At 41.7% G+C, this 132,144-nt stretch overlaps 2 protein-coding genes and 1 non-coding gene across 9 annotated transcripts; 1 reads left to right on the top strand and 2 right to left on the bottom strand.

Moving 5' to 3' along the window:
- Positions 1-27,168: 27,168 nt before the first annotated feature.
- LG01H2orf76 (linkage group 01 C2orf76 homolog) lies at positions 27,169-93,681 on the bottom strand. 7 transcript variants are annotated; one of them, XM_074335321.1, is made up of 9 exons: positions 93,321-93,599; positions 92,643-92,765; positions 79,523-79,674; positions 67,769-67,837; positions 66,357-66,501; positions 43,819-43,869; positions 40,351-40,388; positions 35,528-35,609; positions 27,169-27,337 (listed from the first exon to the last, which is right to left on the bottom strand). In XM_074335321.1, the coding sequence occupies exons 5-9, from the start codon at positions 66,487-66,489 to the stop codon at positions 27,261-27,263; spliced, it is 381 nt and encodes a 126-aa protein (XP_074191422.1). In that variant the 5' UTR covers positions 66,490-66,501; positions 67,769-67,837; positions 79,523-79,674; positions 92,643-92,765; positions 93,321-93,599; the 3' UTR covers positions 27,169-27,260. The 7 variants fall into 7 exon arrangements, with proteins under 7 accessions (XP_074191422.1, XP_074191417.1, XP_074191410.1 ...); XM_074335316.1 differs by lacking the exons at positions 92,643-92,765; positions 93,321-93,599 and adding an exon at positions 93,606-93,681; XM_074335309.1 differs by lacking the exon at positions 92,643-92,765.
- On the bottom strand, positions 89,527-89,634 carry LOC141568017 (U6 spliceosomal RNA). The gene has a single exon (XR_012491033.1). It is a non-coding gene; the product is annotated as a U6 spliceosomal RNA (small nuclear RNA).
- A 48-nt stretch (positions 93,682-93,729) lies between the features above and the next one.
- DBI (diazepam binding inhibitor, acyl-CoA binding protein) lies at positions 93,730-98,914 on the top strand. Its single transcript, XM_019714913.2, has 4 exons — positions 93,730-93,881; positions 94,951-95,068; positions 97,100-97,162; positions 98,621-98,914. The coding sequence occupies exons 1-4, from the start codon at positions 93,873-93,875 to the stop codon at positions 98,692-98,694; spliced, it is 264 nt and encodes an 87-aa protein (XP_019570472.1). The 5' UTR covers positions 93,730-93,872; the 3' UTR covers positions 98,695-98,914.
- Positions 98,915-132,144: the final 33,230 nt, after the last annotated feature.

The raw sequence follows: 132,144 nt of genomic DNA, 5'->3' as shown, positions 1-132,144 counted from the left end.
GGGAAGCAGAAGGAAACAAAGGTTACCTGACAGACCTAGGAACCTTAAAGAGCCAACAAGCAGTCAGAGTAAAGCCAGCGGGCCAATGGGAGAAGGGCACGTGATGCAAGGAGGGAGCTGACTACTACCCCCTTAGAGGGCGAGGACAGGGGCGACGTCTACAGGGGTCAGCATAGACCCAGCGAAGAAACTCTGAACTGACAGGCCAAGCTCCCATCAAGGACAGATCCCAACTGAAGAGTTAATAAAAACAACAGGAGAGGGCGTTCCAAAGTTGTGAAATGAGAACAACTCTGACATTATACCTCCTTTCTGAAAGTTTGGGAAATTTATTATTATGTAAACATAAGTAACAGAAAAGGATTGAAGTCAAACCCTTACCGTTATTCAAAGAAAAATAAGGAGTAGAATAACACCCCTGCAGACAACAATGCATGCCAGAGAAACACACAGATGAAAACCATTGCCTAATATTTCCAGTTGGCAAGAGGAAGGTGGGGAGATGGAATAGGAGTTACAGATTAAAAGAGATCTGAAAGACATTTAAAAAAAAGAAAAGAAGAAACCGGCAAAGCTGATTGTAGTATTTAGGAATGGGTAACATTACAGCAAAGATAAGTAAAGAGGTGATTAACACAAAAGTCGGGCATGGCAACAGGGTCAGTCAGTCTTCTTCTACTGAGGGTGTTTAAAGGTGTTCACTTTCTAATTATGTAACTTTTCATTTTGTTTTATGCTATATATACGTGTGTGTGTGTGTAATTACCAACTACATTTTTTAAAAGAAGGTTCTTAGCAGTATTGTACATAATTGCCCAAACTGGAAGCAACCCAAATCCCACTGACAAGGGAATGCATGAATAAATTGTACTATTCAAATGATGGCCTATTTATCATTCAGCAATGAAGATAAACCTATTGCTTCAGTGAAACTTAGAAACATAATGTGGAGTGAGAAGAGTGAATAGCTGAAAAACAATAAGCTGTATGATACCATTTTTGATAATTTTTTGTTCTATTTCTTTTAAAAATGCCATTGAGATTTTGATGGGGATTGCATTAAATCTGTATATTGCTTTAGGTAATATGGCCATTTTAACTATGTTGATTCTTTTAATCCATGAACACAGAATATCTTTCTATTTCTTTGTGTTTTCAATTTCTTTCAATAATGTCTCGTACTCTTCAGTGTATAAGTCTTTTACATCCTTTAAGTTTAATCCTAGGTACTTTATTCTTTTTATTGCAATCACAAATGGAATTTTTTTTTCTTCATTTCTTTTTCTGAAATTTCATTGTTAGGATAAAGGAATGCGAAAATTTAAAAACATTTATTCATAAAGATATATGTACTCCTATGTTCATTACAGCATTATTCATGATAGCTAAGACATGGAAACAACCTAAGTGTCCTTCAATAGATGATTGGATAAAGAAGATGTGGAACATATATACAATGGAATACTACTCAGCCATACAAAAGGATGAAATACTGCCATTTGACACAACATGGATGAATCTTGAGAGTATCACGCTAAGCAAAAGAAGTCAGATGGAAAAGAACAAGAACCAAATGATTTCACTCATATGCGGGATATAAAACAAAGCAACAAACAAATAAAAACTCACAGATACAGAGAAGAGTATGGTGGTTACCAGAGGGGAAGGGGGTGCAGGGAGGAGGGAAAAGGGGGTCAAATATATGGAGACTAGACTTTGGGTGGTGAGCACACAATGCAATATACAGATGATGTATATAGAATTGTACACTTGAAACATATGATCTTATTAATGAAGGCCATCCCAGTAACATTAACGAATGCCACCCCAATAACAACAATGACACATCACCGACCATGTGATGCAGTGGTCAAAAACTTGCTTGGGCTCAGGAGCAGCCTAGGCTCATCTCCCAGCACAGCCCTGCCCCGGACAATTCCACAGCTTATCCTGGGCTCAGCTTCTGCATCCAGGAGTGGGGATTTTGTTACTATGTAGATAAGTATGGACTCATCTACACGGTAAATAAGTTGTGACAATTAAAAGAGATAATACATGTTAAAGAAGATAATGCATGGTAATGATAATGCTGTGTGGCTCAATTCCTGGTACCTACCGGGTCAAAGCCGCAGTGTGTGTGTGTGTGTGTGTGTGTGTGTGTGTCTGTGTGTGTGTGTGTCTGTGTGTGTGTGTGTGTGTGTGTGTCTGTGTGTGTCTGTGTGTCTGTGTGTCTGTGTACTGTAGATGCATGGACACATGATTATAAATACATTTGCTCTTGGAAGGTGTCTCAATTATAGAATCCACATGCAAGTTTTATCTGAAGCTCCAGACATCCTTTGGGTGGAGAATTCTGTGTTCAAGGTCAAGTGCTTCGTCAGCAAGTCACTTTTCATTCTGTAGGCTAGGGTAGCCGCTACACACACTCATTTTAGTTCACCTTCACAATTTCTGCCATTTCCAAATAGCACATGAAACTTATTTTCTTTATATCAATGTTTTGTTTTGTTTTCAAATCAACTCACTGTTTTCCTTGAATTTATTAATTTTTAAAGTGCTCCTTGTGGAGAGGCCGCATGACACACAGATTAAAAATACAAAGTCCAGAGCGAAACTACCAGGGTTTCAATATTGATTCCCCCACTTCTTAACCCGGTTTAACCCCTTCATGCCCTAGTTTTCTCATCCATAAGGGAGAGTGATTACAGTTTTTATCACAGAAGCTTACAACTCGGTTATAAGAATCAGAGGAGTTTCTCTGTGTAAAGTGTTTGAAACAGTCCTTGCACAGAGGAAGTGCTACACAAGTGTTTGCTAAGCATCACCAGTAAGGTAAAAGGAAAACCAGAATTACTTGCCATAAAATCTTAAAACAAATAAAACCTTAAAATAGATAAAAACAAAATGGCGTCATTGAATTCCAGCTAGATATTTACCTGCTAAAATGCTTATTTAGAGTGGCCCTGGTCTCCCTTTAAAAATGGTACACAGAGAGGAGGGCCTGAGGCTAAGAAAATCTTAAGGACATACCAACACCAAACAGAGGCCTCCTCCTTCACTCAGCCAGAAGACCTGGGAGAAAAGTGGAACAAGAGGAACTTTCTCACTGTGCGACCACTGAAATCATCCCCAAGCTCACTAGCAATCAGCTTTACATGCTCTGGAAAGTTCCAGAAAGGCCACGAAGTTGTAAACAGCTAGGAAAGTGAGAGGTGTCCCTAAGGGCACATCTAAATGAAAAATTAAACCAGGCATCCCCGTGTGATCTATTTATCACAGACATCCCTGAGTTGAGAGTGAAATATCCTACACTGGTAGGTTGGCGCCAATGCAGAGAATCTGTTTGCACTTTGAATTGAAGCTTCATTGTACAAAGCGCTGCTGGAGAGACTGTCACTCACCAAGCCTCCTCTCTGTCCTTCGTCTCAGGGTGACTCAGCACCTCCCAGTGGGTGACTCCAGGGGACAGCCTACAGCCCACTTGCCTTCTACTCTATTTCACAGGCTTTGCTGGCTTAATTTTCATGCATTTATTCTTTTAACCACCAGAGTCACCTGAGATGGATGGCTAGAGGGGTGGGCAATGGATTTGGGATCTTGGTGCATCCAAACCTCCTGTTCTGTGCATCCAGGGTTACAGTTGCCTCTGACGTGTGCCCTCAGAGGACCCTGATGAGCGACCGGGTGCACCCTGGTCCAGCCCCCTCCATGAGAGCAGTAAGGATGCCGTTGAGAAGGCAGAGCGCCATCCCCGGAGGGCAGGTGCCACACAGACATCAACACACAGTTCTGCATAATCACTTCAATACCAGAACAACACACGAGGGAAGGGAAGATTAAAAAATAATCCCATTTCATCGTGCTGAGAGGTGTGTGATGAAATGGGGAATCGGGTGAAAGCATGAAGCCCAGAATCACAAAACACTCATTTCGCTCCTTTAAAACCTCAAGGCTGAAGTGGGAAACCACATTCTTGCCCTTGGGACAACTCAGCTAAGTGTCTCCAAAAGAGTGTCCACTTATGAGGTTCTGTCTTCGTGGACGAGCACAGGAGAAACCATGAAAGCCGGCCACCTTAGGTGAGTGTCAGGAATATCTGACTGGGGCATTTGCAGTTGAGCACGACCCTGCTGGGTCCCCTCCAAACCAGGAAGTCTCTCCCCAGAGTCCTTGGTGGGAGGCTCAGGGCCCCTGAGAGATGCTGGGGACCATCTCCCTCAAGTCTTTAGGCTGGATGCCAGTGGTGGCACCAAGGAGTGGCATAGGCAAGGGGAGGGCAAGGGGGTACACGGGGTTTAGCACTCAGCAGCCTCTGCTGGCATCCCACCCATTCTTTGGTTTATGTAAAATGAGCTTGCTGGACCCCAATGCAGCGACCTTCTCACCCATATTCCTGGGCGGGCAGCCCTGGTTCCCACTGGTCTGACTTCTCCTCCCTCCGTCCTTCTGGCTCACTTGACGCCTGCTCCTCTCTCTCTCCTGTCTCTCCTCTGTGTTCCATTTCTATTTGACAACGTTGAAGACTGAAACTGGAGGCTTTTCCCACGTCTAGGTGCCATATTAGCAAATCCAAAAATCAGAAATTGGGCTTTGGCAATCGGACTGAACCTTGGAAACTGAGACTTCGCCGCCAGTCCAGAAGACAAACCCTGTGTGACCGCACGAGGACAAGGCCTCGGACTTGCAGGAGCACAGCCCAGACATTTAGGGCGGGCGTCCTGGTACAATAGGCTTTCCTCACCCAGGGTAGGAAAATGGCTTCAAAGGTCACGCTCACTCCTCCTCTAAGCCACGTCCTTTTCTCCCTCCAAATACTGGGTTCCTAGAAGCCGTCCATGATTAACCAGCACCCGGGTTGGGTTTCTCCACGTCCTGTCACTCAGAACTCAGGAAAGTGCACCCCACTCACCAACGTGAGGGAGCATCACGTCCAGTGGATAACAAGAGCTACCGTGTTTCCCCGAAAATAAGACCTAGCTGGACCATCAGCCCTAATGCATCTTTTGGAGCAAAAATTAATATATGACCCGGTCTCATTTTACTATAAGACCCAGTATAATATAATAATATAATATAATATAATATAATATAATATAATATAATATAATATAATATAATAATATAATTTAATACTGGGTCTTATGTTAATTTTTGCTCCAAAAGACGCATTAGAGCTGATTGTCCAGCTGGGTCTTATTTTCAGGGAAACAGGGTACCTACCCCTTGCTGAGTCACACTATGGACAGCACTGTAGTAAGCACTGAACAGACATCCTGAAATTCAATCCTGACTGCACACCATGCATTAGACACCATTAGCCTAATTTTATAGATGAGGAAAATGGGGCTCAAAGTTAATTGCCTAGAGTCCATATGGGCCCCAGAGCTTCTGCTCTTAACTACTGTGCCATGTGCCCATAGAATCCCTGAAGAGACTTCAGTGGCTCATTGGCATTGGTGTAATTTTTATTTAGGTATTATCGTCAAATTACCTGCACCCTAAAATACTGTTCCAGGTTTCCTCATGCTGTTCCTACATGGAAATACTGATGTACATCAGCTTGTGTTCATTTCGTATACTATGCATCGTTTTTTTGTTTTTGCAATCTAACAACTGTTTTTCATATTTAAAACTTAAATGCATGTACATAGATTAAAAAAACAAAAAGAAATAAACATACCACAGGTGTTTGCCCACAAAGTCTTATAGCTGACAATTTTCTAAAAGATTGAACCCAGAATTTCATGCAAATGAATTTAGATTTGAGTATCTGTAGGCTGTGAAAACCTCTAAAATTCCAAGCCTACGTTCTGCAATACTGGCTGCAGAGACCTCAGGCAAATGCACATGTCTGAGCTTTGGTTTTCTCATCTGTAAGGAGGGGGCATACTATCCACCGCCAGGGTTGTGGAGGTCAGATAAGAGAATCAATATACAAAAGCCCACCACAGTCCTCTTTAAACATCAGCACTCTTGTTATTTCCTTCTCCAGTTTCCTTAAATAAGGTATACACATTTGTTTGCATGTTCTTACTAAGTTCTTAAAAATAAAACATTTAACCAAATCCATGTCATCTATATAAACAACATATATGATAAAATTATCTACTGTGCATAAAATCATTTGAAAAGAATGACAGAATAACTATCAACCGACATTTTCCTTAACATGATAAAGTGCCACAGTCTCAGTACAAAGTGACCTTAACTGCTTTGAAATTCCTTCCTTACTTTTACTGCAACAAATCATATGGCAAAGGAAGACCTTCATCAGGGTCACACAACTCAGAAGGGCTTCTTTGGGGATATGTGCAGGCATCTTTGGGGATTTTCGAGGAACGTCTCAGTAATTGGTTTTAATGGGGCTCTTTCTGCACAGGATCTGTCCTGTCTCCCCATTTTTGTGTCAGGTCCTCAAGAGTGGGGACCACATTTTCTCTGTATTCCACCCCCAACACCCAGTCAACTCAAATCAACAAATACATTTGGTGGTGCTTATCCACCACCATGTCGGGGCATAAAGAGAATATAAAAGAAGCAGAAATTGGGGCAGCCAGATGGCTCAGTTGGCTAGAGTGTGAGCTCTTAACAATAGGGTTGCTGGTTCAATTCCCTCATGGGATGGTGGGCTGCACTCCCTGCAACTAAAGATTGAAAACGGCGACTGGACTTGGAGCTGAGCTGCGCCCTCCACAACTAGATTGAAGGACAACTTGGAGCTGATGGGCCCTGGAGAAACACACTGTTCCCCAATATTCCCCAATAAAAATTAAAAAAAAAAAAAGTAGAAATTGTGGTTCTATCTATGAGGCACGGATAATCTCGTTAGGCAATTTTGGCACAGCTGAGTTATTTGAATATTATTGCTGGTATGTGACTCTAAGTTCCAGAAAGCCTAGTAACTTTTAGAAGAGTATATGATACAATAGGGAAAGAGAATCCATTCATTCACATGTAAATACATAGATCTATATTTATTAAGCCTTGATATGTGCCAGGCAGTGGAGCAACAACAGTGAATAAGACTTGATCCCCATCTTATGGGAAAGATCACTGTATTAAAAACATCAAGGCCATGGGTATGATAGGCTAATGGACTGGCCAGGGCTTGGGGAGGACGCAAGGGAGAGCATAGTCGAGTCTATTGGCTCTGAGGTGGTAGTAGGGGTGGGTCAAAAAAGATCTTGGAGACAAGGCGATCCTTGGCAGTGTCTTCCCAGGTGAATGCTAGTCTGGTGGAGAGGGAGGTGGAGCATTGCAGAGAACAGCATGAGAAACCTGAGGTGTGTGGCACCATGGCGCATGAAGAGAGAAGAGGAGGTGGGGACAGAAGTGGGACAGAGAAGGTGGAGGGGGTGCCAGATCACACAGCCAGGGGAGAGTTTGGAGACAGATGTGCCTCGAGGTTAAACCAAGAAGAAGCGCCCCCCACCACCCGCCATTCTGGAGTGTGCACCTCATCCTGAAGGAAAGGGGATCCACCAAATGGTTTTAAACAGGGAGGCACATGGTCAGACTTGCATTTTTAAAAGATCATTCCGGCAGCAAGCATGACAGACAGACAGTCTGCAAGACTGTCATGTGTAAGGATACCAGATGAGAAAGAATCTCAATGGTCAAGATGAAAAACGAGGGCCCAAACCAGGGCAGTAACTGTGGGAAGAGAAGGTGAGGACGTTCCTGTGAGACATTAACTCTAGGAATTCTGAGCTGCCTTATCTGAGAGGTATCAGGAAGTAGTGAAAGGCAAAAAAGGATCACTCAGTTCAACTACAATTAGGAAAGTTCTTCCTAGTACACCACATGAGCACAAGGAACCCCCATTTTACCCGCTGAGTCCCTCCTGTGTGGTAGAGTGACAGCTGGTTATGAGCAGGATCGAAACCCCTGCTACATCACTTACTGGCGGGTAACTAAGTGAACAAACCTAGTACGCACTCACCAAATGCTAGGTGTTATTATACCTCGCTTGGTCTCTCTTCTGATGGCCTAGCTTGTCCCACAGAGGTTGCTGAACCCTATAGTGGTAAAGATACTCAGACTTGGCATTTTTAACTTATGCCTTTTGCCTTTTGGGGAAGGTCTACATGAAAAGAGCAATCACCAGCCAGAAGCCAGGCAACGAGCACACCCCGATTCTGAACATGGCAGTATCCCAGGTCCCCTCTGCATACCAGCCTCATCACCACCCCTGCTGTGAGGGCCTTGTGCCCACAAGTACACACACTTCAGACTGTATTTGGAAAGATGGATATATATATATATATACACACTGGCATGCCAAAAAAATGCCTACCAGTGGACACTTTGGTCAACGTTGCTTAACAGTGGTTCACCATAATCAGAAGTATCTGGACGCTAATGGTAATCACTTTGAGCACCTCTTGTAATTGCAGAAGTCAAATGTGACTTGTATTCATCTTTTGTTATCCGTGTATATTATTACAATTTTAATAGTTTTTTCCTTTCTTAAAATGTGTGTACATTTTTTTGGCACCCTGTTCTCTCTCTGTCTCTCTCTGTCTCTCTGTCTCTCTGTCTCTCTCTGTCTCTCTCTCTCTCTCTCTCTCTCTCTCTCTCTCTATATATATATATATATATATATATATATAATATTTTTTTAAATTAGTTTCAGCTACAACACGACATGATTAGACATTTACAGCCCTCACTGATCTTTTTTTTTTTTTTTAAATAAGAGGTCAGATACATTTGAAAACAAAGAGAATCTCCGTTTTCGTTCAGAAAACCAAAGGGGAGTATGACCTTGAAGATCCGTATAGGGGACATAATGTCTGTTCAGAGACATTAGGGATCATTTTTTGATTACTTGAGTTTTTAAATAAACATGTGATATGAAGTTCTGTTGGTTATGGAGGAAACTGATTTCCTCAAAATCCTTTCTGGAAAGCAATAAACCTCTCTTCACTCCTGAAGAGAGAGTTAGATTTAGACAAAATACTGTGCTTGTTTTGATTTGTTTTAATAAAGTGGCATTTCTCTCATTTAAATTCCAATTTCTTACAATAACAGAGTTGTTCTTCAGTTGTAAGAGTGATTTGGACCATATATGCATTTCCTTCAAACATTCAAAAGTGAGGGCCCCAAACTCACCTACAGTGACAGAAATCACACCAGTGGCTGTGGATGATGGAGAGGCAGGGAGGGAAATGAAAAGGAGGATGAAGGAAATTTCTGGGGTTATGGGCAGGTTCTGTAAAGATACAGATATAATGTACCGGATATAACGTATTTATTTGTCAAAACTCATGGAACTATACACTTAAGCTCTTTGCATTTTACTGTATGTACATTGTACTTTAACTGTTTTGAAGGAAGGGAGGGAGGATTTCCAGTTAAACGTAAGAGACTCAGCCATCTTCATTTTATCATCTCTGCTGGAAATCCCACTAAAATAAGAGGGATGTATTAGGTATAAACTCATGAAGACGAAGAGACCAGGAGAGAGGACATCAGGGACAAGAGAGTCCATCCCATTTTTAAAGATGGAAAGTGGATAGAACAGGAATTGCCAAAGTCGAGCTGAGCACGCTCCAACTGAAGTGCTGACAGAAAGTGACATCTGCCAGGGGCTGTCTCATTCATCCTGAATCCTGGGAGCCTCAGGCCATTCCCAGGCAGGGATTGAAGACTTATGCTCTGGACTCTGGGACCATGAGCACCGTGGAAGGGCAGGTCCCACCCAAGCAGAGTGCTTGTAAGGAGATTTGGGGTTCCTCAGCTTAAACATAAGTGGACAGACACACTTATGTGGGGAATGCCTCTCCCATGTAAGAAAGAAACCAAAGGAACAACAGGAAAAGGAACCCAGAGGAAACAGAGACAAGGCGAGGAGCAGCATAACATATTTAAACAAAACTACAGCTAACATTTTCAGAGAGAAAAGAGAACACATTACACCCATAAGAAAAAGAAATAGAGAGCTAAAAATCAAAAATTGAAAATGCGACAGCACCTCAGGGACGGCGTAGATGCCTGACCACTGTGCTGTACACCTGAGGCTGAAGCTGAATAACATTGAGTGTCAGCATAGGGAATGGTGTCAACGGAATTGTAACAGCTGTACACGATGTCAGAGGGGTAGCAGATTGGGGGAGGGGGGATATCACCTTGTGAGGGGGAAAATGTCTAATTATTACATTGTTTTGTAAAACCAGAAGATAAGAAATCAAAGGAACAATGCAGGAAGTCCAATATCTGGAGAGCAGGAATGCCAGAGAGAACAGAGAAGAAAGAAATCATCGAAGAACCTATACAAGAAAAACTCCCCAAATTAGACATGAGTTTCCAGATTACCCAGATACCCAGATCAGATACCCAGACCAAAGACTTAAAATACACTCTCACCAAAGCACATAATTGTGAGACTTTAGCACATCTGGGATAAAGAGAATATCCTAAAAGCTTTTAGAGGAAGAAAAACCGTCTACACACACAAAAAAACAAAAATTAGAATGGGACTCGCCTTCTCAACAGTTTCCTGTAAGCTAAAAGCAATGGGACAACGCCTTCAAAATTCTGAGCAAAGGTGTTTTCCACATAGAGTTGAATGCCCATCAACAGTGTCTTAGAGAATAGACATTTTGAAACATTTCAAAACATGTACCTTCTATGCACCCATTCTTAGGAAATTTCTAGAGTCTATGCCACAGCACAAGTGAGTGAAACAAGAAAGAAAAAGATAAAGGATTCAAGAAACTAAGAATATAGGAAAGCAAGAAAAGGAAGCCGCACTATAGTACTTTTACAGCGTATCTAAGAAGCAACCCATCCCTACTGGAGCAGGGGTGAGGTCTTAGGAAGTAGGAGGGGAGAGGGGGAGGTCAGAGGCTGTCTGATATGCTTCTACAGTTGGGGGAGCGGGGAAACTAACAAAAGGCTATGACCAATCTGATGGGAAAAAGTATGCTTAGGTATATATACAACTGTACAAATATGTTTAAGTATGCAGACAACCATACAAGTGAATGGGAAAAACATAATTTTTAAGCGCCTAAGAAAAAAGGCACAATCATTAACAATGTAAACACTAAATGTTGACTAACCTAAAAACTGTCAAAGCAGTGTGAAAACAAGGGCAGAACAGTGAAAGTACTGTGAAAGAGCTAAATCCTCACCTACCATAATAGGAAGTCAATAGATTCTTTCTGAAATGGACACAACTACGAGAGCAACAGGAGCATAATAGATGAAATATGGAGTGAGATAGATAGCAGAGGAAATTGCTAAGAGTTTAAAATAGTTGTTTTGGGGGCCTGAGACTAAGGAAAGGAGTTAGGCTAAGAAACTATAGTAGAAGTCTTTTGGTACCATTGGATTCTTTTTCAATTTGGGAAAAATGAAATACATATATTTTTTTAATTCTCAAAAAAAATGATCTTTTGATAATTTGGGAGAAATTCATTCTGTTCTCCACTTTTATTAAATTATCCTTTTGGTTGGTAACTGAAACCAAGAGGCTACATACATTGTTCTTCCTTAAATACTAGGTTGGGCCAACCTGGTATGATGTGTATGAATTTGCGATTATAAACACATGTATGAAAGAAATTTCATATTTCTTAATTTTCTTAAATCTGATTCCAAACCCCATCTGTCTTGAAATTCAATCTCAGTCATTACTGAGCCTCCTATCCTCTACCTCAAGGTTATGCAAAGGTCCTGGGGCAAAATATTCCAGGAAAGTTTTTTAGTCTTCAGTTCACACTGGCCTCTCCAGAGATGGCTGTGGTCTCAATCCATATGTTCCCAAGAAGCTGAGCAACCTGGTGGTTCCCACACAGAGTGGGGGCCGGGGTCTTGAGTGGAGTGGGAATGCTTAGGGGTAGCTATTTCCCTCTGAGGTCAGGCCACCTCCCTGGAACACAGATACCTGCAGTGGTAGAACCCACAGGCCTCCATCCACTCCTGCCTTGGAGAATCACTCCAGCCCCCAGCCCTCCACACTTTCTCCTCTACCTCAAGCCATCTAGCAAAATCTGCCTGACCAGCTAAGGCTTTCAGTAAAGACTGAAAGAATTTGTCTTCAAGCTGCTTCTGCTTTCAACCTTTCAAGCATCCCTGGGCTAGGACACCAAAGAGCCCGCCTATATTGGAATAAGAGAGAAGAATACAGAGAGCCACATACAAATTCCTGTCTCAGTGAACTACTCTGTCCCTTTGACCTGGAGAGCCGAAAGAAGGCCAGTTACCAGGACCTTTGCACAACAGACCCCAACACATTTCTATCAAATATGGGAGACCTAAGACCACAGAATGCTCACTAGTTCAGGGAAGTCCCACTTCGCTCAGGACTGTAAGAATTTAGAAAAGGGAGAGCTGCGAGGGGTTGGACTAGCTCCTACCTCAAATAGGCCGTCTTAGGGGGTCTCCCCTTCTCTTTCCAGCTTCCAGATTTCATCTTCAACTTGACCCAGTCTCTCCTCAGCATCTCAATCTGGAAGTGTCTACAAATTATGGTATATGCATTAAAAAGCTGAGTGGCACTGACAGCACTGGGGGCTGAAATTAGATACCAAGAGTCCCCAAAGCTATAAAGAAACCCACTCTCAGGCACTGCTCCTAGCACCAACTCAGCCCTTGGCCCAAACAGTTTTCTTCTGCCAGCCACACTTGAGCTGAACCATGAAGAGAACCCACAGAGGCAGCTGCACATGGCACACCAGTTTTTCTTTCTGTTCACTACCATAAAGTGATGCTTTGCAATTTTTAAAATAACCTAGAAACAAACACAGGGTTTTCTGCAAACTATTCAAAGAGTTAATGGCATTGTTTAATCACGTATGAGAACATCCAGCCATCAGAAGAGAAGAGAGACACCAGCTCGTGTAAAGTAATTCCCGCATCCCTGAGGGGGGAGTCAGTCTGCTCCACGGCTCTGGGCACTGCTTTAAAGCTCCCCTTCACACACGAAAAAGGATAGCTCCCAAGCCCTTCCACCCAACAGAAAGTACTATCTAATACCATTGGTTGGAAAGGAATTTGTTTAAGCATCTCCCCGCCGCCAAACAAAGGAAGTCACCCATGATGCAGTGTACTTGGAAGCTTTTAACAGAGGATCTACTAAAACTTGCTTGCCACCTTTCAATCCTTAGCTTTAAAAAAAATAACCTGCGACAAATAAGCAGGAGCATTGTCTGCAGCATTAACACATTATTTGGTATTTGTTCTAAAAATAAGTAAGCTTGTAGAGGTTTAAGTAGCTACAGTTAGATATTGGCTTTGAAATAATTAGGCATTGACTTTTGAAGGAAATCAAAATTTTAGGCAGTAGCAATCACATGATTACTTTTAAACCCGAGGATAACATTCCATACTATTTACAGGCTGGAGGTTTTGACATTCAGCTAAAGGACTGCAGGGCCGAGCTGACAGGTGGACGGACCTTCTCTCCAAGCACTGACAAAAGGCTCAGCTCTCTCCGCTCTCAGCCCTCTCGGGCCCCCACCTCTCTGAGGCCCAGGCAGCCTCTGCTGACACCTGGTGGCAGACAGCAGGCAGCCAGGACCAAGTTCAGAGCAGATTAACCTTGACCTAATCATCTACCTGGACTTCTGGTCTGTGTAATGAATGTTGGCTAAAACAGCAGGAGAGGTGTTATACTGGAGGAAGAGCTGCTCTTCGCGATAGATTAATGGCCAGGCATTAGTCAGCACCAGTGAAGAAGCCTGGGCAGGCAGCTAGAAAAGTCAAACTACAAAACTTGCCTTTGCAAGATTTTTCATCCCAAAGATTGTATTGTTCCAACAACCTCTGTACCACCTCTGTATCCACTCATTCTACCATCCCCACCCCGACCTGTTTTGTTGTTTTGTTTTTTTAAAGATTTTTATTGTGAAGGGGAACAGGACTTTACTGGGGGAACAGTGTGTACTTCCACGTCTTTTTCCAAGTCAAGTTGTTGTCCTTTCAGTCTTAGTTGTGGAGGGCGCAGCTCAGCTCTAAGTCCAGTTGCCGTTGTTAGTTGCAGGGGGCACAGCCCACCATCCCTTGCAGGATTTGAGGAGTCAAACCGGCAACCTTCTGGTTGAGAGCCCACTGGCCCATGTGGGAATTGAACCGGCAGCCTTCAGCATCAGGATCACGGAGTTCCAACCACCTGAGCCACCGGGCCAGTGCCCCCACCCCACGCCTGTTTTAAGCAAACTATTCCCAGAGAATAGAAAAAGGGATGGCCTTATTCTTACAAAAAAAGGAAATTTAAATTGTTCTTCTGTGGTTAATTAACTCAGTCCTAATTAGGGAACAATTCCAACCAGAAGAGGGGGGACATGCGTAAGAAACACCTGACAGATAATACGCTAAGGGATAGTTGCATCTGAGGGCAAAGCCACTCAGGAAAGGGAATGGGAAGGAAGGATTCTTGGAAAGTGAAAAATGAGTCCTTCCCTGGGTCCCAAGAACATTGCTGGTGTGTTGTTGGAGCTGACAGGTCAAGGAGAGAGAACTGGCAAGCAGTGAGAAATGCCTGCCTTGCAGCAAAAGGCCTGGTTCCGCTGCCTCAGTGTTTGCTGTGGGATAACCCCTCATTCTGCAATAGGCTGCACAACAGATCCCAACACATTTCTATCAAATATGGGAGACCTAAGATCACAGAATGCTCGTTAGTTCAGGGAAGTCCCACTCAGTATAATAGGATGAATACTTGTCCTTCTGTGTAATAGGATGAATAGTTTTCTACATGAAACAGCAACACGACAGTTCTCCCCAAAACAGAGTATGCATGTGCCAAGCACTGAGCTCGGACATCTTACCAAAGCCTCAGAGCAATTCTGTGAGGTCAGCATTATCATTCCCATTTAACAGAAGAAACTGAGACCCAGAGAGGCTGAGCAGCTTGCGCAAGGCTGTCTGACTTCAAAGCCAATGCTCTTTCGTCCTCATCACGCTTGCCTAAAGCAAACACTGAAAGATAAATAATTCCAATATATGCAAAAGTGTACCATTTGCCTTTTTCAATTTGTGTAATTTTAAATGTCACCACAAGTTCACTTCTAGGTCACTTTTCAAAGAAGTAACTTTGCTTTAAGGCAAGTGGGCGGGGGAAATCCTGCTGTAATTTGTACAGTCGTAGAATCCACAGTTCAGTTTTCTATTCAGCTTTCCAGGGACGGTTCAAACAGAACGAATGACAATCTAGGATATTCTCTTGCCTATTGTGAATAACCACCACAGCACTTTTCCTGGCAGGTAAAAAAGCCATCTCAGGAGGCACAGGATGGCCCGCAGGCATACACAGGAATTGCACGGCAGAAAAGATCTGTCACCTGCACAGACGTGCAGGTGTGGCAGCAACCAGACTCAGACCAATAGAAACAAAGTAACACTTCACAACTTTTAAATGTTAAACTAATGGTTAACATCATTTCCTGGATTCCATTTGAAACAAGTGCAGTCAGGCTTGCTGACCAATTACTCCAGAGTCTATCTACATTAGTGTATACATCTGGGTGATGATTTTAAATAAAGAAGTTTCTGAAATTTATGTACTCTACATGGGTCTACTTTTCCATGAGAGGAGCTTCAAGAATCTGTAAGGTGTTGCTTTAAAATTCAAATACAATCTTCAAGTCAGTCATTCAAGAAATATTTATGCGGGGCCGGCCCGGTGGCTCAGGTGGTTGGAGCTCCGTGCTCTTAACTCTGAAGTCTGCAGGTTCGATTCCCACATGGGCCAGTGAGCTCTCAACCACAAGGCTGCCAGTTCAATTCCTCGAGTCCTGCAAGGGATGGTGGGCAGCGCCCCTTGCAACTAAGATTGAACACAGTACTTTGAGCTGAGCTGCTACTAAGCTCCCGGATGGTTCAGTTGGTTGCAGCGCGTCCTCTCAACCTCAAGGTTGTAGGTTTCGATCCCCGCAAGGGATGGTGGGCTGTGTACCCTGCAATTAGCAACGGCAACTGGACCTGGAGCTGAGCTGCGCCCTCCACAGTTAAGACTGAAAGGACAACAACTTGAAGCTGAACGACACCCTCCACAACTAAGATTGAAAGGACAACAACTTGACTTGGAAAAAAGTCCTGGAAGTACACACTGTTCCCCAATAAAGTCCTGTTCCCCTTCCCCAATAAAATCTTTAAAAAAAAAATATTTATGCTGGTCTATTAAGTGCCAGGCACAGTTCTACATACTGGAGACGTTCTAATAGCAGGAGACAGACCAGAAAAGGATTTTTTTTCAAAGTAGAGTTAGAAGGACAGGGAGTGCTGCAGGGGCAGACACTTGCTCTTTTATATAGGATGAGCAGGGAAGTCTTCTTTAATGGTGTTTGAGCAGACACTTGAGGAAAATTAGGGGACAACCCACAAAAATAACTGGGGGGAAAGGCATTCAAGCAGAGGGAAGAACAAGTGCAAAGGCCCGGGGGTGTGAGTATGTTTGGAATGCACCACAAAGAGAACCAAGGCCAAGGTGGATATTGGATAGTGAGAGGAGACGCTAGATGAGGTCACAGAGGTAGGGGCTGATCACATAGGACCCGGTAAACAAGCCTCAGCAGGACACTGGTTTTTTCTCTGAGTGAAGGTTTTAACCTAAGGCATGACAGGATCTGACTTGTGTTCTCGAAGCACTACTGTTGCTGCTGGTAGAGAACTGCAGTTAGGTAGGAATGGGAGCAGGGAGCCCACGAGAAGCCTACTGCAATAATCCATGTGAGGGACGGCGGTGCCTTGGACCACGTGGTAACAGTGAAAACCGTAAATGAGGCTGGACGCTGGATATACTTTGAAGATGGAACAGACAGAACTGGCTGATATTGGGTATAGGAGGAAGAGAAATGATCCAAAGTTTTTTTGCCTGAACAAATAGACAATTAGAGTTTTTTCCTTTGGTGGAGAAGACTGAGGAGGAACTAGGTTTGGGGAGAAACCTCAAAAATTCAGTTTCTGACATGTGAAAGTCTGAGACATCCTATCAGCCACCTTAGTGGAGATGTAGAGTAGCTGGTTAGATGAACAAGTGTGTGACTCATGGGAGAGATCTGGGCTGGGTATAAAATTGGGAGTCCGCAGCATCTAGTTGCCATTTAAAGTTGTGAGATGCATGAGGTTATCAAAGGAGTAGATATAATTAGAGAAGGCAGAGGACTGAGCTCTGGGTGGTCCAATGTTGAAAGGTTAAGGAGATGAGGAAGAACCAGCAAAGGAAATGAGGACAAGTGGCCAGAGAAGCACAAGGAAGCCAAAGACAGAAAATGTTTGCAAGAAGGAGGGTATCAATTGGTTCTCTGTGTTAAATGTTTGTGATAGGTTAAGTGATTTGAAGACAGAAAATTACATTCCTTTGGCAACAGGGGGACCATTGGTAACTCTGTCCAGAGCTGTTTCAGTAGAGAGGTGGGGACAGAAGACCAACTGGAGAGTTCAAGAGAAAATGAGAGGAGAGAAAGTGGGGGAAATAGGGTGTGGGTAAGGAATTTTGCTGTAAAGGGAAAATGGGACAATGTTGTGGGAGGGTCAAGATGGAAGACAGTGCAGCACGTTTATATGCTGGTGGGAATGATCTGGTGGTCACGAGGGGCGATGTGATGATGGAGGAGAGAGAAAACGTGCTGCAGGGATGCTCATGAGTACTGAAGAGGCAGTGGGGTGGATGCACAAGTATAGACTTAGAAAGGAGCCCTGCTAGCTCACCCCTGTCACAAGGAGGGGGACACAATGGTAGAGCATGAGCAAGCTATTTTGTGATGGCTTCTATTTTCTCAGTGAAGTGGGAAACAAGGATGGCAGCCCAGAGTGAGGAGCAGAGGAGGAGTTAGGATTGAGGGCCCAGGGGAACCTGGAAAAGAGAAGAAACTAGGGAAATATGGAACCATAAGGCAGTGTTAGGAACTTAAGTGAGTTTAGTAGTCATAAACTAAAGCTTTGCCAGTCAGTATGTTTCTACCCAGTCAAGTGCTATTCCAGGCCAGGTGTGGAGAAGACAGAGAGTGGAATTAAACCTGGGGGTGTGGAGGTGGTAAAGGAAGTGAAGGTCTGTACACAGGAACGATGATGGAGGACCAGAGAATCTCAATTAGGTTAAAGAAAGGGACACTGGGGCCGGCCCGGTGGCTCAGGCGGTTAGAGCTCCATGCTCCTAACTCGGAAGGCTGCCGGTTCAATTCCCACATGGGCCAGTGCGCTCTCAACCACAAGGTTGCCAGTTCAACTCCTCAAGTCCTGCAAGGGATGGTGGGCTCCACCCCCTGCAACTAAGATTGAACACGGCATCTTGAGCTGAGCTGCCTCCCGAATGGCTCAGTTGGTTGGAGCGCAGGCTCTCAACCACAAGGTTGCCGGTTCAACTCCCGCAAGGGATGGTGGGCAGCGCCCCTGCAACTAAAATTGAACACGGCACCTTGAGCTGAGCTGCCAATGAACTCCCTGATGGCTCAGTTGGTTGGAGTGCGTCCTCTCAACCACAAGGTTGCCAGTTCGACTCCCACAAGGGATGGTGGGCTGTGCCCCCTGCAACTAGAAAATGGCAACTGGACCTGGAGCTGAGCTGCACCCTCCACAACTAAGACTGAAAGGACAACAACTTGAAGCTGAATGGCACCCTCCACAACTAAGACTGAAAGGACAACAACTTGAAGCTGAATGGCACCCCCTCCACAACTACGATTGAAAGGACAACAACTTGACTTGGAAAAAAAAGTCCTGGAAGTACACACTGTGCCCCAATAAAGTCCTGTTCCCCTTCCCCAATAAAATCTTTAAAAAAAGAAGAAAAAAGAAAGGGACACTGAGTAGATGGAAGAGTGAATGAGCTGTAGGTCTGGCGAGGTTGAAGAACTGCTGGAAAGGGCAGCAGAGGGAGCGATGGAAACACAGGAGGTAGTGGTTGAAGAATGGAGGCCCGACAGATTGTGTTGTGGACCCGGGTGTGGTTACCGATGACAGCTATGGCTAAGGTGTGACTGTGGGCTAAGTGGCTGAGACAGAGTACATGGTAAGAACATTGCAGTTGGGCTGACCTGACAGGCCCCATGGTTCTGGAAGGCTTGTCTATACTGAACTAGGACAGAGTGTGGGAGAGAGCAAAGTGAGCCAGGAGCAAGGGGGAGTGGCATGGAGCCTGCAGGTGTTTGCAACAAGGGGATGGGGATGTGGGTGATGTATAGTGTGATGGCAGGAGGAAGGGGCCATGACCGGGGAGTTAAATGAGGTTTTGGGTTACGCTCAATAGAATTTAACACTGAAAGGATTGAAAATGACAGCTTTTGATCCTTCTGGCTCTCGTTTCCCACCAAGTGAGAAGTGGGGGTCAGAAGCCCTCAGGATCTTTGCCCTTATCACCTGCCTCAGTCCAGATAGACTCAGAGCCTCCCGAGTACTCTGGCACTGCTTTGATTGACACAAGAATATCTCTATTGGTGGCAGCGTTTTTCCTGTCTTGGACTAACAGGAATGAGGCTAAAATCAAAAGCTTGCGTCTCCAAGGCAGCATTCCCAACATGGTCTGCCTTCACTATTTCAAGATATGACATCATCTGGGACCTGAAATGGATTTTCTCCATCTTAAATCTCACTGCCTTTGAATGACATTATTTACTGAATAGGTGAAGTGCCAGAAGCACAGAACAGAGTGGGGTCACCGCTCTCTAAAAACCCATATTGCAGAGCAGCACGGCACATACCGTGGATGTTTCTTTTAAATCATTACACATCATATGATCGTCTCACTGACTAATGATCAAAAAATGAGTCTCCAAAGGCCATTATCCAAAGTCAATGTTAGTATTATAACCCAAAATGCACACTGGGGATAGGGGACGTGGTCTCGCATCTGATTCATTGAACAACTGTAACTCCTTTCAAGGAAGGAAATGACAAAAGGTGCAGTCTCCTCCGCCACGTCCTCACCTCCCATAAATGCCAGGAGTGCCCAGTGAAAGGTCAAGAGTGGTGATGAGTTTTATGCTGTGGGATGAACGTGCGAGGTGGGTACTCTCCCAACCCGCAGAGACCCAAGACCCACCATTTTGATAGTAGAGTTCAAAATATTAACCTCAAACCCGTTAAGTAACTATTCCCCTTACTTCAATTACCTTTGCTAATCTGATTAATCATGAGAGTTTTTCGTTAAGAGTGAAATTGCCAGTAACCAATAATTAGAGCCCTTCCCCAAAACACATGCACGCGAACACAATGAGAAAAGAAGGGGTGATAAGTGTCCAGATCCTCAGACACTGTCATACTTGGATTTCTCTGCCCACCAGAGATGTGGTTCAGCAATCTCAGACCCGCCGCTTCTCCTCACCCATGCAGGAAACTGGAAAGCCTCACTCTTCCCTCCTCTCTTCTCAGGAATCAGCAGCAGTTTTCCAGGGGGCTCAGGCCAGGCCACCTCTCTGGGGCATCCCATATACGTGTAGGCAGGAGAGCATCTCACCTCTCCTGCATGCATTTGGAAGAGGAAATAGAAGGGAAATTAACCATCTCTGCTGTGGCAAAAAACTCCTCAAACTCACATAAAATTAGGCTTTGCTACTTAGTGCGTTTTGGGCCTGTATGTCTCTTTGTCACAAAAAGAGAAAGTAAATTCTCAAGTGAGAATGGCAAAAAAGCATGTCGAAGGAGAGCCAACCAGCAAAAATGGGACGCTGTCTCTTGACCTGTGGTTGACAGCCTTCCTACCATGTTTCTCCAAGCACCCGACAACCCTCATTTTCAAAGACTGGCAGAATGTGGGATTTGAAGCCAGAGGAAACCTGCTCTTTGACTTACCAGATTTTAGATCTTGGGCAAGTGGCTCAAGAACATCAGGGTTCTTGACTCCAAAATGAAGTGGATCCTGCTGCACTGCTCATAGTAGGCATCGTAAGACAGTTAATGAGCACTCGCTTCATGCTAGGCACTGTCGACGACGTGTCCTGTAGGCTACGTCTCACTTGATCCCCCAAACCCAGTGAGGTGGGCATTATCTTCTCCCCTTCATAGAGGATGCTACTCGTAGCTCTATCCAAGTTGATGACTTAAATGGGAGCATTTATAAAACACATGCAGTGTCTGGCACACAGTGGGGATTCAAAACCACAATGAGACTTCGCAATCATTATTTAAGAGAATGAGATGTTTTCAAATACATCAAATGATAATGTTTTAAAAATGTATGTTTAAAACATAAGTAAAATGAAATAAATAAAATATATGTTTAAATAATATGTGCACAGAAAAAAAAAACTCTGAAAGCATAAACACCGAGTTATACAAAGGAGTGAACTTTGAAGAAGGGGATTTTTACTTTTTCACACGAGTTGGCTGTTTTTAACAAGTAAATATTACTTGTATAACTTAAAACTCACCAAAAAGATAAGAAACATTGAAAAACATACATAGAAAAAATATCCTAGATGAAATATGCCAAAATGTTAATGGCAATTGCCTGATGGGTTTTTCCCCCTGCTTCTTTTAATTTCTATACATGTATTTGTTTTTACTAATTCTTAATGCAAATACATTTTCCTTGTAAAGTTAAACATTACACATAAGGCATTTTGACCACCTATACCTCCGAATTCTAGTCCCCAGATTCTTCCCCAGAGGTAATCAATGTTATCGATTGGTGTATATACTTTGGTGTAGATGTATATATGTGTATATGTTTATATTCATACACACATACATATATACAACTATATACACATCATATATTATCATTTTGTGCTTTTTAAAACAAATAATATTTATGAATCCCTCTACAATTTCATCCATCAAGATGGCTCAAAGATCGTCCCATGTCAGTAAATAATATGGATGACCCTCATTGTTTTAAGTTAAGCAGTAATCCAGAATATAGAGATACCATAGTTTATTTAGCTATTCGCCTGCTGACATCATTTAGGTTGTTTATAGTGTTTTTCTATTATAAGTAACACTGCAGTGAATTCCCTTATAAATGCCTCCTTTTGCAGGCATGAGAGGGTTTCTTTGGGGCAGATTCTAAAAAGTGAAACTGCTGGGTCTGTAGAATATGCTCATTTGTTATTTTAATAGATACCACACCAAATTGCTTGCCTAAGTGACTGTACACGAATTTATACTTCCATTGGCAGTGTAGGCACACATCATTGCCAATACTTATTACCAAAACCCTTTACTTTTTGTCAACTTGATGAATAAAAATGTACCCCATTGTTGTTTTAATTTGAATTTCCATGAATAACAGGACGTGCATCTTTTTACATGTTGATAAGCCATATATTTTTTAATGAATTTTTAAATAAAATGTATCTATTTTTCCGTTGCATGTTGTCCTTTTCTCATTGACTTATAAATAGTTCTTCATATATTCTGGAAACTAATTTTTTGTCTACTTTATAAGTGCAAGTAGTTTGTCTCTCAATCATTGTGGGTTTTTTTTTAAATCTAGTTTTTCATATAGATAGATCAAATTTAGCATTTTGTGGTATTTGCATTTTGTGTTTTAAGAAAGCCCTCTCTACCCTAAGGTCATACATATAATTGCATTTTTTTCCAATAAACTCATTATCTTATTTTTCACATTTAGTTATTTAAACCATCTGAAATTTTAGTGAACGGTGGGAAGTAGGACCCTTAATCATATTTTTTCCTTTTTTTTTTTTTAAAGATTTTATTGGGGAAGGGGAACATGACTTTATTGGGGAACAGTGTGTACTTCCAGGCCTTTTTTTTCCAAGTCAAGTTGTTGTCCTTTCAATCTCAGTTGTGGAGGGTGCTGCTGTTCAGCTTCAAGTTGTTGTCCTTTCAGTCTTAGTTGTGGAGGGCACAGCTCAGCTCCAGGTCCAGTTGCCATTGCTAGTTGCAGGGGGCACAGCCCACCATCCCTTGCGGGAGTCGAAACCGCAACCTTGTGGTTGAGAGGACGCGCTCCAACCAACTGAGCCATCTGGGAGCTCAGCGGCAGCTCAGCTCAAGGTGCCGTGTTCAACCTTAGTTGCAGGGGGCAGAGCCCACCATCCCTTGCGGGACTCGAGGAGTTGAACTGGCAACCTTGTGGTTGAGAGCCCACTGGCCCATGTGGGAATCGAACCGGCAGCCTTCGGAGTTAGGAGCATGGAGCTCTAACCGCCTGAGCCACCGGGCCAGCCCAACCCTTAATCATTTTTAAATGCCTAGCCAGGTGCTAAATATCCTTTTCTCCACTGATAACATATACTACCTTTATTATATACTAAGTTTCCATATACATTGGTCCATTTCTATACTCTATTCTATTGATTTTTTTAGTCTATTTCTGCATCACCAAGCTGTTTTAATTACTTTAAAATATATTTTGACAACTGGTGGGCAATCCTCCCCGTTTTCTGTTTTTCCAAATTTATCTTGGCTATTCTTGCACATTTACTTTTCCAAATGAATCTTTTTTTTCCCTTGGTTTTCTTCTATTTCTTTTTTTTTCCCCCAAAATGCATCTTTTTTTTAAAATTAAATTTATTGGGGTGCCAGTTGTTAAAGTTACAGATTTCAGGTGTACAATCTACATCACATCATCTATGTATCACATTGTGTGTTCGCCACTCAGAGTCAGTTCTCTTTCCTTCACCATATATTTGATCCCCTTTATCAAATGAATCTAAAAATCAGTTTTTCAAATTCCAATATAAATCCTTTGGGATTTTGATTGAGGCTTGCACTAAATTACAGATTAGGTAAAAATCTACATCTTTACTACACCAAAGTAGTAACCATGTAATGTCCTTCTCTTTATTTAGGTCTTTTAAATGTTCTAATAACATATTTTTTATAGCTTTTGTGCACGCTTCATTTTAGGTTCATTATCAGAACCCCTGACGTTTCTTATCAGTTTTCATAACCTGTCAGTTGATTCTCCTGCAATCATACTGTCAGCATAAACGTTTTGTCTCCTCCTTTCCCATATCTGTGGTTCTTCCTACTTTTCTTACTGTATCCACTGCAATAAGACCTGCAGAACAATTCTGAGTAGTGCTGGTGAGAGTGGTTATGAGGTCCTCTCATATCCAATAGGTTTGCTTAAACACTTCTCCAATAAGTAGTTTTCTGGGTAAGCTTCATCAGGTTAAGGGTCTTCTGTCTCCGTTTTTACTCATGCATGGCGCTGCATATCATCAATTGCTTTTTTGGCATCTGTTGAAATAAACATAATTTCTTTCTTCTTTAACCAGTAGATTTTGTGAATTACATTGACAGGTTTTCTATAATTTGGACCAATGTCTATTCCACATAAAGCCCTTTATAGTCAATCTATTTCTATTTTTGATTTCTACACCTAGGTTTATAAGTAAAAACAGCCTATATGTAACTTTCTAATAAGAAAAGTAACTACACACCAAAACAAAAATTATGTCCATGTTCTTGCATTATTCATTACAAAGAAAATATACAGGTAAAGATATGCCTAATTTTTCTTAAAAAACGTTGTGTGTGAATTGAATGTTTACAAAATGAACAAATGGAATATACTTTGACCTGTTCTTCTACTTACTAAAATCCCTATTTAGGCTACTGCTGTTACTGTCAACCGGTCACTTACTCCAGCAAGAATGAAGTCTCCACACCTCCTTCTCCTATGCCTTCCACACCCAGACATTCATCAAGTCCCAAAGATTCTACCCATCATCCTGCTGCATCTCTCTACTGGGATATGGTCAAGGTCGGGATTTTAAGACAGACCTGGCTCCAATCCCAATGCATATTACTGCACTGTCTTGGGTAAATTACCTCTCTGGGCCCCAATTTCCTCATCTATAAATAGGCATGATACTGTTACTGTAGGCAGAAAGAATAGGGCTGCAGGGAGAGAGGGGAAGGAAGGGAAGGAGGAGGGGAGGGGAAACAAAGGAGGGAGGAGGTAAGATCATCCTTAAAAAATGCAGCTATCACACCAGCCAGAACTAGGTTTCAGCATCCGAGAGCAGTTCTAGGACACCATCTTGCCACTTTGGATGAACTTTAGCTAATTATAATGGATTACAATATTATTAGCATTGCGATTTAGGAAAATCTCCACCCATGTCGTCAGGACAGTTCCGACAGAGCCAACCAAATAAGGACAAAAACCCCACCTCCCCACGAGAAGGAGAGGTCAGCGAGGACCCCCTAGGAATGCCTATAACACCACCCGTCTTGAATGTTTTGCGCCTTCATTTTTTTTAAATTTTTTTTTTACCTTTTATTTAAGTGTTTTCCCAGGACAGGACTCATCAGCTCCAAGTCAAGTAGTTGTTTCAATCTAGTTGTGGAGGACGCATGCGGGGACCGAACCGGCAACCCTAGTGTTATGAGCACCGCGCTCTAACCAACTGAGCTAACCGGCCACCCACCATTTGCATCTTCATTTTTAAGTGTAATAAATTTCCAGACCCCACTTTTTGTCGGGGCAGCTGCTCTTCTCCAAGCCTGCCCAGTTTTGCCATCTTGAGGGTGTACTATCCTTTTTAAATCTACTGACTTATTAGATGCACCCTTGAATTCTTTCCTGCAACAAACACCAAGAACCCGTTTTCCGGCAACAGTACTATCAAGACCGAAGAGTTGGGGTAAAAATTAAATGAGAAAATATATATAAAGTACCTAACACGATGCTGCCATCTAATGCACGACCAAATGTTAACACCATCTCAAGAGGGTCTGTCCTCCTCTGCTGTGCCCTAGTCCAGGCCTTCCAATCTTCACCTGGTCTATGACAGCTGTCTTCTAGCCTGTCTGCCATCTGGGCACTGCCACCAAAGCTCACTTTCTAAAATACAAACCTAATCATGTAATTTACCTGTTTCAATCTTTCCACTGGCCCCTAGATCAAGCTGCCTCTCCTTAGCATGACTTACGAGGCCTAGCTCTACCACTCTCCAGTTCTATCTTCCTCCACTCTATTCCAAGTGCTTCACTCTCCAGTGTAGTGAACTCTGCACTTTCTATTGAACACCCCAAGCTCTTTCACAGTGCCGTGACTTTACATAGGCTGTTCCCTCTTTCTGAACGCCTTTCCCTTATTTTCCCCTAAGCAAAAATTCCTATTAAGTCTTTTAAGACAAAGCTCAACTGGTACATCTTTTAAAATAAAAATTAATCCCACACATATTACCCCATCATCAATGGTTCCATAGCAGTTTTCACTGTTATTAAAGTTACTTGCTTATCTGTCTTTCCCCACTCATTGGGCAAAAACTGTATCTTATTTTATTCTTTATTAACTCCTCAGAAGCCTAGATCGTGTGTGCATTCAGCACTGTTTAATGAATAAAACAATGAATACATAAATAAGATTTATTTTTAAAATAAGCCTCTATTAAACCTTTCAACAAAGCAAAACATCTTTTGATTATGTTAACCAGACTTTCAAAACGAGTTTTTAAAAAGAATGGGTTTTCTTATGTTAGCCTCTAACACAATGAAACCAATTCACCCTATTGGCAATTTGAAGGATTCGTGGAGTAATTTTAGAGCCAACTAACTTCTCTAGGAGTTCTGATTCAGGACATGCTGACTGACAGGCTCCTTTAAACTACGACTCTTCAAGTGCTGGTAGTCAGCCATTATTAGGAACTGAAAGTATTATTTTGAGAGAATGTCTCCCATGATTTAGACTTGTTCTCAATGAACAATTTTCTTCCAGAAGTGCAAACATCCTGTTACCTTCCCTCTCCAAATAAATGAGTTTGGTTCTATTATAGTTTGCTCATTAAGTCAGGAAACACAACTCAGAAAAAAAATATTCCGGCAATGTTATTGTGTAGGCTGAAATACTGAAAAGAAAAGAAGAAACTCTCTTATATCAGATAACCTCTTTAAAATATACACAGTTCAATTTCATGTATGGTGGTGAATATCACTGTGAGAGAGAAAAAATGGCACTGATAGTCATAGAGATTCACAATCTCTTCTAGCCAAAGATGGTAACAGTGGCTCTAATTAGCAACGATGGAAAAAATACAAAACAAACAGAATCACCTCAATCTTAATAATCTTTTTAAAGAATCCAACATGCAAATCGTCAAAATATCCCCTAATTTCAGGGAAACAAACTATGGCTGAAGAACCAATATTCCATGATGATTTCTGAATAACTGTTTCTTCACTTAAAAAAAAAAATACAACATTTTCTCATAAATAAATATTTTACAACAGGAAAGAAAGAAAAATGAGACCTACAAAGAGAGAAAATACCACAGATTTTAATTCAAACAGCAGAGGCTGGGATTAATTTTTAAAGTTTATTTGTCAATTTCAAAACTTACTAGTGGAATAAAGAGCTTAATATAGGTACACAAAAAGGAAGCCCCTTTGACTTGTCACCAGGATGAAATGGGATTAGCTTTGTACTTCTTATAATCTTCTTCACAGAAAAATGCAATTTCAGTTTCATTAGCTGAAAAAAAAGAAACAGAAAACAGAAAAAAATGTTAACGTAAAATTGGATTTTAAACAAGTATGGAAACCCATATTACTTTGATTCAGTTCTTTAGGTGCCTAAAGTGAGAAAGATGAATTATTTGTTTGGTTTCACATTTTACCAAATCAACAAAAAGTATAAGTTGTAGTTATAAGAATCTAGAATTCAAATAATTTACAAGTAAAAAGAAAAAAAGAAACCAAAAAAATTAAAAACAAGAATTAACACAAGAATCTGGTTTTCAGGAAATGATAAAATTGCTCATTTATAGTCCCCTTAATGGTCCTAGAAAATAACAAACCTTTATTTTTTTCAAATTTGCTACTCAATTACTGAAGGAAGAAAAACTATTTTTTCCTCTGAAATTAGCCTGTAGGTATAATAATTTAATACTCAGAGGATCAGTAGAATATTTTACAGATCACTTTACATTCTCCCTCATGACCCATCAAAATATGTGTCTGAAGAAGTTAATTTTTTGCCTGCTTATGATTAATTCATGAGGCTTCAACAATATGCAAAGTGAAAGACACAAATTGGCATCTACCGCAATACCTTCAAATACCTCTAATTATTCACAGGGGATATGGCACAGCTAAAGGACCCACAAAGGTTCAGAGCAGTCACAATTCTTTCAACCTAGCAGGTCAAGGACTCTGTCTTATAAAACAATAAGTCAGCAACATTATTAATTCAGACTGGAGACAAATCTGATGGAAAGCCTTCCAATTATTAAACATGCAATTCTTTAAGGTGTTGCGCCAACAAGTTCCACATTTGTTTTTTAAATTAAACCAGAAGTTAATACAGTCTGCTTAGCTTTTACAGAAAGAGCAAAAGGGCCTTCAGAATCTCGACAAGAAAACAGACAAGATTATTTGTAATGAATACTGATCACTCAATTAACATATCCTCTAAAAACAGACAAGTAAAACTCTTCAAGCCAAATAAATAGGATAATAAGGAAGGACACCAAGGATTACCACTTCATTTACAACTCTCATCTCATCATTAGAGTTTGTCACAAAAGAAAATGAAAGACGTAGCATGACATTTCATTAAAAACGTTTTTGCTGGTTTTAAGAATATTAAATTTAATGCTTCTCAATCGTAAGTTACCCATGCTCATTATAGAAAATATTGCACCTTCAAGATTCAGTGAAGATTAATCTTCACTGAAAAGCAGATTGCAAACTCTCATCATAATGAGTCTTGAGGGGCGTTGGGGAGCATACAGCAGAGAGAGACTGGTAATCAGTGAGGAGGGGTACATTCAGTGAATGTACAGTTAAACCGCATCAAAGAAAAGCATTTAAAAGAATGGGTAAGAGGAATCAGGGAAATATTGAATAAGAGGCTGCAAAAAATCCAATATTCAAAGATAAGATATTTTGAGATCTAAACTTTATATAAAAGCTCCTGGGGATTCCTTTCTTGAAGGGAAGCAAAACCAAAGGTACTTACATAATTTGCAAGTGATTGTATTCATCTTTGTAATGGAGAATGAGCAAAAGCAGCCTGTTAATAATCACAACGCAAGGATTTCTCTACGACGTGCTATTTACATACAGAACTTTACACAGCGGTTTGCCCACACAGCAGTTCGCTCCACACACACTAACCGTAATTACAATTTTCACTTAATGGCAGCTGACATTTATCTGCACCCCTTTTGACCATTCAGCTCTTCAGTACAGTAATAACAGGTTTGGAATAAGCTGACGTAAAGAAAGGACTGACAAAGCATTTTTGTTTTGACATGGAGGTTCTCCTGGGTCTAATTAACTTATAGATCAATCCATTAGTTACATAAAGCATTTATGCCATCTCTTATGATACTGGCTCAAAATGAGATCATCTAAGATAAAGATTTTACTTTCAGATGAAGGCATTTTTTTCAGGAAAACTAGATTGACAAATGAGTTAAACTCAAATACTTCAGGTTGATAAAAATTTTCACCCTTAACAGATTGGAAAACAACACAAAAGTTAAGTTACTCTGACCATTCAAAAGTAAGACATAAAATGGATTTTAAACTGTAGTAACGTGGTCGTCAAACAGAAATAAAACATGTTTGTTTTTTTTAAATCTGTAAACCTTAGCTGAAAATGTTTGAGAGAATGATTTCATGTACTTACATTGCAATCTACTTGCCAATTAAAATGAAAATGAATTACGAAAGATTTCCAAGACCTCTACATAATCACCCTTTCCCCCATTATCCCTTAAATTCTTGCTTCCCAAATTCTATTTAAAATGGCTCCGGATGCACCCTCAGGAAGTCGACCGCGTGGGTCCCCTAGGGCACCTGATTTTAAATTAAATGCGCTGCAGGCGGAGTGCACTCAGGTGCACAGTCCCCGGCTTGTGAGTCTGAAATGAATGTGCAATCTAAAATCCAATAAATACATTGCCAGTTCATCCCCCTTCGTCTTACTATCAAACGAAATCAAGTAAGAACCCTCCAAATACATCTGTGGATTATTTTAATACTGACTTTCAAGTTTAATGAAATGAACACAAGCCAGGACATTCAAACTTTGGATACGAAAGGAATCATTTTATAGTGTTTCCAAACAGGTCAGATATACACACACACTTTTAACAAGAAAATAATAAAAATGACTTTAAAAGAATATAAGAAAAACCAATTATAAACATAAAATCTCGAGAAAAATTAAATGCAATGTACTTAAACTCCTCAACTAACGTGTCTCAATAAACTCGCCTATTGCTGAGGGTGGACTGCATAGATTCTGTCTCCAGTCTCAGACTAGTCCACACCAGAGTAGAAGGCAGAGTAAGTTCTGTCTGATAAAAGAGCCCGACACATACACTGAGGCTTTGTGGTACAGATAATGACCAGGACAGGCTGTCATGTGAGAATAATCACAGATTACTGGCAAAAACAATAACAAATACGGGGGCAGTCACAGCAATTTGAGACCAAAAGAACAGTTTCACCCTCTCTCTCTTCTCCTGCCCCAGGAATATATCCTATCCTTCCTAAAATCCTATCCTATCCTTAGGATTTTAGTTTCACAAAATCCTAACCTACAAATTATTCAAAACTGTGCTCACCGCTCAGTTGCCTTTCTAAGTTTTCACCAAAGGAGGTCAACAATTCAGAGAAGAGTCCCCAATTACTGGTGCTTTTTATTTCGTATTTGCTCCAAGTCTTGGTTTTAGATCAGCTGGCAAAGAAGATTTCAAACCACAGTTTGAAGAAAACAAACAGTAAAATAAATGTGACCTTCGATAGACAGGACACAGGCCTGTGATTTTCATGACGGCAAGGGGAGGATAAAAAGGGAAAAACAGGGCCGGGGCGTTGGCTCAGGTGGTTACAGCTCCATGCTCCTAACTCCAAAGGCTGCCAGTTCGATTCCCACATGGGCCAGTGGGCTCTCAACCACAAGGTTGCCAGTTCAACTCCTCCAGTCCCGCAAGGGATGGTGGGCAGCGCCCCCTGCAACTAAAATTGAACACGGCACCTTGAGCTGAGCTGCCGCTGAGCTGCCGCTGAGCTGCCGCTGAGCTGCCGCTGAGCTGCCGCTGAGCTGCCGGATGGCTCAGTTGGTTGGAGCGCATCCTCTCAACCACAAGGTTGCCGGTTTGACTCCCACAAGGGATGGTGGGCTGCGCCCCCTGCAATTATCAACGGCAACTGGACTGGAGCTGAGCCGCGCCCTCCACAACTAAGACTGAAAGGACAACAACTTGGCTTGGAGAAAAAAAAAAAAGTCCTGGAAGTACACACTGTTCCCCAATAAAGTCCTGTTCCCCTTCCCCAATAAAATCTTAAAAAAAAAAAAGGGAAAAGCAATTTATAGGAGGTTCATTCTGACCCCTAGCTCTGGAATCCCAAATTCCCCAGGCCCTTTACCACCTCCTTTACCGAGTCCCAGACTCTCTTTTATCATGTGAACATGAAGGATAGTTAACGTTAAAACGCTGTCAAAGGAGGAAAGCATGAACGCCCCAAGATACTACCGTGTTTCCCCAAAAATAAGACCTAACCGGAAAATAAGCCCTAGCATGATTTTTCAGGATGACATCCCCTGAACAGAAGCACTAATGCGTCTTTTGGAGCAAAAATTAATACTAGACCCGGTCTTACTTTCGGGGAAACATGGTATTACTCCAAAAAGAATAGGCTAGGGACGGAAACCTTGAGGAAACACAAATCAAACACGATCCTAATAAAGAAATGGGAGGCAAGGTATCCTACAATATTAGCTGTACATATGAGATAACCAAAAGGTGCCAGGTACAACAATGGGGGTTTCTGGCTGCGGGCAGATGACAGGAGTGGAACGCAAAATGAAACCAAACCACGGCGGAGTTTGGGATTATTATAGGATCTGGCTTGACATGAACTCTTCCCTCAGACTAACACTTAGGGTTTGGCCCACTGTATCTTGTTTTACATTTTTTTTCAATAAAACACAACTGGCTTTAGAAGAGTTATCCTGCCACAGTCTCTTTCCTAAACCAGAGAGGATTCAAAAGGTGTACAGAGATGTACAACGTAGAAAAATGAAAGACAAAATATCACACACACACCCAAAAAAGAAACTTACATGCAAATTTATTACTTAAGGGAATTAGTCCATAAAATTACAATGGTTAAAAACAAGGTAATAATCTTTAAATTATAAGTAAGACTTCTAGGTAAAGCCTTCTTCCTTCCACAAAGCAAATCTTTTCACTTAAGTATGTTAGCACTAAGTCCACAACAAAAACTTCCCACTTGCTAGGCAGAATACACAATTGGGGTCTGCAATGCAGATAAAAGGCCAGAACAGGGACTGAAGAATTTCTCTGTGAGAAAAATCTTCAAACAAGTTTGTTCCCCTAATTTCTCCCCTCACAGTCTTTCTTTTCCTTTCATGAATCTTGCAGAAAAGTCATAATGATAAATTTGTTACATTGGCATTATTCCCATGGCAACTGGCTGTGATAGCAGAGTGACAGCTCCACAGCAAGATCAAGTGGTAAAAAGGGAGAGAGTGATGACTTGGAATTTTTCTCTTAAACCTCTTAAAAACCTAACCAGACACGGCACCAAAGAAGGGAAAATTCCCTAGAAAAATCACAGACTTGAAGGATGATTTTTACAGCCCTGCTCCCACTCAGAATTATTTGTCGCTCTCCAGGGACCATGACACCTCCTTCCCCTGTGGAACAGGCTTGTTCTCCAGAGCCCACCAACACTGCTCTAGGCAGGAGTGGAACGGGCAGAGGAGGAAATCGTTCCTGGCAGGGAGTGAAGCTGCCCCTGGCCAGGGCTGCAGGCTTGCCAGGCGAGAGGGCAGTGGAAGTTCTTGGACCACCCAGAAACTACTGGAGAACTTGTGAACAGTATCTCATTTCTATCAAAGGTCTATGGCCTGAAACAAGAAAGATAAAAGGGGGGATTTGATTCTCACCTTGATAAGCGGTTCATTATATGAATCTGAAATGAATGACAATTACACCAACAACTCAGTATTTTAATAAATTCAAAACATTTGCCAATTGCCTCTCCAAAATGGTTTCCAAATAAAATAAGGATTTTTGAGGACCTCTGCAAGCATTCTTCCAGATGCTTTCATATACATTCTTTTACTCAACCCTTATGACAACCTTCTGAAATGGGTTTAATTATTCCCATTTTGTTTTTTATAGAAGTTGAAAGAGGCTAAATGACTTAGATATTGTCACAAAGCAAGTAAAAATGCAGAGCCTTTGTTCAAATCAATTCTCTCCAACTTTAGGACTTCATTTTTTTAAACTGATTCCTTAATTTACAAGTAGTATATGTAAATTGTAGGGAAAAATTTAAATTATAAGAACAATTAGATAATATGGAGAAGAAGAAAAAAAAACAATTTCGGGCAATGCCACCTCCCAAAGGAACCATTTCTATAATTTTGGCAACTGATCCTTTCTCCCTATATGTGTAGAGACATGTAAATATATACATTTTTGAACAATAATGGTATCACACAATATATTCCATTTCCAGTCAATAAATAAAGCCCTACATCAGTGATTCACAAACAGGAAAGGTGAGGGAGAACACCGCCACCCTTCTGAAGGCATTGTCACAACCTCACAATAGTCACAGAGCTTGAGGAAGCATGCACCTGTTGGCTTGGTAACAGATATGACAGCACGTTAAGCTTGAGAATACCTTATTGGTTGAATTGACCGGCAGAAAGTTAGAGGTAATACACATTCCCAATAGGAGTACGGGGGAGCATCCATTTCCCAATGCTACCACCTTTCCTCATGTGTGCTAGTCTTATAATTATTGCTGGTCCAAGGTCACTCAGACAGCAAGTGGCAGAATCAGGTTGTGAACCCAAGCACTCTGGTGCCAGGCTCTAATTCTTAACCATTAGACTAGTATACCACATACAACAATATCTATTTTCATGTGCATTTCTCTTATGACTAATAAGGTTGAATTATTTTTCATATGTTAGTTATTTCTTCTATCAGAATTTCTTGTTTATCTTTTTCATACTAATTATAAGAGCTCTTTATAAAGTCAGACTAATAGCTTTTTGTCATATATGCTGCAAATATGTTTTTCATGGTTTATTGCTTCTCCTTTAATTCTATTTACTTTTTTTTTTTTTTTACTTTTTGTGGTCAAATCTATCACTTTTCCCTACTTTATGGCTCTATCTTCAAAGTCTTGCTTAGAGAGCCCTTCACCTCCCCAACATTATAAAGCTATTGAGCTACATTTTTTAAAATTTTATGCTATAACGTTTAATCCACCTAGAAGTTATTTTGGAATAAAGACTGAGATAAGGATTTAAACTTTATTTTCCCAAATGCTTTGGCAAAGGGCCCGACATCATTTTCTGGGTAATATATTCTTTTCCCACTTATTTGAGATGTCAAAACTTTATCATATTGTGAAATCTTACTTTTTTTTAGTTTGTTTCTGGATTTTCCAGTCTTTTCCATGGATCTGTCAATTCCTACATGAATACCACTCTGTTATATTAATTATAGCTTTATGCTTTAACAACAAGCAGGGCTAACTCCAGGGCTATGTGCCTCAGTAACACGGGAGCCACCTGCTATAATAACACAATAGCATTCAAAGAAATAAATGCCAAAATAAAAATTGTTTTTTCAAATAACAGCAATCCATCTTATGTATTCAGAGAATAGTCAATCATGTATTCATTATGTGGAAAGACACTAACTCTAGCAAATAATATAGAAAAACACAGAAAACAAGTCTAAGATTTCTTACCATGTTATTTAAAATCCTATTTAAATTGGAAGACATGTCAGGAACTCATTTAGCCACATGTATCACTCAAAAGTAAATTCCTAACATACGTGATTAAAATAACTCCACAGAGCACCTGTCAAAAATGTAAGGCTTCCTAACAAGTACTCCTTAACCAGTGCACATAAAGGATTATAAAGCGTGACTCGTGCTGTTTCATTAGCGTCACTGACCACAAAGGCATGTCAGGAGCATAATGCCTTCAACTGCTCACACCTCTCTTAAAATCTCCACTCCTACTCCCAGATAATCTTTAGGTGCACATGTAGGTAGAATTAGAGTGACATCTAATGGTCACACAATATGTCACATAGCATTTCTTTAAGCTAGAACTGCATGCTTGTGCCAGGAGGAGAGGCTAACTCAGGTCATTTTTCAACGGCACACACTCGGCTCCTACTTGAAACACCAGGACTTAGCCGGCCCTGAGGATGTGGACAACTATCAGAACCACGCTGCATGTTCTGCAAACCACATCTCACGTCATTATTTCACGTCAGTTCTACCAGGTCCATCGCTCGCAAACCATCAGTTCAAATGATGCTGATAAGAGCAAGTAGCTTATTAAAGGAGTACTAACCTGTCAATCACTTAAAATAACCCTCAGCAGAATTCTGAGCATATCTTCTGAAAAGCACTATTTGCATTTGGCACATTTGGTGAGCAGGTATCCACTGCCCTCTGTCAAATGATCAGAATGTCTATCATTCTTGCCCTCTTCCTCTGAATAATTATTAGGTAGTGCAAAGAGCACCAAGGCTGGCATTTACTTTGAGGTGAGTTATCCCAGTGTCATCAGCCAGACATCACCACGCAGGCCAGGACAGCCGGTGCCCCTCCAGCACCGCACCGCACTCTTTCTCACCGATTCCAGCTGCCTTCAGAGTGCTATCTTCTTTCATCAGGAGTCTGTCATCCTCTTCCAAGCTCAACACAAGTTCATTTGTCTAGAAAGAAAAAAACCCTGCATTTTATTAGTACTTAGATGTGTTTCATATTTGGTAAGATTTCTCAAAGACACAGAACAGTTACTCTAGGTTGTAGCAATAACCTACACCATGTTCCACTCCCGTATTGTAAGGAAAGAAGGGAACAGAGTGAGTACCTACTAAGTGTGCACAGTAGCCAGAGCAGAGGGCAGACAGTGTGATAGCACAGAGCTTTGGAGCTAGAAGGGGGTTAAAATTCAGTCTCCACCAATGTCTAGCTGTGTGTGCCCTGCAAACTATAGCCTCTCTAAGACTCAGTTTCCTCATCTGTAAAAAAGGGGAAAAGAACACGTCTTCTCTACTGCCTTGTGGTGAGGATGAAACGAGGTGGAGCATGTGAAACCCTCACTCAGCAGTGGCAGGCGCATAGTGAGCACTCTGCTAGTTGTTACTGTTCTGTTGTTGCCACCACCACCACCACCACCACCACCACCACCGCCGTTGTTGTCATCATCGCATCCTCACGATATTCCAGGAGGAACCAGAAAGGTTAAGGTAAGGCCCAGAGTTCATAGCTGGTAAGTCATGGAACTGAGGTCGGAGCTCTGACCAGTCTGACCTCCAAGGGAAACAAGTTTACCTTGACGGCCGGAAGTCCACATATGTAAACACCTTGCCCTAGCAAATAAACACTTGATGCCATGTCACATGAACGGTAACATTTCTCTGTGTGATTTTGGGCAGGGGTGGATGAGTTTGCTCTGCAATGATATTTACAAATCCAGGTACACATTATAAATACAGGAGAAAATTCTGAGTTGCGATCTGCCTCTGAATAGCACACAGAGGGGACCACCAGCTAGGCACTCAGTACCACTTGTCAACCAGAACGCAGCGGCGTAGCAACGTATTCTATTTCTAGAATATGGCTGAAAGGCCTCGGCAGCCCAAACAGAAGGCCCAGAAGCCACGCTCCACGGTGCCCTACTTCACTCACCAGGGAGCACAGGGCCTTGATCTCCACAGCCCACAGTTTGAAAGGGAAAGAAATTTTATTGAAAAAATCATTTTAGTATCGGTAATACATACGCATGATACAAAATTCTCTAAGCACGGGTTTTCTATCATACTTAGAAAGACCTTCACTCTAAGATTACTATTAAAATTCCATGTTTTCATCAAGTATTTTATTAATTTCACTTTTTAAACTTTAAATTATGAAAAATTTCAAACACGCAATGTATACAGAATAGTACAATGAACGCTCCATGTATCCATAACCTGGCTTGAACAAATCATCCACTCACATTCAATCTGTTTCATCTCTATCCCCATGTATGGGTTTCATTTTCACATTTAAGTCATTAATCCAATGGGTATTTATTTTGGCATAAAGAAAAGGATATGGATTCAACTTAACTGTTTTCTAGATGTCTACCCAGTTGTCTCAATAACACTTATTAAATCCTCCATAGATTTGAAATGCCATATTTACTGTAAACTAAATTCCCATATATATTTAGGTCTATTTTTGGACTTTTAATTCTATGCCACTGAACTAACAATTCATGTGACAGTGCCACACTGTTTTAATTACCATAGTTTTATATTATATCTAATATATGCTAGGGCAAGTCACTCTCATTTCTCTCTTTTTCCTGAATATTCCTCATTATTTGTTTTTTGCTCATTAGTTTTATAATCAGCTTCTTTAAGGTATCCAGACAGCCTTTTTATTATTATGGCGATGGGAAGAAATTTCTGTAGATACCTGGTAATTGTAATTAAGAAAGTCTCTAAACCTAGAAAATTGGGGAAATGGGGAAAATGACTTTTGTTAACATACTCATGAAGATACAGGGTTATTTTAAGACTCTGTCTTTGGCTGAGGCCCTGCAGATGGGGAACAGAAGATGGACAATGAGAAAAAGGTCTGGGAGTTGGATAAGGCATAAATGAGGGAATGAGGGAGAAGTCTTTCTGAGATTTAAAACTGTTTCTTTAAAAATATATTGACCCCTTTCTTTATAGAAGTTGAAGAGGAAACTTGAAGAATTATCCCCAGATCTGCACTTAACTAGAAGTGCTATGGTTTAGATGGAAGTTTAAAAAGCCAGATTCCAGAAACAGTCTAAGTAATTTAATGTTTGGGGAAGACTTCTTTAAATAAATACATTGTTCAACTGGAAAAATAAGCTCTAATTATACTACTCCAACATGCCAGGATGGAACATGTGTTTTAAAAATAAGAAACAATTCTATTTCCCACTATAGGAGGAAATTTTCCGGATTTAAAAATAATGTCAGATATTGATTATTTGAACATTATGAATTAGGTCTTCATGAGGATAAAAGAATAATTTGCTAATTATTCCTTTTAGGGAACATGAGCATATGAACAAGCCCAACAAATTAAAAGTGCAACACTGAATGGAGAATGACACGACACACTCTACAACCTTTTCAAAGAGCATACTGCTTAATTTTAACTTTATTTTATATTTACATATATATTCCCCTCTACAATAAGACTAAGTTTCCTATTCTCCACATCATAGGGACAAGGTTGTAAACACTCCTGGCCCGGAGAAGAGAAAATGATGGAGTCTGAGGCCACATACAATGGAGAGACTTTCTAGAATCCATACAAAAAGCAAATTCCACACCACAGCCCAAAGCACAGTGAACACTAACTTTTAAAGCATCTGACAGTGAATACTGTTAAATTCGTATATACAATCTTGAGTATAGAAAAAAATTAAATTACTGGAAAGAACCAGCCCTTCCAACACCTTGATTTTAGCCCAGTGCAACGGATTTGAGGATTCTCTCCTCCAAAACAAGAAGAGAATAAATGTGTTTTGTTTTAAGCTACAGGAAAAAAAAATGTTTTTAAGTTACTAATTCATAGTCAACAGACATAGCCTCATGTTGTTTTCTTTGTAACCTCTGGTATACATTTATTTGGAAGCTGATTAAGTTTATGGAGGACATCTATGACTAGAGAAGAGAGTGAAATTAAACAAATTCACAAATAAATACTTCATTCAAAAACTGTTATGGAAACACTCTTATGAATGAGGCACTGTGAAAGGTATTGGAGATATGAAGAATAAGATACGCTCCCTTGTCCTTGAGTAGTTTGTACGAAGTGTGATCAAACAATATGGTGAATTTTTAATTTAAAAATAATTATTATAATAAAAGACACAATTGCCATTAATCCCCCTCAAAATACTCCTCCTCACTTCAAACACACCTATTTCATCATTCTTGCAAATTTCTGAAGCAGTTCTGGAAGTCTTCTTTTGTGTCTTATTTGTGCTGTCATGGCTGCCTCAATGTCCTGAATCGTTTTGATATTGGGGAAGAACCAGAAGTCACACGATGCCAGATCCAGTGAATAAGGTGGATGAGGACACCGTAATGTTTTTATTTGACAGAAAATTGCCATATACCAGAAGTGATGTGTGACACGAAGCATTGTCATAATGGAGGATGATTTAAGGCACACTTAAAACACAACTTCTCTCAACCGTAGCTCACACCCAACTGACTGCACTGAACAAGTTGAAACTTGGCACACACTGTTACTAAGGTTTGACGCGCTGTTTCCTTTATTGAAGATCCCTGCCTGTCCACTGGATGGTACTCGGCAGCAACATTCACCGTATGTTGTGATTACAACGGAAAGGCTCCGTGTCACACTATGCTTCTGGTATGGCAATTTCTGTCAGATAACAACATTACAGTGTGTCCTCACTCACCTTATTCACTGGATCTGGTGCCGTGAAACTTCTGGCTCTTCCCCCAGGTCAAAATGACTATGAAAGGTAAATGTTTTTAATTGATTCAGGAGATCGAGGAAGCCACAACAGCACAATTAAAGATACTCAGGAAAAGAGGACTTCCAGAACTGCTTCAGAAGAGCAAGAGCAACGGAATAAGTGTGTTTGAAGTGAGGGGGAGTATTTTGAGGGTGATTAATGGCAATTGTGTCTTTTACTGTAATCATTTTTTTTTTAATTTAAACATTCACTGTATATTTTGATCACACCTCATATAATAGAATAAGATTGCTGCTATAATGAGGAGTCAATAAAAGTTTATTGAGATTCAAGAAAAAGGACCACTCTTGTCTGTCTGTATAAGAAGTGAACCTTTTACTGAGGCTTCATAAAAAAATTACTCTAAAAAAAGTAACAAAGCAGATATGCAAACACCCAATAAACAGTTCTCTTTGGGGCAGGTAAAACATCGTTAGGATGGCAGGCCATGCACTCTGTGGAACTAGGTTTGTTCCCTAGAGCCACAGCCCTGGGCCTTCTCTTACATACACAGAGAGTCAAACCAGAAAAAGCAGGCTATTTTTATTTGCTTTTGGCTTCTTTCTTCTGGTACAGAATTAAGAAATCTAAATATACCGAACCGACACCTAATAAGTGACTTCCTTTATATGTAACATGAATTTACCAAGTTTTATGCTTATTATATGTTAAATATTTGCTTGATATATAACACGCAGTTCTCAAAAAAAATTAACACTTTTTTAAAGGATCTACTACTAACAGGGATATGACTTAACAGTTTTTTGTTTTTTCTTTAATGGAAAAGTAAAGCTGTAAAAAGAGTACTGGTAGAATAAAAAATGCTATTATGATGGAAAATATTTTAGAAGTACGTCTTCATTCATTTATTCACTAAGTCCTCCAACACTGAGTACTTGCTATGTGCCAGATACCATAAATATGAAACATACCTTTGATTTATGTGCTTGATGAATAATCTTTAATTTATCTGAAAGAAAAAAACAAGTTGTCTTTTTACAAAGATTAGTCTAAAACTTCATTTCAAATTATTAAAGTGAGATGAGGGGGAGGTGATTATGAAATTGAGAAATTTAAGTCCCCACCTTATGACCAGGTTCTCTTAAAAGTCTAGTATACAGTAAAAGAAAAATTACTTTTGCATATCATTAAAATTAAAGATGACTGTAGGAAGAGACTTTGAAGCCTTGGTCTTTGACACAAACTGTACGCATGCCATCACCTGAGGTCAGCCCAGCACATTTCCCTTAGAACAGAAGACAAGTGAACCACCTTACTCTATCCTGTGTTTTGGAGTCACTAACTGCTAGGATTAGCAAATAACATTTTTTAAATTGTCTTAAATTAAGACCGACATTAACAGAAACAGTTCCAAAATACCTACTAATCTCTCAGAATAAATACAGTGACAGGAAGTCAAATGACCACACTGGGAAAATTGTTACCACTTTCAGAATTCAAACAGGATCGCAGACGACTGGTAATCTGAATAAACTGCTAATGCACAAAGCGGACCAATATGTGCCTCCAGGATTGCAAACGCCACACAGGCTTACACCATCTAACCTGCTGTATTCAATCCCTCTTTCACTCCTACTAATCTGTTCATCTTGAAGTCACGCTACACTGTGCTTCAATAAGTAATTTCTCCACATTGGGTACAATTCTGACTCTGCCAACAGCCAGCTCTTAATTATGTAAGAGACATAGCATTTCACAGGTTTAAATTCAGAAAGTTTCCAATTCTTCACTCAGTTTTATTTAACCATTTAATTAATTATGTTTACATGTATGTATTATTATAATGTGAACTCTTAACCTTCAACTAAAATTCATTTCTATTAATCATGCTGTTTGATTCAATAAGGAATTCCAACAGGGAAATGAAATGAAAGGATCTATTTAAAAAACAGACCTTGATTTAACTATATGCTAATAATACAGAAGAACAGGGTACCTATCCAGTTAAGAACTAGCATTCTGAATTACCCATTATTTTAAATAATCAACTTTCAATTATTTATTGCAATTCTTAATGCAGAGTCAGCCTACTCCTAGGACTCTATGTATTGTTAAGAAATAAAAATAAATCTCATCTAAGTAAACTATGCACATTAGAAATGTAAATATGCCACAACTGCTAAAAATAAACTTATAATGTAGACAATACAATAATGTGGCTTTTGAATTATCTATTATTCTGGATTACCTATTACACTCCTTTTCCCACTATAGATAGATATTGGTTTATTACTGGAAACAAGTTAGAGAAGCCAACAGTAGTTTTTGTTGTTGTTTTTAAATAAAAGGACCTTGCTCAACATCTGTTACAATCAACCTGCAAAACTGGAGTTTGATTTGATCTTACCAAATAATCATCATGTTCTATATATTTTGCTAATGAGCCTTTAAATTAGAAATATCTTTGCTCTAGCAAGTTCTGCAATCCCACAATAAGAAGGCTACATTTTTTTAGCAGAAAATAAATGCTTTGAACAGAAATTTTCACCAGATTTGTCTCTCCAATAGAAACTGGTAATACATAGGAAAAGCGTAAGAAAGGATAAATGACAAGCTTGTAAAAGGTGTTGTATTAATGTTCCTTTCTTTGTTAAATAATATTTCATTTGTTTTTATTCTTTAATAAAATCTCCATTATTATTAGAAACAACATCTGTGTGTACTGTTTCTTTAATGCAAATTTCCCAAGAAAAGTGACCTCATAAAATTAAAAATAATATCTTATATTTGTGGAGTATTTAATGTGCTCGAATGTGCATTAATTAATATCACACAGCCTTAGGAAACAATAGGACTAGCAGTCCTGCACTGCACAACAACCGACATTTATTATACACGCACACAATGTCTAGGCAATAAGGATTTAAAAATAAGACAACATCCCGTGCTGTAGGAATACAGTCTGCTCAAGGTAAATCAATAATAGATGCAGATGCCAATTAAATGGGAGAAATACATTTATAAATGAATGAAGGGCTCTGAAAAATCTCAGACTCTCAGTGGCCTGGCTGAGAGAGCCAGCTCTTTGTCCAAGAGCACAGGAGACGGCAACTAACAAAACTAAAATTTGACTCTGTGCCCTTTCCACTCCCCAACACCCAATGTACCACTCCCACAGGGCATGTAGCAGTACAGGAGGACGATGACAGGTGAGAAAGTAACACTTGGGCCTTTCTTAGTGAACACAAAGCAGATTATTAACGAGCCAAACTCAGGCCTGAGTCACTTGAAGTCTGGCAAAACCCTAGTGCTTCTCTAATTTCTTCACAGATAAATAGACTCATTTTTTTTCTGCCAATTCCTCTAGAAATACTGAGACGAAGGGGTGATAATAAGGCGAAATAATATAAAAGGTACATTATCTACCATAATGATTAGCAGTCAGATATTCTGATGCTTTCATTACCTAAAATTTACCTTTCAACTTACATGGAACACAAGTTTGAATATACACACAAAAAGTGCAAAAAGGGAAACCATTCTAATGTGAAATGGCACTTGTAGGTTGATTCAAGTTTAGGGTTATATTTCAAGGCATGAAAGCCAGAACTGAGAAGTTTCATATTTACTTACCAATGCTTTTTATTCTTTTCTCTTACTCAATATGTAGTATGTAAATTCTTTAAGTACAATAAGTCAAAGTACTTTCCACTCAGAGCCATCAACTTCTGCTTGACTACTCCTTATAACCTCCCAATTAGTCTCTGGATATTAAAATGCATACACACGGTGAAGCTTGTCATTTCAAAGAATTTTAGGTCATAAGTTGCTCTACCAAATGGGAACAGAACTAAAAGCCATTCCAAAAAATGATCTAAGCTAATAAAATATTTATACTTTAAACTGTCTGCACCAATTAACAGAAATATTTATTAGGTGCGCCGTAATTCTCAAGAGAAGTCTCAAATTCAACGTTTGGTGAGTCTCACTATGCTGAAGGTTTAATAACTGTAACATCTTTATAATGAAGAGGGAAACACAGCTTCTTGCCTTAGACTACATGTTAAAATCAACAACCGCAACATAAAAAAATACTATATAACATGCTCAAGTTACTGATATTTAAAATGTTAAATCTCTTCTTTTAATTCCTAGTCTTTAATCATTTCTCCTTTTCTGATTACCTGGCAAACAAATTCATTTCAGACACAGTTTGCCAAACATGTTATTCCTCACAAATAGGGCCACTTCTGTACACTGTTACAACTTACTTTAACAACATACTACTAGAATTCCTGTATTTCTAAATAAACTTCCATATTGGTTTTTATTTACAGATAGTAAATTCATTTTTGAAAACCAAATTTAAATTTATACTAACACAAAACTAATGTGAAGTTACACTAACATGTTTTAAAAGAATAAGAAAAAATGGTTACCATATTTATAATTTCTGAATGGTGGTGGCAGGCTGGTCCTTAAAGGAACATCTATAAGAAAAGATTATTTTTATTAATAAAATATTCATATAGACACATATAGTATATGCATTGTCTTTTGGTTCTGTTCTCCTATATCTCCAAAGTTACTTTGAAAAAACTGACAGGACACAAAATGAAGCTAACATGCCGGCAAAATCCAAGGGTCATCTAAAACAATAGAATGACTGATAAGATGTTGAGCTGTTATTAGCTGAACTAAGAATTCAGTGACACTATTAAATGAACTGGCATTTTATTAAACATAATTGCATCTACATACATTTAAAATACATAGCACAGGGCCGGCCCGGTGGCTCAGGTGGTTGGAGCTCCATGCTCCTAACTCCGAAGGCTGCCAGTTCGACTCCCACATGGGCCAGTGGGCTCTCAACCACAAGGTTGCCAGTTCAATTCCTCGAGTCCCGCAAGGGATGGTGGGCTCCTCCCCCTGAAACTAAGGTTGAACACGGCACCTTGAACTGAGCTGCCGCTGAACTCCTGGAAGGCTCAGTTGGTTGGAGGGCATCCTCTCAACCACAAGGTTGCCGGTTCGACTCCCGCAAGGGGAGTGCGCACCTTGTAACTGGACCTAGAGCTGAACTGCGCCCTCCACAACTAAGACTGAAAGGACAACAACTTGACTTAGAAAAAGTCCTGGAAATATACACTGTTCCCCAATAAAGTCCTGTTCCCTTTCCCCAATAAAAAAAATCTTTAAAAAAAATACATATAGTACATGTGTGAGACATTATTTTCTATCTAGTTGATGTTCGTTTATCATATAAATCTGAGAACCCTTTGAGGGTCTTTGGCCAGTAGTGGAAACTAATGATCTAGAACAACCTTATTACGCTTACCAAAACTCAGATAACCTACAATATAACTAACTCAGCAAAGAAAGCAAAAACAGAGTAAACATTCTGTTTAAAACGGTGTTCCATATACCAGTATTAGTTTTAATTAATAACATCTGATGCTACAATCCCTACAGAGGGCAATTTGAAACATATATCAAAATAACATATGCATATAGCTTTGACCTAGCAATTCCACTTGGAGAATTTATCATATATACTTTGCACACTCATATGTGTGTGTGAAATGACATACATACAAATGCACTAACTTTAGCATTGTTCAAAATAGCAAATGCTTAGGAAAATTCAAATGTCCTTAAGTGGGCGTACTGGTTAAATAAATTACAACATGCTGAAATAATGAAACATTTTTCAAATGTAAAAGAACCCAAAAAAGGAGGAGACGTCTCTACTAGTATGTTAAGATCTTCAAGATATGTCGAGAGTAAAGAAGGCATAAGGCAGAACATTATTTTTAGTAAGCCACCTTTTGAGTAACAAGGAGGAAAAATAAGAATATATGCTTGCAGTTGCTTACACTTTGATGGGAGGAAGCATGCTGCACAGGTCAGATAGAGCAAGACACGGAAGGAGACTTTTCACTGTACTCCCTTTTACATTTTGATCTTAAAACTACATGAATGTTTACTTACCAAAGAAAATTTTTTTAAAAAAACCCACAATCTGAATTAAGAAATGTGTTTTTTAAAGTACATTTGCCTTTTAGAGGTCAAACACATACCAAAATTAAAACATAATTTATTCATTTATGTTACCAGCATTTAAAGTAGCTACTACCAGATATTTCAGGGACAGCATCAATAAGAATGTTTAAATATGGAACAGAAACCTCCTGAGATGATTCAAATTTACACGGGGCCAGCCAGATGACATAAGCGAGTGAGGTGGGTCAAACAGGAGGGGGCTGTGATACCTAAGAGCATACTCCTATAGACCCCAAGAAAGAAGACACCCACCAAGATGGGCTCCTAGTGGCTAATGGCTCAAATTTAAAAGCAGAGCCTAGCAGTCATTTCTAAACAGGGGCCTCTCACACAAACCACGCTTTAGGGAGAAGCTTGTCTGCACTGTGTCCCTGCCATCTGAGGCAGCCCTTATAAAGCAGTTCTGGAATTGTATTTCAACCAATAGGACTGAGGCTTTCCCCCATCCAATCAGAGCTGCATGGGTATACCACCCCCGCCCCCCCCATCAGCATCTTCACTGACCAATCAGAGCAGCTCCATTCTGACCAATCAGGACAGTGCCTTTTGGACCAGTCAAACTGAGGGGATTTGGAGTCCTTAAATGCTTGAGGTCAGACCAATCAGGGGCCAGGGGCAAGGGCTTTTGCTCTGTAAGTCAGCTCCCCTCTATCTTGGGGAGTGCACTTGCCCTTTCCACCAAAGACTGAAGACTGTTTCCTGGCTGGGGCTGAAACACTGAAGACATCTCTCAGGATCAGAGCACAGCAGAGCAGAGCAGGCTGGCACGGCGCATAGCAGGGAGCTGTTCCACAATAGTGCTGTTCTCAGTTGAGCTGTTTGCACTGAATAAAGTTTTCTTCTTCACTGTACCCCAAATTGGGGATTCTTATTGATGTTGAATTGGTGCCAATGACTATTGGTTCACACACCCCATTAAAGGGGGCTGCTGCCATTCAGTTCTAATTGGCTGCCTAAAGACTTAAATGGAAATGCTACAAGTCTGGGGGTTTAGGTGAAATTTTCTGACTTTTAAAACACTATAGGCCAAAGGAAACCTCTCAAGTCCAGATTCTTTTGCCCAACCCTCATTTGGCCTATCAGAGCATAGACACTTCATTTTATTCTTATTTTCCATTCACTTATGAATTACGGGCCAAAGAATTATCAATTAAACGTCAGAAAGGAGACTGAAATCTGTTTAATTTATTGCCATTTATATTTCCTGAACTAGATAATGAAAGCCCCTGATGAAAGGGGTGAAGTAAAGAATAGATGGTCCACGAAACCACTGTCATTTAGAAATGTCTATAATCAAAGAAATCAAATCATTGTGTTACGTTCAATTTCGACTTCTGAGAGGAGAGGGGAGAACACAGAGCCCCTTTTCTCCTTCTTCCTTTGGATCTCAGCTCAAGTGTCACTTCCACCAAGAGGCCTCACTGGCAAACCTGCTAGAAGAGGGGTCATCTCCTCTTACTGTTTCCCTCATAACGGTTTTACAATTATAGTTTTGTCTGCTTACCTATTTTGGTCTTTATTCCCTATTAACTCATATATTCCTTGAGATTAAGACACTATGGCCTATCTTCCCCAAACCTACGACAGTGTCTGGCATGTAATGCATTAATAAATACTGGTTCTATGAGGGCACAGGGACCACAATCTACTTTCTTCATTGTGTTGCCAATACCTAAAAGAGTGCCTGGTACATGACAGGTGCTCAAAAATATTCATGAAGGAATACAGGTAATTTAATCCCTTCAATCAGCAGTTAAGACCACGGAGGCCCCAAGAAGGCAATTGGTCAGCCCACAGTGTCAAGAGCTAGGACAAGCATCTAGCCATCCTGAAAGCAGTCATCTTCTGCAGTGGCAGAAGAAAAGATAAAATGTTACACACATTATGGTGAGATAAGAGCTTTAGTGGAGATACATGTAAAAATGCTTGAAGAGAAAAAGGACAAACACTTCCTTATGGAAAAAGCAATTTCCCACTTTGCACTACACAAATAAGGGCAATGGTATTCATACGGGGACATACACAAGTACTTTCATTTCACCTAGAAGCTGGAAGGCTAGTTTGTATGGGAGGTGTATGTTTAACTCTTTAAGAAATTGCCAAATCAAATTCCAAAGTGTACCTTTTTAACATTCCCATTATCAGCACACGAATGCCAGTTCTGCAATCTAGCCAAAAACTTTATTTTTAATTCATAAAATGTTTTAATTTTGGCCATTTTAATGGGTGTGTTATGCTTTCATTGTTGTTTTAGTTGTATTTCACTAAAGAGTAATGATGAGTATCACTGAATGTGCTTATTTGCCATCCATATTATCTTTTTTGGTGAGTGTTTTGCCCACTTTTTAATTGGGCGTGAATGTCTTATTGGGGTTAAATGTCTTATTATCGAGTTGTAAGAGTTTGGGTTTTTATTTTTTTAATTATTATTACTATTCTAGATTCAAGTCCCTTGTTGGATATATGCTTCACAAATATTTTCGCCAAGTCTGTGGTTTGCCTTTTCATTTTCTTAAGTGTATTTTGAAAAGCATAAATTTTAAATTTCGATGAAGCCCAACTGATTCTTTTATAGTTTGTGATCATTATGCTGTATTTGAGAAATTTTTACCAAAATCAAAGTCTTTAAGGTTTTTTCCTGTTTTCTTTCAGAAGTTTTATAGTCCCAACTTTTACATTTAAGTCTTGAGCAATTCCAAGTTGCTTTTTGAGTACAACAGGAGATAAGAGTTGGGGTACATTTAACAGCATATGGATATCCAATTGTTCCAGCACCCTTTTTGGAAAGATCACCTCTTCTCCCCAAAATGCCTTGGTCAAAAATCAGTTGAACAGGGGCCAGCCCAGTGGCTCAGGCGGTTAGAGCTCCATGCTCCTAACTCTGAAGGCTGCCGGTTAGAGCTCCATGCTCCTAACTCTGAAGGCTGCCAGTTCGATTCCCACATGGGCCAGTGGGCTCTCAACCACAAGGTTGCCGGTTCAACTCCTTGAGTCCCGCAAGGGATGGTGGGCAGCACCCCCTGCAACTAAGATTGAACACGGCACCTTGAGCTGAGCTCCCACTGAGCTCCCAGATGGCTCAGTTGGTTGGAGTGCATCCTCTCAACCACAAGGTTGCCAGTTCAACTCCCACAAGGGATGGTGGACTGTGCCCCCTGCAACTAGAAAACGGCAACTGGACCTGGAGCTGAGCTGTGCCCTCCACAACTAAGATTGAAAGGACAACAACTTGACTTGGAAAAAAGTCCTGGAAGTACACACTGTTCCCCAATAAAGTCCTGTTCCCCTTCCCCAATAAAATCTTTAAAAAAAAAAAATCAATTGAACGTATACGGACTATTTTTCAATGATATAAATGTCATCTATGTATCAATACTACATGCACTATCTTAACTGATATAGCTTTATAATAAATAGGAAGTCATGAAATCAGATATGGTGTAATTTCTCCAACTTTTTTCTTCTTTTTATGATTTTGCTATAGGTCCTATTTTCCTTATAAATTTTTTAATAAGTTAGAATAACTTATTTCTAGACTTTAGAATACGTTTGACATTATCTAAAGGGAGAAAAAAAGCCTGCTGACTTTTTAAATTTTCTATCTATCTATCTATCTATCTATCTATCTATCTATCTATCTATCTATCTATCTATTTATTTTAGTGGGGAATATTGGGGGACAGTGAGTTTCTCCAGAGCCCATGAGCTCCAAGTACTTGTCCTTCAACCTAGTTGTAGAGGGCGCAGCTCAGCTCCAAATCCAGTCGCCGTTTTCAATCTTTAGTTCCAGGGGGCGCAGCCCACTATCTCATGGTGTTGAACTGGCAACCTTGTTAAGAGCTCGTGCTCTAACCAACTGAGCCATCCGGCTGCCCCTCCAGAAGCTCAGCGACAGCTCATTGTCTTCAATCTAGTTGTGGAAGGCGCAGCTCACTGGCCCATGTGGGAATCGAACCGGCAACCCTGTTGTTCAGAGCTCATGTTCTAACCAACTGAGCCATCCAGTCGCTCCAAGCCTGCTGACATTTTGATTGGGATTGGAATTATACGTCATTTGAGGAGACATGGCATCTTAACTATATTGAGTTTTTTGATCAATGAACACAGTACATCTCACCACTTATTTAGGTCTTTTCAACTTCCTCTCAGTTATGTCTTAGAGCTTTCACTGCAAAAGTTTTACACCTCTAGCAAATGTATCCTAAGTATTTCATATTTTTTTGATGCTATTATAAATTTTTTTCAGTTTCCAACTGTATATTGCTAGTAACACAATTGATCTTTGCATATTGATCTTGTATCCTACAACCTTGCTAAGCTCACCTTATTAGTTCTAGTAGTGTTTTTATAGATTCCACAGGATTTTCTATATAGATAATCATGTCACCAGTAAATAATGACAATTTTTCTTCTTCCTTTCTAATATGGATGCCTTTTATTTCTTTTTCTTGCCTTAATGAACTGACTAGAACCTCCAGTGCAATGTTGACTAGAAGTGATCGTTAGCTGACACCCCTACCTGGTTCCTAATATTAGGAGGAAAGTACTTAGTCTTTCACCATTAAGCATGATATTGGGTGTCAGTTTTTCATAAATATCCTTAATGAGGTAGAGAAAGTTCCTTTCTATTCCTACTTTGCTGAGAGTTTCTAACAGGAATGGATGCTGGATTTTGTCTTCATCTACTGAAATGATCATATGGGTTTCCTTTCTTAATCTATTAATATGATGAATGATATCAATTGACCTTTGAATGGTAAAGCATCCTTGCATTCCTAAGATAAACCCCACATGGTCATGATGTACCTTCTTAAATACTGTTGTAGTTGTTTTGCTAAAATCTGGTTAAGAATTCTTACACTGCATGAAAGTTATTGGTCAGTACTTTTTTCCCCCCTTTCTAATTACTTCCTCTGGTTTTGGCATCAGAGAATGAGATCTCAGAGAACGAGCTGAGAAGTATTCCCTCTTCTTTAATTTTCTGGAAGAGTTTCTACAGAATTGGGATTATGTCTTCCTTAAATGTATGGTAGAATTTACCAGTGAAGCCATCTGGGACTGGTTTTCTTTGTGGAAATGTATTTCAACTACTGTTCATTTTAAAATACTACAGAATGACTCGGGTTGTCTGTTTCTTCTTTAGGGAGCTTCAGTAGCTTGGGTCTTTCAATGAATTTGTCCACTTACCTAGGCTAACATATTTATGGCATAAAATTATTCAAAATATTCTACTATTGTTCTTTCAGTATCTGTAGAAAACCTGCAGTGATGTAACAACTCTCATTCCTGATACTGAAAACTTGTGTCTTCTCTCTCACATGCTCTTATTTTGAAGCTCTGCTGTTAGGTGCATACGTATTTAGGATCATTATGTCCTCGTGACTAATAAATGCTTTATCACTATAAAATGATAGCTTTTATCCCTAGTAATATTCATTACTCTGAAATCTACTTTATATTAACATAGCCACTCATTTTCTTTAGATTAGTATTAGCATGGTATATAACCTTTTCATCCTGTTAGCTTTAACTTATTTTTTACCTTTATACTTAAAAAGTCCATTTCTTGTAGGCAACATATAAATAGGACTTCCTGTTATATCTGCCTTTTAACGGGGAGTATAACCATTTACACTTAACGTGATTATTGATATGGTTGGGTTTAATTCTACCACTTTGCTAATTTTCATTTGTCCATTTGTTCTTTATTTCCTCTTCTATCTTTTTCTGGATTGAGCATTGGACAGTTTTGTTGGCCTATTAGCTAAAACTCTTAGGGTGTGTGTGTGTGTGTGTGTGTGTGTGTGTGTGTGTGTCTGCTTTAAAGTTTGTGTGAACACCTTTAACTCACCAGTCTACCTGCAAGTGATACCGTGTTTCCCCAAAAACAAGACCTAGCGGGACAATCAACTCTAATGCGTCTTTTGGAGCAAAAATTAATATAAGACTGGGCCTTATATAACATAATACAAGACCAGGCCTTATATTAATTTTTGCTCCAAAAGACGCATTAGAGCTGATTGTCCGGCAAGGTCTTATTTTGGGGGAAACAGTATTATAACACTTCATATATAGTAAAAAAAATCTTACTACAGTTTGTTTCCATTTCCTTCCTCCCAGTCTTTGCACTATTGCTGTCATGTATTTTCCATAAACCCCACAACACACTGTTGTTTTTCTTTAAATGGTCAAATAGCATTTAAAAACATTGCACTATTGCTGTCATGTATTTTCCATAAACCCCACAACACACTGTTGTTTTTCTTTAAATGGTCAAATAGCATTTAAAAACATTTTTAAAAGAAAAAATGTACTTTATGTTTGCCATTTTTAGTACTCTTTAATTTCTTTGTGTGCATTCAGATTTCCATCTGGTATCACTACCATTCTGTTGGAAAAAGGACCTTTAGCCTTTCTTACAGTTCAGGTCTCTTGTCTCTGGTGATAGACTCTTCCCACTTTTGTATGTCTGAAAAGTCTTTGTTATGCCTTCATTTCTGAAAGATGGGAAAAGAATCCTAGGTTGACTTTTTTTTCCAGTACTTTAAAGATGTGGCTCCACTATCTCTGTCATACACTGATTCTGATGAGAAGTCTACTGTCATTTCCATCTTTATTCCTCTTTATGTAATGTGTCTTTTTTCCTCTGGCTGTTTTTAAGATTTTCTCCTGATTACCAGTTTTAAGCAATTTCATGCAATGCCTTGGTGTAGTTTTCTTCAAGTTTCTTTCTCTAGGGATTTGTTAAATTGCTTGGATATGTGGGTTTATAGTTTTCACCACATTTGTGCAATTTTCCACCATTATTTCTTCAAACAGGTCTGCCCCAGTTCCTCCTGTCATGGCTTCCAATTACATGTATATTTGGCTCCTGGAATTTGCTTCATACCTCCTTACTGCTCTATTTATTTTTATTTCAATTTTTTTTCTCTCTGTGCTTTACTTCATATAGTTCTTGCTGCTATGGTTTTTTTACCCCCCTTTCTTCCGCCTACCCCCACTCCGGTTCAAGCCGTTGTTTCTCACTCTAGTTGTGTAGGACACAGCTCCCTGGCACATGCTGGTGTTATGAGTCTTGCACGCACCCCCCACACCCCGCTGAGGCAGTCGGTCACCAGTCGTCAGTCTCACAATGGCTGCCAGCCACTCACGCTGGCCACCAGCCGCTCATGGCAGCTCACAGTAGCCCGCGGCAGCTCATGCCAACCTTCAGCTGCTCATGGCAGCCCATCTCACAATCTTAGCTGTAGAGGGCACAGCTCACTGGCCCATGTGGGAATCAAACTGGAGACCTCGGCTTTAGGAGAACGGTGCTCCAACCACCTTAGCCACCAGGCTGGCCATGTTTTCAAGTTTACTATCTTTTCTTCTGCCCCATGTGATCTACATGCTAATTCTATCCACCTCAGAGATTGCATTTTTTTCATCTCTAGTTCAATCTGTTTTTTTTTTCCTTTGTATCTTCCATCTTTAATATGTAGATCATATGGGGCCCAATCTTTCCTCTACCTTCCTGACCATTTGCAAAGTAGTTACAAAAAACTGTTTTAGTTGTCTTTGTCTAGTAGTTCTGTCATCTGCAGCATTTCTGGGTTGGCTGCAGTTGACTGATTTCTCTCCTAATTATGGTTAATATTTTCTTGCTTCTTTATGATCACTGAGCATTTTGCTGTCTGCTACCTTCAGGAGGTTCTCTACCTGGCTTCTGGTAGTTTCCTTACACACTTATGCTGATCATATTCAACTGATGACTCATGCTCTCCAAATCATCCAAGATGCTCTGCAAATTTCAGAGCTCACTCTTTATACAGCTCTCTCCATCCCAGCACTCTGCCCTGTGAACTCTCCAGGCTCCACTCCAGACTGCCAGCTCTGACTCAGAAACTCAAGGAACTTGCCAGGCAACTGTCTGGATTCCCCACCCTGCTCTGTGGGCTACACACTCTCTGTAGCACAATCATACGGGTCACCTGTTTGTTTCTCCTATTCTGGGGACCACTGTCTCGTGCTACTTGATGTCCAATACTTGAAAACCATTGCTTCATATATTTTGCAGAGTTTTTTAGTTGTTTCAAGTAGAAGACTAAGCCCAGTCCCTGTTACTCCACTTTGCCTGAAAGCAAAAATCTTTGGCATATCTATTATAGTCTGGAAATTATTTCCCACTTTGCACTGAGTTTTTCTTTCATTTTATGTTCCCCCTACCTCCCACCCCTTTGAACTTAACTTTGGAATCTAATGCACTTTTACCGAAGAATTCAGGATGTCAGAATTCTGCAAAAAAACAATTTAATATTTCATTATTGGAACGTTCACAAGAAGGTAACCACTAACTTTACTCGTTCATTTAGGTCTCCAAAGAAAGCATCTATCAAGAAATTAATTATTAGAAAAATAAGACAACTTAATAAATATACTGCTGGCATTAGGATGCCACAAAGGAGTTTGAAATGTTGAAACACACATTTGAATATAAAAATCAATCAAGTCTGAAAATTATTAAAATATCAATGGGTTGTAAAATAGTTCCTCACTTCACAGTAAAAGCTCTAAAAATAGAAGCGGTACAGGTTGTAACTTATTATGAGATGCTGGATCTACATTTGAAGGCTTTTAGGAAAGCACAAACACCTAAGGAAAAAATTTACTCACTCAGGGACTAACTAGTATGGGCAAGAACACCAAAGACCGAACCTCAGAACAGGTGCCAACATTCTAACCTGAGAAGGGGTTCTACCAGATGTTATAGTAAGATTTTAATGTTAAACTATATCAGGACGCTTTTTACTTTAACTGTGAAATAATCTAAACATTAAAAAATATGGAGCAAAAATTCATTTAACCCACCAACCAAATTTAACAAATGTTAACATACTATCATAACTGCTTCAGATCCTTTTTTATTAAATAAAACAATATGAATGCAGTTGAAACCTCCTTTCTGTCCTTCCCTAATCCCATCACCCTCCCTTTCTGCAGGTAATTCCTAACTTAAGTTAGTACACTCTCTTCATTGTTATACTCTTATTCCGTAAGTCGTAGCCACAGAGAATAGAGAATTATTTGGTGTTTTAAATTTATAGAGTTAAGTATTTAAACTAAAGAATCTACAGTACATTTTGTAGTACAAACAAGAGAGCATTACCTTAGCACTGTTGCAGGAACAGTCCCTTTGTGATAAGGTGATAATGTGCTGTGACTTTGCTCCTGAGAGGTATTCCTTTCTAAACAAGAAAGGCCTCAGGGAAGTGCTTCCTTACAGAAGAATTCCAGATAATAAATATAGAGGGAATATAGAGTAAGAAAAAATCATGATTTTACAACACCAATGACTGAGGTATAGATCATTCATAGATGCTAAAACCATTAGAAACAAGATACGCAAATAGTCTGAATGTTTATCACTCCATACACTACTTATCAATTAGAAAGATACTTTACAACAGAGAAATCTGGTGGACAGCTTCTTAACCAAATGATTTAAATCTATATCAATAATGCGACAAAGTGACATCAAATGCCTCCTGAGGAGAAACCACCTATATCAGGGGTTAGCAAACTATTTCTGTAAAGGCCAGCTAGTAAATAATTTAGATTTTGTGAGCCATAGTCTCTGTTACAACTACGTGTAGCACACATGATGTGTAAACATATGGGTGTGGCTGAACTCCAGTAAACTTTATGAAAACAGAGGCAGGTCAGATTGGCCCACAGGTTGTACTTTGTCAACCTGCAACCTACAAGGTAATCTTGCCAAAAATGTTTAACCTGAATCTAATCATAAGAAAAAAATCAGACAAACCCAAATTGTGGGATATTCTATAAAACTCTATCCTAAATTTTCCTTAAAAAAAAAAATCAATACAATTAAAGACAAAAGAAGGTAGGGGACTATTCCAAATTAAAAGAGACTAAAAACACATGACATAAAAAGACAGAGGGGAAACTTAAATGCATGTTTCTAAGTGAAAGAAGTCAGTGTGTGAAGAATTCATATTGTATTAGGTTGGTGCAAAAGTAACTGTACTTTAAAAGATTAAATTGCAAAAACCGCAATTACTTTTGCACCAACCTAATATGATTCCAATTATATCGTATTCTGGAAAAAGCAAACTGATAGAGACAGTAAAAAGATCAGTGGTTGTCAGCAGCTTGGTGGGGGATGGTGAGTAGGTGAAGCACAAGAGATTTTTAGGGCAGTGAAACTATTCTGTATGACATTGTAATAGTGGCTACATGACATTCCTTTGTCAAAACACATAGAACTTTACAGCACAGAGTGAACCTTAACATACGCAAAGTAAAAAAAGAAAAACCCTTTAGTAGGTCAGGGGATCCAGGAAAGAATGCAGATGGTGACAAAGGATTCTAGCTGTATTACAAATGTATGAAACAACCTTACTAGAGAGGGTGGACAAAAAGGTGTTGATATAAAAAACTTTGGCAATAAACAGATTTTTGTAAGATTAAGGAAAAAGGAAGTGCACAAAAGTACTCTAGTTAATATCAAGTTTCTTCCCACAGGGTACAAATGAACAACTCTGATACTGCTACACATATATATGGAATTAACAATTAAGTAAATGGATGGAAGATGATGGGAGCCAGCTTTCTCATTGTTCGCATGGGAATGTACAGTTAAGCAAGAGGACGAAGCCAGAATGATCCAAGCGATGATGGATTAGAGTTGGAAACATCAGTAAGAAGTCATGTCTAACATACAGATATAGGTAGTAACATGAAAATATTTATTCGTATGTCTAGATACACTGGTTGATGTATTTCCTTGTTCTGTCAGCTGAGAGGGCCAAAAAGCAATGTCAGCCCAGTAGTAATGAGCACAGCTGGCACCCAGATGTTGGTTTCTAAAGCCACTTTCCAATAAAAGGAACCAGGGCTCCTGGGAGAAAATGACTGATTCTAGGACTGGGACAGGAAATACAGAAGATGAACTCGGAGCATCTTATAGTACCAGAAAGTAAAAAGGAACTAAAAAGACACACACACATACATACATACACACATCACACACACATGTCAAAGGGGCACAGAAGCCAATGGAAAGAGTTTCCAATGGCCAAACAGAAAACAATTTGAGCAACAAAATAAATGAAATCTCCCATGCAGGAGCTCTCCAAGTAAATTACATAAATATTCCACTCCTCCCTCCCTGCTCCTCAACTGTGGACAGTGCAGAGTGACTTCCTTCCAAATGGTCGGGTACAGGTTTCAGTTCAAGATAGTGGCATAAGAAGACCCTAAACTCACCTCCTCCCATGAAGACAACAAATTCACAGCTACATATGTAATAAATTTCCTCTGAAAAGTACCTGAGAGACAGGCAAACAATGCTTCCAGAACAAAAGATAAAGGAGACATCTCAAGAAGGTAGGAGAGGCAGAGACATGGTCTCACCAGGGACCTCACCCCAGGCGTGGTGTCCTGTGCCCAGGAGGAATACAAAAATTATGGAACTCTCCCTTGAGGAGTAAAGAGATTGTGCCTCACACCAGGCACCCAAACCTTGGATCCGGCCACAGTCAGATGTGCCCCCAAAATGTCTGGTTTTGAAAATCCATAGGGATTAAGTCCAGGAGAATCACAGAACTGCAGGGAAAGAGAAACTGCTCTTAAAGGGCCCACTTGCCCTGAGACCCAGCACAAAAGCAACAGTTTGAAAAGTGCCTAGACCGTAAGTGAGAGAGACCCACTTACTAAACTTAGAGCAGCTACTGGAGAGGCAGGAACCTACTGGGTCTTTCTCTGGAGATGAAAACACTGGCAATAGCATTGTTGCAACCTCATTCTAATTTGCTGGTAACGGAGCTGGCAGGCACCATTTTGGTGCCCTCCCACTAGCCTGCTAGCACCAGTGGGTGTGCTCTGCCCCCCTCACGCCACAACTGAGCTAGTCAGTAGCTCAAGCCCCACCCACTTGGCATAGTATCTACACCAAAACCGGATCAGGCGAGTGCCCTGCGCTCCGCCCACGTATTGCAGCAGCCATACTGTAACGAAGCCAGGTGAGCACCCTGTGCTCTGCCCTACCTGCAGGCCAGTCACACCACAACTGAAAGAGGCAAGTGCCCTAAACCCCTCCCACACCACACGGCAGCCATGCCACCATTGGCGATGGGAGCACTCCGCACCCAGCCCATCTGCACCACAGCCACAGCCCCAGCACAGACAGTGGATGCACACAGCTCACACTAGGGGCTCCCTTGAGCGCCTGGCCCTGGTGCCCAGAAGAGATGGAGCTTCTGGGACCCTTGGATCATCTCCTACACAAGACCACTCCCTCAGGACTGGGAGAAGCAGTAATACATACAGATGAACACACAGAGTCAGGCAAAATGAGGAGACAAAGGAATATGTTCCAAACCAAAGAACAAAATAAATCCCCGGAAAAAGACCTTTGTGAAATGAAGATAAGCAACCTACCTGATAAAGAGTTCAAAGTAATGGTCATAAAGATGCGCACCAAAGTTGGGAGAAGAATGGATGAACACTGTGGGAACTTCAACAAAGAGACAGAAAATACAAAAAAAAAAACCAAACAGAAATTATAACTACACTAAAAAAAAAAAAAATACACTAGAGGGGTTCAACAGCAGACTGGATGAAGTTGAAATATGAATCAGTGAGGCAAAACAATGGCACATCCAGACAGAACTGCAAAAATAGAAAAAGAATTTTAAAAAGTGAGGGTATCTTAAGGGACCTCTGGGACAACGTCAAGTGGACAAGGGAGGGCATCATATAATGATAAAAAGGCCAATCCAAGAAATATTTACAACCTCACCTTTGTAAATAATCACACCCAACATAGGAGCACATAAATATATAAAGCAAGCATTAACAAACCTAAAGGAAGAAACTGAAAGCAATACAGTAACAGCAGGGGACTTGAACACCCCACTCATAGCAATGCATAGATCATCCAAACAGAAAATCAGTAAGGAAACGTCAACTTTAAAAAACACTTTAGGGGCAGCCAGTTGGCTCAGGTGGTTAGAGCACAGTGCTCATAACTCCTAGGTTGCCGGTTTGATTCCCACATGGGCCAGTGAGCTGCGCCCTCCACAACTAGATTGGAAAAAACAACTTGACTTGGAGCTGATGGGTCCTGGAAAAACACACTGTTCCCAAATATTCCCCAATTAAAAAAAAAAAAAATCCCCAATAAAAATAAACACAACTCCTATACCAGATGGACTTAATAGATTTATACAGAACATTACATCCAAAAGCATCAGTATACACACTCTTCTCAAATGCACATGGAACATTCTCCAGGATAGAAAAATGTCAGACCACAAAACAAGTCTCAATAAATTAAAGAAGACTGACATCAAATAAAGCATCTTTTCTAACCACTATGGCATGAAACCGAAAATCAGTTACAAGAAGAAAACTTTAAAAACCACAAAAACGTGGAGATTAAACGACATGCTGCTGAACCAATGGGTCACAGAAGAAACCAAGATGGAAATCAAAACACACCTAGAGACAAATATAATAAAAACAGAAATATGGCATGCAAAAATCACTGAGATACAGTATAAGAGGGAAGTTCACAGCAATATAGGCCTACCTCAAGAAACAAGAAAAATCTCAAATAAACAATCTACTCTTGCACCTAAAGGGACTAAAAAAAGAAGCACAAAGCCCAAAGTTAGCAGAAAGAAATAATAAAGATCAGAGTAGAAATAAATAAAACAGAGACTAAAAAGACAATAGAAAAGATCAATGAAACTAAAAGCTGGTACAGCCAAAGACAAAATTGACAAACCTTACTTAGACTAACCAAGATAAATAAGGGAGGGGGCTCAAATAAATACAATCAGAAATGAAAGAGAAGTTACAACTAATACCACAAAACTGCAAAGGATCATAAGAGACTCTTATGAACAATTTTATGCCAACAAATTAGACAACCTAGAAGAAACAGATAAATTCCTAGAAACATACAATCTTCTAGGACTAAATCATGAAGAAATAGAAACCCTGAATAGATAGATTACTAATAAGGAGATTGAATTAGTAATCAAAAACCTCCCAAGAAACAAAAGTCCAGGACCAGACAGCTTCACTGGTGAATTCTTCCAAACATTTAAAGAAGAATTAACACCTATCCATCTCCAACTCTTCAAAAAACAAACAAAAAAACTGAAGATGAAGGTGCCAGTACGTGCAGATCCAAGGAATGGCCCTAAGACAAAATCTACTTCTGTAAGCAGAGGGCAGGAAAAGACTGAAGAAATATGCTGGCCACTCTCGCCTGGTAATTAAGAGTTTATTACGGGAAACTTACATATGACATATGTCTTGGGCGGCTGCAAGATGGAATGGATCCTCACTCCACTTGGCAGGTGCCAAAGAATTAACTGGTAAAGAGGGAAAATAGTCATTGGTACTAGTATATGAATACTACCAGGTATGGGAAATGACTTTACATGCTTGACCAGGTCAAGACAACAACCTGTTCCAGGAATAACACATAGTAGGAGACAAGGGAGGGGGCTCATTTATATCAGAATGAACAACAATTACGATGAGACAGTTTCAAAGGGAGGGGTTGCAGCAAGCAACCTCCATTCTGGCCTGCGTCCAGCTTACGGGACAGACCGTGGTTGTGTCATGGAACAGTCTCTCCTCCACAGAAAAAATGCTCCACAGAAAAATGACATTTCACCAAGTCAGCATTACCCTGACAGCAAAACCAAACGAGGACATCACAAAAAAGAAAATTACAGACCAATATTCTCGATTAACATAGATGCAAAAGTCCTCAACAAAATACTGCCAAAATGAATTCAGCAATATATTAAAAGGATCGTACAACCACAATCAAGTGGATTTGGTGGATGCAAGGATGTTCCAATATCTGCAAATCAATCAATGTGATACACATTAATAAAATGAAAGAAAAATCATATGATCATCTCAATAGAAGCAAAAAAAGCATTTGAGGGGGCAGCCAGATGGCTCAGTTGGTTAGAGAGTGAGTTCTGAACAACAGGGTTGCCGGTTCGATTCCCACATGGGCCAGTGAGTTGCACCCTCCACAACTAGTTTGAAGATAAAGAGCTGCCACTGAGCTGCCAGAGGGGTTGTCTGATGGCTCAGTTGGTTGCAGCACGAGCTCTTAACAAGATTGCCTGTTCAATTCCCGCATAGGATGGTGGGCTGCGCCCCCTGCAACTAAGATTGCAAACTGTGACTGGACTTGGAGCTGAGCTGCGCCCTCCACAACTAGACTGAAGAACAATGACTTGGAGCTGATGGGCCCTGAAGAAGCACACTGTTCCCCAAAATACCCCAATAAAAATTTTTTTTAAAAAGCATTTGATAAAATTCAACATCTAAAATTCAACTACCCAAAGCAATCTACAGATTCAATGCAATCCCTATCAAAATTCCAAGGGCATACCTCACAGAACTAGAATAAGTCTAGAATTTATATAGAATCACAAAAGATCCTACATAGACAAAGCAATCTTGAGAAAGAAGAATAAAATTGGAAGTGTCATGCGCCCTGATTTCAAACTATACTACAAAGCTATAGTAATCAAAACAGTACGGTATTGAAACAAAAACATGCACACAGACCAATGTAACAGAACTGAGAGCCCAGAAATAAGCCCATACATATATGGATAATTAATATATAACATAGGAGCCAAGAATTTTTAGTATCCTAGAAGTATGTGATCCTAAAATAGAAGAAAAGACAGGTAAAAACTAAGGAAACCTGAACAAACTATGGACTTTCGTTAATAATGCATCAATACTGGTTCATTAATTGCAACAAATGAATATAAGATGGTAAAGGGAAAACTGTGGTGGGGAGCATTAGACATAAAGAAATATATAAAATAAAAAGCTATAAAGAAAATATTTCTAAGTATTCTAGTATTCACCCAATAAAATAGACTGCTTTACAAAGTAACTTATCACCAGGAGTAACTTTGAATTGGAAGGTTTGACAAAAATCTCACAGCTTCCCTCTTTTTCACAGGTGAGGTGATTTGATATTTAGAAGCAAGATCTGAAGTTCTGAAGTATTACGATGTATTCAAATGCCTCCAAATCAAAGAAACAATGAAATGTCTTATAGCTAATTGGTTCGTATAGTATTCTGAATCTAGAGAAGTAGGCGTCTATATAAGGTACTGTTACCCAGTGACAGGCCTGCAGGGCCTGCCTGAAGGTCTAAGAGGCCTGACTGAACCTCTCCCCAGCTCTAAGTCTATCTCTGAGAACACTAAACAGTTGAGAACTTATCAAGACTAGCTGAAACCAACCAAAACAAAAATGACGGTCTAAATGATCTCCAAAAGATTTTAAAGCTCATTATAATATAATCCTCATGCTAAATAACACACCTACCAGTGGCATGACTGTTGACAACTGCACGACAACAGCGGAAGAAACCATAAACAAACAAAAACACGGTGGAATCTTGATTCCAAGAGAGATCCGCTGCCCTTTTCCCCAGAAAACCCATGAATATTCCTCCTCCCTATTTACCTAAATCTCCCCTTCATTTCTACTATCCTTCCTTTCCACTGCTAAGGGGTGAGAAGTTGATCTGAGAGCTGGGCTCTAGCATCTCCATTCTCTGACTATAGAATAAATGCTTGCCCTGTTAACACTCACTTGCAGTCTTGTAATGTCACTTTGTGACAGCACGGGGGTGGAGGTGGGGTGGGGGGAGGGGGGCGTAAGGGGAAGAACCCTGCTTGGGATCCTCGAAAAGGGACTTTCATCCCCTATAAACAAGAATATATGGTTCATCTGTGATAAGAATATCTGATTAACATCCATTCTCCATGTGTCAACAACAGGTTTTATTTTATTTATTTACTTATTTATTTTTTATTTATTATACTTATATATTCATATATAAGTACAATCTTACATTTATACAATTTTAGGTTTTAATGGCATGATATTGTGGTACAGTGATTCTCACTGGAGAATGCATCAGATTTAACCAAAGTTTCTTGGCTGAGGGAGAAATACATATAATTGTGTCAGGTAACTAGGTTAAGCTATAGATAGCAAAAAGTGACTATAAGAAAAGAATAATTAGAAAGGCAAGAAGGCATTTAAAATAACCCCAAAAGATCGTTCATCACAATGACCATTTATAGCTGTGTGAAAAATTCACTATGCCACAATGTCAAATCATCCTTCTAGCTTTCAATGTTCAAAACACTAGAGCAAGATGAACAAAACTCAAGGACTCTTTTGACACAATGAATCCATTTACTTCAGAGGTCACACTTAAGCATGTGAGAAAGTAGAGAAAAATAAAGAGGCAAGTTATGTAGCGTTTAAGAGTCCATCCTGTACTGCCCGGATTGAAAGGCCGCTTTGCCTTTCATCAGCCATGTAATCTCAGGCAAGTGTCTTAACCTCTCTGTTCCTTAGTTGTTTTTTTTACCTGTAAACTGAATAACAGTTCCTAATTTAGAGGGATGCTGTGAGGGTGAGATGAGATAATCTAGTTAATGTTCTTAGCACAGCACATGACACATAGTGATTTCACTATGGTGTTTACTTCAAAAATTCCACAGTATGAAACTGTTTGGTCTCTGTTATGTCCTCGGTTCATGAAAGGTAAACGTGTGGTCCATCAATCATTCAGAGCCCCGCCATACCTCAAATCAGATGACAACGATAGGTTTGGGCACAGATCCCACAACTCAAAAAAGTCTGTACCCCAAAAGTTTACTTTTCAGTCTTTGGAACACATTTCCCACATGTAACAATTGAAACAAGTAGCGGTTAAATTATTACTAACACAGGTGAAAGACGAGAGCAGGCAGGGCTGAGCAGCTATAAGGTTGGTGCAAAAGTTATTGCAGTTTAACAGGTTAAAAATAATTGCCAAAGCCGCAATCACTTTTGCACCAGCCTAATAGGTGCGCTCTGAACCGCTGCGCTAAGCGGCAGGCCTTCTGTGGCTCCTGGGAAGAGAAGAACACAGTGACCCTGGGAAGAACACATCGCTCCCTGCCACTGCAACAGCGTGGAGATTACATTGCATTCTCAAGGACTTCAAGAACCACTTATTCTGCACTGTACCAAGAACGTCACAGCACTTACAGTATTGACACGAAAACACCCTAATGCATAACGCACATAAAGATTTGAAAAGAAAAAATGTAGGGATTTGTTATTTCAAAATGCAAATATGATATCCTTTCAAAAGTGGGACACTCTGTAATTGGTATTATAATATCTTAGCACCAACTCTCAATCTCCCCCTAACAATTAAGAACACAGTAATAAAAATATATACTCTAATGTAAGCCTGTAGTTACTTTAAGAAATAATTATGTTCTTCTAATGAAATCCTTTATAGTCACTACCAAGTAAACTTAGCTAATCTGTCTTCTCTACAGGTCTATGTAACTCACTCACTCCCTCCTCAGGTAACACACATCAGTAAAACGACCCAAAATTAAAACAAAAAAAGAAAGAAAGAAAGAAAAGGTGAGGGAGAAGAGTTTAGAAATTTACAAAGTCCGTCAAGAAGTAAAACGTCAAGGATTCACAGTTTTAGAAGTTAGCTATACACACTTACGCTGCACATATATCAACCAGGATCTTGGTTTCCCAATACCATTCTCCAGTAACTGGATCAGAGCGAATGGCTGATCCCAGGACTGGAGCAGGGAAAGAACAGGACACATCTGGAACACCTGGTTGTACCAAAAAGTAAGGAGGTGCTCAAAGAATGATGAGGTCAGATTTAAGGGGGTTACCTCAGGCCAAAACAAGAACAATTAGAGCATCAAAATAAATAATGATCATAGAGAATTATAATCCTTTCAATAAAGTAAGCATCCATAAGTCCACAGTGATATAAACAAGTGTTTAAATAAATGGATTGGGGTGGGGCAGAAAGCTCTCCCTTACTGTAGAAAAACAAGTAACTCATAAAAGAATGATGGAATAAGAAAAATCACCATTTGCCAATCATAATTGATTCAGGCAAGAATCATCAAAGATTGCTAAATTAGTAGATAAAAGTTTAAGAATAACAGGATATTCACATACATAGTCTCAGAATATACCCATACAAGCTACTTTTCAATTAAATTGAAACTTACATAGGAGAAACCTGGCAGACACCACCTTAACCAACCAAAATTCCCACAGCCAGTAATGGGGCTAGTGGACAGCAGCGCTTCTTGGTATATGCACTGAGAAGTCAGCATCACTTCTATGATTTCTCTGCCAAAAGGCATAACCTAAATCCAATAGTGAGAAGACATCAGAAAAACCCACCTGAGCCGCACTCTACAGAATAACTGGCCTGTACCATTCAAAATTGCCAATGTGATGAAATACAATAAAAAACTCCAGACTGAAGAAATTAATTTCAGATTAAAGGGACTGAACATATGACCTTGTTTTCTTTTGTTACAAAAAGACCTTACTGGGGGCCGGCCTGGTGGCTCAGGCAGTTAGAGCTCCGTGCTCCTACTACGAAGCTGCCAGTTCGATTCCCACATGGGCCAGTGGGCTTGAGCTCCCGGATGGCTCAGTTGGTTGGAGCGCATCCTCTCAACCACAAGGTTGCTGGTTCGACTCCCGCAAGGGATGGTGGGCTGTGCCCCCTGCAACTAGCAACGGCAACTGGACCTGGAGCTGAGCTGCACCCTCCACAACTAAGATTGAAAGGACAACAACTTGACTTGGAAAAAGTCCTGGAAGTACACACTGTTCCCCAAAAAAGTCCTGTTCCCCTTCCCCAATGAAATATTAAAAAAAAAAAAAAAAAAAAAGAACTTATTGGGACAATTAAAATTGCAATAAAATCTGCACATTAGATAATAGCATTGTTTCAATGTTAAGTTCCTGGTTTTCATCACTGTGCTGTAATTATGTAGGAGCATGCCTTGTGTTTAGGAAGTACACACTGACATACTTAGAGGTAAAGGGGAATCACATCAGCAACATACTTCTAAGTGGTTTGGAAAGGAAAAAAAAAATGGGAAAGGTGAGTAAGAGACAAAAGGAAGAGAAAAAGGTGGGGGTGGGGGATAAAACAAATATAACAAAATGTTGACATTTGGGAATCTGTGGAAAAACCATCCAGGAATTCTTTGTCCTCTTTTCGCAACATTTCTGTGTCTGAAATTATGTCAAAGTAAAAAATAATAATAAGTTGGATATAAAGTGACACATTTGTCAAAACTCATGGAACAGTCCACTAAGATTTGTACATTACATTGTGTATAAATTACACTTCAGTGAATATAATGAATGCTTATTCTAGATGTTTTATCAAATGTTGATGATTAGAACACTTCAACAATTAAAAACAGAGGTTAGAAACCCACCAAGGACCTATCAAAATGAAGTTAACTTCATGCCTACTGTTTTCAAGCTCACAAGGATACACTGGCACCAGCCAGGCTGGTCGCCGTTTCTGTGACCACAGGGACCGACCGCTCTCACCATTTCCTGGCTGTACAGACAGAGGCCCGCCACCTTCCTCCCACACTCCCCATGAGGTCCTGGGTGTGCTCAGCCAGGTAACACACTTATCTACACTACACTCCCTTATTAATCAACCTCCAAATGCATAAGCCTGTTACCAGTAAACCTAGACCTTAAATGTTTTAATTAAAGAGAGAGAGAGAGAGAGAGAGAGAGAGAGAGAGAGAGAGAGAGAGAGAGAAGGCAGACGTGGTGTAACGTCCCTCATGAGGGTACACATGGCTAAGAGAGCCCTGGGGAGACATCTCTGCTGATGCCAAGGCCAGCCTAGCACGTGGCTTACAACCTTGATTAATACCTTTCAAAGTATTTTTAAAAGATGACGATCAGTGTAATCACCAACCGATTTTTCAAACTATTAATAAGACAACATGACCAAGGTGTCTCATACCTTGCTTTAGAAATACTATAAATTCCTTTACAGTTTGGTCCAAATTAACTCCATGATATACCACAGGTTTGAAATTGCGATGCTCAAATGAACGAATGAGGCGAACTGTGATGGTCACTTCTTCGGAAGCCATGGAAAGAAACTCCTGCGGCAAGGGACACAAGAACAGGGTAAATAGCATCAACTCACAGTTCTCCACAAGCCTGCATTTCCGCCATCAGCCCATCTCTCCCACACTGTCTGACAGAGTCCCCACACCAAGGCCAGGTTCCGGGGTACCCACAGGGGGCCCACGGTTACTTCCACTATGACATGGACAGTTCTGTCACTGCTGTTCTGATGTTCTGGCGGAAAACTGACAGAAGGACACAGAAGATGAACACCAGTGACATGTTGGAGGGGATGTTTGAGGACAAGTGGGGGTTGCCAAACACAGATACAGGGCATATACACATCCGCTTTGCACTGCTATGCCAGTGGTCTCCTCACTGGGCCCTGGGAGGAAGTATGTTTATAGCAGAGTCAACTATCAACAGTTCACATTTTAATTTCACGAATGCTGGCAGATTTCAGTGTTAATTACCATGTTTCCCCGAAAATAAAACGTAGCCAGATAATCAGCTCTAATGCGTCTTTTGGAGCAAAAATTAGTATAAGACCCGGTCTTATTTTACTATAAGACCGGGTCTTATATTAATTTTTGCTCCAAAAGACGCATTAGAGTTGATTGTCCGGCTAGGTCTTATTTTTGGGGACACACAGTATATACCATCGTATTAAACATCTTTCACACTATTGTTTAACGTATGTTTATTTCATCCCTAAACTATGTGCTATATACCAGGTGTTAATGTTATCTCATTTAATTCTATCACCAAACCATGAGTTATAGTCATTTTAAGGATGAGGAAACAGACTTAGAGAGATTGCACAAATTGCCCAAGGTCATAAAGCTGATACACATGAAGACAGGATTCAAGCATCAATTTAATTCCAAAGTCCATGCTCTTTCTAATATACTATCAGAAAATCACCCCAAGCTATTTCCTCCAAAAAAAAAATCTGCAAAGTTGCCAATGCTTTAAAGATACAATTATGGTATATTACTAACTAGCAGTAACTACTTCATGCTACTTTCAGCTTACATACAACTTTCAGCCATAAAAAACTATGAGTACTAAGAAAACAATACCTGTAATACTAATAAACATAAGATGTCCAACCTCACTATTATCAGAGGAATTCAAAATAACAATGAGATATATCACTTATCAAAATGACAAAAAGTCTGACAATACCTAGTCCTGGCGAGAGTGTAGAACATTGAGAATTTAATCAGTGAAGGTGGGCATCCAAATGGTAGTAATTTGGAGATGATTGGCAATGTTTAGTGAAGCTGAAGATGTACATACCTTTCGATCTAGCAGTTTCACTCATAAGTAGGTACCCCACGGAATCTCTCTCCTATGTGCACAGGAGAACTGTAAAAGAACATTCATAGTGACATTATTTGTTAATTGCAAAAACTGGAAACAACTAAATGTCATCAAAGGAGAAGAGATAACTGTGGATAGTACAAACAATAAAAATGAATGGACTGGAACTATACACATCAATACAGATGTATCTTAAAAATATTATGGTGAATGGAAAAAAAAGCTAACTGAAGAATCCGAGTACACTACCATTTATACAAAGTTCAGAACCATAGTCCTTGTTATGTTATGTTTAAAAGGAGATAATTAGTTATCTCTGAGGCAAAGGAAGAATTATGCAAGTAGGGAGAAGAACACAAGTGCTTGATTATACTAGTAGTATTTTATTCTTAGGCAGGATGTTAGATATATAGATAGGATATAATATTTTATGCCTTTTAGTGTGTCTGGAATATTTCATAACAGATACCAACAAGCCACATTAATTTGGCCTAGAAATTCTCTCCAAATCATAGAATGCTTAAACAAATATTTTACTAGGTTTGAGAGAATATACAGCACATTATGTATGGAAATCAAAGGTTCAAATTGTTTTAATACATAAAATAATTTGTAATTATAATTAGTATACTGTTTATAATTAAATGAGTGGTGCCTAAGGAACTGAATATTTGCTCTCTAATAAGGTAAGGATTTACTTTATAATCTTGTTTGGTGGTTAATGAGCTTAAATTAACGTATCTTTTGATAATCCCAACATTAGCTACTACGCTATTTGTTATTAAATCTGGTTTACGAGGTTCCCCCCAAATTTTGATCCTAGAATCTACAACATAGTAGCAGTTCAGCAGACATCTACAAAATTACAATTAAAACAGACTGAAGCACTTGATAAAGAATATCTCTTTGGTTGCTAGAAGGGATGGAAATTGGCAGGATGGGTGAGAATGATGAAGCGAATAGAAGTACAAATTGGTCATCACAAAACAGTCATGGGGACGTGACATACAGGATGGGGAATACAGTCAATAATATTGTAAAAGCTACGTACAGTGTTCGATGGGCACTAGACTTATAGGGGGATCACTTCATAATTATCTAATGCCTAACCACTACACTGTACACCTGAAACTAAAATAATACTGAATGTCACCTGTAATTAAAAAATATATAGTCACGGGATGTAAAGTATAGCATAGGGAATATAGTCAATGGTATTGGAATAGCTATGTAGTGTCAGATGGGTAGTAGACTTGAGGGGTTATCACTTTGTGAGGGGTGTAAATGTCTAATCACTATGTTGGTTTGTATACCTGAAACTAATTTTAAATATTTTTTAAATGTATCTCTTGAGAAAGGGGTATTATAAAAGAATTCTGTATTTCAGAAGCAGTTTTAACAGCTATGTTAAAATTACGACCACTTCTTCCTCCTCACCTAGCCCCCAAAACAACAAAGACACCCTCCAAAACACACACACACACACAGGCTGGGGAGGCTAGAATGCAGTGCCAGTCCCCACAGAGGTAAGAGCTGGACAGATCTAACTTAAATGTCAACTCTACCTCTTACCCACAACACACACTGGGATCTCACGTAGTACGAGCTCAGCAAATAGTTGCTGCTTTTATCGTCTCCTTAGGACAAAATAGGTTTGGGCATAAAGACAGCTCATATAGGCAGCAGGTAAAAATACCAGATGCCCAGGTACAATGAAACACATCACAAATTTCTAGCCACAGAGGCCAGGCAGGCTCACTCACGCATGCCTTATGAAACTGCTTTACAATTTACAGGTGTGTTTTTTTCACTTAATAAAAAGCTGCCCAAATGTTACACTTAAATAGCTGAGGTTTTCAATTTTTTTTTTTTTTTAAGATTTTATTGGGGAAGGGGAACAGGACTTTATTGGGGAACAGTGCGTACTTCCAGGACTTTTTCCAAGTCAAGTTGTTGTCCTTTCAATCTTAGTTGTGGAGGGCGCAGCTCAGCTCCAGGTCCAGTTGCTGTTGTTAGTTGCAGGGGGCGCAGCCCACCATCCATTGTGAGTGTTGAACTGGCAACCTCATGGTTTAGAGGATGCGCTCCAACCCACTGAGCCATCCAGGCGCTCAGCGACAACTCAGCTCAAGGTGCCGTGTTCAATCTTAGTTGCAGGGGGCACTGCCCACCATCCCTTGCGGGAGTTGAGGAGTCAAACCAGCAACCTTGTGGTTGAGAGCCCACTGACCCATGCGGGAATTGAACCGGCTCGGTGTTAGGAGCACGGAGCTCCAACTGCCTGAGCCACCAGGTGGGCCGCAAGGTTTTCAATTTAAAATTCCAAATTTGCATTAATATCTAAGTTTGGTCAACAATACATTGTCATCTTCATCAGAAATTTGTTCTCACTTATACTCAGTAACTAAAAAGAACAGATACTATCAGAAGGAAAGAAATCATTATCTAATTTTAGCCTCAGGATTGTGGGAACTACAGTTTGTTAGTTAAGGGAGGCAGACATACCAAAGAGACAGATTAGAAACCTAAAACTACAGATTATAACATGTGACATTTCCCCAGAAGTTTTGACCTACTTTTAAAAAAGTGAATTTGATCAAGTTTAAAAGGCATTCTTCAAATGAAGGGACACAGAAACCAAAAACAATATACTTTAGGGGTAAATTAATAAAAACTATCCAAAGACATAAACAGATTTGAATAAATGAAATGATAGACCACGTTCTAACTTATGAAGGCTCCAAATTGTAAATAAATCAATTCTCCCTGAATTAATCTATGAATTGAATAAAATTTCCATCAAAATGTAAAAGGGTAATTTGGGGAACTTGTCTCAAATGTTCCTAAAACCCATCTGGAAGAATAAATTTGTGAACTTAGCAAAGTCATAAAAGACGAAGAGGGACCAGCAGCACCAGTTGTTAACACACATAAAACAACAGTCGGACATACTAGTAACACATGGGTGAGCTTGTGTGGTTTTCATCTATTTACAAAATCCAGTAACAGAAACTTTAAAGGACATTAAGCTATAGCAATTTAAGCTGTGATTCTGAAGTAGGAGTAGACTGACAAATCCATGGAGCACAACACAAAACTCAGAAACAGACACAAGATTAGAGAATTTAGTTTAAAAGTGGCATTTCACATTAGTGGGGAAAAGGCAGTTTATTTAATAAATGGCATTGGGAAAATTGGTCAGACATTTGGAAAAAAGTAATGCAGGATTTTCACTTCATTCCTTATATACAAACCATATGTAGAACAAATATTTAAATTTAATTATAAAATAATAGAGAGGAACCAGAAAAATGGGTACATATTTTTATAATCTTAATGTAGGAAAGGCCTTTCTAAGCAAACAAAAATCAGTAATCATCAATAAAACGGTTGAGGGCCAGCCCGGTGGCTCAGGCTGTTGGAGCTCCATGTTCCTAACACAGAAGGCTGCGGGTTTGATTCCCACATGGGCCAGTGGGCTCTCAACCACAAGGTTGTAGGTTCAACTCCTCGACTCCTACAAAGGATGGTGGGCTCCGCCCCCTGCAACTAACAACGGCAACTGGACCTGGAGCTGAGCTGGACCTGGAGCTGAGCTGCATCCTCCACAACTAAGATTGAAAGGACAACAACTTGACTTGGAAAAAGTCCTGGAAATACATACTGTTCCCCAATAAAGTTCTGTTAAAAAAATAAAATAAAAAGGTTGATAGGTATAACAACATAAAAATGTAAAAAAAGACCAATATGCTAATAGAATTGGTGGGTAAAGGTAACTGGCTAAATTTTTAAAAAGTTAATAATGTGAAAAGATGATCAACTTTACTAGCAACTAAAGAATTGCATAGAGAAACAGTAAGATATCAATTTTGCCATAAGATTTGTAAAATTCTGGGACAGCCGGATGGCTCAGTTGGTTAGAGCGCGGTGCTCTTAATAACAAGGTTGCTGGTTCGATACCCTCATGGGCCACTGAGAGCTGCACCCTGCACAACTAGACTGAATAAAAAAATAACTAAATAAGTTTATAAAAACAAACAAAAAGAGATTTGTAAAATTCTAAAAAATAAAAACTGGCTAAGCCAGTTTTTTCAATGAGGTGGAGAAAAATATTTTTATGTACTACTACTAAGAACATAAAATGGTACAGTCTTTCTGGAGAGGAGTAGGGTAATTTGTATTAAAATTATAAATTTGTCTGTCCTTTGACACGGCAATTTCTCTTCCACTGATTTATCCTGAGAAGATAAATGACATCAAATGTTTTAAAAATCCATGAGTGCAGAATGATACTTTTTAAAAAGCCAATTAATCACTCTGGAAGCTAAAGGGCATGTATTTGTTTTTCTGAAAATTGGTTTACCAGGACAGGAGGGGGCAATGAAATGAGAAAAGTAAACAAATGTTTTATGCTTTTCTTATATTGACTGTATTTCAAGGTTACCAAATAGCTGACAAAGAAAGTTCTTCTTTATAGAAGAATTATAGCTAAAAAACACTGAAAGAATGACAGAATTTAAAAATCACAATTTCTGTACCTATCAGAATGGCTAAAATGAAAAAATAATGATAACACCAAATGTTGGTGAGAGTGCAGAGAAACTAGATCTCTATTCATTGCTGGTGGGAATGCAAAAAGGTATAGCTGCTCTGGGAAGGGACTATGGCAGCTTCTTACAAAACTAAACATGTGCTTATCATACAACCCAGCAATTGTATTCTTAGAACATTTTTGCCAGAGAAACAAAAACCTGTATATAAATGTTCATAGCACATTCATGTATAATACGAGGTGAGATTAAAAAAAATATGGGAATGTTTAAATTTTTAAAAATTTATTATACTAAAAGACACATTGCCATTAATCCCCCTCACAATAATCCCCCTCACTTTGAACACACTTATCCCATCTTCTGAAGCAGTTCTGGAAGTCCTCTTTCATGAGTGTCTTTAGTTGCACCGTCATGGCTGCCTCGATGTCCTGAATAGATTCACACACTATATATATATATATCTCATCACATTATTCTCTTTTTATATACTTGAAATTTTCCATAATAAAAACGTTTTAAGAGAAGATAAATGCACAAAAATGTACATTTGAGGAAGATTCTTTCATTGAAGTCCTTCTACTAGTTAACAAAAACTAGAATCCATCTAAACGTACACCAATGAAAAACTAGCTAAGTAAATTGTCACACCACAAAATAAAATCCCCTGTAGTCATTAAAGAGTGGTATGGAGCCATGGACACTAACTGAAAGATAACTATGACTTATTAGTGAATGAAAAAACAAGTCAGAAAATGGCAGGTGTATAGTCTCTTCATAACCATAGAGAGATGTTCAGAGCAACACAGCAAACTGTTAACAGCGACTATCTCTGAATGGCAGAAATCCAAGGTACTGTACTTGTTTTACATGTTTAATATTGCTTGGTGTTTTAATAATGATCAGGTGTTTTTAAATTAAGCTATTTCCCAATATACTTACATTTGCACTTTTCTGATAATAACAAAAGTTATTTTTAAAACTAAGCTATTTCTATTTCTTGTAAGAGAGATAACTGAACAAAAGCAAACAATACAGAACTTATCAAATAATGTAAAGGACAGAGAGCTCAAAATTTAACACATTTTTTGCGGGAAACTTGTAAACAAGGGCGCCAAACGGGTGACGGACTACGCATTATCTATTGTCAGCGGTACCCTATGCGTCTACCTGCCGATACAATAAATTTGGGACCGAACAAAAACAATAGCCATAAAAATAAATAGCGGTAATATTTACAAAAAAAAGACACAATGATTCCAACAAAGGATTTAGTTTTTGCATTTTTGTTCGTGTCTCCAGTGACTCCATTATACTGCTTTCGTTCGACATCTTACTTTCGTGTTTCTGAGTTCATTCTGCTTTTATAAAATATTTTTTGTTTTAAATTTCTGAAATTTCGTACAAAATACCTAACTACTGTTGTGATTGGTGCAAAATCATAGTTTTTTTTGAACTGCCTCTAGTTTCTTTTCTGATAAATATTATTTTTGAAAGTGATAATTTTATTATCCCTGGACATGAATCAAGATACATACAAGAGTGACGATGAATTGTTTGTTGACAATTTATCTAATTATTCCTGCCAAAGCGAAAGTGTACCGATGTGCAAGTTTTGTAATGTACCCCTGCACAAAGGAAAGTGTTTCGAACGCTACCACACAGTGAAGCACTATTAGGTTATAGTTTTTTTTTAAGATCTGTTGAAAATTTCGAAAAAATATTGTAATTTTGTATACATAAAATTATTTTGATTGTGAGTGTTTTTTTCTATGTTTACCTAGAATGTAGTAATTTTGTGTACATAAAAAATAGAATAACACATATTTTGCAAAGTAAATAAATAGAGACCTCTTTTTAAACTAAAACACTGAAAGTTTCATAGAAAAATATCAAATAGATCGAAAGATATGAATACTTTACGGGAAGTCTAATTTTGGCGAGAAAATGTCAAAAAAGCCCCGCGTTACGACGCGATTTGGCGGGAAAATGCCCGCTTACAAAGTGTTAAACAACCGATATGTATTTAGGGATCCCAAATAAATCCAGAAAGTATTCAGCAGTGACACCGGAAGTAGGTCCCATGCCCAGAAGGAACGTGAACTTGTCTAAGATGGCACAAGGCCTCCATATGCAGCCCCTCCCTGCCTCTGATGGCATTTGTCACCACCACAATCCACCCTTCCCATATCACTCCAGCAGCAATGACAGCCCATTTCCCACACATTCCACACTGTTTCCAAGCCTCTGACACACCTCTCCACCGTGGGATTTTCCCCAAACTTCTTCTGCCCTTCACCCCTTCCTCGTACCACATAAGCATCCTTCAAAATGCGACCAGGACCATCTGTTCCAGCATACCTACACTTTGCAGTCTGTCTGCCCGCTGCTCAGCTATCGTGCCCTCCCACTGCCCCCGCGTCTGCCCACAGCACCTAATGAAGCTATACTGAAGCCCTCTGTTGAAGGGGTCTAGCCTGCAAACTGCCTGAGCAAAGAACACTGTGGTTTACTTTTGTAGATCCAGCAACACATGTGGCACGAGGCACATCAGAGCCCCCATCAGTGTTGGGATAACTGAATCGCAGCCGAAGGGCAGAGGGAAATCGGAATTCCTCCCTTTCCTAAGGACACACTGACTCATGGTCCTGTCTACAGCAACAGTACCTAGGGTCCACGAGCTTGTCCAGGGCCATGGAAATGTTTGAGGCTGGGGACGGGGGGGGACGACCTTATTTCTCTAGAATGTGAAAATTTTGAAAAATCAAAATTAACGTTTAATTAAATACCTACAACATATAACATTTCAACAGCAACTCAGCTCTACTCATAATTATATATATATATATATATATATATATATATATATATATATATATTAGATTTAATACAGAATACTTGTATTTTTTATATGATTTATGGTGGGAATTTAAAAAGTAACAGTGCCTAGGGCTTAGAAAACTCTTTAAATCTCCCTGCCTAAAAAACCTGTCTGCCTGGCACCTTCCCCAGCTCGTTTGGGATAATGCAGGAAAAGTCATATCCAAAGCAAAGCAAAACGTAACAACAAAGAAACAAAACAAACAAAACCCTCACAGGAAGCGTCTCACGTGGAGCTCTCAGGTCCCTGAGTTACCACAGCATCGTCAGAGCCCAGAGCCCAGCACCCTCCCCTCCGAGATCAGAATTCCCTGGTCCTTGCAAATCAGTTCAGGGCTGGTTATTAGGGCCCAGGCTCCAGCAGTGTGAACAGGGGAGGGAGGAATTCAGCATGGAATGGTCAGGGAAAGCCAAGAAAAGCTGCACGCCAGGTTCTCCAGCAGCCCTACTGCTCTCATTCCCACACTGGCTCTTCTCCCCACAGCCACGTTCCAAGCAGAAAATGGGTAAACCAGCGGGGATGGGCTCCAGAGGGCAATACTAGGCGCAGTACACAGCAGCTCGGAGCACAGCATTATATGATAAGCACGAAACATGCAGACTTACAAAATGCTTGATTACTGACTTCAGATGGATCTCTATCAGCTCAAACAACAAAAAGAAGGTAACTCAGCTGATTCTGGTTATTCGCAGTGAATGTAACCTATAAAATGGTTCCAAACACTGAATTAACGAATACTGAACCACTGCTCCTAGGGAATTACAGGGCTAGGTTCCTCTGAGTCTCTGGTCACAACACTGCCACCAACCGATCAACATGTAATCTTGTTTTATGCGTGTTTCTGATTAGAGGCACCTTATTTAACATGTACTGGTGATTCATTACCATTAAACTCACAGCCAACAGCATTGTAAGTCAAGCCCTAACAAAGCTTATCAAATACACATATTTTCTTCATAAGGCACAGAGCCTTCTCGCGCTTAGAAACACAAGACAGCACATCAGCACCATGCCTAGGGGTTGTTTTAAACAGCAAAATCACCGGCAAAAAGCCTGGCACGACACAGCATCAACTGGGCATTTGTGTGTAGTGTGAGAGCTGGAACAAGGAAGCAGCAGGTCGCCTTGTTTGACCTCAGCGGGGAAAGTGAACTTTGTCCATTCCAATTTTTCACTGCTCTACACAAATCAGGGAATGACCGAGAAAGTGCCGTCAATGTTGCTTGTGGGATTACAAATAACTTAGTGAGTAGGCAAATTCACAAATAGAGTCTGCGAATAATGAGGATTGACCAAAAGAAGTTTCAAATGTACATGTGCCTTCCAGTATTTGAAGAAAGCATGTTCTTGACCTTTTTGTACAGAATGGAATCCACACTGAGCTAAGTATTAGAAGCTTGAAGTGCAGAAAAGCACTCACCACGCGGCAGTTAGCACGTAGAAGACTTTATAACTGCCTGGCAGAAAAGTGCACTGGCTGACCTTCCTTCCTGTAGCAGGTAGGTTTCTGGAAGTGGTATGTATAACTTGAATTTTAACAGCCTCGTAGAGTAAATCATTTTAACTATTTTCTAAAGTTACATCAGCTCCCTAAATTTAAGTATTACAACATCACAATTGTCATATATCAAGTATGCTTTAAAGCTTGTCTTACCCATGTGAAAAAGGTACAGCTTTCAAAAAAGTAATGTTCTAACCACACACAAAAAATATGTATGTTTATTACTCACACTACATGCCTAATTTTCCTCCAGGTTTAGAAACTAATATTATGGGACAAAGAGTCCATTCACCTACCTTTGGAAACAAATCAATAAAAAGAAGCTACGAAATACAGTTTATTGTTCTTTTATGTGAGGAAACTAAACTGGCATAAATGACCAGGTATAAAAGTAGGAAAAGGGGGCAACCAGTTAGATCAGTTGGTTAGAGCGTGAGCTCTTAACAACAAAGTTGCAGGTTCAATTCCCACATGTGATGGTGGGCTGCGCCCCCCCCCCCCACTAAGATTGAAAACGGCGACTGGACTTAGAGCTGAGCTCCACCCTCCACAACTAGATTCAAGGACAATGACTTGACTTGGAACTGATGGGTCCTGAAAAAAACAGTTACCCAATAAAATTTAGAAAAAAACAAAATAAAATAAAGTAGGAAAAAAGAGTACTGCTGAGATGAAAAAAATCACTGAATATGTAAATGATACTCAAATTATACCTGAATGATTTTGAGTAAATTATCCTATGTACTACTAAAAAACATCCAAATATGTAATTAAAAGAAAATAAAAGTTGTTTAAGGCCAGAGGAGGAGGAGGGAAGAAATCTACATTCCATTTATTACTCTTCTTAAAAATACCTGAGCACCTACCATGATGCTAAGTAAGTGAACGATCAGTGTTCCGTTAACCTTGGCAAATAAATAACTTTATGTAAAATTTCTAAATTAAAGTGTGTGTTTTTTTTGTTGCTTTTTTTTTGTTGTTGTTTTTTATTGGGGAAGGGGAACAGGACTTTATTGGGGAACAGTGAGTTCTTCCAGGACTTTTTTCCAAGTCAAGTTGTTGTCCTTTCAATCTTAGTTGTGGAGGGTGCTGTTCAGCTTCAAGTTGTTGTCTTTCAGTCTTAGCTGTGGAGGGCACAGGTCAGCTCCAGGTCCAGTTGCCAGTTGCTAGTTGCAGGGGGCGGAGCCCACCATCCCTTGCAGGACTCCAGGAGTTGAACCGGCAACCTTGTGGTTGAGAACCCACTGGCCCATGTGGGAATCGAACCGGCAGCCTTCGAAGTTAGGAGCACGGAGCTCTAACCGCCTGAGCCACCGGGCCGGCCCTTAAATTAAAGTATAAGCAAGTCACATTTTAAGACTATGACTAAAAATGAAATGTTAATTCCATTTTAATCTATTCCGGCCTACTTCAAAAGAATAATTTTTTAAAATGCTTAGAGGGAATTGTAAAAATATTCTAAAAATAGATCTCAGTAATAATGAAATAGCAAAAGCTGGTCGTTACAATAAAAAGAAAAAAGTTAACAGGAATTTGCTTTAAATTTTTTCAAAAGTATAATTTTTAAAATATGAAACTAGGTATATATTTGTAAACAAGGTCCATGTGAGGATTAAATAAATATCTGAAAACCTCTTGGCCTTTTCCCCCCCAAGTATTCAGTTATATGATTCAAATCAAAGCACTATTATATTAGAAAATTCAGTTTATTCATCTTTCACTGACATAACACTTTTGAGAAAGACATTTTCAATGGATTAATTTAGGAATGATTTTAAAGTCTTTAACAACCATTTTTTAGACAGGTTAAAAAAACAGGGGCAGCCGGATGGCTCAGTTGGCTAGAGCGCGAGCTATGAACAACAAAACAGGGTTGCCGGTTCAATTCCCACATGGGATGGTGGGCTGCGCTCCCTGCAACTAATATTGAAAACGGCAACTGGACTTGGAGCTGAGCTGCTCCCTCCAAAACTATACTGAAGGACAATGACTTGGAGCTGATGGGCCCTGGAGAAACGCACTGTCCCCCAATATTCCCTCAATAAAATAAATAAATAAATAAAGCCTTCTACCTTAAGTATTTAGATAGCACAGGCATAAAACAAATATTAGCTAAATCTGATAGCTGCACACATGCTTCTCTATGCTGTGACTGTTTTACTGCATAATGACTGGACTTTCCTGAAGAAGGGTCATAATCAATTCTAATAAATAAACCACTGATTGCTGTTCACTCTGAGGATACCACTCACTGACAAATCAACACCTACAATCCCAGAGACCTGCTTTTGTGACCTTTAATTTGGGGCAAATACACAAAATCATGGTTTGTTTTCTCTGGTCAAGGCAGGTAAGACTCTCAAAGAACTAACTATTGTGGACAGTTGAGTTCTCCAAAGGGTTAGCAATTTCACCATTTGGAAAACATATTTCACACACTTTCTTTCTTCAACAAAGTATATTGAATATAAATTCGATTTTTCTTGATTCACAATCGTCAGTGGGAATGTTAGCCTTTGTCTAGTGTATTGAGAGACAATTTATGGGTCTCTCATGCTTCTCCGTCTTATGAGCAGAGGTGCTGGCTGCCTTAGTTCTGAACTATCTTTTCAAGGATATGTGTATAGCAAACAGCCTAGGAACACTGAGCTATTATATCTCTCCAGAGTTAGAGGGCAGATGTATTCACTGTCCAGCATAATAACAATAATATCTCCCTCAGGGCTAAGGTTGGGCAGGTTTGCTTGGATGACCTGAACTCGGTCCTACAGAGGAAATAACACAAACTTGAAACTCACGCTGTTGACAGTGCTGTAAGCAGGAGCCTCAGGTCTTCTGCCAGCACCCAGCACACGGGCAGGCTGACTTGTCAGCTGTCAAGTAGAATAAAGTCTCAGACTCTCCACAGTTCCTACTGCCAAGGATGGGATGCTGTCAGAGACATGGCTTTCTGGAACAGAAAAGACAAAGGTCCCATGGGCTTGAAGGCCATAAGAAGTTTCCCTGGGACGTAGCAGCAAACATTCTGTCCAAGGTATGGGTGTGGGGAGATAAGCGTTCATTAATCTGCAGAGGATGAGCAGCAAAGGCAGGACTGAAACAAGCTGCCCAATGGGGCTTTGGTCGTTGTCACTCTCCTCAGTGAGGCAGCAAGCCCCCTGGCGCCAGACAGGAGACACTGTGGCTGCAGCTGTTATGGAAAGGGGTCCCCAGAGCTGAGGCAAATGTCAGCAGGGAGGTTCTAGGGCTTTGGGTGACGGAAAAGTTCATTAGGTGGAGCCATGAACAGCCACTGGCCACTTGAAACTAAAAGTAAGTGTGCTGTGCTTACTGGCGCGGGGCTGCCCTCCCCCTCACAGCGCCTCTGATTCCTCCCTTCAACCGCTTAGGAGGCTTTAAGGAGGACGATTAGGAGGGGGCCGAGGTCCCCCTGTCCCCAAGAGAGACTGAAAGCCGTAAGAACCCAGGTATGCTGGGGAACTTCAGGGAGGGGAGGCACTCAAACTTTTAGGGCTCTGTAAATACAGGCAGCCAAGTCACCATGCTACCTGGCCCAGTGTGGGGAGGGTAGTCAGATTCAGCTAATGGGGGTCTGGGCAGGATTCCTGCTGGGGAAGAGACACTACCATGACCTAGTGGATGGGGACCTTCTGGCCAATTCAAGTACTGTTTCAACGTCTGAATGCGTAAATTATGCGTTATATATATTAATACTTATACTTCCCTGTCCATAGTGCCAGGGGAGATCCCTCCCCATTGGGAAGAGTTACAGGTAGAGAAGTACTAGAAGGACAAGCTCCCCTATTATCCGGGCCAGTGGATGAGTCCGGAGTTCACGTAATTGCCCCTACTCTCCGATGTCCATAGTTTTCAATACATAAAAGATGTTCTGTTCACAGGCAAGTCAGAAAGCTCATTTGCTCTCACGCTCCCTGACTGCTATTATCACCAGCAGAATCCAGGGCTCTACTTGCCAAGTCAAGTTCCTTGGGATTGTGTAAGTGGATTCACAATATCCAATCCCTTTGGCCACTAAGGAACAGCTAGCTCTTCAGCCTCCCATCACCAAAAGGAAGCATAGCACCTTGTTAGGCTCTGGGTGCTGGAGGCAGTTTGGCTCTGTGCCTTGTCAGCATGGCTCTATGACACGTCAGTGTGGCTCTGTGACATGTCAGTGTGGCTCTGTGACACGTCAGTGGCTCTGTGACACGTCAGTGTGGCTCTGTGACACGTCAGTGTGGCTCTGTGACACGTCAGTGGCTCTGTGACACGTCGGTGTGGCTCTATGACACGTCAGTGTGGCTCTGTGACACGTCAGTCACATGTCTGTGTGCATGGCTGTGACATGTCAGTGTGGCTCTGTGACATGTCAGTTTGGCTCTGCGCCTTGTCAGCATGGCTCTACGACATGTCAGTGTGGCTCTGTGACATGTCAGTGTGGCTCTGTGCCTTGTCAGCATGGCTCTATGACATATTAACATGGCCCTGTGACAATGACAGTGTGGCTCTATGACATGTCAGTGTGGCTCTATGACACATCAGCGTGGCTCTATGACATGTCAGTGTGGCCAGGCTGCAGTCCAGTCCCCAGAATGCCTCTTCTAGCATGCTTCTGGTTCAACGACCACAAGGGATATTCTTTCCTGAGAGTCAGAGAACAGAAAGGGGCAGTGACCACTTTGCAGCATACATATTCTACAATGTAATTAAAATCCATAATCAGCTGACTGTAAATTACTCAAAAGGGGCATTTTCCTGGGTGGGCCTGACTTCATCAGTTAGAAGCCCTTTGGGAGGACTTAGGCCTTCCCGGAGCAGAGACTCCAAACCGCAGTGGGGGCTACAATTGCTCTCCCTTCCCCTGGGCCCCTTCCTAACTGCTGCCTGGGACCACAGGCTTCGGCTGGTGTCTGGGGGGTCCAGCCTGCTCCTCATCGGCCTTTCCTGACCACCTGCCTCTGGACTTCGGACGTGTTTGGCCAGCTCCCATGATGGAGTAAGCTGACTCTTTGCATGGTATGTGTGTGATTTATGTTTTCTCCCTATTGGCCGTGCTTCTTCAGCTGAACTCTGAATGCTACAATCCTCACCTGGACCTTCTACTTGGTCTTTTATACTGGCAGCCCCACAGGGTAGCACCCAGAGTGGTGACAAAATCAATTGCCGGCATGGAGAGCTGTCCCGCAAGCTGCAGCATGTTCTCTCCCTTTGGGCCCCACAACCTTAATGAGCCCTTTGGGGTACCAGTCTCTGTGGCTGATGATTTTGCCAACTACAGCCTCTAGCAAAGGGAGGCAGCCTGTCCCCGGAGGCGCCCCTGGATATCTGGGACTCCTCGTCCCTGGATTCTCTTGTTGGATTGACAAGGGCCCAGGTCACAGGAGAATGACCACTAGAGTACAGTGCAGGCCCAATGGGGGACATAATGGGCTTCTGTTAGTTTTATAAAAGTTCCCTTCAGGGAATAGTTGTTAATTAGAAAAAAATTGAAATTACAGCTACTGGAATGGGACACACAGATATTTGGGGAGGTGGAGGAAGAGAAACAACCCCGGCATCTATGGGGAGAACAGTGTATGGGGAGGATCACTCGTTAATGATCTGTTCTTCACAACTGCCCCTGGAACAGTTCTCAGGAAGCAAAGTACCCTGGAGAGGGTCCCCCAAACTGGTGTAAGCACCTTAAATGTAACTGACGCCTGAATCTGCCAACCCAACAGATGGCTCTGACTATAATATGATCAGCATTACCAACAAGTCTATCAGGAACAGGTACCCCAGCTCCTGTACCTCTCATGCACAACACCTGTCAGCACCTCCAGGTATCTTCTCCATGCCCCCTCAGCCCCCCCATTCCCACAGCCATAGCACAGGCATTCCATGGGGCAAATGCCACTCAGCTGGTAGCAAAACAAACAAGAAGGATTCAACTGACTGACCTCCGGCAGTCCCTCCAAAAACAAGATCTAAATGCAATGATACACGCTCAAGTGAAAACCCTAATGACAATCGGCTGACCAAAGGTCACACCGGTGGCCCTGACTACCTGTGTCCTCCGAATCAAAATGACTTTCAGTAAGGCCAAGTCCAATTTACTAAAACTCATTTTTAATGGTCAAACCAGTAAGTATCTGACTTGGCTTCTTAAGAAGAAAAAATAAGTCCTGCTGTTAAATTTGGTAGGGAGTAACCTTCAGCCACATGAAACAGTTTTCAAATAGCCAAAACAGAACTAATATTCTCTGGAGGAGAATGAGGAACAATGACTCTTTTTTCAGCTTTAATAGTCACAACTCTAAGTTAAAAATTCAGAATCCATGGTGATTCAGAGAAAATAACAATAAATTTTAAGTGGCAGTGTCCTATACTTCCGCATCTGGAAAGATGGAGTTGATGTACTTTTCTCTATACCCTCTGCTAAGTACAACTAAAAATCCTGGACATTACAAAACCAACATAAAAAGGTCTGAAAGGTGGCAGACTGGCTAGGGACCTCGAGACCCGAGGAACGACACCGTGGCGAGGTCCCTAGGTTTTCATATACGTCAGACATGAAGCTGATGAAGTCGGCAACCTGTACCCTCCAACAGATGCAGGGGAAAAAAGGCTGCACAAAAGCCTGCTCTCCCTGGCCACGGGACCAGGCAAGAGGCAGCCTAGTGGGACAGAAAACCTTTAGATAATAAGCACTCTACTCCAGCCAGAAATCACAGATGAAACTGTGGTCCCACCCACACTCGCAAAGGTGGAGCTGGAGCCTAGATTTCTACTTTCGCAGGCTTTAGTGAGGAGCCCCCCTCCCCACCCCACCCCACCCACAGGCTGATGTCAGAGAAGGCAGCGTAGGGAGCTGAGCAATGAGCCTGACCCCCAATCCCAGAGTCAGTGGAGACCACCTGGGAGCTCGGCTGTCCACCTCCACCAAAAGTAATGCAAGACCCCTCCCCCTCCACCCTGGGCAGGTGCTGAGCATTTAGCAGGGTTACTCCATTGTACTGCGACCTTGCCATCCATTCTGCTTGGCCCTCGGCCTGCAGGGACCTTAAACTGACACTAGTCCCCTCATGCAAGCACATACCCGAGATAGCAGCCTGCAGAGTCACAAGCTGATAGAAGTTCCTGATAGGAGTCCTCAACAGCCCTTGTGATCAACAGTTTCCCCTGCTGCCTTTCAGTGCCTTCCCCTGGGGCACCCTTTAGATAAGACCCCCGTGGGGCTTACCAGAGCCCCTCACTTTTGGTTTGAATTGACCCATCAAGCCTTAGCCTAGAAACCCCAAAGCACTCCACCCACAGACCCTAATCCAGGCATGTGGCCCGGGTCCTGCCACGCTCTCTGCCCTCTGCCTTGACCTCACGTGTGGCCCCTGAAGAGCACCATGTACCTCCTTCAGGACTTGTGAATAATAACCTTCTCTACTTCAAATTCTCTTGCAATCTTCGGTTGAGCTCAGCATCCGGCATCCTTTGCTCCATTTAACCAATGTTAATTTAACTAAGTCAGAACAGATAGTGTCAGAGGAGGCCTGGCAATGAGTCAGGACTTTCACAGACACCCATCCATAATAAGGCCACCCTAACCTGCACCCCAGTGTCTGTGGAAGACATGGAGGAAGCAGTAAAGAGGTACTCGTACCCCTCCCAAACAGAGAGGTATCCTGCAGAGGCCTAGTAGGGATCAGAACTCCCACCCGACCTCAGGGCTCAACAAGGACCAAATCAAGAACCTAAACTTCAAGCCCCACCTGTAGTAATAGGTCAGCAGTTCCCCTTCCTCTGTCAGAGGGGTACCAGAAAAAGTCACTAAAACAGGATACTTAAATAAGTTCAAGTCTCAGAACATAACACCCAAAACGTCCAGGTTTCAACTGAAAAATCACTCAGCATCCCAAGAACCAGGAAGATCTCAACCTGAATGAAAACAGGCAATCAAGTGATGCCAACGCCAAGATGACAGAAATATTAGAATCATATGACGCAAGTTTTTAATCATAAAAATGCTTCAATGAGCAATTACAAATATGCTTGAAACAAATGAAAACTTAAAAAGTCTCATAAAAGAAAAGGAAGCTATAAAGAAAGAAATTTTAGAACTGAAAAATACAATTCTGAAATTTAAAAACTCAATGAATGGGCTCAAAAGCAGAATGGAGGAAACACGGGAAAGAATCAGTGAACTGGAAGATAAAACAACAGAAATTACCCAACCTGAACAGCAAGAAAATACTTAAAAAATAAATAAATGAACAGATCCTTAGAACCTGTGGACTATAATAATCCTGTCATTAGAGTTCTGAAAAGATAGGGTAAAAGGTAGGGTTAAAAAAGAAATAGCTAAAAACTTTCCACATTTGGTAAAAGATAAAACCCTATAGACTCAAGAAGTGAACCCCAAACAGGACAAACCTAAAGAAATCCCCTCCAAAACACATCATAATCAAAGTTCTGAACACTAAAGACAAAGAAAAAATCTTGAAAGCAGCCAGAGAAAACAAATTCAAATGACAGTAGATTTTTCATCATAAATCATGGAAGCCACAGAAAGTGGCACATTTTTCAAATGCTAAAAGAGAATAATCATCAATCCAGAATCCTATGCCCAATAGAAATATTCTTCAGAAATGAAGAGGAAAACAAGGCATTCTCAGATGAAGGAAAACTAAGAGAATTTGTTAGCAGCACAACTACCCTAAAAGAATGGATAAACAATGTCTAAACAGAAAGAAAATAATAAAAGAAGAAACTTTGGACCAACAGGGTCAATTCACCAACAAGATACAGCAATCCTAATGTGTATAAAAACAACAAAACTATTAAATATTTGAAGAAAAAGCTAACAGAATTGAAAGAAGAAATAAGATAAATCCACAATTGCAGTTGGAGATTTCAACAACCCTTTCTCATCAATTGATAGAATAACTAAAGAAAAAAGCAACAGGAATATAGAACTCAACAATACCATCAACCAATAAGATGTAACGGACATTTATAGAACATTCCACTAACAACAGCAGAATGTATATTCTTTTCAAGTGCCTGCAAAATACATACCAATAAGACCATATCCTGGGCCATAGAAAAACACATAACAAATTTAAAGAAGTGGAGCGGCCAGCGGCCAGTTGGCTCAGTGGTTAGAGCGCAGTGCTCTAATCTCAGGGTAGCCGGTTGGATTCCCACATGGGCCAGTGAGCTGCGCCCTCCACAACTAGATTGAAAACAACGATTTGACATGGAGTTGATGGGTCCTGGAAAAACCCATTGTTCCCCAATATTCCCCAATAAATTAAAAAAAAAATTTTAAAGAAATGAAATCATACAGAGTGTATTTTATTACCTCAGTGGAATCAAAACAGAAATGAAAAACAGGAAGATATCAAGAAAATGGCAACACTTGGAAAGTAGGCAAGTGACAGCTATACAATCTCTGGGTCAAAGAAATTAAAGGAAATTTAAAAATACACTGAATTGAATGAAAATAAAAAGTACAACATAAAATTTGTGGGACATAGTTAAAGCAGGACTAAGGGAAACTTACAGCATTAAACGCATACGTTAAATAAGAAAAAAAAAATCTCAAATCAATAATCTAAGCTCCCACTTCAAGAACCCAGAAAAGCAAAACAAACCGAAAGCAAGCAGAAGGAAAGAAATAATAAAAAACAGAAATCAATAAAATTGAAAACAGAAAGACAATAGAGAGAAAAATCAATGAAAAAAGAACTGGTTCTTTGGAAAGATTTTTAAAATTTGACAAATCTTGCACAAGATTGGAAAAGAAAAAAGAAAATACAAATGACCAATATCAGCAACAAAACAGAGGATATCATCACAGACTCTGCATACATCATGAGGATAAAAGGGAATACTATGAACAAATTTACATATGCAAATTTCACAACTTAGGTAAAATGAAACAATTTCTTGAAAAACACAAACTACCACCACTTACCCAATATGAAACAGAAAATTTGAATGACCCTGTACCTATTAAGAATATTGAATTCATAATGCTAAAACTCCCAAAAAATATATCTCCAGGCCCAGAAAATTTCATTGGGGAATTCTACAGAACACTTAAAGAATTAACATCAGTTCTACACAATCTCTTCCAGAAAACAGGAGAAGAGGGAACATTTTCTAATTCATTTTATGAAGCTAGTATTTCCATAACAAACCAGACACGTTATAAACACATAAAAAAGAAAATTAGGGGCGGCTGGTTTGCTCAGTGGATTTGTATGCTGAAAACTAAAACTGCTGATGAAAGAAATCAAAGAAGATCAAAATAAATGGAGAAGTATACTATGTACATAGATTGGAAGACTCAACATAGTAAAAATATCAATTCTCCCCAAATCAATATACAAGTTTAACACCATTCCTACCATCAAAGCAAGATCTTTTGTAGACATAGACAAGATTATTCCAAAATTTATATGTAAAGATAACTAGGACACCTAACATAATTTTGAAAAAGAAGAATCAATTTACCCAATTTCAAGACCTATTATATAGCTATAGTAATCAGTACTGTGTGGTATTGGTGGAGGAATAGATGCATAGATCAACAGAACAGAAGAGAGAATTCAGAAAAAGACCACATAAATATGCCCAGCAGATTACTGACAAAGGTGCAAAGGCCATTCAATAGAGGAAAGATGTCTTTTCAAAAAATGGTTCTGGAGTAATTAGATACCAGGACAAAAACAAAAAAATGAATCTCAACCTAAATTTTACACCTTATTAAAAAATTAACTAAAAAAAAAAAGGATAATGTTAACTGTAAACCACAAAACTTTTACCAGAGAGAGAGAGAGAGAGAGAGAGAGAGGACAAAAATCTTCAAAATTTAGGGCTAGGCAGAGTTATTAATTTTGACACCCAAAGTGCAATCCATAAAAGGAAAAACTGGATTTCATCAAAATTAAAAAATATGCTCTGTGAAAAACTCTATTAAGAGGATGAAAAGACAAGCTAAAAACGGGGAGAAAATATTTGCAAATCACATATCCAACAAAGGACTAGTATCTAGAATACATAAATAACTCTCAAAACTCAACGTTAAAAAAAAATCCAGTTAAAACATCTGCAGAAGACACAAAGAGACATCGCACAGAGGAGACATACAGATAGCAGATAAGCACATGAAAAGATGTCCAACATCATTAGCCATTATGGAATGCAAATTAAAATTGCAATGAGATACTACTACACATCTACCAGAATGCTTAAAATAAAAAAGTGATAACACCAAATGATGGCAAGGATGTGGAGAAACTAGATCTCTCATTCACTGCTGATAGGAATGTAAAAGGATACAGCCACAGTGGCAGTTTCTTACAAAACCAAACATGGAATGGTTATATGGCCGAGAATTGCATTCCTGGGCATTTATCCCCCCAAAAATGAAAACGTATGTTCACATAAAAATCTGTACATGAGTTATTTGGTGGCAGCTTTATTGGTAATAGCCAAAAACTGAAAACAACACAGCTGTCCTTCAATGGGTAAATGGTTAAACAAACTGGTTCATCATAGGATTGACTACAACTCAGCAATAAAAATGGAACAAAATATTGGGTCACGCAACAACCTGGATGAATCACCAGAGAAGTAAGCTGAGTGAAAAAGCCAATCCCAAAGGTTGCAAAAGACATGATTTCACTTAGATAATATTCTTGAAACAACAAAATTAGAGAAATAGAGAACAAATTCCTGGTTGCCAAGGGCTAAGGAAGAGGGAAGGGCAGGAAGGAAGTGCTTGTGGCCATCAGAGTAATAAGAGGGATCCTTAACGAGGGGAATGTTCTGTATCTCATGGCGCTTTATTTACGGTGGCCACGACATGCAAACAACCAAAGTGTCCTTCGACAGGTGATTGGATAAAGAAGATGTGGTACATGTATACAATGGAATACTACTCTGCCATAAGAAAAGATGAAATAGTGCCCTGTGCGACAACATGGATGGATCTGGAGATTATTATGCTAAGTGAAATAAGTCAGACAGAAAAAGTTGAGAACCGTATGATTTCACTGATATGTGGGATATAAAACTGAAAACAACAATGGAACAAGACAAACAAACAAAGCAACAAAAACTCATAGACACAGGAAATGTTCTGTATCTTAAATATACCACCGTCAGTGTACTAATGGCAGTAGGTGTTATGGTTTTACCAGATGTTATCATTGGGAGAAAATGGGTAAAGGATATAAGAGATCTCTGTTATTTAACAGCTGCATGTGAATTTACAATTATCTCAAACTAAAAATTAACTGTTTTTTTTTTTCAATTAGTTTCAAGTGTACAAAACAACATAATAGACATTTATATTAATACCCCTCTCAAAGTGATAACCCTCCTCCCCCAAGCTACTACCCCTCTGACTTCGTACATAGCTGTTACAATACCATTGACTACCTTCTTTATGCTATACTCCACCTCCTGTGACTATATATATATTTCTTTCTTATAGTTGACATACAGTATTATTCTACTTCAGCTTCAGTTGTACAACGCACTAGTCACACATCTATAGTATGAAGTGATCCCCTTGATAAGGCCAGTGCCCATCTGGCACCCTACATAATCTTTACAACATCGTTGATTATATTGATTATATTCCCCATTCTGCATTTCATATCCCAGTGACTATACTGTCTACTAATTTGCTCTTTCTAATCCCTTCACCTTCTCCCCATCCCGTCCCCCTATCTAACAACCAAGTTTTTTCCCCCTATATCTCTGAGTCTAATTCTGTTTTGTTTGCTCATTTATTCTGTTTAGATTCGACATAAAAAATAAGGAACGTTTCACGAGTTTGCATGTCATCCCCGCACAACGGGCCATGCTAATCTTCTCTGTATTGTTCCAATTTTAGTACATGTGCTACCGAAGCGAGAATTTAGCTGTTTTTTTTAATATAGTTATAATATTATAAAAACTATGCATAGTGTCAGATGGGCACTAGACTTACCAGAGGGATCACTCCATAAATTACATAAATGTCTAACCACTATGCTAAAACTAATATAACATTGAATATCAACTACTACTTAAAAAAATAGCCTTGGCGTATAAAGTACAGCACAGTGAATATAATCAATAATATCGTAATAACTAAGTACAGTATCAGATGGGTAATACTTATTGGGGTTATCACTTTGTGAGGTATATAAATGTCTGTTTTGTACACTTGAAACTCATAATAAAGTAAATAAATCAAATTCACCTCTAACAACCTAATTCCAAAGCATTTACCAAGCACCTGTCATGTGTAACTGGGAGCTAAGGAAACAACAAAGAAGACAACGTAGATTCAGAAGAGAGTTTATCCTTCTAATGAAGTTGAACAAGAACTACAGTACTGAACGCAAGATGCCTTCATAAGGTGCTCATTATTCCTGCCCATAGTCATAAATATTTCTAAACAGCACCTGACCAGTGAATGACCAATTTATGTTTAAGTAATTGTAAAGAAAGGCTCTTCCCTTGCTTACTACCAGCCAGTACAGAGCTCGTCCCCACCAGGACCCCCTGCTCCCAAGCCCTGGTCTCCGTGCCTCACCTCTGCCCAAAGCACCACCTACCATGTTGGCGGGACAGAAAGAGGACAGGGGAAACGAGAGGATCATACACTTGTGTGACACACACACACTCACTCTTCTCTCATGCCCAATTCCTCTGAATCTGAACCCCCAAAGAAAGAAGAGAAAGGCACAGGGGAGGGACTGGTGAAGACCTCCAGCTGCCAGGCTCCTCTCACTACAGTTACGCTATCAGAAAAGGAAAAGAGACACAGGAGGAGAAAAGAAAGGGGGAAAGGAGAGAAAAGCTATGCTGTATTCTCATCCCACGTCCTCAGCTCTTACCTCAGCCTTCACAAAACAAAGGCCACCAACTCGGCTCACCTCTCTCCACTCCTTTCCCAGGAGCATTTCCCAAGGGCCCCCTTCCCTTTAAAACACACTAGTCTCCTCCCAGTTTTGCTAGAGCCAAGCCTCAGGAGTCACATTCTATGAAATTAGAAAATAAATACCGACTAAATATAATTCACCAATTGTTAATATTCTAACCCTTGCCTTCTAGTAAAGCTTTACTGTAACTGTAGTCCATTTTTTAATGATAGGTTACTTTTAGAATTAGAGGTTTAGTTTATACCAAGCAACCTAATATTAAACTACTATTCACACCCATTGGGCAATAGCTGCTTTCCCTGCTGTTACAATATATCTTGCCTGTCTGGCTTTACACTGAGACCCAGGAAGTAAAGCCTCTGAGAGTCAAAATTGGAATCCCAAGAATGTGAGGGTTAGCTGCTTTACTCCAGCCCATAGTTTCACATTCAGTTCTAATAAACTTAGTTGGTTTCCAAGTTCATGGCTATTGAGAAGGAATACATTTTACAGAGAAAAAGCATGCCATGCGCTCACCCACCATTGGCTGAGTGCCTAAGAAGTGCCAGGCCCTTGGAGATAGGCATCGACCAATACACAGTGATCCCTACCTCCCTGCCTTATGTAGAGTGGGCTCAGAGAGGACAAATGCAAATAAAAATGACTGTAAATAATTACAAAATGTGACAGTTGTTAACAAGGATATAAACAGAGCTGAGGAACTTGCACTTTCTCAGGATACGAAGAGCAATTTCCTTTCCAATACTGTTGAAATCCAGAATAAAACACTGCATAATTGATTGACCCTCAATATACTCTAAAAAAATTTTTTTAATTAAATCCTAGATCCTGGCTTGTTACCACCTCCTCATGTTAAAAGCAGAATGCCATTCCAATCACCTGGAGTAGAAGTAGTAAGTGGAGGGCTTAAGGTAGCATTTCCATAGGTGGCGATTACCAAAAATGGGTCACTGAGAAGTGAAGCAGGAAGTAGGCTAGAGAGTAAGCCTTCAGCTACTTCAAAACTAGGCCTAGGCTGGGCCCTGACAGACACTCTTCCTTCACCTTGTCAAGATCACTTAGCAAGCACCCTGATCCCTGGGATCTATAATCCTTACTAGTTGCATGCTTAGTTGCTTTGGGCAACTTTTGTAGACCAGGTGGCACAAAACCATATTGTGGAAAATGGGTTTTTTAGCAAAGTGGAGTATATTCCAAACAAGGAACCAACAAATCAACCCCACTTAAACTGGAGACTGCCAAGTTAATTTAAAACACTAATCTCGCTTTCTACAATATTTAATTCCAGTCTAAACTCAATCACACCAACCAATCTTTGAGGAATATTTTTTAAATTATATTATCAGAGGTACCTAATCTTTTCAAAGATGCCAAACACAATAACCTAATGTCAAAACCTACTGACTAAGAGATACCGCTGACTGCAAATCTGACCCACAGAGGCAATCTGAATTTCCGTCAAGAAAGCTGTAAGCCCATAAGCACCAAATAATGGACCAAAAGTGAATCCAGGCTTCATCTGGGCCTCAGAAGGAAAAAAGCAGCTCTGAATTGTCATTTTGGAAGAAATCTACATTTCTTACAGTTCAAATATAATTTCCCCCAGTTTAACTCCAAGACTTGTTATTTTGCTTGGTTTGCTTTGTCAAACAAAATTATTCATAGACTAAAGATTCTAGATTTGTTCCTTGCTACTGTATCTCCACTTCTTCCCATAAAAGCCAGATCTACATTAAGTTTGTAGTCGGAAAGCTTCCACCTGGCCTTTCTTTCTAAACACTGCAGCTGTAATTGGGGGGAGAGGGGAGGGAATGGGGTTTGAGATTTGTAGTTCAGTCCTCTTGTTACAAATTATGAATCGGAGAGGAATGATCTCTTTTTTAATGATCTCCAGAGAATTTTCCGTCAAGCACCCCCCTTCACCCAGCTCCTCCGTAACCACCAGGAAATTCTCCCCTTAGTTTCTTGGGCACCATTCTCAAATTCCCCCATCTACCTGTGCCGCTCCTTTCAGTTCCAATGGAGAACATCAGCCTTGCAATGACCCGACCCCTCCGACATCATCCTCTGCTCTAAAGCCTGTGACTTCCAGTCTCACTCAGAATTCATGTCAAAGTCCCTATAAAGACCAAGCTCTGCATGATCTGGCCAGCCTGCCAGTCTCATCTCCTCCTACTCTTCCCCTCACTCCTTGCTCACATCCTTACACTAATTGTCTACCTGAAATGTTCCTTCCTCTCCTTTGGAGGCTTTCTCCAATGTTACCTCCCCCTCCACCCCCACCTCCCCATGTAAAACTATAAACTTCCAACTTCTTAGCACCCTAACAAACTTCCTATTTAACTTATTTTATTAACTATCCCCCCCAATGTAAGTTCAAGGAACGCAAGGATTTGTTTTTTTCACTGCTGTTATCCCCAAGGCCCAGAACGGTGCAAGTCACCTGACAAAAGTTCAGTAAATATTTGTGAATGAAGTTAAGATTCATTCACTTAAGGACTGTTTGCTGGGCACCTGGCTCGGGCCAAGACTGTTCAAGTCAAGACAAGTGAGCCACTATCCCTGACTTGAACGCCCCAGATGGAGAACTGAACCACAAACAAAAATGTGCAATACAAGGCTGGAAACTGAGGCCACGTGCAGACATGCTAAATGCTCAGATTGAGAGAGAGACCTCGGCTTCGCCTTTCTGGGGACCGGCCCAGCTCCCCACCATCGCGCAGTTCTCCAGGGATATCCTCTCGGTAACGGGGACGGAGAGGTTACTCGTCCAGAGGGGCTACTTCCGGCCTCTTCACACCGGGCACAGGATTTAACGACACAAATTTAAGTCTCTACTCTTCAGCCTCCGCCCCCTCTCCTTTGCTCCAAGGCCCGCTCCCCACAGCGGCCTGGGACTGAAGCCCGCTGGTCCCAAAGCACTTTCCCCCTAAGCGCTCCCTACTTCCGCGGTCCCCACCTGCTCCCGGCGTCCCCTTCGGCTCCTCTCTGCGCGAGCGCGAGCGGCCCCACGTGGGATCCGGCTAACAGGGCAGCGCTCAGCGACTGGCCACGCCCCCAGAGTAGAGCAGGTTTCTGATTGGCTGCCCCTCGCTCGCCCGAGCGAAATTTGGGAGGCTTGTGACTGTGCCTCTAACGGCGCTGCCAGTGGAGTCTTGTGCTACTGCTTCTTCCTCGTCGCCGCTTCCGCTGGCCCACTGGAATTCTTGCAACCAACCCTGCCGGCATGTCTCAGGTATAACGCGTGCCCAGCCTGGCTGCCGGAGTGCAGCGGGGCGGGGGGCCGGTGCGGGGACCATTCTGCAGGCAGGGCTCCGCAAGGTCTTTTCCTGCTTGGCTCCGCTTTTTCTCCTGGATCCATGCCCAGCCCTGACTCTGGAGAGAGCCTTGTGAGGGCAACTTTGCGGTTTGGGACTCCCAACACTGCACCTACTCCGCAACTGCTGGGAAGTTGCCCATCCGGTGGACTTCGCGTAGAAGCAGGGATAGGGGTCGGAGGCGAGGGTCCCAGGTAGAAAGATGGGAGCTAGAGAGTTGCGTGGATTGAAGGAGCAACGGGAATGAGTCCCCTGTCCGGAAGGACTAGACAGGAATAGGGGCACCATGCGGAGCAGGGAAGCAGTGGCTGAGAGCTTGGAGGTCAGTGAAAGTTGGGGCCGAGTGTCCGGCGTACGGGAAGGAGAGAGTGCGCCTGGGAAGGAGTGACTCAGAGGCCTTTCCCTCGCTCGAATGTAGACGCTGTGTAGGCGGACCTCTGGCTTCTCTCACCTCTCACCAGTGCGGCACTGGGACAGAGGTTGGCGCTGGACGCCCCAGCCCCAAGGAAAGGGCGCTAACGAATTCGGGCCACTGACCCCGATGTACTCATTCCCTGTCCCCTTCTCAGCTGTTTCAAGCACCCTTTGCGCCCCTACACAGGTCAGGGCTTCACTGGGACATCAGCCATTCCCCAGTCTGACCCGGGTGTGGCCGGGCAGTTTGCCATGCTGCTTTTCCTGCTGAGTGTACTTCCACTGCAGGCAGTCTGTGCCTGCCTCGGTCACCACTGTATTTCCAGTGCCTGATACCTGGGAGAGTTGAGAGCTCCCTATACGTAGATGTTGATCAATAAGTGAACCAATGTGCTTCCCCTCTTTGTTTTGCTGAATCTTCCTAGCTGCCCTGTTGAGAGAGGAGAGGGGGGCCCTTGGGGGTGGGGGGAGTGCTGCTTTTCCTCACCTACATTGCAGGAGGAGTGCTGCCGCTCCAACCCCACCTCCCCATTACTGAGCTCTAATCAGGCCTTTCCTCCCCCTCACATTTAGGCCGAGTTTGACAAAGCCGCTGAGGCTGTTAAGCACCTCAAGACCAAGCCAGCAGATGATGAGATGCTGTACATCTACAGCCGCTACAAACAAGCCACTGTGGGTGATATAAATACAGGTATGCTGAGATAAGTGTGGGAGGGCCCCTGTTCACAGCAGGCTCAGCAGCCTTGATTGGTGCTGGAACTCTTAGTCAGTGGGAATCTCACTCAAAACCACCCAAGGTCCTACTCTTGGGTGGGGCATGGTGATGTTTCATGATGCTCCTGGGGTTTATGCTAGGAGAGGTTCCCCAAAGATCATGTTCCTGGATGGGGTTCATAGACCCTGTACTTTTCTTGGTATCTTGGTAGCTCAGCTAGCAGAACTAGTTTTTTAAATCCTAGTTTTGGAAGGACTTTACTGATTATCAAGAGCATTTCCCATCTACTTGGGAAGACGCATAGGCCCCAGCTTGGAAGAGACTTGCTCCAAACTCTCAGCTCAGTACTAGGTATCTTTGTTGAAACATACTGCTTCCACCCCAGATGGGCAAGATCAAAGTCTTGAAGCACTTGGCAGCCAGGCCAAGCCCAGTATCAGGAGCCGAGAAGCAGCTGGCTTCTTGGGGCAGGTTAGAACGTTTGTGCTGAAACAGTTCCCGATGACCATTTATTCTCTGCCAAAAAATCTTGATACAGATTTTGAGGCCATAGTTTTGGACTACCGTATTCTACAATACTGCCTTTCTTGCCCTGGCTGGTTTTCATTCTGCTCCAAAGTCCCTGAAACTTGTGTATGTACTGAGGCAACAGCAGGGTGCAGTCCATGGCAGGACAGAAGGAAGTCACCCCTACCCCTGTTCAAGAGGGTGAGCATGGCCCCCAATTCCTCTGTAGTTGGGGTGGAGGGTGGAGCAGGTGTGTTGGCTGCCAGCCAGCTGGAAGCAGGAGAAGGTGCCAAATCAAACTTGGGTTCATATCAAGGGCTGGGGTGAAAAAAGTCTTGTGGCAAAGGTGAGTTTTACACTGGATTTATAAACTCTGTATCCTCCCAGGGAGGGGAAGGAGAAATGAATTGGGGTGGGGGAGATCAGATCAGCCAAGACGCTCTTCTGCTAAGCAATATTTTCACAGAGTCTGGCCTCTGCCCTGCTTTCACAGAGGATAAGCACGCTGGCTCGGGAATAGATCGCTTCCTGATCAGGGCGTTATCAGCACCCCCTCGGACTGCATGGTGCAATACAGTAGCCACTAGCCACGTGTGGTTATCTGAATTTAAACTGAAAATAGTTCAAATTTTAAAAAATCAAAAATTCAATCTTCAGTTACACAAACCACCATTCTAGGTGCTCAGTTGCCACAAGTGACAGGTGGCTCCTGAGTTGGACAGCACGACTTACATTTCCATGATCGCAGAAAGGGCTGTTGGGGGGTGCTGCTGTAGGATTTGGATGATGATGCTGCAGGTACACCTCCCAGGTATCCCAGAATGCTTTCCTGAAAGCACTAGGGAAGACTCAGTGTTCCTCAGACATGGTGGTCCAGGCTGTGGGCACCGCGATTGCTCCCCTTGCCTTTGTTCTCAGTGTTGCAGTAAAATCGTCAGCAGGGAGGTAGTGTGTTTCCCAAGTGCCGCCGATAACAGGTCTGTAAGAATTAAACCATGGTATAACTTAAAGAAACCTTGCTGTCAGGGAAAACCTCCCACACATCAACAAGAAATAGACTAACAATTTGGTAAAACAATGGGGCAAGGATATGAGCAGACAATTCACAGAAAAGAACACCCAGGTAACAGATAACAATAGTGCATGAAGGAGAGAAATGGGGTGGGAGGGAAACTTCATAGTCGTCCCCTTTGTAGCATCTGAATTTCAAGCCATATGCATGGATATAGTACTTGTTTTCTAATTACACTTTTTAAAAGGAGAAATGTGGGGGTTATTTAACTTATAAGACAGGATTCCCTAGTAATGAGAATAGTTTTCCTCCTATTTCCTCTAGGTTTTAAGTTTGGATTTCTATATACTGTTCTAGGCCCATTTACCTCCATGACAGAATGTAGAAGGAGTAGATGTAATAAAAGATGGCTTTCATGGCAAGAAAGTTGATAACGTTCTCCATTAGAACTCGAAGCAGATCTAATGTCTTTCCTTTTCTTATTTAAGAACGGCCTGGGATGTTGGACCTCAAAGGCAAGGCCAAGTGGGATGCCTGGAATGAGCTGAAAGGTAATTGTTCTAATCAGTTTCCTTAGTTTGTGAAGCCCAGTAATGAAATACTCTTTATTATGGGTGATTAAAGGGGTGAGGAAAGAAAACAAAGTGGATGAGGCACATGTTGGAAACCAGGTTGACCGGTGTCAGAATGGAAAAAAACTGGGCCACCTACTTTTTTTCCTAATGCCATTTCTGCCTTTTCCAAAAGCACCATGTCTGAGCAGTGGTATCATCTGGAGAGGATGAGCTGGGACTAGGCCACTGAAAAACAGATTAGAAGGTGATATAGTTGGCAAGGGCTTTCTATATGTATTCGGAATAAGGGGTGGTTTCCTTCCCATACCTTCCTCTCCCCCACAATGCCAGGCAGTAACCCCATAAGCCAAGCAGCCCTCCCACTTCCCTTCCAGCCAGAAAGGCACAAAAAAAGAAGGGAATGAGCTAATGCATGGCAAGGTTCTGGCACCTCATAGGCTCAGTGAATGGAGCTATTATATGCTAAGCTACAGCAGCCAAGAAGTGTTTCAGCTCCTACTATATCACGTGCCACCTGCGACAGCAAGACCCAAAAGTTGGCACCAAAGTGCCTGCCAGCTTTTGTGTTCTTGCTAGCTAGTTTCTGAATAAGCCCTCTGTCTTCCTGCAAATGAGAAACCCTTCAATTCAAAAAGGGCCAGAATACAATAAAAACACTCCTAGGATTTGCTAAGTAACTAGAACGGGAAAGCCTGTCCATTTTCATTGAGCATTTCCATACCATCCTCGGGCCCCATGCTCCCCAGTGCTTTAGAACGTGCTCCAATGCCCAGCAGGTATCTCTCCGTCGCTATGGCATCCAGGAAGATAGATGTTGCTCTCTCTCAGGGATATAGTCAGTGTCCCTTGTACAGCAGCAAGAAAGCAAAGATTTGCCTTATTACCCTCCAAAAGCCAGCTACTTTTGCTCAGAGTTCTCAAATTTTTTCTTATAACTTCTCTCTGGGGAGAAGAGGGTGCCAGGCTTTGCTTTTTCACTGCCAGCTTATCAACTCTGGGAGACAAAGCTCAACAGAGAAATGCTTGATAGGCCAAAGCCAACCCTGAGAGGCAGCAGGACCGGTAAAGTCACCTGGCTCCCATGTTAGAGTTTCCTGCCTGTCGAGAGGGCCCAACCTTTCTCCCGAGGCTCAGGTTAAACCACTCACTCATGACAGTGGGGGCCTCACATGGCCAGTAGGCCAGTGGCAGGCCTCAGGACAGCCCTACACACATTGGTTCAGTGCTCTATGGAGCATTCACTGTTGGCCAGACTCTTCAAATACCTCAAGTCAAATCCTGGCCAGGTCTCTGAGATGCAGTAAGTAGGACCCCCCACTTCACAGGTGAGAAACTGAGCCTCAGCGTGTTAAACCAGGGATGTCTGGGTATCTAAAGATGCTGCTTTTCTATCATGCTGCTTCTCTGACCGACAATCTGGTTGATTCTTTACAGGGACTTCCAAGGAAGATGCCATGAAAGCTTACATCGACAAAGTAGAAGAACTAAAGAAAAAATACGGAATATAGGGACTGGATTTGGCTGCCAGCCACGCATTTCATCTAAACTGATACCATGCCTTGTTTTTCTAATACTGTGGATGAAGTGAAATAACACAAATAACCTGTTAACCCACTTCCTCAACTCTGTCCAGGGTATGGCTCTAACAGATGAGGGGCTGAAACGGTTACTGACCTTGCTGACTAGTTTTTATCTGTAGATCAATTAAAAGTGCATTTGTTACTTTAAGTCTTTGGCAATCTGGTTTCTTGAAATAATTTACTCTGTTCCAATCTCACTTCCTTACTTCCTTTTTCTAAAGATTTTCCTCTGGACATGTTTGAGCTCACCCGCCACTGTATTCTGCAGGGGTGTAAGGCAGGTGGTCCCACGTGTTCCGGGCCTGGAGTGCACTCACCTCCCATTTCTTTCTCCCTCCCAATTCCAGCTGCACCCATCAGGCAGGCTGGCTGAGGCTTCAGTCTGCAGGTACTTCCAGCCCTCTGTCAGAAACATTGCAGGCCTCCTACACTGAGGAAGGCAAGGTTGATGAGTGTTTGAGGTTTGTCTCAGGTCTAACCAGTCCATGGTTACAGAGAAAATGAGCAAGGGCAGAAGCCCCAGTCAGGAACAAAATGTGCATCTGCAGTAGGGCCCACAGGCAGCTGGGCCGCCAAAAACAAGAGGGAGGGAGATCAGGACCCAGGGTAGGCCAGGGGTTAGGCTGCAGAGAAGACCCTGGAGCTTGACCCTGGAGGATGTAGTTGCTTAAAAGTAAGAAGGGCCGGCCTGGTGGCTCAGGTGGTTAGAGGTCCGTGCTCCTAACTCCAAAGGCTGCAGGTTCGATTCCCACATGGGCCAGTGGGCTCTCAACCACAAGGTTGCCAGTTCAATTCCTCGATTCCCATAAGGGATGGTGGGCTGTGCCCCCTTGCAACTAGCAACGACAACTGGACCTGGAACTGAGCTGTGCCCTCCACAACTAAGACTGAAAGGACAACAACTTGACTTGGAAAAAAGTCCTGGAAGTACACACTGTTCCCCAATAAAGTCCTGTTCCCCTTCCCCAATAAAATCTTTAAAAAAAAAAAAAAAAAAGTAAGAAAGAAGAAAATGAGATAGCTGTCAGACGTTTCCCTTCAGTCATTTCCATAGACCTGCAAGAGAGATAATACTTCTCGCATTTTTCAGGTGAGGGTGCTGAATGCTGAAAGGAATTCAGGAGAAGCTCTCTGAGACCAGTCAGTTCCCAGTTCTTTCCTCCAAAGCCCGTGCCCTGGTCTTAAACATAGTTCAGCCTCACACCAGAAGAACACTGGGGCCTGAGCATTACAGCGACTTGCCCAAGCTCACTCAGCTGGTGAATAAACTCAGAACGAGCATTTAACCCTGGTTCAGAAGCCTGGACTCCCCAGGGTGGCTTCTCACGCATGACCAACACTGTAGTGGGAAAAACGGGAACAGTAAGGAGGGCAACTGTGCTATGGCTGGAGTATGGCATCCCCTCAATGTAAAACGGGCCTGGGTCGTGGAAAGTCTTAGTAACCAAGTTGCGAAGTACAGAATGTGACCATAGGTGATGAGGGTCATCAGCTTCTGAGAACAGGGATTCCTGCTGTCCAGCCCAGCCTGCCCGTGGAAAACTCGCCCAGCAGCTCAGGTGTAGACAGGGAGTTTGTCCCAACAAAGCAAGGGGGTCAAGGCCCAGACATGCGGCACAGGTGAGGTGACTTCCTGAGCAGCAGTGTCATTTATGTGAGAGTTAGTCTTTCCCGGGTGCTGATGTGACTGAGGACACAGGGGGCAGGAAGCCTAGTCCTGCTCTCCCCCCAGCTAGCTCCACTGCACCCAGACTGCCAAGGTCACCAACCTCAGGCATCTGTGAGCGCCAAGGAGGCAGAAGGGAGCCACAGCCACTCCCGTGTCCCCATATCTAGATCATCTCCTTCGTTTAGACACTGGCTGTTTCAGGAGTAAATCAAAGGAAAAACAACCTTAAATGAAGTCCAAGGAGTGGTTTTTGTCCAGACAGACCTGGCTCCAGGGTCAGGCCGAGCACATTTGCCCAGAGGGTGGCAGTGAGCATTAAATGAGGTTATGTGAGAAGCTCCTGGCATAGAGTGGGTGCCCAGTGTGTGGCACTTCATCAGTTTTTCTCACACCAGCTTTCAAACCAACGCTTGTCCCCGGCACATCCCTTGCAATATCTATGGGAGTCAAGGACCGAGTACAGGAGCAAATTATCACTCCTTTGGTAACACCGAGAGGGTGTGGATAAGAGAAGCTTCTGCCCTATTTCTAGCTTGTGAAAGGCAGCCAGGGCCTGTAGGCGTGTGCTCAGGAACCATCGCTGCCTCACTGCTGGCCCGAGTCAGAGAAAAATGGGCCTCTGCCTAGGGAAGCCCTGATAAAGGCAGTGCCGTCAGGGGCTTGACAGTTTCACTGCTAAGACTTATGATACGGGATAGTTCTCCCACAGAGGCGGATGGGAGAGAACCACTGTGGGAGTGAAAAGCTTAGATCCAAGGCCCATCCGCCCACCACTGGTGTGGCCTCTGATTAATGGTTGTCATTTGCTGAGAACTTGAAGGGCCCCTCTCCCACTCAGGTTCTTTGTGTGGTTCTCGAAGTTATTCCTGTGGTGCCTTGAGCTGGGCGTTACCACTCACTGCTGTGCTCATTATTCAAATGAGGAAATTAAGGTTCGGGTGATAGGAAGTGGATCCAAACCCGGGGCTCTCTGGTCAGAACAGCCCTGCTCATCCCCTTCTGTCACATTCCCTCTCATGACTGCTGGCTGCCACTCAGCTCTGTATCTCCACGGTCCATCAGCTGATGAGATTGACCCCCAGCTCACTAAGCTAGCGTAAGAGTCTCTGAAATCCCTTGCCTGCTGTGCAACTCCTTCCTGAAGAGGGGCTTGGAAACACAGGTCACGTCTCCAAGGCTGAAGTGGGGCCCTGATGAGCTGTACTTTTTTGAGCACCTCAGGTCATGCTGAGGCTCTGCCAGGTTTGGGAGGGGACCTTGTCAGTCACTGGAAAGTAGTGGTACCGGTTTCTCAGAAACTAATGGTGGTGTGATGTTGTGAGAACATGTCCCCAGTTGCCTCAGGGTCTGTGCCTGCTCGCATGGCTCTGCAGACGTCCATGGACAGCCCAGGGATGTTTCACAGGGTGTTACTCGGGAACACATGAGGCAATGAGGAACAGGGTAGGACACAGTCTCACCCTCCCCTCTGTGGGGCGCCCACAGTACCCCCGTGGTACTTCTTACACCAATCTGCTTTGGTGACAGACTTACCTGTGAATCCCACTTTGGTCTCTCAAGTGCTAAATCACGTATCTTCTTGGAGCCACATTTCCTTCATCCAAAAAATGTGCTGATAAAGTGAGTAAAGTGTTAAGCACAATAGTTAGCAAACAGCAACTTGCTAGCAACCTGGAGATCTTTCCTAGTGTGCGTAATTTACACTCAGTATTTCCCTCCCCACTATCTGGACACGTCTTGGCCTGGAGCCACAGAGTGGTCTGCTCCCCACTTTGGCAGTGCTCCAATAATTTTGGGGTCCACCATGCAAGTAAGTGTGGGTTGTCCTAGAATGTTCTCCCCACAGCAAAGTAGTTCCAAGATCCTAAAGCCTGGGAACTAATGCTGTAAATCAGGGAGCAAACATCTCATGGGGCATGGAAAGGCCACTAATTACAAGCCCAATGTACATAGACATGGGGCAAGTTATGTCACCTCTGTAAGCCTCAGTTTCTTCATCAATAAGATGGGACCGAGTAGAAGGTCATGAGTCCAGTGTAGATAGGAAGGAAAGTCACAGGAGGGGGAAGAGAAGGCCCTGGGGGTGGCTGGCTTGACAGAAGTCAGGCTGGGATGTTGAGAGGGGGTGGTTTAAGCAGCCAGGTGATTTAAAGTCCTTAAATTTAAATTACAGGTATTTGGAGTTCAGGGTGAGCCAAGAGAAATATCCCGAGGAGGCGAGCAGTAGCGGAGTTATGCCTTTGGGGCCTGGGTCAGGGCAAGATAACACCTCTGCCCTTGGCTACTCCCACGGAGATCATGGGGGTGGCCCATGTGGAGATCGAACCAGCAACCTTGGTGCTACCGGCACCACGCTCCAACCAACTGAGTTAACTGGCCACCCCCATGATCTCTCTTTTGAACAGACTTGGGAGAGCTAAGAACAGACCAAAGAATAAGCAGAGCCCCTTCAGGATAGATGGCTCAGATGCCGTCCTTGCCTGATGGAGCTGCAGACCACAAACCACAGTGCAGCAGAAGTGTCCTGGGGTACCCTCTCTGCACTACTCCCTGCTTTGCAACACCCTCCTGTCTTGGATACAACTCAACCCTTAAAAGACCAGGAATCGGTCAACCTACAGCTTTTCCTTATGTTTTATTATTTTTGCTAAGTATCCTTGCTAGGTAATGAATGAACATAAGTCGAGATTGCAAATATCTTCCTTTTTCTGTAGTTGTAAAGATAGCCCCATAAAGCCTTTGCAGGGAAATTGGTGAAATACCAAGCATAGCTCAGGACTCTGCACTTAGGGGAAGAGGGTAATCTCAGGTAGACTAAGGGTGTGACTTGTGGGGCCCCAAAATGCCCTGCTGTAGTGGGTTGAATTGTGTCCCCCTAAAAGATATATCCAAGTCCTAACACCCCACACACCATACCTGTGGATGTGACCTTATTTGTAAATAGGATCTTTGCAGATGTAATTAATATAAGTATCTCAAAATAAGGTCATTCTGAATTTAGGGTGGACCCTAATCCAATGACTGGTGTCCTTATAAGAGAGAAGAGAGGGAGATTTGAGGCACAGAGACACACAGAGGAAAAGGCCAAGTCAAGATGGAAGCAGAGATTGGACTTACGCAGCTATAAGCCAAGGAGGGCTAAGAGCTACCAGCAACAGCAGAGGGAGGCATGGAATAGATTCTCCTCAGTTCCCAGAAGGAAACAACCCTGCCAATAATTTGAATCTGGACTTCTGGCACCCAGAATTGAGGGAGAATAAAACTCTGTTGTTTTAAGTTACCCAGTTTGTATGATTTGCTATGGCAGCCCTAGGAAATGAATATTCCTGCTGATCCCTGTATAACTGCCTGTGGGCTGGTCCCTTCCACTAGCAGCCCTTCTTTAGAAGTAAGACCCTGAGACCTTTGTCAAGTACAAATGTGACACAATTACCTGGGGGCTCTCTTGTGAATATGTGATTGGGTTCCTCTCTGTGAGAGATCGGGGGTCTTAAAGGAACTGGAGCACAATTTTGATGGAAATCACGAACAAGATAAAGCTTGGGTTGACACCAACGTGTCCACACTGAGCAATCACCCACCAACACCAGGTATTAGCATTCAGTAGATGTGCCAAAAGAAAGAAAGTGGGGACTGGAAAGTGGGACGGGGTGATGGAGCAGATGACCCGGGCCCTTAACACAGTTTTGCCCAAGTGTGGCCCTGCGGGACGATGCCAATTCATCAAGCCATATGTTGGGCTGGAAAGAGCATGAGCTTTGCAGACAGATTCGAATTTGAATCACATCATGGCCACTTTTGGTCTTTGTGACTTTGAGCAAGTTTCTTATTTTCCCTGAGCCTCAGATATTTTATCTATAAAATAAGGATAATCTCTAGGTTGCACAATTAGGTGAGGATTTAATAAATGTCTAATACACAAAAGAAAAATGAACACATGATAGCTATTATTAATCAACAAAAGATTTTGAATAAAGAACGAATCAATCTTTTTAAGATTTAAAAGGTTCTGTTGAGGTAGCCCAGACTTTTCCCCAATCTTAAATTGTGTATCTTTTGTGCTTATGTGTACTTAGACCAGCCTCCCTTCTTTTGAGAAACAATTCCTCCCAGGAATAGCCTGTGTTAAGGGGAATTAGCCCATCAGAACTCCAGCGTATAGGAGGAGTCATTGTTCCTGAGGGTTCCAGCACGAAAATCCTAGGGAAGTATGATTGCTTGGGTTACCTGACCATATTTGAACCAATCCCATGGCCAAGGGCATGGAGAACCTTGATTGTCAGGCCTCGGTGGAAAGTTCACCCATCCTCCAGAGACTTTAGTTGTAGGGACATTATCAGCTAGAACTACTTGCTGCCATTTTCCCCAGCAGCATGGGAGGAGCTACTTGCTGTAGCAAAGAGTGGTGTCAACATTCAAAGAGAAACAGGGACAAGACATAGAAAGAAACACAAAGCTCTGCAATATTATCTGGGTTCTGGATTCGACTGCACAGGATGCCAGATCTACTCCTGGGCTTTTCATAAATGTGAGCCACTGCATTTTTTTTCATACTGATATGAGTTGACTTCTTGTCATTTTCAATGCAAAGAATATAAAACAGTATCCTTAACTCTTTCTCCTGAGTTGGCCAGCCTGGTGGGTGTATTAGTCAGTTTTTTTGCTATTATAATGTTCTGTAACAAATAATTCCCAAAGCTCTGCCTTATAAAAATAAGCATTTATTTCTCACTCGTGGGTCTGCAGCAGTTCAGGTGTGATCCTGATGCACTTCCACGAGATTAGCTGAGCTTGACTCTAAGTGGAGGTTAGGGTTCAGGTCTGTTCCCCATATCTCTCCATTCCTGAACTAGCAGCTATCTTGAGCATGTCCTTCTCCTGGAAGTTTACAGAAAGTTCAAGAGGCCGAACTAAGATGCCACACACATTCAAAGATTCTGCTTGGGTTATGTCTGCTCACATGTTTCTTTATCAAAACAAGCCTCAAGGCCAAGGCCAAGTTCAACAGGACAAGGATGTCACTCCACTTACTCCAGTGGGAGGCACTACAGAGTCTCATGGTAAATGACATGGATAAATAATTCTGTTATAGGGAGGAAGAGAGAAATTGAGAACAATAATCTATAGAAGAGAATAGGCTTGGGAGCTAGGAAGACCTAGGTCACAAAATACCTCCACTACTCATTCCGTTGACCAAAGGACATTCTCCTTCGTCCACGAAGGTCATCCTCTCCAACTAATTCTCTAATTTCAGAAGAATATACATGGAGGGATGAGGGAGGTAAAGGACACCCAAGCAGACATGATAGAGGGAACTCCAGCAGCCATATTGAAACATGAGGAGAACCTGAGGATGGAAACATAAAGATAGAAAGATCCCGATTCCTGGCAAATCTGACGAAGGATTGAATTATCCATGGGCTGCTTAGCGGAAGACTTTCTGTAAAAGAATAGTCCCTTGTGTGTTTAAAGCACCTTTGTTCAGGACACTGTTACTTGCAGCCGAATGCAATTCCTAGGTGATACAAGAACTGTGATTAGTCAGTACTGTGTCCATATAAGGTAAGTATGGTAAAATCCTAATATACAGGAACCGGGATTCTGGAACAGAAACTATTGCATTTATAGTTATCTGAGGGCCTCAAAAATTTGATGTTCCAGGAATATAAAAATAGAATACAAATTTGGGAATTCTTTGGAGTAAGAAAATTTTCTTAAATTTGGGTTGTGAATACATATTTCAGTTTGTGTTACATTAGTCTCTGAACTTGTCTATATGTTTAAGTATTTTTTTTAAGAGTGGGAGGAAAAGAAAATCACTTTAGTACTCCTCCAGATCAGGTGGACATAGAGAAGAATCCTGCAAAACTCCCCAACTGGTGAGGGGAGTAGTTTGATTTACACCACTGCAGGCAATTGGATGGTTGTTCCCAAGCCTTTACACTCTCCCTGTAATGGAATTTTATATCCGTGCCCTTTGCTGTGTCCCTTTGAAGACCCTCCCAGTAGAATGGGTGGAGTGTTCACCTCCACCCCATTAACACTGGGTTTGGTCATGTAACTTTGTTTGACCAATGAAATGTGATGAGACATGATGTAAACAAAGGTTGTAGATTTGCTGACTTGGCTTGGTTTGCCCTCTTGTACTTCTCAATGGCGGCCAGTCAAGAGACAAAAGCAAATATCCCCCAGTTCCACCAACTACAGTTCCCAAACAAACAGTCAAGCGGTCCATCAAATTAGGGATGGAAGGCAACTCCCCACAGTCCACAGTCATTCACCAGGGCTGTCCCGGGGGCGAGGGACGACCCCGACCTCACCCTCATCTCCCACGGAGGACTCAGCAAGCGTTACCTCCTGGGACTACAAGTCCTGCATCCGGGCTGCCTGAGCAGGAACTTCCCCGGCCCACAGGGCTGCAACGACCTTCGCTTTCTCCGGCCTGTGCTGGTTGGGGAACCGTCCACATCTTTCCACCTCTCCACGGGGCTCCATCTCTCCAGCAGCTGCATGGCTTTTCCTGTGCTGGTGGGAGAACCGTCCACATCCTCCCACCCCTCCACGGGGGTCCAGCTCTCCGGCAGCTGCTCCTCCTGGTCTTCCTCAGACTGGGTGTTCATACACACAAACTGCTCCACCGTCCTTTGGAGAGCTTTGGCCGGCACCGTACCCTGCTCGCTGCGCCATTTGTCATGCAGGGGACCCTGCTCGCTGCGCCATTTGTCATGCGGGAGACCCTGCTCGCTGCGCCATTTGTCGTGCAGGGAGGCCTGCGGGGTCTCTGCTCCCACTCCCCATACAAGAACGCAGGATATGGTGAGGCCAAAAAGGAACACACAAGGAGCCATAGATAGGGGAGTCATACCACTATATTCTCTCTGGCGGCACTATACTCTCACTGGAGGCTGGATCCACACTGTCCGCAACCAGCCATCCTAACTGCAATCCACGCTTGCCAGCCCAGCCACCATCTTCTTGCTAGCCCCCATTTTCTTCTCCTCTTAGCCACAGCAGTTATATTGTGGCCAATGGCTCACTGGTTACAGCTGACGGCCAACTAGCCACAGCTGATGGCCATGCAATCACAGTTGGCCATTTACTACCTGAGCCAGCACCTGTCTATGTGAGGCCGAGAGCCTGGAAACTACTCTCTGGGGCTCCGCCCCCACAGTCTGGGTCATACAACATTTTTGTAACAGACATTTATAAGTGGATATTTGATGTTTTTGCCTGCCCAGCATTCCTTCTCCCGTTCTACTGATAACAATTTCTTTTTCATTTGAGGAACTGCCAAAAGGTAGTTCTGGTAGGCTGCCGACACAGTACCTCATCCCAGAAGTGTGCATATCATGTGTCCATTTGAGGCAGTAGGAAGAAGGAGGAAAGGAAAAAGAGCACTCCTTCCCTTCTAAGGATCTGTGGTAGACAAACTAATGGCATCCCAAAGATGTCCACCTTAAATAGGGAGATGATCCTGGATTATCCAGATGGACCCAATGTAATCACAAAGGTCCTTAAATGTGATCCCCAGAGCATGTGAATATGTTAGGTTACATGGCAATGGGTAATTAAGGTTGTTAGCCATCTGACCTTAAAATAGGGAGATGATCCTGGATTATCCAGATGGACCCAATGTAATCACAAAGGTCCTTAAATGTGGAAGAAGAAAGGAGAACCGTCAATGTCACAGTGACGTAATCTAAGAAAGACTCAACCGGTCGTGGCTGGCTTTGAAGATGAAAGGAGCCATGAACCAAAGCATGTGGCAGCCTCTAGAAACTGGAAAAGGCAGGGAAACAGATTCTTCCCTGGAACCTCCAGAAGGAATGCAGCCCTGCTGACACCTTGACTTTAGCCTAATGAGATCTCTGTCCGATTTCTGACCTCTAGAACGGTAAGACAATAAATTTGTGTTATTTTAAGCTACTAAATTTGTGGTGATTTGTAACAGCAGCAGATGAGGCAGGGTTATAGGAAACAAATACAGGATCTGTCCCTAAACAACCACATACATCTCTGCTTACATCTCATTGGCCAGAATTTAATCACCTATCCATGCCTCGCTACAAGACTGGGTACACTGTCAACTCAAATGAAGTTGGGACGTCATTAACAGGAGAAGGGGAGAGAGTATATGGGAGTGTATTAATATATTAGGCAGGTGACAACCTAAGTCACAGAACTCCATTCCTTGAGCCACAGTGATTACCCAAGGGTGGGCATGTGACTCAACAGACTTGCTCTGACATGCAATTTTATTTGGACACCGGCAGAAAAATGTTATCTGTTTGCTATGTAACAAGTCACCCCCAAAATTAATAGCTTTAAATAACACTAATTTCATTATCATTCTCCTGGTTCTGGGCTTGATTAGGTAGACTTAGCTGGTGGCTCTGTTCAGGATGGCTCACAGGGTTGCAGCCAGGTGACGGTGGGGATGGAGTCATCTCAAGGCTCCCTTACTCAGGGGTGTGGTCGTTCGTGCTGGCTGCCGGCCAGAACACCTACACATGGCTCTCCATGTGACTTTGGCACCCCTCACAGCATGGTGGCTGAGTTCCCAAAGTGTCTGAAGAGACCCAGGCAGAATCTGCATCCCCTTTTGTAATCTAGCCACGCAGGTCACATAGTATCACTTATGCCCTAGTCATAAGCCCAACAAAATTCAAAGAGAGAGAACAAAGACCCGTCTTGATGGGAGGAATCAAAGTCACATTGTAGGAAAGACCTGTGGTATAGGAGACGCTGTTGTAGCCATTTGGGGGAAATGTAACTTGCCAGATATTCGTATCTTATCACATGAGGCTCCATCAAGCTATCCTTCTGGATAACCGAACCATTATTTCCCTTTTTGCTTAAGCTAGTTTGACGTGGATTTCTGTCACGCCCTGGCTACATTATAATGCACATCTCACTGGGCTGCTGCAAGGATTAGATTACTGATAGTGCTTGCAAAATTCCCATCACAACGCAAACTGTAGGAGCCCCATGAGTGAAAGTTCCCTTCCCCTGTTTCCTCCCTTCCAGTGACCCTTCACTTTCTTAGTGGATGGTAGGAATTTGCAGCTAATGCCATCGATGTTGTAAGATGGCAGTAGCAGCAACCTTTCCCACTATGGCTATTGCATACCCCTTGCTTGCAATTATACTCTCAGGAATTTTGTAACACATTTGCTCCAGTCCAATACAAACAGAACTCTGCTCTTTATCACTAGTCTTTGTTCATTTTACCCACTGACTTCACATTTCTATCAATAAGATCCTAAACAGGGAGTTGCACTGTTTTCATACTCTAAGGAAAATATTTTTCAAACTGATTTTTAAGAGTTTTTAAACCAGTGTGGGGGAGGAAGAAATTTCCTCTACCCTCAAGCTTCTTCTGGCTGGTCTAATAATCAAACAGACATGAGACAGATTAAGAGAAAATAACCAAATTTAATACATACATACGCATGGGAACCCACATACATGAGATAGTCAGAGACCCCACATATATAAAAGGTTCAAAGACCAAAAGGGAAAGTGTGGTACATGTGACATTCTGAGCTAAGGATGAGTTAAGGTGTCTTGGGGGCTTCAAATGGTCGTTGCAGGATGATAAAAAGAGCAGATGTTTAGTAAATAGAAGTTTGTTCCACCCGATAGATAGGCTTTAAAAAGGTTATCTCTGATAATATCTTATTATGGGCACGTAAATTCTTCCAGGTAGTTAAGTGGGAGCAGAGTTTCTCTTGAAACCATAGGGTCTTAGTTGCCTCTAGCTCTCAAAAAAATCTGTATACCACAGAGGCACATCCTACGGTGACTCGTTCTGAACCCTCGCACAACCGTTTTAAGGTACAGTTTATTTAAATACATCATATCCCAAATTCCCAGGCAGATATCTCCACATACCAGTTCCAGATTGCTGCATTTAAAAAATTTTTTCTAATTTGAAAAACAATGTGAATAATTTGCAGAAAAAGGGAAATACCAGAAAGTATGAAAAAGAAAACAAATAGTCTCTTGTAATCTTTTAGCATTTATAATAGGAGTCACATTGAGACAGGGTAGTTAGCATGTTGTTAGGTGGACAGGGAGGTCCCTAGTAAAATAAACAGAAGACAGCCATATCCTGAAACTTCAGATTTTGAAATAACTCCTTCACTGCAGGACAAAATGCAACATCGCCTTAAGGTTAATAGATTATCTCATAAAATTCCTTTTGGCCGGACAAATGGAGCAGATCTGATAGCTAAAGAATGGGTTACTTTGCTAATTCCTTCAGGATGGGCAAACAGAACAAACCTGGTAGATGAATTTCATCAGAAGGCACCAGTTCCCTTCTTCAAAAGGGCAAGAGAAGATGTAAGAACAACAGCCTTTGCCCCACGCTGGGCACCCCATTCGGGACCCCCTCCCCCTTGGGAGCTCTGACCCTTTGCTTTCAATAAACTATCCTCTTTTACAACTCCTTGCCTCTCCTTGGTCCGTGTTTCCATTCTTCGGTTTCAGGAGACTCGATCCCAGCACTCGCTTACAGAAAAATCTCATACATCAACATTGTGTATAAAATTCTATAACCTGGTTTTCTCCCCTAAAAATATATCATAAAAAATGTATACATAATATTTGCATCACATTGTTGAACTATAATTTAATTTAAGTAGTTACCTGCAGGCAATATCCAATATTTTTCTGTTATTTTAACTTGTTGAACATTTTTATATGTACATCTTTGAAAATATTTTGATTCTCATCCTTAGAATAGCTATACTCTTGAATATAACTTATTGATTCAAAATGTATGATCTTTTATACATTATTGTTAAATTATTTCCATAAAAAACTCTTACTGGTAGTGTCGTGCTGGGGAGTCACACGGGGTCTCTAGTCCCGCTCCCCACATAAGAATGCAGCTATGGTGAGGCCAAAAAGGAACACCCACGGAGCCATAGGTAGGGGAGTCATACCACTATATTCTCGCTGGCGGCATCCGCCTCTCTGCAATCCGTGCTTGCTAGCTCAGCCACTATCTTCTTGCTAGCCCACATTTTCCGTTAGCGTAGCCACAGCAGTTATATTATTAGTGGCCAATGGCTCACTGGTTACAGCTGACAGCCAACTAACCACAGCTGATGGCCATTCAATCACAGTTGATGGCCATTTACTACCTGAGCCAGCACTTTTCCACGTGAGGCCGAGAGCCTGGAAACTGCACTCCTGGCTCTGTCCCCACAGGTAGTGTATAAAAGTACCCTTTCATCATCACATCCTTGCCAGCATTGAAATTGCTTTGTTTTTATATGTAATTTGGCATGTGAAAAATAGTACCTGAACTTTCAGGCTCCCTTAAAGTGAAGAAAATTTGAGAGTTGCCTTCTCCAGGCTCTTCTGTAGTGTTCTCTGCTCCTTCAGAGTCTCTCTCTCTCTCTCTCTCTCTCTCTCTCTCTCTCTCTCTCTCTCTCTCTCTCCCATTTTGCACAATCTTGCATAATTTCTGATCATTTGTTTACCTTCCTGTTAGACTTTGGAACTCTTGCAGATTTTTCTCTTTCTCAGTTCCAGCTTTGCTCTCCAAAGTCTAACTCTACCAGGAAGCAGCGGGCCAGATGTTTAAACTAACCAAGGTCGTGTGTGTTAAATGGTTAACCAGGAAGCCCTGGCGGCAGCAGAGGTGCTGCGTGGGGCTGCCACCCACACAAGGGGAAGCCCAGTGCCCAGCCTTTTCTGGCCTCAGTGCAGACAGTGTATGAGGAAGCAACCCTCCAGAACCACACACATGGTCAAGACTCATATGCCTACACAGGAACCTGAGCTCTTGCGTGGGCAGAGGGAATGGTGTCCTGGGCCCTGATGAAGGAAGCTGCCTTCCAGCAAAGACAGGACAGAACAGCTTGGGGAGCAAGGACCTGCAGAAAAGCAAGAGACTGCAGGGTGAGTGCAGCTGGCCGGGACCAGAACAGACTATGCTTTTAGCCACACTGAACTTTAGTGACTTTAAGGACTTTCAACTGATTTATTTATTTCTGTCCATTTTGTTATGAAACTTTTCAAACGTACAGAAAAGTGGGAAGACTTTTACAGTGAACACGCATGTATCCGCTTCATAGATTTTGCTACAGCCTTTTACTCTAGTTGCTTTATCATATACCAATCCATCCATTCACCCCTCTATCCAGCAACCTGAATGATTTTTTTTCATGCATTTCAAAGTAAAAGCCAGACATCAGTGTCCTTCCCCCTAAATACTTAAGCGCGTATATTAAGTATAGTTCAAAATTTGTTTAGTTTCATTATTTCTTTGGGGTAAAATTTATATCCAATAAAATTCAACTATCTTAAATGTACCAATTGATGTTTTAACAAACGCATGTACCCAGGCAACCCACATTGTCGTGCAGGGAGTCATGCGGGGTCTCTGCTCCAGCTCCCCGCACAAGAACGCAGGATATGGTGAGGCCAAAAAGGAACACCCACGGAGTCATAGGTAAGGGAGTCATACTAGTATATTCTCGCTGGCAGCACTATAGTCTCACTGGAGGCTGGATCTACACTGTCTGCAAACCGCCATCCTAACTGCAATCCGCGCTTGCCAGCCCAGCCACCATCTTCTTGCTAGCTCCCATTTTCTGCTAGGGTAGCCACAGCAGTTATATTAGTGGCCAGTGGCTCACTGGTTACAGCTGACGGCCAACTAGCCACAGCTGATGGCCATCCAATCACAGTTGATGGCCATTTACTACCTGAGCCAGCACCTTTCCAACTGCTTTCTGGGGCTCTGTCCCCACACATGTCCCTATCAAAATATAGAATACTACCATCAATCCAGAATGTTCCTTCATGCCCCTTCCAAATCAGTATCTCTCATTATATTTCCAGATGCCAACACTGCTCTCATTTTCTTCCACCATTGATTGGTTTTGCCTGTTCTACAACTGCATATAGATGAAATCCGACATTTGTATTCTCTGTGTGAGGTTTCTTACACTCAATCTAAGGACATTTTATTATGTAGGAGGAAACTGGCAAACTATAGGGCCTACTGGAAACGAGTTTTCATTCAGGCACAAGAGAACAACTTTTTGCATTAAACAAAATTTTAAAATGACAGTAGGAAACACCATTAAGAGAGTACAACAGCAAGCCACAGAGTGGGAAAATATGCTTATACTACATCTATCCTATAAAATTCTCATATCCAGAATACATAAAGTATTCCTACAAATCAATAACAAAAAGACAGATAGCCCAGTGGGAAAATGAACAAAAGACTTGAATCTCTCAAAAGAGGCTATCCAATGGACAATAAACACATGAAAAGGTGCTCAACCTCACTAGTCATCATTGAAACTTAAAACTAAAATATGATACAAGTACACAGCCACCAGAATAGAAAAAAATGAGGAAAAAAAAATGTCAAGGGTGGCCAGATGGCTCAGTTGGTTAGAGCTGGAGCTCCAAACAGGATTGCCAGTTCGATTCCGGCATGGGCCGGTGAGCTGCGCCCTCCACGACTGAATTGAAGACAACGAGCTGCCACTGAGCTTCAGGGGGCGGGTGAGGGGTGGTCGGATAGTTGAGTTGGTTAGAGCGCGAGCTCTCAACAATTGGGTTGCTGGTTCAATTCTTGCATGGGATGGTGGGCTGCGCCCCTGCAACTAAAGATTGAAAATGGCAACTGGACTTGGAGCTGAGCTGCGCCCTCCGCAGCTAGATTGGGGGACAACAACTTGGAGCTGATGGGGCCTGGAGAAACACATTGTTCCCCAATATTCCCCAATAAAAAATATTTTTTAAAGAAAAAGAAAAGAGCACAGAAACCAAAATGCATACTTAAAAAAAAATGTCAAGAGTTGCAAGGATGTAGAGCAACCCAAACTCTCATACACTGCTTATGTTTCATCACCTCAGATATTTTGTACAACTGTTTGGTACTATCTAATAAAGCTAAACATATGCATACCCTATGGCCCAGCAATTCAATTCCTTGTTATATACCTAATGAAATGCATACGTATGTTTATGAAAAGACTTGTACATAAATGTTCATAATAGCCAAAAACTAGAAACAGCCCAAATGTCCATGAACAGGAGAACAGATAAATAATACGGAATATTCACATAGTGATATAATATACAGTAATGAATGGACAAACTACAACCTTATGCAAAAATATGGATGGATCTCACAAATATTAGAGTGAGGAAAAAAACACAAAAGATAGCAGAGCTGCAAAAATTCTTAACAAAATATTAGTAAGTCAAATCCAGAAATATATAAAAGGATAAAGTGAGATTTATTTCAGGAATACAAGGTTAGCCTAAAGTTTTGAAACTTATTGCTGTAATCCATCATATTGGCAAATGAAAAAAACAAAATGTGATCACCTAAATAGATGCAGAAAAGGCATTTAACAAATGTCATCCCAGTCATAATAAAAACTCAACAAACTAAGACTATAAGGAACCATCTTCAACTTGATGAAGGGCATGAACAACAAAACTGTAGCTAATATCATACTTGATGAAAGACTGAATTCTTTCCCTCTAAGATTAGGAACAAGGTACAGAGGGCCACTCTTACCCCTTTTATTCAACAATGTACTGGAGGTTCTAGCAAGGCAATGTGACAAGTAAAACAAATAAAGGCATCTAGATTGTAAAGAAAGAAGAAAATCTGTATTTATTCACAGATGATAAGATTATCAAAGAAAAACCTAAGAAATCCACAAAAAAGCCACAAGAAGTAATAATTGAATTTAGCAATATCATAGGATTAAAGGTCAATATTAAAAAATCGATTATATTTCTATATATTAGACTGGCATCCATGTGCGTGTTTCCCCGAAAAGAAGACATAACCGGACCATCAGCTTTAATGCATCTTTTGGAGCAAAAATTAATATAAGACCCGATATTATATTACATTACATTACATTACATTACATTACATTACATTACATTACATTATATTATATTATATTATATTATATTATATTATATTATATTATATTATATTAGACCCAGTCTTATATTATAGTAATATAAGACCGGGTCTTATATCAATTTTTCCTCCAAAAGACGCATTAGAGCTGATGGTCTGGCTAAGTCTTACTTTCAGGGAAACATGGTAGCAATGAACAACTGAAAATTGAAATTAAAAAACATTTACAGTAGCATCCAAAAACATGAACTATTTAGAGATGAATTTAACAAAATATTTGCAATGAAACATCATATAATAATGAAAACATCACAACATTGCTGAGAAAAATTAAAGAAAATCTACATAAAGAAGTATATAATATTAATGAATCAGAAAATTCAATATTGTGAAGCTGTCAATTCTCCCAAAATTGATCAATAAACTCAACATAATCCCAATCAAAATCCCATCAGGCTCTGACAGCTGATTCTAAAATGCACACTGAAATCTAAATCATGAGGGGAAAAAGTTAGAGGACTTGTGTTACCTTACTTCAAGACTTATTGTAAAGCTACTAAAATCAAGGTAGTGTGTGTGGCATTAGCATCAGGATAGACACATAGACCAATGGGGTAGAATAGAAATTGGCCCACACTTACACAATCAATCAATTTTTAATAGACTATGAGCATTTTTCAGTTTATAGAAAAATCACATAGAAAGTACAGAGCTCCCTTATATTCCCTTCCCTCTGCCTACCTGGCCCCAATTTCCCCACTATTGATACATTGTTATTTACTAAAGTCCATAGTTTGTGTTAGATTTCACTCTTGGTGTTGTATGGTTCTGTGGTTCTATGGATCTTGCCAAATGCATAATGTCATGTAACCACTGTGTCATACAGTATGGTTTCACAGCCCTAAAAATGCCCTGTGTCCTGGCTATTCATCCCTCTCCCCAGCCCCACTCCCTGACAACCACTGATCTTTTTCTGTCCCTATGGTTTTCTTTTCCAGAACGTTATATAGTTGGAATCATTCAGTATGTAGACTTTCCAGACTGGCATCCGTGTGCAGATTTTTTGTGTGGGCCTAAGTTTTCACCTCATTTGGGTAAATACTAAGGAGAGCAATTTGTGGATCATGTGATAAGAGTATCTTTAGCTTTTGTAAGAAACTGCCCAATTGTCCTCTCTTGTCAACATTTGGCGTTGGTGTTTTGTATTTTAGCAATTCAAATAGGTGTATAGAGGTATCTTGTTGTTTTAACTTGCATTCTCTAGTGACATATGATGTTGAGCATCTTTTCATATATTTATTTGTCATCTGCTTATCTCCTTTGGTGAGGTGTCTGTTCAGATCTCTTGTCCACTTTCTAACTGAACAAAATCATGTGTGTGGTATTGGCTTCAGCGTGTTTGTTTTCTCATTGTTGTATAGTTTGGATACAAGCCCTCTACCAGATATGTGTTTTGCAAGTATTTTCTGCCAATTTGTGGCTTCTCTTTTTATTTTCTTTACAGGGTCTTCCACAAGAAGTTTTAAATTTTCTTTCATGCTTTTGGTATTGTATCTAAGAAGTCATTAGCTTTTGGTATTGTATCTAAGAAGTCATTAGCAAATTCAAGATATCCTAGATTTTGTCCTATGTTATTTTCTAAAAGTTTTGTAGTTTTGCATTTTACATTTAAGTAAAATGTGAGTGAATTTTGAGTGAATTTTTGTGAAAGGTGTAAGGTCAGTGTCTAGAATAATTTGGGGGGGCATGTGTATGTGCAGTAGTTCCAGCACCATTGGTTAAAAAGATCACCCTTTCTCCATTGAATTGACTTTGCTCAAGATCAAATTAGACAAAGATCAATTAATTGTATTTATGTGACTCTATTTGTGGGCCCTATTCTTTTTTTAAAATTTTTATTAAATTTATTGGGGTGACATTGGTTAGGGAAATTACATAGGTTTCAGGTGTATAATTCTGTAATACATCATCTGTATATCACATTGTGTTCACCACCCAGTCAGTTCTCCTTCCATCACCATATATTTGACCCCCTTTACCCTCTTCTACCAACCGTCTAATAACCACTAAACTATGTCTATGAGTTTTTGTTTGTCTTATTAATTGGTTGCTTTCAGTTTTGTATCCCACATTTGAGTGAAATGATATGGTTCTCAACTTTTTCTGTCTGACTTATTTAGCTTACCATTATAATTTCAAGATCCATCCATGTTGTCATAAATGGCAGTATTTCACCTTTTCTTATGGCCGAGTAATATTCCATTGTATATATGTACCACATCTTCTTTATCCAATCATCTTTCGAAGGAAACAACTTTGATTGTTTCCATGTCTTGACCACCATGAATAATGCTGCAATGAACATTGGGGTACATATGTCTTTACAGATAAATGTTTCCAGATGTTTTGGGTAGATAACCAGAAGAGGGATTGCTGGGTAGTATGGTAATTCTATTCTTAATTTTTTGGGGAACCTCCATACGGTTTTCCATAGCAGCTGTACCAATTTACATTCTCACCAACAGTGTATAAGTGTTCCTTTTTCTCCACAGCCTCTCCAACACTTATTATTATTTGTCTTGTTGATAATTCTAACAAGTGTGAGGTGGTATCTCATTGCGGTTTTGATTTGCATTTCCCTAATAGCTAGTGAAGTTGAGCATTTTCCGTGTATCTGTTGGCTGTTTTTGTCTTCTTGGGAGAAGTGTCTGTTCAGATCCTCTGCCCATTTTTTTAATTGGATTGTTTGTTTTTTCATCATTGAGTTGTATGAGTTCTTTACATACTTTGGATATTAGCCCCTTATCAGAGGTGTTGTTTGCAAATATCTTCTCCCATTTGGTTGGTTGCCTCTTTGTTTTGTTGACAATTTATTTTGCTATATAGAAGCTTTTTAGTTTGCTATAGCATTCTGGGCGCTGTTCTATTCCATTGTTCTACTTGCCTATGCTTTCCCTAATACCATACTGTCTTGGTTACTGTAGCTTTATTGATCAATTGATTTTTGACAATGGTTCCAAAGTAATTCATCTGGAAAGAGTTGTGAGGAGGATTGAATGAAATAAACTACATTCAGAAGTATTAAGTGCTTAGCACCCAGCATCTGCTCAATAAATGGGGCAATTTTCCAGAAGGGGAGGACAAGAACTCTCTACCTAATATAGACACACCTCCTCTGAGTTCTTATGCAATCCTATACACGTCTCGCGGTGGACTAATCACATGCATGGAATTGAAATGATCTGTTTCTGTGTCCAGCAGCGGCACTGCCTACTAGACAGTGGGGTTGGAGATGTACCGAGCACACGGTAGACGTTCAGTGTGTAGTGAAAGAATGAACCTTCATGGGAAACGTTGGGGCTCCCTCTGGAGGCCAAGGGAAGAACTATGACGACGTCAACCATCACTGTAGAGGTCCCCACAAGCTAACTCCAGGCCCGTCGCCCAGCTCACTACGCAGCCTCTTCTTGTGGTGTTACCTTGCAAAACGTCCAGCTGCTCACCGCACGAAAAGCCAAAACTCGAGAGGAAAGGTTGGTGGAAACAAAAGCAGGTTTTATTCCAAAATGCCTGCATTAAGGAAAGACAGTGGACTCCCTGTCACAAAGACTGCCTTCCCTCTCTTAATACCACCAAAATGTTTTATAGACACACAAGCAGGGACAGAAAAAAGGAAGAAGTTGGCCAGGCAACTTCAGGCAAAGTCGCTTCCTAGAGGCTATTCTGCCCCAGGGTCAGGAGTGAATCACATAGAGATGCAAAAAATCCTCCCAAATGACTGGGCCAGGTGTGGCCCGGTAAGCACACTGGTCGGAAGTAAACAGAACCATTGGAACTGGTATGCATAGTAAATGCACAGTAAACAGTCGTCAACATTTGGGGAGAGGAGAGGGAAGCAAAGAAAGGAAAGAAAAAAAAACTTTCAAAAAGTCCCAAACCAAACCACCGTCAAATGGAATTACGTCAAAGGTTTAAATTTCACAAACAGAAGATATAGGGTCACCATTACAGTGGTGGCTGGAAAAGGCACTGTGAGGATAGATTTCAGCTGAATCCTCCACTTTTTATGTAAAGCTCAATCCTGTACCCCACCACCTGCCTCTTGCCATCTGCCTGGTGGGGCATGAGGTGTGTCTGTTTTTCTGGCCCACTTCCTGGTTCTTCTTCCCACCCTAACCTTCCCCTGTCCAACTGTAGATTGAGCTGGCCCCACGCTGTGACATCTTTGTATGCCCTTGAAAAAGTTGTTCCTTTCTCCCCCCAACTGGTAACTCCCTCCTGTATCCCACCCACCCACATGGATACAATTCTATCACAGGACTCCAAGTGCTGTAGTAGAATTATTTCTTAGCACAACTGCCTGGTACCTCCTGGGTAAGGACCCTGAAGACAGCGACTGTGCCTTCTCTATCTCTGTATCCTCAGAGCTTAGCCACATAAATCCTCAGTAAATATTTGTTAAATGGATGGACAGGTGGATTTCAAAATTCCATCTTCTTCTTGCCTTTCTTCACCGTACCCTTTCAAAGATATTTTAAAATAAATTGTATTAATAAATTTTCATTGCTACCTACCATTACCATAATTAAGGTAGTGCTATTTGCTATGACAGTTAAGTCAAACATCTCGGTGGCTTAACTCAATAGAATTTTATCACTCACTCATGAAAAGTCCAAAACAGATGTCCCACTTAGTGGATGGTTCCTTCTAGGTGCCGGCTCTGCCCTCCCCTACAGCTGTAGAATCCTCCGTAGTCAGCCTGTGCCCTGGGAAAGACAGGGGAGGATTTTATGGGCCAGGTCTGGAACCAACATACATCACTTGTGCTGATAATTCTACTGGCCAGAATTCAGTCATGTGGCACTTAACTGTAAAGGAGCCTGGGAAATGTAGTTTAGCTGTGTGTGTAGTCTCTGCCACACCACCCTAATGGGAATTCTTTTACCAATTGAAAGATGTGGGAATTTAGATTCAGCTTTGTGGTTTATATCGGTAGATGATTTCAATAGCAGAAGGGCTTTTGTGAGTAGAGAGAAACACTTCTCATCACTTGTATGGGAATGAATGCTGCCTTTATGAAAACACAACACAATTTTAATAAACCACACTTAGAAAACAATTTTACATACACATTTATTATGTCTAGTACAGACTTAATTCAATAAATTTCCTAAACAATTTAGACTAAAATTATAGTCTTATCATGACTGATTATTTGAAACTTCAGATACCCTAGTCCAGGAATTGGCAAATTATGGCTCACTATCTGCTTTTATAAGGTTTCATTAGCACACAGCCCTGCCCTTCATTTAGAGGCTATCTGTGGCTGCTTTTGCTCTAACAGCAGAGCTGAATAGTCACAACAGAGACCATATAACCTGCAGAGCCTAAAGTGTTTATTATTTGAACCTTTAAGAAAAAGACCTGGACTGAAATAAAATAGCCACAAATACAATGACTACAAAACTAACTTTTATATTTACATTGAAACCCGATTTAAAATATCAACACCATGGGAGGACTTTTCAAGATACAGGGGCCTAATGCGGATCAGAAAGAAAAATAAAGGAAGAAATGACGAGAGAAGAAAAAAAAGAAACAGTGAGTACATATTCTTTCTCTCCATTTACCTCTGTAAATTATATACCTAAAATGTTCTATCAACATATTATGTAACATACAAAATAGGCACCAAAATTTCTAAATAATAAAATAAAATGAAGAGATATTCCAACAACAGAAAAATATCAACACCATGGGATTCATCTTACGATCACCACCCTTATACTTGTTCTTTTTTACCTTTGTAGGATTATGATGGGGCTTCTTTTGTTACCTGCTAGAAATACAGTAAAAAAAGACCCTGAAAAAGGAAGAGGGGAGGAAAGGAGAAGGAAGAGGAGGGAGGCGAGGAGGGAGAGGAGGAAACATGCCTGCTTTATGAGGACTCATTTTAATTCACTAGAACAAGTAGAGATTCCATCTCCCAGAACTCAAGGAATGAAGTCTAGGCAGTTAGTTTTCTTTTGGAGATGAAGGGAAGCAGAGCTTGCCACCCAAAAATATGCCTTTTGGGATACTGATTTTAAGCTGCTTATTTATTTATTTTTTTAAGTGTGTTTTTCCAGGACCCATCAGCTCTAAGTCAAGTAGTTGTTTCAATCTAGTTGTGGAGGGTGCAGCTCACAGTGGCCCCTGCAGGGATCGAACCGGCAACCTTGGTGTTATGAGCACCGCACTCAAACCAACTGAGCCAACTGGCTGCCCCAAGCTGGTTATTTTTAAGAAGCAAAAGACTCAGGAAAAACCTTTAACCTGTCCCCTAACTGCCCAAAGAATACCTGCTCCAGGAAGGGAGCTCTCATCACAGATAACCAGAGTTTAACATAAACTAGTGTGTGACAGACAGGGAGGAGCCTGGCAAGGGCCTTTTGATCAAAGTCCTCTCTGTGTCCCATTTCAAAGATGGCCCAGCAAACTTATTTACCAAACATTTGCTTCTCCATCTCCTTGTGAATTTCCTTCCTGCCCTTTGAAGTCCCAACACACAACCCTCCTCCCTTCTCCTTAGCACCAGAATGACACATAAGCCTCAACTGCCTGATCTGTCCTTGGGTCTCCTATTCTTATGGTACCTCCACATGTATATCCGTAATAAATTTTGGACATCTTCCTCTAGTTGGTTGCGAGCTCCAGGAGTGACCAGGCAGAGAGGGGAGGGGAGCAAGGCAGGGAGCCTCCAAGGTGATTCAGGCTGTGCTTTGGGCTCCTGGGCTCCAGAGGACACACCAAGGCCTCGACGCACCAAACCCTCCTCGCATTTTTCTAGCTTCATTGAAACCAAGGATCCCCTTCACGGCCTCAGAAGTGTGTTCCCCATCCTTGAAAGCTTATCACAGCTTCACCAATGTTTTGTGTCTGGCTTTACGTTTGTAGGATACTGTGTTGCAACATAGTAGGATTTTTTCCCCTCTTCCAAACATAAGTTCTTATATTTGAATGTGTTTTCTAAACATGTAGGCACCATCCTATCCTGCAGATATTCATGTCCCCACACAGCATGCCCACGCGCACACATACACACACACACACACACACACACACACACACATATCTTTGAAAATGACTCTGAAGGCCTGTCCTCCCACATGGTCATTCTCTGGGACTCCCTGGAACAGCCCCCTTTCATTTCAGGAGCTAAATCCGCTCAGAGCCTCTCACCTGTGAGCTGCTCTTCTCAGGATGTAAGCAGGACTGGCCTTTACAGACACCCCTTCGCAGGTCTCCATTTTCTGGATTTTTTTTCTTTTCCTTTCAGCCCCTCCCAAGAAATACTTAAGTTTTAAGGCTGCCTAGGAATATTTGCTTTTCAAAAGGAGAAAAGGAGAACCGGCAATGCTTACCCCTGAGAGACGACAGACTCCTAGTGCATCCTCAGGCGTCAGAGAGCCAGGGAAGCTGTGCTGGGGCGGTGCCACCTTCCCAGGGTCTCAGTCTTCCCCACCTGTACTGCCAGAGGGCCTCAGCATTCACCTGGGTAGAATAGCTGATGCTGAGAAGGACCCCGTATACTGGGAGGCATTTGGGGGCTATGTACCAGGAAGTAGATACTGTTATTATTCCCACTTGAAAGATTATGAAACTGAGACATAGAAAGGTTAAGTAAGTTGCACGAGATACCCAGTGAGGGACAGAGCTACCTGTGAGCCTTCACCCTACCTCTCTACATTGTCTCCTTGGGCTTTTTATCAAGAGAAAGAAATGGTGACAGAGAGAGTCTGGGAAAGAGCTGCCCTGGAGCTGACTCAACCAGCTTGCCAGGGGTGGTGATGGGTCCAGGCTCGGAAGAGACATTGCACGCAGACGGAGCCCCACATTGACAGGGAGAAAGGATTTGAGTCCCTTTCATCAGGAGATGGAATACAGGAGCCTAATGCAAATGGATGCCAGGTTCTCACCTTCTGAAGGCAGCTGCTGAGATTCCAGACCTTTGCACACAAGGGTTTATAGAGGCCATACATAGATCCATAAGCCTTGTCCCTGCTCTCAAGACTTCTCAGTCACCTGAGAAAGATGCAAATAGAGCGATTGTTCCACTTCTGGGTCTCCTTGCAAATAATCTCACCCCGATCTGATCAAGGCTCCAGATCTATCAGCTTACAGGAAATACACCATGAAGCCTGCTGGGTGCAGTTGGGATGTGAGGTGTTGATGGGAAAGATGACCCAGCAAATAGGCCTTACAGTGCAGGGACATGGCTAGCCCAAGTGGAGGCGGCCCAGCCCAAACCCCGAGAGTCCAAGACACCCACCGAGTGAATGCTCTGGGTCCAGCGGCCATCCACCTATATGCTGCAGCTTGTCCCCAGGGGAAGATCAAGCGAGATGGACTTGCACTTACAGAATGGCTTACGGGAGTGACCGGTCCCTTCCAGGCCCCACGGCTCCTCACATCAGCTGTGTCATCCCCGTTGTTCCCATGAGGACACAGGGTCTTGCCCAAGGTCGGCTGAGGGTCTTGCCCAAGATCCCACAGCTAGGAATCTTATTCCAGTCTGTCTGATATCACCACTGGCTACCCCTTCACTCTGGCCTGCCTCTGTAAGGAGCGGATGCTGGACCTTTGCCTCCATGATATTCCTAAGAGCTGCTTCAGCATGAGGAGTTTTGTGTGGGAATGAAGAGCCTTGCAACAAACAAATAAAACAAAACAGAAACAGACTCATAGAAACAGAGAACAAACTGATGATTACCAGAGGGTAAAGGGATGGGGCGATGGGTCAAAAAGATGATGGGGAATAAGAGGTACAAACATCCACTTATAAAATAAATAAGTCACTGGGATATAATGTACAGCACAGGAAAAATAGTCAATATTATCATAACTTTGTATGGTGACTGATGGCTTGTAGACTTACTGCTGTGATCACATCCTAAGGAATATAAATATCTAGACACCTGAAATTAATATAATATTATATGTCAACAAAGAAAGAAAGAAAGAAAGAAAGAAAGAAAGAAAGAAAGAAAGAAAGAAAGAAAGAAAGAGGGGAGGAAGTGGGGAGGAAGGAGAGAGAGAGAGAGAGAGAGAGAGAGAGAGAGAGGAGGGAAGGGGAGGGAAGGAGGGAGGGAGGAAGGAAGAAAGGAAGGGAAGGAGGGAGGGAGGAAAGAGAGGAGAGAAGGAGAGAGAGAGAAAAGTATTCTTCTCACCAAAGGGAATTTTGCCACCATCCCTAGAATGCAGAAATGGCACAAGCCTGAAAATCTGCATTCTTACTTGGTCTTGCTGCATCTGGGACTCCCAGATCTAGGGGAAAGGAGAGCCAAACCATTGCCCTTTGTTCCTCCACTAAGGGACATGTGGGACATCTGCCTCTGTAGGTTCCAGCATCACCCCAGGCAGCAGCTGTATGAACATGGGGAGAGGAGAGCTGTGTTCCTGCCATGGGCCCCCAGACACCACATGACTGGGTAAACTGAGGCTTAGCTTGAAAACGCTGGACCAGGATACAATGAAAGCATCAGGAGGGTTGAGAGAGTTTCGTATGTGTTTGTGGCGGGTGGAGGCGGAGTGGACAGAAGCACCTAAGAAATGGCTGAAACACAGACTCAGTGAATGAAGTGAACTGCAAACTGAGGGTACTCCCAGTTCCATACAGTCATTTGTCCAGTCACATCCACATGGAAGGCGGAAGGTAAACTCCCTGGGGAGCCCCCTGCTTCCTCCTTCCATGCCTCCTCCTCCACTTAAATTTCAACACCCACAGCAAACCCGACTCTCAAGAAGGAAACTGGTGAGCCGGCTCAGACTGGATCTAGAAATGCACGAGGTTCCCCTGCTCTCACCTGCAGGTTTCTCTGTCCATTGGCCTCTTCCCTCCTGCAGTGGGTGGGCTTCCTCGTGCTGGGAGGAGGGCCCAGGCCACAGACAGCCCAAGCTGACAGCCCCACCCAGGGAGACCCCAGAGGAAGGAGACATATATAATGCCCTGGACTGCCCTGTTTGGGTTGTGCCCTCTCCCCTCAGTCTCATCAGTGTTGCCACCCTGGACCATGTGACCAGTGCCATGGCCAGGGGCCATGGGATTCTGAGATTGTGGCTCCATTGGGATGGAGTGACATGGGCAGTGGGAGAGAGCCTATAGCACCCCAGCCCCACCCCCCCAGAGAACTGAGCAGTATTACCAGGGGTGTGTGTTTAGGGGAGGCTGTGGGGGTGCCGGGCGTTGGTGGGGGAAGTAAATCATACTGTGATTGTACTTCCAGACAAATGCCAGCAGAGGGAGACGTTACAATATCCTGGGATTTGTGGGTTCCCCTGACCATAGACAATACTTGCGAAGCCAAATTCATTTCCAGCTGGGACACTTCTGTTGGTGGTGAACTGGGGTGAGTGGCAAGGGAGTAAAGAGAGACAAAACGCTTCCTGCCTTGCCTAAAGCATGACGCAGCCCGGCCAGCCTGTCCAGGGGTGTGGGGCAGGGAAGGCTGAGAGCTGTAGGTCCACAGTCCTCCGGCACAGTCCAATCTCTGCTTACGTTTTTCCCCAGAAAGAGGCATTTCCTGGTTCTCTGCTCACCATCTTAAGAGCTGGGCATTCTGGATAGTCTCTAGAAAATATCTACGGGAGATCTGTGAGACACCTTCAAAAACACAGGCCTTTACAGAGCACCCAGGATGAGAGCATTGAGTTCTTGGTGTGGGTGCCATGCTGAAGTTCAGAGTGCCGGCCCTGCACAGCGGCCTGGATCTGAACCTCTAAACTGCCATTATTGACTGTGTGTGACTGGGTTGATTGCCTGACCTCTCTGTGCTTCGATTTCTTCTCTCTAAAGTGGAGATAATAGTACCTGCCTAAAAAGGTTGATGTGAGTGATGTAGAATATTTTCTTTGTGCTGGAATCGTGTCTTATGAAACCGAAGAATGGAAGCACGGACCAACGAGAGGCAAGGAGTTGTAAAAGAGGATAGTCTATTAAAAGTAAAGAGTCACAGATTTCGGAACGAGAGGGGGTCCCAACAGGGTTGCCCAGTGACTGAGGCAAAATTTCTTGCTTTTACGCCTTCCCTTGCCTGCTTGGGGAAGGGGGCTGGCACCTTCTAATGGAATTCGTCTATCAGGTCTGTCTTGTTTGCTCATCCTGAAGGGATTAACGAACCCATTCCTATCTATCAGATCTGCCCCTTTGTCCGGACAAAAGGGATTTATGAGATAATTTATTAACTTCAAGGCGCATTCTCATATCTCTGTCCTGGAGTGAAGGAGACATTCCAGAACTGGAGTTTCAGGATATGACTGCCTTTTGTTTATTCCACCAGGGCTCCCCCGTCTACCTAACAACATGCTAGCTAACCTGTCTCATCCCCCCTCTGAAGAGGTAACCCTAACTGTCATTAGGGAATAGGGGTGATGACTGCTTTGGCTACTTCAGGCTGAGGAGGGGCGTAGTAGAGAGAGACCGGCAACTAAGGCTGGTCCAGAGGTCTAAGGGTCCCCAGTAGATGAACAAGTCCAGATGAGGATGTTGTTGTCCTGTAGGCCATCGTAGCCAACCAGTGGGTAGTCTGTAAGCTGAGATGTATGGTAGGCAACAGCATGAGGTAATATCTATAATTATGGATAAAAGAAAAATGAGAAAAGTTTCTTTAAGTCCCGCTAAACTGGGAAGCCAGTAAGTAAGGAAGGATACATCTAAGCCAAAGAATCCTGTCAGTTTTTAATATTGGAAACTATGTTATGAATTTATTGGACTTTATCTTCAATTAACTGAGAGTTATCAGAAAGATTCAAGCAGCATAATTCTTTAAACTTTTCACATCTTTGATTGTGTTTCAGGAGTAGGTAGTTTACGCAGCTTGGTTTTCGAGAACTGCTTCTCTGACTTGTCTAATTCTTGTCCCATAGCATGTATAGCCTGTGACGTAGCATTCAGGGCCTTTGCCATTGAACAAATTATGTAGCTAATCTCTATATTTAAGGCTATGGTCATGGCAGGTACCACAAAAGGAGACGGAAACATATTCAGCCGGGCTGAATAAATGTATATCGCTGCTACAGATGGAGTCCAGAGTAAGTTTATTGTGATGTTTAACCTGATGAGGCTTTGGAGGTAAGAAGACAGTTAATCTCCCGAGAGAGCAGGATCCCCCGGTGTTGTAAATTGGGACATAAGAATAGGCAATCTGGGGGGTGGGGGGGTGGGAGATGAGGGTAAGGGGGATCGCATATATGGTGATGGAAGAACTAACTCTGGGTGATGAACACACAATGGGATTTATAGATGATGTAATACAGAATTGTACACCTGAAATCTATGTAATTTTACTAACAATTGTCACCCCAATAAATTTAATAAAAAAAAAAAAAAAAAAACAAAGTAGTTACAGGGATGTAGGGTACAGCATAAGGAATATAGTCAATAATATTGTAGTAACTATGTATGGTGTCAGATGGGTACTAGATCTACTGGGGTGATAGATGGGAGGGGCTTGGGGGCATGGTGAAAAAGTTAAAGGGATTAAGAAATACAAACTGGTAGTTACAAAATAGTCATGGGGATATAAACTATAGGGAATATAATCAATAATATGGTAATAACTATGTATAGTGCCAAGTGGGTAAGGGGATCACTTTATAAATGTATATAATTTTCTAACCACCATGCTGTACACCTGTAATTAATGTAAAATAATATTGAATGTCAAAAAAATAAAATAAAATGCAAACAAAAAAAAAAAAAAAAAAAAAAAAAGAATAGGCAATCTTTCCACAAATGAGAAACCATCCAGCTGGCAATTTGACATGTGTATTAGCATAACTCATAGAGGTGGTAGAGGTAGTTTAAACTGTTAACCGCCTGAAAGATTAAAGCACTGGTTTGAGCAGCTGGTGAAATTAACACATTGATTAGCAGAGTTACGGCTCTTTTTCCTTTACTCAGCACTAGTGCTCCAGTGAGAGCTATTAGCTCAGCGAGTTGTGCGCTGGTTCCAGAGGGAATGCTTGCATGCTCTGAGATATTATGTAAAATAACAACAGCATATCCAGTCTTTCATATGCCATTTCCTACAAAAGAGCATCAGTGAAAAGCATCCAATCTGGATTATCTAGAGGTGTGTCTTGTAAGTTTGCTCCAGCAGCATAAGTTTGTAATAAAACTTGTTGGCAGTCATGTATTAGCTCGTCTCTCGCCTCGGGGAGGAATGTGGCTGGATTGAGAGAGGAACAGCCCCAGGACCTTCTAGTAAAAGAGCTTGATTCCGCAAGAGGTGGCTATCTGTGAGCCAGTGACTATTGTCAGTATTTAAATGTCCTTGAATGTGATGAAGGTCAAAGATGGTTAAGTCTTGTCCCATCGTGAGCTTGGTGTCTTCAGGGACCAGGGGGGCAGCCGCAGCTGTGGCCCAGAGGCAAGCTGGCCAGCCACTTGCTACAAGGTCTAGTTCTTTACTTAAATAGCCTACTGGTTGTTGTGAGGGTCCCCTGGGTTGCATTAGGGCTACCAAAGCCATTCCCTTGCTCTCTGTTTTATATAAATGAAAGGATTTTCCTGTAGGAAGGCTTAAGACTGGGGCACTTAACAGTGCTTGTTCTAAAGGCTAAAATCTTGTTCTGCCTCTGAGCTCCAAAGTAACGGATGAGTATTTGCAGTTTTGAGTATCTTTAATTAACTGGTAGAGGGGACGGGCCATTTCTCTATATCCTGGGATCCATGGGTGGCAGTAGCCAGTGATACCTAGGAAGCCCCCTAATTTTTTCAGGGTCTTAGGTAGGGGATACATGAAGATGGGACGAATTCTGTCCTCCCCTAGGGCCCTAGTTCCTTCAGAGATAATTAGCCCAAGGTGTTTGACAGAAGTCTGACAGAGTTGGGCCTTGGCCTTGGAAACCTTATAACCCTTAGAGGCTAGAAATTTTAAAAGGGCAGTAGTGCCTTGGCTGATGAGGTCTTCAGATGGAGCACACAATAAAAGATCACCAACATATTGTAAAAGAGTACAGCTGCTATAGGAAAACTCTGACAGGCCCTTAGAGAGGGCCTGTCCAAAGAGGTATGGGCTATCTCTAAACCCCTGAGGGAGGACGGTCCAGGTGAGCTGTGAAATCTGGCCTTCAGCGTCCTCAAAGGCAAAGAGATATTGTGAGTCAGGGTGCACGGGTATACAGAAAAAGACATCCTTTAGATCTAACATTGTGAAACATTTGGCTATTTGGGGTATTTGGGCTGAGAGCGTGTAAGGATTTGGAACTATAGGGTGTATAGGAATGACTGCCACATTAATGGCCCGGAGGTCTTGAACCAATCTCCATTCTCCATTTGGTTTGGGAACCCCTAAGAAGGTGGTATCGCAAGGGCTGTCGCATTCTCTAAGGAACCCTTGTCATTTGAGACTTAATGATAGGGATTAGTCCTTTCTGTGCCTCAGGTTTTAGAGGGTATTGTTTCCGGAAAGGAAATAGAGTGGGGTCCTTCAGATGAATGTGGACTGGAGCAGCCCCCATTATGGTGCGGCCAGTTGTCCCTTGTGATTCCCAAACATCATGGTTAATGTTGGTTTCTACTACTGGGAGGCAGCTCAGAGGACTTCCAGGGGCTAGGAGAACAACAGTTCCCATCGCCTTCATAATGTCTCTTCCTAATAGTGGAGTAGGACTTTCTGGCATAATTAAGAATGAATGGGAGAACATTAGGTCACCCCGTATGCAGCCTAAGGGCTGGGAGAAATATTTAGTAATTGGCTTGCCTGTTACTCCACGGACAGTAACATGTCGGTTGGAGAGGGTGATTGGAGAGGAGGACAGAAAATGTGGCTACTGTGTCTAGAAGGAAATCAATAGATTTTCCTTCCACTTCTAGGATTACCTGGGGCTCGGGGGTCCCGATGGTTAGATGGGACAAGGGAGCCACTGGTAGAAGCCTGGGCCCCATCAGTCCTGAGTGGAAGTCTGAGTGGACGAGGCTGGCCTCGAGGGTGGAGGCCTCCGGGGACAGTCTGACTCCCAGGGATCCCCTTCATAGATGGGACAGGGCCACGGAGGTATCCGACTTGGCTCCGGTTGCCGTGGGCATTCCCTTCGCCAGGGACCAGACTGTCCGCTTCGGTGGCAGTTAGACTTTCTCCAAGCACCCTGTAAGGCAGCCACCAGTACTTCCGCCTTTTTTCTTATTTTCCTTTCTTTATCCTGGGCTTCCTCCTGGTCCTGATTGTAAAAGATGGTGTTGGCCACCTTGAGTAACTTGTCCAAGGTGATCTCAGGATCAATAGCCAATTTTTGTAATTTCCTGCGGATATCTGGGGCAGCCTGGGTTATAAATTTGTCTTTCCAAAGAATTTCCCCGGGGCCGGCCCGGTGGCTCAGGTGGTTGGAGCGCTGTGCTCCTAATGCCGAGGTCTCTGGTTCGATTCCCACATAAGCCAGTGAGCTGCGCCCTGTATAGCTAAGATTGTGAACAACAGTTCTCCCTGGAGCTGGGTTGCCGTGAGCAGCCGGAGGTTGGCGTGAGCTGTCGTGGGATGCTGAGTGCTGCCGTGGGCTGCTATGTGCTGCCACAAGCTACTTTGTGCTGCCATGAGTGGACGGTGGCCGCCAGTGGCCAGCGTGAGTGGCCGGCAACCATCATGAGCTGCCATGGGCTGTTGTGTGCTGCTGTGGGCTACCGTGTGCTGCCATGAACAGCTGGTGACCAGTGTGAGTGGCCGGCAGCCATCGCGAAGGGCCGGCAGCCTGGAGAGCTACCGTGAGCTGCCGACTGATGACCGGCGACTGGCTGCCTCATGGGGGGGCGGGGGGGAGGGTTCAAGGCTCATAACACCAGCATGGGCCAGGGAGCTGTGTCCTACACAACTAGACTGAGAAACAACTGCTTGAACCGGAGTGTGGGGGGAGGCAGGAGAAGGGGGGGAAAGAGTGGCAACCATGCTATTTGCATTTAAGTGGCTGATGGAGGCCCACTATTTGTGTAACAGGAGAAAGAGACAAAAAATGATGAAGGCCCATAAGTGGGCAAGTAGAAAGGCACAGACAGTATTTATCTCTCCTTCAATCCTGGGCGAGCCCCCAAATGATGTAGAATATTTCCTTTGTGCTGGAATCGTGTCTCATGAAACCGAAGAATGAAAGCATGGATCAAGGAGAGGTGAGGAGTTGTAAAAGAGGATAGTGTCGTGCGGGAGACCCTGCTCGCTGCACCATTTGTCGTGCGGGGCGGCCTGCGGGGTCTCTGCTCCCGCTCCCCACATAAGAACACAGGATATGGCGAGGCCAAAAAGGAACACCCACGGAGCCATAGGTAGGGGAGTCATTCCACTATATTCTCTCTGGCGGCACTATACTCTCACTGGAGGCTGGATCCACACTGTCCGCAAACCGCCATCCACGCTTGCCAGCCCAGCCACCATCTTCTTGCCAGCCCCCATCTTTCTCTCTCTCCTCTCTCCCTCTCTTCTCTCTCTCTTTCTGCTAGCGTAGCCACAGCAGTTATATTAGTGGCTAATGGCTCAATGGCTACAGCTGACGGCCAATCAGCCACAGCTGATTGGCCATCTACTACCTGAGCCAGCACCCCTCCACGTGAGGCCGAGAGCCTGTAAACTACTTTCTGGGGCTCTGCCCCCACAATAGTTTACTTAAAGTAAAGAGTCGCAGCTCTCAGAACAAGACGGGGTCCCTACCAGGTTGTCCAGTGACTGAGGCAAAACCTCTTATTTATACCTTCCTTTGCCAGTTTGGAAAAGGGGGCTGGCACCTTCTAATGGAATTCTTCTGTCAGGTTTGTCCTGTT

The sequence above is a fragment of the Rhinolophus sinicus genome, linkage group LG01 (genome assembly GCF_036562045.2).
Source record: "Rhinolophus sinicus isolate RSC01 linkage group LG01, ASM3656204v1, whole genome shotgun sequence".
Lineage (NCBI taxonomy): Eukaryota > Metazoa > Chordata > Mammalia > Chiroptera > Rhinolophidae > Rhinolophus > Rhinolophus sinicus.
Note: the sequence above shows the minus strand (reverse complement) of the source record. Positions and strands in the feature narration are given on the sequence as shown.

What these genes read in the sequence shown, in the direction of transcription:
- DBI (XM_019714913.2), top strand. An exon ending in TGTGGGTGATATAAATACAG is followed by an intron (nt 95,069 to 97,099) that starts GTATGCTGAGAT and finishes TTCTTATTTAAG; the next exon opens with AACGGCCTGGGATGTTGGAC. An exon ending in TGCCTGGAATGAGCTGAAAG is followed by an intron (nt 97,163 to 98,620) that starts GTAATTGTTCTA and finishes GATTCTTTACAG; the next exon opens with GGACTTCCAAGGAAGATGCC.
- LG01H2orf76 (XM_074335316.1), bottom strand. Translation starts at nt 66,489, where the DNA reads ATGGCTTCCGAAGAAGTGACCATCACAGTTCGCCTCATTCGTTCATTT. An exon ending in TATAGTATTTCTAAAGCAAG is followed by an intron (nt 43,870 to 66,356) that starts GTATGAGACACC and finishes CTTTTCTTATAG; the next exon opens with ATGTTCCTTTAAGGACCAGC. An exon ending in ATCAAGCACATAAATCAAAG is followed by an intron (nt 35,610 to 40,350) that starts GTATGTTTCATA and finishes TTTTCTTTCTAG; the next exon opens with ACAAATGAACTTGTGTTGAG.